Below are 112272 nucleotides of genomic sequence, written 5' to 3'. Positions count from 1 at the left end.
TTTTATGTACCAGAGCAAAATAAAATCTTCTTGATCCGGAGGAGGAATTTGCAGGCAGCTGATAGTTATATCAAACCTTAGGAGTTATCATTCAGCTTCAGGTTTCATAAGGATTATGTTAAGTTCAGGCTTTTGGTGCAGTTTGAAGCCAATAAAAGGACTCGATTCCAAATAAAAGGAAAAGTTATATCTTTTCTATAGGGACAATTCAGGTGTGAAAAAGTTTTATATGGGTGACAAGGCGACAAAGGAGCACAAGCACACCATTTTTGTGGGTAATAGTACTCAGCAGGCAGAACAGTGCAATATATTGTAATTATATGTATGAGCTAGGCAGGCTCCAAACTTCCAGACCTTGTAGGTGATTGGTAGACAAACCAAAAAGTCTGTCAGTCACCAACAGGGCCCCTGGTATAACTTTTACAACCTGCCCTCTTTAGTCTTGTGGGGATTCTCACATTTGCTCCCCAAGTGTACTAGTCTCTCACCCAGTGGTTACAGGTGCCACAAAACTACCACCTACTTCCGCTGATGGTCCTATCATTACTTCAGTGGCATAACTACCTTGGTAACAGCCATAGCAACTGCTACGGGGCCCGCAGTGCTGAGTGCAGAAGCAGGTGGAAGGGTATTGTGCTTTACATGACATAGCAGCATATTTTGCAGAGGGCCACTTTCCTAATAAGAATTATTACTGGGTCAACTTCTGGGTCCCAAAGACAGATTCATTCTATCTTCCCTGTAGTCAGCTAAGTGTAGCCATGAGGAGCATTCAAAGCACAGAGCACAGTGAAGCAGATAGGGCTGCAGAAAAAGATTTAACCCTGTGTGAGGGCCGGATTAAGGTTGGTGGGGGCCCCTAGGGGCAAAATATGGTGGAGGCCCCCACTGAGTGTAGCGTGCATACAGCCGTCCTCCTGCTCACTACCCACTATTCCAGCAGTCACACAGCTACATACAGCCGTCTCACCCCCAGTAACACAGCTACATACAGCCGCCTCACCCCCAGTAACCCAGCTACATACATCTACATACATCTTCTAATTCTTCTCCTAAAGTGTTAGATATCGATTCAATGAAATCCAGCATTAGTAATGACAGATCCTCCTGATGAAACTATGCCTCAGTTCAGACCAGCACCACCGCGTTTGTTCCCCTTTCGTCTCTTAACTGATTCTTATCAGACGATATTGCTGCGGAGAACATACAGCCAGATGGTGTAGTGTGTTTCAACAGATTAAGAAATTATTAAAAAACATACTCACAAACATAAGTAAAATTGCACGTCAAAATTAATAGCGGGACACTAGCTCAACCAAGCTGCCCGACCCAGGGTTTCGCTCCAGGGCTTCTTCCGGGGCGTTTGCTAGCATCCAAACATTCGTCCCTTCTTTTATACACATGTTTAATCAATTTAACATAAAAGCTCCAATATAATAAAATTAATGTTAAAAAAACAACACTATGGGGCAGATTTATTTACCCGGTCCATTGCGATCCAGTACGTTCTCTGCCGAGGATTCGGGTCCGGCCGGGATTCATTAAGGCAGTTCCTCAGACGTCCACCAGGTGGCGCTGCTGCGTTGTGAAGTTCCCCGGAATGCAATGAAGTACACCGGCCTATTCCTAGTGAAGGTAAGCGCGAGCCCCGCAACACATTTTTTTAAAATGCGGCGGTTTTTCTGAATCCGTCGGGTTTTTGTTCGGCCACTCCCCCCGATTTCCGTCGCGTGCATGCCAGCGCCGATGCGCCACAATCCGACCGCACGCGCCATCTCCCGGGGCAATTCAGGAAAAATCGGCGCAAAACGGAAATATTCGGGTAACACGACGGGAAAACACGAATCGGGCCCTTAGTAAATGGCCCCCTATGTTGCACGATATATTCCCTATTCCCCCAATACCATCTAGATTTAAGAAATATTAGTTTGACTCTCTCTTTTTTGTTTATTTTCTCTATTGTTCTATTGTTTATTGTTCTCTATTTCACATATATATTTTTTTCTTACTTGTACCATGAATGGTTAACGCGGCATTCCTTCTGCATTATCATCTCAATAATCCATCCATAGTTTACTTTAATAATGAATGTGTTCTTTATCATACTCCTTCGACATCGTCTAAAGCTTATTTCTAATTTAAACTCTGTCCCATTTTGTCTTGGGATAATCCATAGAGGAAGGTGTTGGTTCATTTCAATTGTCCATTGACTAAAACATCTAGCATTTTTACTATCCAACTAGTGGTCACTCAAGGAACAGCATAACCGTGATACAGCCGCCTTGCCCCCAGTAACACAGCTACATACAGCCGTCTCATTGCCAGTAACACAGCTACATACAGCCGTCTCATCCCCAGTAACACAGCTACATACAGCCGCCTCATCCCCAGTAACACAGCTACATACAGCCGCCTCATCCCCAGTAACATCCACCTCAGCCACACAGTCCCATGTAACATATACCTCAGGCTGTACACCCATGAAATCCCATGTAACATCCACTTCATCCACACAGTCCCATGTAAAATACACCTCAGCCACACAGTCCCATGTAACATACACCTCAGCCACACAGTCCCATGTAACATACACCTCAGCCCCCACCCCCCAGACACACAGCCCCATGTAACATACACCTCAGCCTGCACCAGACACACAGGGCTGCCCCCAAGTAGTCAAAAGGCTGTCCCCAGAAGCCAAGGATGCTCTAGTAGCTAGTAGTAACAGGGATACCCACAGAAGCCACTGTGATGCTCCCTCTATTACAGTGATGTCAAGTTGTCATAGTGATGCCACCAGTAACTAGTGCTACCTCCAAGTAGTCACAGTACTGCCCCCAAGAAGTCACAGTGCTTACCCCCAGGTAGTCACTGTGCGTGCCCCAAAGAAGCCGCAGTGCTTGTCGCCAAGTAGTCACCATGCTTGCCCCCAAGTAGACACAGTGCTTCCCCAGTAGCCTATAGAAAAAAGAGCATACTTACCTTGCTCCTCTCAGTTTAGGTGCTTTCCGCCAAAGGGCTTTGAGCTGGCACATGCCGATGTGTCATCACGTGCTGCCTGCGCCGCATGTTCCCTCCACATACGCCGCATGTCTGCCCCTGTTTTTAATGCTCATTATATTTAATAAAGTTTATACCATTTGTATACACACCCGCTTTGTTCTTTCTGAGTAGCATGTTCCCTCCATGTAACAAACCCTGTACCACATAACATCCATGCCACACTGCAACCCCACAAAACACTGCACTGCCACATTACATTCATGTCACACAGCCCAAACCCCCAACATTACATCCAGGTCACACAGCCTGCACCCCCAAATTTCATCCATGTCCCACTTCACCCCCACATAACATCCATGTCACACTTTAACCCCACATTACATCCATGTCACCCTGCACCCCAACATTACATCCATGTCACACCACACCCCCACATTGCATCCATGTCACCCTGCACCCCCACATTACATCCATGTCACACCGCACCCCCACATTACTTCTATGTCACATTGCACCCCCACATTACATCCATAGCCCACAGCCCACACGCCCACATTACATCCATGTCACCTTGCACCCCCACATTACATCCATGTCACCTTGCACCCCCACATTGCATCCATGTCACCCTGCACCCCCACATTACATCCATGTAACACCGCACCCCCACATTACATCCATGTCACCCTGTATCCCCACATTACATCCATGTTACACCGCACCCCACATTACAACGATGTCACATTGCACCCCCACATTACATCCATGTCACACTTCATGCCCAATTTAATTCATGTCACACTGCACCCCACATTACATCAATGTCACACAGCACCACACATAGTACTCCATTAGCATGGGTGGGTTGCAATTCCCGTCCAAATTTTTTTTTTTCTATTAATAATCCCCCCAGCCTGGCTGACCTAGGCATAAATATTGCTTGAAATTTTTGCTATGGGATCCCATTCTCCTAGTTACACCCCTGCACTACTGCATAGACATGTTACACCCCATACACCCCAAAGAGTCTACCAACCACCTAAAGAGCCCTTTCCCGATAAAACTAGGCAATACCCAACACAATTTCTACAGGGATATTGCCACCTTAAAAACAAACCAAAACCTGCTATATCATTCATTGGTGGGTGGCTAACATTAAACTATCAGTGTGACACTTACTCTATATTATCTTACTTTCAAAAGTCAACAATTTCTGTTCTTGGCAGCTGATATAGAAAAAAGCCAAGTGCCAAATGCCAAGAGCGAGGAACTTTACGAGACAATATGAGCCCAATCAGTGCACCAGGGCCATCAGGCTCTTTAAGTGAAAGATCAGGTTGGCTTTGGCAGACATAAAGGGGTACACTTAAGCAGAACCTGTATAACATACTAAAAGAGGCAGAGCAATTTAATGTTTAACACTGTATATAAATTCACACAGATTATCTTATCGATATGTCATTGATGGCTACAGTGAAACTCAACTGTCCCCCCTCAATTCCCTGTAAAGTGGCTCTATAGTTTACAAAATCAATTGTTATATAAATTGTAATATAAATATATCTCCTGTCCTGCTGTACAAACACACAGATGAATCACACAGTAAGGCGCCATGTAAACTATGGCCGCCGTATTCCGCTGACAGATAGGACATGTCCTATTTTTCTCCGGCTACGGAGCATTATGGTGCCGGTGTGCGCCCATTGCCGGCTATGGGGGGCGTATATACACCATATATACGTCAGCTAAAATACGTTCCCCACACGTGTGTGTGAATACTGCCTTAGACTACATTCACACAATGCATGCCATGCTGTAAAGTAGTACGGTGGGCATACATCGGCCCCGGGTAGAGGAGGAGAGGGAGGGTGTCGCTCACACCCACCCATCTCCCTAGTGTAACATAGGACCCAGATCCGTATTCTGTATATACGCCGTATATACGCCCCCCATACATTCGTGTGAATGTAACCTAATGCTTATGGCAACAGTCATCTAGCTGTACAAGCAGCAGAGAGCATATGGCTAGCTAAATAGAAATGTTTAAAATATATGAAATATACTTTATTGATTCTTTCATTAATACATTGAAACTAGTCTCAACAAAAGTATATAACTTTTACCTCAGGCATTGGCCAGTCGAGTGGACTAGTTTATTGGTCCTAAGTCGGGATATTCTGTGTCGAATCTGCTTTATAAAATATCCCGGCTTTTGAGCCTTACAACTAATCAGTCCGTCGGGACACAAGTTAGATAGTGCTATACAACTGGGATAGAGGCAGTCATCAATCTGCCATTACTTTTCCATAACACCTAACGCGTTTCTACTCCCCTAATTCTGTTTGGATGCGTCCTCAGAGGGGCTTAAATAAAAAACATATGCAACCCTGTTACAGATTACACCAGCAGCACTTCCCCCCACGGCATTGTAACCACAAACCAGGATAATTTATAAAGCAGATTAGTTACAGAATATCCCGATTTAGGACCAATACACTAGTCCACTCGACTGGCTAATGCCTGAGTTAAAAGTTATATACTTGAGACTAGTTAAAATGTTTGACAGGTTCCTCACACCATGCTACCTCCACCTTATCCGCTACTCTCACTCTTCTATCATTTCTTGCATTGCCCTCCCGTCTTCTGCTCTGTAACATCAGTCCCAGTGACCTAAAGAGGGCAAATAGCGATATCTCTGCAGTTTCACACCTAACTTTCTATGTTGGACTGGACAATAAGGTCCACACAAGGTTCAATATCTACTGCAGGACCTGTACTTTTTACCACTTGACTTGTCATCATCTTTGGAGCCCACTTTAATCCTCCTCCTTATGGCTGCATCTGCTTATAAAATATGGAAAACACTCCCTTTGTAAGAGCTTATCCTCCCCTACTAAAAGAACACAACCATAGCAAGAGTCTTCCTGGGGCCAGAGCTAAAGCGGTAAATCATTGCAGTTTTGTCATCTTTACCTCAAGGTCCTGTATATGAAGTCAATTTCCAAGGCACTTGTGCAGCGGTTGGTAGGCAAGTACTAGAGGTATAACAGTCATGGCTGCTTATATTCAGGCTACTATGCCACAGTACATTGTAATTTACACTGTGCATCAGTTCCACATTAACAAGGAGGGGGGTGTTCTTCCATAACCTAATGGTTGTTAATTAAAGGGGTTGTCTGAGAGCTAAAAAATACGTGGCCGGGGCTTCTTAAAAAAAGAACCATTTACTTACCTCCGCAGTCCATCCCAATGTCCCACGCTGCCGTCTCTCCGGGCCATGCCACTGATTGTTTACAACCACCCAACAAAATCCCCAGCGCTGTATCATGCGCGGCTTTCTTGCCACTGTAAACAAAAAGGGGCCCGGCCAAGAGAGACGGTGGGGCGGAACACCGGGAGGGACCAAGGCGGTAAGTAAATGTTTATTTTTTTTAAACAACCTCCTCCCGGGCACATATCTTTTTTTCGCTCTTGGACAACCCCTTTAAATAGTACAGGGATAATACACACATTGATGTCATAGTACAGAGATAATATACACAGTGATGTCATAGTACAGGGATAATATACACAGTGATGTCATAGAAGGTGAGACGGTTGGGCGGGAAACGAGGAGAGACTGAGGCGGTAAGTAAAAGTTTATTTTTTTAACCAACCTCCTCCTGGGCACAATTTTTAGCTCTTGGAAAACCCCTTTAAACTGCGTTTGAGTGTTTTCCGCAGCATGCCAGGTAATGCACTATGAGAGTCTGGGCACTAGGCACTATTTCACATTGCAACATTGGCTCTGAAATCCAGTTGGTCTTACTAAAAAGAATTGTGCAATGCAGAGAGCAACAACAATATGACAGTAACAGCAAATTCACACAACGCAAAAAATCTGCAATAAAGTGATGCCAAATAGTAAACTAGTTTCCGACCACCCACTGAGTATTTACAACTGGTGATCCAGATCCCTAAAGCTACCACCTTAGCATATTTACAGCATGGGCTGTAGGAGGTTGCCTTATTGCCAGGAAATGTCAGACAGCAAAGTGGCTACTTACCGCTTCTGCCTTCTCCTTCTCTCATGCTAAATGCTCCATCAAGCACTGTACATGGAATAGAGGCCGCTGTAGATCCGCCCTACACAGGTTGTCCCACTTCACCTACAGCAATCCCTGTTACAGTGGAAAAGTAAAATGTAAAATAAGAAAGGAAAGAAAGAATTAAAAAAATAGTTCCCAAAAATCTATTCTGACCTTTGAGGGAAAAACTATAAAAAATAAAAAGGAAAAAAATAATAATAAATGGAAAGAATTACATTGAAAAATATATCCCAAAAATGTGTTTAACCCTTCAGTTACAATCGCCACCTTAAATGACACCCAGCTACCCTAAAATAGACATGTGATAAATCAAATTAACTAATTTGTATCATATATCGGCAAACACTATTAAAAAGTCTGTTTTGCAAAAATTCCTATAATGTAAAAAATATTTTTGTACTATTTTTTTTTTTTTTTTGCAGCCTAAAATTTAAAGTAAAAATTAAAATATATAAATAAGAATCCAGTATTTCTTTTGGAAAATAAATTCCTCAAAAATCACGTCGCTAGTCCAAATTATGTAAAAGTTAAAGCCTTTAAAACGGTCAAACTGCGCCCTGAACCAGTTAATATGCCCAGGCTAAAAATGACATCATGTCCACAATAAGGACCTGCTTGTGATGAATTCCCTGACTGATATGAAGAGAGTTATGTATTTTATATACATTGCTATATTACAATTAAGAAAATGATAAAGATACAGCATATGGAAAGGGCAATGCTGCCATCTAGCGGGGAAATTACTCACCACAGAGAATTAGTAACAAAGATCCATTTATGATCCATTTTTTTACCCTGTGTTGCCATAGAATGGAATATACCACCTCAATCACCCCCAGAATCTGCATTGATTCCTTCCTGATGTTGCTGTGGCATTTCAAACTCTATGCAGCGACATGGAGAAATAATGCACACAGTGATGTCACAGTACAGTGATAATATACACAGTGATGTCACAGTACAGGGATAATATACACAGTGATGTCACAGTACAGGGATAATACACACAGTGATATCTCAGTACAGAAATAATACACACAGTGATGTCACAATACAGGGATAATATACACAGTGATGTCACAGTACGGGGATAATACACACAGTGATGTCACAGTACGGGGATAATACACACAGTGATGTCACAGTACAGGGATAATATATACAGATATGTCACCGTACATGGATAATACACACAGTGATGTCACAGTACAGGGATAATACACACAGTGAGGTCACAGTACAGGGATAATACACACAGTGATGTCACCGTACATGGATAATACACACAGTGATGTCACAGTACAGGGATAATACACACAGTGAGGTCACAGTACAGGGATAATATACAGTGATAATATACATAGTAATATACACTGTGTAACTGTATGTACACAGTTATATCACAGTGCAGGGATTACATACACAGTGATGTCACAGTACAGAGATAATATACACAGTGATGTCACAGTACAGGGATAATACACACAGTGATGTCACAGTACAGGGATAATATATACAGAGATGTCACAGTTCAGGGATAATACACACAGTGATGTCACAGTACAGGGATAATATACACAGTGATGTCACAGTACAGGGATAATACACACAGTGGGGAAGATTTACTTACCCGGTCCATTCGCGATCCAGCGGCGCGTTCTCTGCGGTGGATTCGGGTCTTCCGGCGATTCACAAAGGTAGTTCCTCCGCCGTCCACCAGATGTCGCTGCTGCGCTGAAGTTCCCCAAGGCCCGCTGGAATGCCCTGAAATTCACTGGCCTATACCTGGTGAAGGTAAGTTTTGCAACACATTTTTTTTTTAATTGTGGCGGTTTTTCCAAATCCGTCGGGTTTTCGTTCGGCCACGCCCCCCGATTTCCGTCGCGTGCATGCCAGCGCCGATGCGCCAAAATCCTATCGCGTGCGCCAAAATCCCGGGGCAATACAGGGAAAATTGCCGCAAATCGGAAATATTCGGGTAACACGTCGGGAAAACGCGAATCGGGCCCTTAGTAAATGACCCCCTGTGATGTCACAGTACAGGGATAATATACACAGTAATATACACCGATAATATATACAGTGATAATATACATAGTAATATACACTGTGTAACTGTATATACACAGTTATATCACAGTGCAGGGATCATATACACAGTGATGTCACAGTACAGGGATAATACACACAGTGATGTCACAGTACAGGGATAATACATACAGTGATGTCACAGTACAGGGATAATACACACAGTGATGTCACAGTTCAGGGATAATACACACAGTGATGTCACAGTACAGGGATACTATATACAGAGATGTCACAGTTCAGGGATAATACACATAGTGATGTCACAGTACAGGGATAATACACACAGTGATGTCACAGTACAGGGATAATACACACAGTGATGTCACAGTACAGGGATATAATACACACATAGATGTTCCAATACAGAATCAATACAGTGATGTTGCTGTAAAGTTAAAATACAGCAATAGAATGAATGAGGATTTATATATATAAATGATAATATTAAACACACTGGGGCAGATTTACTTACCCGGTCCATTCGCGATCCAGCGGCTCGTTCTCTGCTGTGGATTCGGGTCTTCCGGCGATTCACTAAGGCAGTTCCTCCAACGTCCACGGAGTTCACGATCGTATTCCTGGGGCAGGTAAGCGCGTGTCCAGCGACACTTTTTTTTTTTTTAAATGCGGTGGTTTCTCCGAATCCGTTGGGTTTACGCTCAGCCACGGCCCCGATTTCCGTCGCGTGCACGTCGGCGCCGATGCGCCACAATCCAATCGCGTGCGCCAAAAACCCGGGGCAATTCAGGAAAAATCTGTGCAAATCGGAAATATTCAGGAAACACGTCGGGAAAACGCGAATCGGGCCCTTAGTAAATGACCCCCTCTGTCTGTTGTTGTTCTAAATTCTTGAGTCTTGTCAACGAGTGTGTTCTATAATAGTAGTCACCCATGCCACCTGCATGTTCTACAGAAGTAGCCACATAGGCAGCAGCATTCTCAATAGCAGTGCCACCTAGGAGCACACAGCAGATGAGCATAGCGAGATCACACTACACAGGAGTTTCTCTGACACTGCCTGACCCTGACTGGACACTGTCAGAGAAGATCTGCATAACACAAGTCCTCTCCTCTGCTCCAGCACCTCCTCTCTGACAGTGGAGAGATTTACAATGGTCAGATACCGGGACTGATATCTCAGCAACCGTGGGGGCTAGAAAGAATATTCAATGTGCCCCTGAATCTGTGTAGCAGCCCCTGTGAGGTATGTGAGGTAGTGAAAATAATGACAAACTTGTGTCACCAATCCAATGTTTGCATCATTTCTTTCAAACTGCTGCTTAAGATTATGTTAAAACTATACTTCAAAGCCGGCCTCATCATAATTAATACATATCAACTCCTTGACAATGAAACTACGATCAGCATTCTGCAATATTTCCAGGGTATCAAGTGCCAAGGATTTAGGAGTCAGGAAGCCAAACAAAAAAGGTGTTAGGACATTTGGCTCAACATTTCTGAATGGTGTTTGAAATTGCTAGATTTATAAATTCATGTGCATGGCATATGTTCTCCTTAGGAGACCCCTGGCAGAACATAATAAGGATATATGTCCCCAAGAGGGTAAGACTGGAAAACTGGTGAACCACATGTCATCATATCTGCCGGCATCACAGCACATAGTTGCAGCGGAGGAAAATGAGGAGAGCTGCTGGGGAATGGTAAAAGGTGAGTATTTTATGTTTATTTTTAAAAATAATTAGAAGAAATAAAAAGAGGACAAGTGGGGGGGTCACAATATGAGGAGGGATGGTGTGAGATGAACACAATATAGAGGGGACATGAGGGGGCTACAATATGAGGGGAAGGTGAGAGGAGCCACAATATAAGGGGGGTGGTGAGAGTGGGCCACAATATGAGGGAGGATGAGGGGGCCACAATATTAGAGGGAGATGAGGGAGACTATTATATAAGTGGGAGATGAGAGGCTACAAAACAAAGAGGAAATTAAAGGGTACGAAATATGAGGGGGCTTAGAGGCTATAATATTAGGGGGGGTGAGTGGCCACAATATGAGGAGGAGATGAGAGAGGCAACAATTTGGGGGGAATGAAAGGCCACGATATAGATGAGAGGCCACAATATAACAGGGAAATGAGAGGGACCATAATATTAGGGGAAGATGATGGGGCCACAAAAGGAGCTGGCAGAGGCACTGATTGTTTTTAGTAAAGGGTCCTACCTAATGCTGGACCTTGCATCCATGTTCACAAGATTGAATTACATCTTAAAGTGCACTTCAAGTGCACCCAGAACACCACCTCCCTGAACATATAAGTGTTTAGACCAAAACGCCTGAAATGCATCTCGTGCACATGGACTTAGGCTGCATTTACATTAAACATTGCGAACAGAAACAGAAAAACGCACCTCAAAATACATCTGCAGTCGATAATGCTAATGTGTTTTAGAATGCGTTTTGCCTGCCATATTTGCTGTGTCTTTCAAAACATAACGTAAATGCATTCTGTAAACACAGCCTATGAATATAGAGGGGTCCTAGGCCCCCCAGTCCATCCCTGGTCCTCAACATCCCACCTGGACACAGGTGTAGCCACGGCCCTCTCACATGACAAAAAGGGTGGATTAGGTAGATATTCAAAAAGAGCATATCAGCACCTACTCAGATGAGCAGTAGAGGGTGACAAGGTGTAGCTGTGCGCCCCCTGGGCTGTGCGTGTGTAGATCGGGTCTGTAGTTTTCCTGACAGACGTGTTTTGCTGAGAAAGTTACAACAACAGCTATGTGACGGTAAGTTCACGTCTGTGATTATGGGTTTCTTACATACCCATCCATACCCAAAAAAAAAATAAAAAATCACGATGGAAGGTACACTTCAACAAAAGGAACCCAGGGGGATGAAAGGTATTCCGGGTTCCTGTTCTACAATGGGAGAGCATAATGGAAACTATATCACCAATGTGAAAAGAGAAGCAGCCACGGAGCCCATGGGGGTGTTTATCAGATAATAATATAATAATGGCAATTTGTGGCACATTATCAGAAATTGTGAATATTTCTTTTTTAGGCCAACTCCTATCACTAGCGTATGATAAATAACCCCCTTTGAGTTAAAGATAATAGTCCATCAGGCAGGAAACATATTGTAGAGCAGGAGGAGCTGAGCAGGTTGTACAAGGTGTCATATCTACAGGCAGAATGTTATAGAGCAGGAGGTGCTGAGCAGGTTTTACATAGTGTCCTATCTGTAGGCAGCATGCTATAAATCGGGGGTTTCCACCACTATCTCCTCTAAAGTAGTTATTAGACTCATTTCATACTATACTTCCTTCTCTCCTTCTCTCGAAAAAACTAAAAATTAAGGTTTTATGGAGGCTCAACAAAGTTTAAACGTATCACTTAATAAGGCCATTGACATCAGTGTAAATTTTATGTCATCCATTATGTTCCGCTTACGCGATCTCTAGCCGTGCATTTTTTGGGCGGAAAAATTACACAGGCTCTAGTACTTTCCCTCTGTTTGAAAATAACGCATGGATAACAGATCCCGACCATAACAGATGACATAAAATTTACATTGATTTCAATGGGATTTTTAACTGAGACATTCCGTTCTTCACTTTTTTTTTGTAAGGAACATTATTGTGAATTTAGCCTTCCTCATGCTAGAAAGGGGCATAGTTGGATGAGATTAATACATTGTTGCAGTAGAAGATGGCAAACAACAGCCTGTGAGGGAAGGAGATTGATTGCCATTGGCTGTGGTAAAATTGAACTGAACAAGCCAAAAGTCGGGAGGACGTTTGGTCTGTGCTTTTGCTAAGCTGGAACCTGGTCTAACGTAAAATGGAGGTTGCCTGTTTGATAAGACTGGAAGCTACAGAAGAGTGCTGGAGGTCAAAGGTCAGGTGCTTGTGATAAAGAAGGAGTTTATCTACAACTGCTGTTGGCAGTGAATATCTTGCTCTAATATCAAGATAGTAAAGGTGCTCTGGTCAGTGAATAGCATGCAATAATACCAAGATTGTAACAGTTTTGTGTCAGTGAATAGTGTGCACTAATACCTGGATTGTAGAGATGCTGTTACAGTATAGTTTGATACTGGTCTTTAAAATGAAGCAGGAATTAAGGAACAGGGACATGGCCATGGTGCTGCTGGTAGTGGTGGTGGAGCTGGTGCTGCAGGGAGAGGACGTGTTCTGTCTATGTCTGCTCCAAGGGTATGAATCGTGTACTGGTAGGACACAATCAGCCACGCAAAGTTAAGGGAATTCATTGCAGAGGCCTCCACCTCTCCCCCTTCCCCTTCAAAGCAAAGCTGCATCAGCCACAAGTCATTTAGCAGTCATGCTGTATGATTGCTCTCCTAGCTGGGATTCTGTGGTCCATCCACCTGCCCCTGTCTCAGTAGCAGAGATAGAATTCCAAGATTCCCAAGAACTTTTATTGGAGAATGAGGGTGTGGACAGTGGACCATCAGAAGAGATCTATGATGACCATGGAACACAATTGCCAATGGCTGTCGCTTTCGGAAGATTATGAGGTCCTAGACACAACATGGTTGGAGGACAATGATACTTCAGACAAAGGTGGTGATCAGGAAGCCCCTGGCAGTCGTCAGAACAAGCAAAAGGAGGCCAAAGTTTAGCGATCGTCTTGCAGTAACATGTCACCTGCTACTGCCCGGACCAAGGGTCCCAGGAAACACCACCCCACAGAATGTGCGCAGCTTGGCATTTTTTCTCTGATAATGCAGAACATGTTCCATTTGCATGATGTGCTATTAGTCCATAAAGCAAAGCCATAACCTGAACAATCTGAGAACTTATGTATGACCATGCACCTGCAGAGTAAACATGAGCTGCAGTGGTTGAGATAACAAAATAGCCAAAAAATATCAGAGGCTCCACCTGCTGCTTCAATTGGCCCAGCCTGTACCACCACTTTCCAAGTCACAAGGCCACCTGTCTCCCCACAAAGCAGCACCACCATCACCAAGCCTGTCCAAACCATACGTTCAGCTCTCCATTTCGTTCAGCTCTCCATGATGAGAAAGCAGAAGTTTGGCCCATCGCCCACACCAGCTCTGGTCCTGAATAGAAGCATTCCCAAACTGCTGCATCTGCATTACCAGAATTTTAACTTATTATATTACTTTCCCTAGCCCACAACTACCTGCTTGTTCCCACCATTTCTTCAGTCCCCTAGCCCTTACTAGTCCCATTTCACAACCGTTTTTGCATGTTAAAATCAGGGTGCTCATTGACTTCAATGGGGTCCATGTTTGGGTCAAAGTTTATCTCGAAGTCCAGGTCCCAAATCGAATTTTGACATGAAATCCAGACAAACCCAATGAACTTAAATTTCGACCAAACCACTTGTCTCTAGTCCCTATGGCTTCTCCTTACACAGTCAATCCGATTTGTATACTAGTCCAAGTAGCAATATGAACATGGTGACTATTTAGTGTGGAAAACTAAAATCTTTTATTACCATTCTCACATCTTAAAAGGAAATATTAGCACAAGTTTCTTAAATATACTCAGAATAACAAAATAAGACATTCTCTAATTCACTGTAATTTACAAAAATACAGCATTTCACAGATATAATTCCAAACTGTCTCTATCAGTTCTGGTGTTTAAAACTTTGGTTGCCCTTGTCTGACAGTGGTTGGATTCTTCTGATGAATAGCTTCTCATGTCTGCACGATGCAGTGTTCTCTGCCTCCTGCCCCACACTCTGGAATTTTACACTGACCATGACTGAGTGATAGGAGCAAAAACTGTAAAGTAGGGGGTTAAAATTATCTTTATCGTGTAAAAATCACTAGCTGGATTAAAAAACTTTCTTTCATGGGCAAACCCTTTTAATGGTTGTTACTGTTCTATATTATTTTATCCTTGCACCACATTGTGTGCTCTACCCAACAAAGTGCCTCTTAAAATGGCAGCAACCTGTATACTTGTGTGCATGCAATTTGGTAAATAAAGTTACCCTATTAGTATTTTATTTGGTTTTTAAAGAGGAAAGCTACTATGCCCTACATTTAATGTCAAAGCAAGACAAATATCTTAAATAAATATGCTTGAGGTCACCGTGAGTATAACGTAGGTAATTGTATAATGGGCAATATCCTGATGAAATCTTATTAACCTAATCGCTTTTCCTAGAAGAGGAAGCAATTTGGTGTAAATGCAACACAATGCAGGGAAATAAAATTCCTGCTTCCCCGTGAGCCCTCTAGAAGGATACAATGGGAGACTGGAGTATCCTGTGAGTGGATGACTTGTACCAGCGGCAATTTTGATAATAGGATTACGATATCTAAAGGAGTTGTTCCTAATGCAATTACCAGAGATGACATTTAAAGTGACACCACACCAGAGCTTCGCCTTCACATATATTCGGGAGGAATCAGACCAAGATACAGAAGGTTCTTATATCCTAATTCTGCACTGAGCTGCCTGCTAGCTTACCATGAAAATTTACGTAACAGTCCAGATTTGATGCTGCCTGGAAGTATGTGTACAGTACATCAATATTTAAGTAACTAGATCTAACTACAAACCCAAGAGAGCTGGGAGGAGATTCACATGACAGCAGCTCTGCTCCGCTCCTGGGGCTTCCATGCTTCATTCCCACACCTTGTACACAGGGTCCTGAGCTCCTCGTTCATCATTCCCTTGGATCATTCTCATTTTTAAGCTGGATTCAGTAAAGATCACTGACAATTCCTATATATTGTTTGACGTTCCATGAAGAAGAAGGGGGACTGCAGGCGAGGTCTATGGGTGAGTTCACAATTTCCTATCATTCCAGGGAACAACAGTGTATATACGGATGTTGTAGAGCTAAAGTGAAGATGAACAATTGCAGTGTAAGATAAAATCACAGATAACACATCACAATGTCTAATACTAAGTTCTATCCATTGACAAATTCATATCTACTACATCTATAACATCACCGGGGTCTGTGGAGGAAAGTGATGTTTCGCACAAGAATATGGAAGTCTATTTTTTGTTTAATGAGAAAATAGAACTTTTTGGGGCGCATAATGTGCAATCAGATACACACTTTATTATCTCCGCCATCAGCTGTTGCAACAAAGTCAACTCTTACATAAAAGGAGGTAGTAGGGAGGATCGGTAGGTTTTGTTCTGTTACAATTTTTGGTAAAAATGTTTGGCAGTAGTCGTAAGTAATTATACATGTAAATGATCAGGTTATGGTAAGTTCTACATTTATATATATTAGATGGATGGAAGATATAAAGATTTTAGAGATAGATATTAAAATGATCGATATTTTACATACGTTAGGAAGATGGGTATTATATCTTAACTAGATGAACATGTATAAAGATTTGACACATACTGAGAGATAAAGCAATGTTAAAGGGACAGTATATAAATAGATATTAGATATACAGGATATAATCCGATATATATATATTTGTGTGTGTTTATATAAATTACATTTATTATTGATGATCTTGACATTTTGTGTTATCTCTTCTTACATTGTTTATTTGTACTTTGTTTTATTGGAAAGCCAGGACAGAAAGTTCTTGGCAGTACTTACAGTACAGAGTAGATACATATAATTAGCACATGTGATATATTTGGTATTTTACACAGGACATAGAGGTCATTACTGCTACATAATGAGCACTAGGCATGTATGGCATCGCCCGCAGGATAAACTTAGTGTGTCATATATAGACTGGAAGATACTATGATGACAACTTTACAACTTCTACATCTGTCACTCTCCACTCACAAATATTGGTGATATGGTTTTTAATGTCTGAGATATGGATGTAGCCAGGGTGATCTCAGATGTCTCAGATGTCTACAATGCTTCATCCAAATGACAAATCATGGTAAGCATTGGCTTATGAGGTTTTGTTAGGTGAAGAAAAACTTGTATCTTGCGGTTTATTATAAAATTTAGGTACTAGGACATTTCTTCTGGTCCAGTAGAAATCAATGTTTATTCACTTTGTGCCCCCGCTCTTCAGTCTTTTCCTGTCTCCAGTGTGATCCGGGGCTACCCACTTACCTACAAGCTTCTCTTATATATCATTGACCACAGAAGCTTATGTGGCTATTATCTCTAATGATGCTCGGACTGTTTCATCTGCAATATGTACATGTATAATATTAATTGATGGGCACTCTACCCATATATCAATTGTGATCACTGCATCTTCTTTAGACAAACCTGTTGTAGATGTAGATATATTCATCACGCATATTTTAGACATAGGTGTCAAACACATCGATCACACATAGTATCTTCATGTTATTCACATTGATTACATATAAGATGCTTTATGAAAAGAGCTTTTTATTACAATCAACAATACCATACATACAGTATGTCCAGGGTCGGCTCCAGTTTTCATTAGGCCCCTGGGCGACAGAGCCACTATATACCCCTTTGCAGTAAACTAACGTGGTGGCATTAAAAATTCAGAAACTAAAACAGTCTCCTGACCCCTAAAATATTCCCTAGTTTATCATCCCAAACAGCCTCCTTGTGGTTATTTTATATGCAGCCCCCCTAACACCCTATGGATTAATTGGATACAGCCCTCCTCACCCCAATACATTCTTTATATAAAGCCCAGCAGCTCGGGGCCCCAGCCCGGGTGCCCGGGTATGTCCAGAGCTGGCGCCCGCCCTGCATATGTCATTCAACTACATGAAGCATATAGCCCACATATCACTCACATATTAGATGCATACATCCTACATATCTCTCATTATATACTACTATTAAAGGAAGTCTACCACCTCCAAACTCACCCATAAGTAAATATAACTTTGTGTAGAACACTTAAAAAGCTTTCCAGACCTATGTTTTCTATTTTCCAGAGATCTGTCCTTTTCAAGAAATTCATGCTGGATGTTCTTGTGAGTTGGAAGGTGGTAGGCTCCCTTTAATCATAATGTAATACTGCCTTGCCATCCATTGAGGCAGAAGTGGTACGGGTCCACTGCAAAACTGAGCCCCTTTCCCTCGTATAGGGACTGCCAAATACTCTCAGATTATTTTTTTCTCCTGCCTGAATGTGGAACCTCTGTTCACTCTGTATTTGAACTGGAAGCAATGTCTGCCCCACTTTCACCCATTAAAATGAAGGGAAATCTATGTAATACATGAGGGGGTCGGCAGAGCTAAAGTGTTCTCTGTGACATGTCTTAGGCCCCTTCCACACTAGCGTTGCATTTCACGTCAGGGTGCAATGCGTGAAAAACTGACGTTTTTGGCTGCGTTTTTGTTCCATTTTTCCTTGGAGTCATTAGCGTTTTTGCGTTTTTCACGTGCGTGTTGTTCGCGTTTTTTTGCGTTTTCGGTGCGTTTTTCACGCACATTTTTTAAGTCAATGGGACTTTTTCAAAGGGACCATGGTTCGGGAATAAAATGTTTTATTTAATTGAAAAAGAATGTCTTCAGATAAGTTAGCAGATGTATGCAAACATCTGCAATCTATTCTTCACTGTTCCGCGCGTATATTATCTCCCGACAAGTTAGCAGATGTGAAGAACAGTGAAGAATAGAATAGAAACAGTGAACACAGTGAATACAGGATCATTTAAGTGAAAAACACAGTAAAGAACACAATGAAGAATAGATTACAGATGTTCGCCACATGCGAGTGCAATGCATTTTTGATGCGTCTCCATCGACTTGAATGGGGCGGGAAAAACGCGCGTGAAACACAAAAGTAGAGCATGCTGTGATTTTGACACGCGTCAAATCAAACGCAAGCACGCGTGTGAAAAACAACGCAAATGAGGAAAGACCCATTGGAAACAATGGGACAGAGTGCAATGCAAGTTCTGCGCGTCAAAAGCACGTGCAGAACTCGTGCGTGAAAAACGCTAGTGTGGAAGGGGCCTTAGTCTATATATGTCCTTACACAACATATCCAGACCTATTGGGAGACATTTATATTGCATGTAATATGTACAGTTCAAAGAAGACGTTTTAATGTTTTTTTACTCATATTAATGCTTTATGTTGTCAGATACCGAAACACAATAACCTGAGACCATGGTTCATAAAAGTAAATCTTTTTGGATTGGAAATTTCAAGGACCATGCCATCAATATCAATGTAGGAGGACTAAAGAAAAAAATCAGTTCAATCACATTGTCCCAGTTTCCAGATACCAGACTTGGACGTTTACTATTTTGTGACTCGGAAGAATCCATCCTACAAATCTGTGATGATTATGATTTGGTATCAAAGGAGTTTTACTTTGACCGGAATCCAGGTCTTTTTCCATATGTCTTGTACTTTTATGAAACTGGGAAACTGCACATGATGGATGACCTATGTGCCTTCTCCTTTTCCCAGGAAATTGAATACTGGGGAATCAGTGAGTTTTTTTTAGACTCTTGTTGCAGTTATCGGTATCATGAACGTAAGTTGGAAAGCAGAAGACGTAACTGGGATGATGACAGTGAGGTGAGCAGTGTGGACACATCTGTGGATGAGATTTCTGACTTCAATCATGACCTCATGCGATTTGACACATTAAAATGTGGTAATCTTCGCAAGAGGCTCTGGTTAACTATGGAAAATCCAGGATATTCAATTCCCAGTAAGATTTTTAGTTTTATCTCCATCTGCATAGTTATTCTCTCAATATCCACCATGTGTATCAACAGCATGCCAGAGTATCAAAACCTAGACGAGGATGATGTTCCCATTGATGATCCGATCCTTCACAACTTGGAATATTTCTGTATCTCCTGGTTTACATTCGAAGTGTCTTCTAGGCTACTTCTTGCTCCCAACCTGAAGAAGTTCTTTAAACATCCATTAAACTTGATTGACATTGTATCTGTTCTTCCATTCTACTTCACCCTCTTCGTGGATCTGACTGTCGGCAGTGATCATGAGTTAGGAAATGTTGGAAAGGTTGTTCAAGTGTTTCGATTAATGAGGATTTTTCGGGTCCTAAAATTGGCAAGACATTCAACCGGCCTTCGATCACTGGGAGCCACACTTAAGGTAAAATTAGCAATTGAGAAAAGGGTTTTGTCACTTCTAGCATGTTCTCTCTAGTTGCAGGGAAAGTGTATGATTACTTCAGGTTTGTCATGTTTACCCAGCTATAAAGATAAAATGCCTCCCCCCTTGTGAACCAAGCAGTGGTATGGGTGGCTGAAATCAATGACTAAAGCACCCCTGATGTCTCCTACAAATAAATGAAGACCTCCCAAGAGTCTCCTCCTCAAAGAAGGTTATTTTAGTTAGGAATCATTTGGGCTACATTTGATGTCATAAAGGGAAGATATAACCATGTATCTCATAGTGATTGTAAAAACCCAGTTGGGAGACGCTGCTCACTCTCCATGGGGAGCTGAGCGGGCACACCACAAAAATTGGCAGGGATATGACATGCTCTACTTGCGATGTGGCCGCAGGGCTTAAGTGTGGTGAAATTAGGCAATGGGGCACATTTACTAAGGGCTTTGGGCCAGTTTTCTGTCAGACTTTGCACATTCTTTCTAGACTCCTTATTCAAGTATAAAAAGTGTCTGCACCACATTTGAGTCACATGTGGAGCAGCTGCACTAGGCATCGTGCGACACAGATGCCCATTAGATGCCCATTAGAAGGCGTTCCGGTGCTCAGACCGTGCGCCAGATTTAACATGCAAGTCCGACAGAAGTGTGTCGCATGACCTACTTTAAAGATAGACCAGATAAAAAGTGGTGCACTCTGTCGGGCCAGTACAGTGAGCACCAGATTCATAAAGAACGAGCGCCAGACATCATAAAATTCATATTTATAGTCCATACACATCATCTTTTTTCCTATTAATAGACATCATGAATCTGGCGCACCCTTCATTTTACACAGGCAGTTTGCACTAATCTTAGTAAATGTGCCCCAATGTGTGCTCACCACACCGTGCCTGTGCACAATGCACCCCCATAGCTCTGTGAGCTAGCTGCCATTTTGTGGATAGCTCACTGCCACCAAATACGATTGTGTGTATGAGGTCTTATAAGTACATTATGTAAATGCATGTTTGATCTAGGAAGGTAAAGGTACTTCAAATTCACAGAAGGGTCTATTTATCTTTGAGGTGAGGCTATGTTTTTCTTCCACAAAAGCTCAAGATACATGACAGAAAATGTAATGTAAAACAAATACCCCAAAGTTGGACTCAAAGTAGAACCCTGGCTGTAAAAGAAGACAAAGCCCTTGATGTAAAATAGTTATTGTAGGATTTATACGTAAGGCTGAGATGGGTTTGAGATGTGCTTCCTATTATAGACGCCCAATAAACAATCTGGCATTTGAGTTAAACTTATGAAATAAAGATAAGCAAAGCTTTTATGGTGCTTTCAGCCTCGCCAACACTTACTTTCAGAAGTGTGGGCTAATTTGTTTTTGGAGACCAGCCATTACAGAGAAGCAACAGCGGACATTTCAACATCATAAAAATGCTCTACTATACAGTCTAATACATTCATTTAACTGGGTGATGTTAAAGGATCTGCCACTTCCACATTAATACATTTTTACAACTTACCTACAGTAGGGGAAAAAAGGATTTAGTCAGCCACTTTAAAAGATGAGGGAGGTCTGTAATTGACATCATAAGTAGACCTCAACTATGAGAGACAAAAAGAGAAAAAGAAAGTCCAGAAAATCACGTTGCCTGATTTTTAAAGAATTTATGTGCAAATTATGGTGGAAAAATGTATTTGGTCACCTACAAACAAGAAAGATTTCTGGCTCTCACAGACCTGTAACTTCTTCTTTAAGAGGCCCCTCTGTCCTCCACTCATTACCTGTAGTAATGATTAAAAGACACCTGTCCACAACCTCAAACAGTTAGACTCCAAACTTTAATATGGTGAAGATCGAAGAGCTGTTGAAAGACACAGAAACAAAATTGTAGACCTGCACCAGGTGGGGAAGTCTGAATCTCCAATAGGCAAGCAGCTTGGTGGCAAGAAATCAACTGTGGGAGCAATAATTAGAAAATGGAAGACATACAAGACCACTGATAATGTGACTTGCTCAGTGACTCCACAGAAGTTCTCAACCCGTGGGACCAACGTAACAAAGGCTACCATCAGAAACACACTAAGTGGCCAGGGACTCAAATCTTTCATTGCCAGACGGGTCCCCCCGCTTAAGCCAGTAAATATAAGAGCCCATCTAAAGTTTGCTATGGAGCATTTGGATGTTCCAGAAGAGTATTGGGAGAATGTCATAAGGTCAGAAGAAACCAGAGTAGAACTGTTTGGTAGAAACACAACTCGTCGTGTTTGGAAGTGAGTGAATGCTGAGTTGCACCCACAGACCATAAGCTCTGTGAAGCATGGAGGTGGCAACATCATGACGAAGGGCTGTTTCTCTGCAAAGGGACCAGGATGACTGATCCGTGTAAATGAAAGAATGAATGGGGCCATGTATTGTGAGATTTTGAGTGCAAACCTCTTTCCATCGGCGAGGGCATTAAAGATGAAACATGGCTGGGTCCAATGATCCCAAACGCACGGTCAGGGCAATGAAGGATCGGCTTCGTAAGAAGTATTTCAAGGTCCTGGAGTGCCCTATCCAGTCGCCAGATCTAGAGTCATTGGGACAGATTTATCAAGTGTCTGAAAGTCAGAATATTTCCTGTTGCCCATGGCAACCAATCACAGCTCCCCTTTAAAATATTCATGAGCACTGGTAAAATGAAAGCTGAGCTGTGATTGGTTGCCATTGGCAACTAGAAATATTCTGACTTTCAGACACTTGATAAATCTGCCCCATTGAGTCCATGTTTCCCAGTGACAGCCCCAAAACATCACTGCTCTAGAGATCTGCATGGAGGAATGGGCCAATGTAGCAACAGTTTGTGCCAACCTTGTGAAGACTTACAGAAAACCTTTGACTTCTGTCATTGCCAACATAGAAAATTCAACAAAGTGTTAAGATAAACTTTTGTTATTGACCAAAAACTTATTTTCCACCATAATTTGCAAATAAATTCTGTAAAAATCAGACAACGTGGTTTCATGACTTCCTACATTCCAGCCAGGGTGTCCTGTATTGAGCTCCTCTATTCTGGAGTATAAAAGTTAGACACTAACATTCACTGTCACTTCCTTGATATCCCATTCTCACTGTGTTCACCCATTTTTCTGTACATGAGCTGAGCCTATGAAACAAATTGTCTGGGTAACAATTTTGAAGATTCTAGTGAATTTTTTTGCATTAAATTTTGACATTATGCCAGACTTAGCTCTGTGTAAGGAGTATGCAAATTAGTTCCCAGGGTGGGAAAAGGAAAGCAATGCCTCAGTGCTATCTCCGTCAGCTCGATAGAGATTAATGGAGCAGAATGGTCATGAACGGCCGTCTGCTCTGTTACTCTGACAAAGCGACCCACCCCTCGTTTTCGTGATCTGTGGGGGTCTCATTGCTAAGACCTGTGGATAGGGCCTAACCTGTGTTCTTGGGATAACCCCTTTAAATAAGGCAGCTCTCTTTACATTAATGTCTGACATGACAATGGGTAAACCAGAAGGAATAGACCCTGAACTGTGGATAGTACTTATTGAATAGCAATGCATCTCATCAGCACAGTGTAGGGAATTCATTTGGCTAGGTGAGAGGCCATGTACCTGGGCCGGGAAGGGATTTATTGTCATTATGGAGATTGCCTCTGCAGACCACCTTTTCAGATATAAATGAAATGCATGCTAAACTCTATGATACAGAGATAAATGTTTTATGTTAAAACCCTTCTACAAAAAAAGTACCCCTCCTTGTCTAAGAGGCTACATGGCACATCACTGGAAAAATATTAACTTTACAGAGATTCTGTCACCATGAATTACCTACCCAAACTAACTGCTAAGTTATGTAGGGCTATAACCACATATACCCCACATATTTTCCAGCTGCTCCTTCTGTGTCATAAGTTTATTTTTAAATATGTAAATGAGGCTCAAGTGCTTGAGGTTGTTAGCAGAGCTCCAGCTGCACCCCCTGTTCTAATCCCCACCCAGCGCCATTCACTACATCCCTTCTGGTTCCCCCGAGATGTGGACCAGGGCCCTGAGGTGCTCTGACGAGAAACTTCAGCCTAATTTGCATATTTTTTAAGTATAGTTTTGCCATGGAAGCAGGAGCTGGACAATAAGAAACAAAGGTAATGGTGACATGTGTGTGTATAACCCTACAGACGTGGTGACGGATTCCCTTTAAGATTAAAAATATAAAGTCAGTTTTACCAGATCATTTTTGGAAAGTTCTCTATACTCCAGTTAGGTTGTCTTGCATTTTAACAAGGTTAGAAATACTTAACCTTGTGGTAAAGCCAATAAAATATGAAAGAAATGCTACTATGTATTTGATGATCTTCTGGCCGTCTTCTACATTTGTGTTACTTTTATGTTCTTCTTGTAGCATAGCTATCGAGAAGTTGGCATCCTACTCCTTTATCTGGCTGTTGGTGTCTGCGTCTTTTCCGGAATGGCGTACACGGCAGAGAAGGATGAAGACACAGGGTTTGACACAATCCCTTCTTGTTGGTGGTGGGGGACTGTAAGCATGACCACAGTAGGCTACGGAGATGTTGTGCCTGCCACCGTAGCTGGAAAACTAGCTGCTTCTGGCTGCATCCTGGGGGGAATATTAGTTGTGGCATTACCAATAACCATCATATTCAACAAGTTTTCCCACTTCTACCGAAGACAGAAAGCTCTAGAGAATGCCGTGCGAAACAGTGACAGAAAGCCAAGCCAAGAACCCAGTGTGGATGTTGAACGAGAATCAGAGAATTTTACTGAACTATAATATGTGATGACTAAAGGGTCTTTTATACAGGAGATAATCTCCAATAATGATCATTTCCAATTACTTTTATACTGATGTAAAAGCTATTGTTTGTTGGCATTACATCCACGCATGTGAATGGTCAATGATATTGGTTTGCAGGACATAGGCGTGCCCTAACCTTAAAGGGGTTGTCCGACAGTTGCTTTCGGTGTCCCGGGCCACTGTTTCACCGTGCCCCTGTTTGTTTCAGGGGCGCAACAGGGGCACAGAAGCTGTGCTGAGTTCAGAGGCCGAGGTGGCCCACCCATCCCCATATGGGAATAGGCATGGGTGGGCCTGGCCAGCTACCACGGCCGTCCTGAAGTTCAATTCAGCGCAGCTTACGTGTCCCTGTAAAGTGATGCCTGTGACTTCACATTCAGAGTTAATTTTCTGAATGATGCCACCACACTGGGCCATGAAAGAAACCTGATCAGGGAGGTGTTCAGCTGCTTGGCAACATAACGGTAGTGGTTTATTAGGTCAATTTCTGCTGACAGGATCCCTTTGATAAATTATTTGGCACAAAAAGAGAGCTTAAGAGTTTAAAACAGATTCTAGATTGGATCCACTGTCTACAATAGTATTACACATTTATATAAGAAGCAGCTAGTTTTCAATCATGTAATGTAAAGTGGAAATAATATATGTTACATTAAGAAGTGCCGCTTGTCATCCATGCCTTATAAATAAGAATATACTGACAAGTTCATTAGGAAACACTGATTGTCATCCAGTTGCCAAAATCATCAATATCATAGTTACAGAAAACCTCTTTAAAGGGGTTATTGAGGGTTTGACTTCTGATCACGGGAATAGGAATCCCATTCTCAATTACTGATGTAGCGGCAAGTCAGTCATGTGTCCTGCTGCTCCATTCAATACTATGGGAGCGTCTGTACAATGCTTGGCTATCTCCGGCACTTTGATAGACAGTGAATGAGGCTCTATAGATACCTGACCACAGTGTTATGCAATTTCCACGTTCCTATAGTACTGGGTGGCAGAACTCGAGTTTGACCTGTCACTATATTCAGTTAGTAAGAATGGGACTGATCAAATTGTTATCCCCAGATCAAAGTGAACATAAACTTTCTTCTGCCTTGCGCCCCCATCTGCCCCTTCCATAAGTAATAGGTTATTTTTTGAGCAAGTTGGTTCTCCATGCAGTGTCTCATTCCCATGTTGACACTGAATGTGGAGAGACATTAGGGCATATCTATCAGATCTTAAATTATTTTCCCCTTTTCGCCACCTCCATGCCAGTGGGGCGTGATTGGGGGGTGTGGCCGACGCCCGGCCTTCCTGTCCCCTTGCGGTAGACTCGCTGCAGCCGGCAACTTTTTCATACAGCTGTGCTTATCTCTGAGCCAGGTAGAACCATGTTTAGAAATAATCGCTGCACAGCTACCCGCCGGATACATCAAAAGGATGGAGTATATTTATCCGGCTGCACACGGATGATAAATGCCGCCCATTATTTTTAAGTGTTAAGTTCAGCTTTGTAGCAGATGACTGTGCCCCTGATGCTGCCCCCCATATTGCTGCATGTGGTGCTGCCTGAGGCAAGGGCCTCAACTCGCCTCATGGCTGGTGCACCCATGGATATCCTCAATCGCCTAACAATCGAACTCGGTACTATCCCTTTTAATCCATGCTATTGACAACATTGCTCATTACTACAACTTATCTGCCTGTGTAAAAAGGACCCTAGTAATAAATTATATTTATTTTCCTGACTATGCATGTACATACATACAGTATGCGATAACCAAAATGATGATGTATACCCTGCAAGTGCCTCCCCAGAGGCATAAATACACACTGAATGGTTATGATAATAGCACAATACAAGTCCTCTTTTGGACAGGGGTCTTTTATTTCCACATTTTCAGACGTTGAAAAAGAAATAAAAAAATTACCGTCTTGAAAGCTGATGTGCGTGTATTTTTTGAAGAATTTACTTTGTATTCTTCTCGAAATGATGTAAACAAGAACAATTCCATTCAATGACTGAAAGCAAACTGGACATTGGAAAGTTTCAAAAACTTTATTTACAAAAACTCAGACATTCAGTTTTTTCTCGATTTTCATGGAAAAGTGTTTTGTCTTATAATTTTGCTGAATTTTCGGGGGCCTTTGTGTATTGTGAAATTTTAATCAGATTTTTGTCTGTTTTATCTTGAACTATGGACACCTGACGGCCTGAAAAATATGCAATAAAATGTAGTTCAGAATCAGCACAGATACACCAAAATGGATTTGGGGCAGATTTACGAACCAATCTAAAAGAATAAGTCTCTTTCTCTCGCTCAGGTAACCAATCACAGCATGGCTTTGAAAGTCACTAAACGAAACTGTTGAATTGTGATTGGTTTATATGGGTAGCAGAGACAGTCTTCTTAAATGTGAAGTTCATAACTTACCCTCTATAAGTTAAACCAACTAAACCAAAACGATAAAACCATTACCATTCTCTCACTGTATATACAGTCTAATGTAATCTCAAAGTCAGTGTAAAATATAAAAAAACTTGGCTACAAAAATATTACAAAAATGTTATTTTATAAAAAAAAAATAGTCCGGTCATAATGTAGAAAATTTCAGGCATTCTGCTGCCTGCGTTTCTTTGACTCTATGGCGTCCAGGATGGGCTGTCGCTTGGTCTGATACTTTTGGTGAATGTCTTCAATCTCCTTCTCCATCAATGGATCCAGTGAATTCAGTCTTGTCTGCAGTTCGGCCACACTCCAGTCTTTCAACTTGAAAAAATTATATTTTTTTAGTACATATTTTATACCCTGAGCTTGTACAGCAGGTTGCTATTTTCTCTTTTACTCTTCTTCCACCCCAAGTGGGTGAAGGTGGGGAATGAAGATGGTAACCCCCCCGCCATGGATTTGGCAGACGCCAACCAAAATAAAGCATTGATAAACCAGGGACACTTACTCATAGATCCAGGCACTCAGACTGTGGTACACTTATATTTGTTTTCCAGGGCCTCCTTCCTTCTAAAATAAACTTTTATAGTTATACTATACTAAGTCTAAAGGGCTCTGTTGGATGTTTCCAGTTACACTCAATGCTGTTGCTTCGCAGGCTGTTAAAATGAGCAGAGGTCTCCCCTCCTCGTGCACTTACTGCTGCTGCTAGATTACAGAGGCAGACGGCGGAAGGATAGAGCAGAGGGTTGGGCGAGACATGTTCTGCTCATTGTAACAGACTACGAAGCTACACCACACAGGGGCTTGGCTTTGATAGTGCTCCCTAGGACCTTTCAGATTTATTAGTATCATTTTAAAAGTTGATTTTATAAGGAAGGAGGCCATGGACATATAAGAAGATTACCACAGTCACGATGTCTGGAGTAAGTGTCCCTGGTTTATCATGATAGATTCTGATGGTAGATTCCTTTAAATTTCTGTTTGCTTCTCAGTGTAATGAATCATTTATTTACTGTTATCAGTCAATAGTGGTGGGGAAGGAGCGGCTCACTATAGCGTTCTTCAAAGGAATTACTGTCACTCTTTGATCTCATGTTATGACTTGTTCTGAGAAGCAGCACCTATATCATTAACACCCAGTGACATATGTATACATATTACTGCACAATCTTTTTCTAGGCTTCATTGTTGCTGCCACATCTGCTATAGGGTAATGCTGCAATTTAAATGTGAATGAGGCAGATTCCTGAAATTCATCTCTTACTGCAATTCTTGCCTGACCTTGGCGAAAATCCATACGTGCATTATGTTTAAAATAAACTTGATTGATTCAAAGTAGAGGGAAAAACAATATCACAATCGCTGTGTGTATTTTACTAAAGTGAAGAACGAAGCCTCTGAACTGTATTGATCCGGAGTGTTAAACCTTCGGTATCCAATGACTGATAGAGCGCCTCTGCTTAGGGTTGTAATGCTCTGTAGCATGAGATGTGTCAGGTGTCTAGATAACAGGGATGAATTATTATCTTCTCAACTATGGCTAAAATTGGATGTTTCCAGGAATCACAGAGGTTCAGTGATATTAGAGGCAACCACCATAATGATACGGTACTGGGTGTCCTATGGTGCTGCAGTTATATAAATTGTATGAAACCTAAATAAAATAGATTTGTATAGTGTAAGCAAAAAGGAAGAAACAGTGCAACGCTTATCTATTGCCTGTGTCTAATATTACAGATAAGTAATATTAAAAGTGGAAGAAGGAGTGAACATGGGCAGCAGCCGATGCTAATGTACAGGTTATGTCCTTCAGTGATATCACTGTCCTTATATGGACAGTGACATCAGTGGGGACCTCCCAAAACTTACACTCAGCGGAGGCCGGAGGTGCATGCAATATGTTGCATCCATCTCCCATAGACTCCAAGGGCCTCCGCTGAGCGCAGGAGGGAGCAGGATGGAAGTGGAAAAATCGCTGGAAGTGGAAAAATCTGATATTTTATCTGATATTTTGGCCAGTTTTGACCTCAGAAAGCAGAAGAGGAACATAACACATATTGTTATAGTGTTACTAGTACTTACAAAGCTGTAGTCTCCATTAAGAGGAATCTTGAATTCCGAGGAATTTGAAGAGTTCTCTGGAGTCTTTTTATCTGATGCACCTAATTGATTCTCATTCTTTTCGAAGTACTCAAGAAAGGAAGGTTTGGCGAGTTGTGCAGGTTGGTTGCTTTCTGTAATGTAAAAAGGTTACTTTTATATCATATTATCTTTACACTAGAGCTTGATGGTAGATATTTTTAACAGAAAGAATAGCTCAGTCTGCGGCACTATTCTTCCCATCCAAAATGCTGTGACATGTGGGGCACCATATAATGTAATAGGTCAACAGGGTCCATTTGGAATTGTCAGAATCTGAACAAAAGGAAAACGGAAAATTTAAAAAAAATGAAGTTTAAAATTTTGCACAATTTTCATGATCTAAAATGTGCATAAAAGAATATAAACTGTATAACTTTCAAAAGCTTTCTATATAAAGGATAATTTTATTTATTACTAAGCATTGTATTACATTACTGCGCTGTGTCTCCTCAAGCCTCTTCTACTGTACGACAACTGGATTTTTACATCTATAATATGTGTCTGAGGATTACTTTGAAGTTTCTCTGCGAGTTAGTAAGACACATGTTTGGAGATGACCTTGACTGAGCAGTGAAGGTAACAACTGACAGGTCCCTACTGTGAGGTACGGTAAAAGCTTTTCTTCCTATGGGAGTATATTCTTTCAGACGTAAGTATTGGTAAGGCTGCTAGGAACAGCATTGGGATACAATTACGTAGCTCTGAGCTCACAACCTCAAACGTCTAAGCAGAAGGACAAACCTCAAGAAATAACTAATCAATACAATGTCAAAGACAGAACACACTGGCAGAGAACTCAAGGCAAACTTCTCCTTAGATTCTTCCGTACATTTGCCGCTTACTGTTTTTATTGAATAGGTAAAATTTTAGACGTGTTCAAATAACATTAAAGATTCAGAGGGCCTCCTAGCCTAAAGTGTGATTACATTCCTGTTTCCACTAAATAGGTGGCTATGTATCCCATTAAGAATTAAACAGCTAGTATGAGCTGGGCTGGGGCGTCAGGTAAGCAAGAGTAGGCTGCTGCCTAGGGCTCCACCCTGCCCAGGGGGCAGTTCTTATTATATGGATGAGGGGGTGTTGGAGTTTAATATAAATTAATGAGGGGTATTGAAGTTATATATCAATTAATGGTACACACGAAGCCATCAGGCCAAGTACACACTCGTCAGGCCATCTTGGTCAGGTACACCCTAAGCCATCAGGGTCAGGTACACACTAAGCCATCAGGGTCAGGTACACACTAAGCCATCAGGGTCAGGTACACACTAAGCCATCAGGGTCAGGTACACGCTAAGCCATCAGGGTCAGGTACACGCTAAGCAATCAGGGTCAGGTACACACTAAGCTATCAGGGTCAGGTACACACTAAGCCATCAGGGTCAGGTACACGCTAAGCCATCAGGGTCAGGTACACGCTAAGCCATCAGGGTCAGGTACACACTAAGCCATCAGGGTCAGGTACACACTAAGCCATCAGGGTCAGGTACACACTAAGCCATCAGGGTCAGGTACACACTAAGCCATCAGGGTCAGGTACACACTAAGCCATCAGGGTCAGGTACACGCTAAGCCATCAGGGTCAGGTACACGCTAAGCAATCAGAGTCAGGTACACACTAAGCTATCAGGGTCAGGTACACGCTAAGCCATCAGGGTCAGGTACACGCTAAGCCATCAGGGTCAGGCACACACTAAGCCATCAGGGTCAGGTACACGCTAAGCAATCAGGGTCAGGTACACACTAAGCTATCAGGGTCAGGTACACGCTAAGCCATCAGGGTCAGGTACACGCTAAGCCATCAGGGTCAGGTACACGCTAAGCAATCAGGGTCAGGTACACACTAAGCTATCAGGGTCAGGTACACACTAAGCCATCAGGGTCAGGTACACCATAAGCCATCAGGGTCAGGTACACAATAAGTCATCAGGGTCAGGTACACACTAAGCCATCAGGGTCAGGTACACACTAAGCCATCAGGGTCAGGTTCACACTAAGCCATCAGGGTCAGGTACACACTAAGCCATCAGGGTCAGGTACACACTAAGCCATCAGGGTCAGGTACACACTAAGCCATTAGGGTCAGGTACACACTAATCTATTAGGGTCAGATACACACTAAGCCATCAGGGTCAGGTACACACTAATCTATTAGGGTCAGATACACACTAAGCCATCAGGGACGGCACACAGATTTCATCCTTCTAAAAGATCTTTTTAATAAAATATCTGTGCACAATTCTATCACTGAAAAAGAATTACAGAATGCTTTACCTGTTACATGTAAGCCACAATGCAACTTCACTTGTGGTTTAGTACAGCACCAGACCTGTACAGAATGTGGGTGCAAAACCACATCCAACAGTGATATTCTCTATATACACGTCAAATGGGTGCACCCAACGCACCTAAATGTCATGATCAGCTCCTGCATAAAACTGCTGGTGTCACTCAGATGATATATGTCACCTTACGTTAAAGTTTCTATAACCCCCATTGATTTTCATTAATGCCATTGAGAGGCCTCAATACAGTTATTCAGCTTTGGGACTTCTATAATGAGAAAACCTCTAACTGTATTGTGCAATTTTACTTTGAATAGAATTTTTGTATTAGCAGCTGAATCGTTTCATTCAAGTGTAGACACTGCTGGCAGAGTTTACTGGCTGCCTGCCCCTTCTGCCCCTTACGGCAAATTGGCAGAACTTATACAAACACTCACTTTATAGCTTTATTTGGAGCATTTAAAGGGCAAATAGAATCTTCTGTCAGTCACGTTTCTCTCGCAGTATAGAGGTAGGTTGAGCTGTTGACATGATGATTTAAAGCCTAAACATGTATATACAGGCCTTTAAATGAGTATAAATGGCTTGTAATATTCTAAAGCAATTGTCCAGCCTGAAAACTAGTAAAGGAAACCTACAACGAGGAATCTACTATCTGAAGTAGATCTGATGGTAGATTACTCCTGTCTCCCAGTTCCTAATCTGTAATGTAATAATCCTGGAACCTAACTTGTTAAAAACTTTGTTTTAGTAATATGTCAATAAACTGCAGAGGCTACTGGGGCGTGGACTAGCCTTAGCTCCCAGTGCCGAGCCAGGATAGTACACGCCCCAGTAGCCTCTGCAGTTAATTTACATATTACTAAAATAATTAGGTTCCAGGATTATTAAGTTACAGATTAGGGCAGAGGCAGCAGGAGGAATCTACCATCAGATCTACTTCTGATAGTAGATTCCTCATGGTAGGTTTCCTTTAAAGACCTATGTAAAAGCCAGATCATTAGTAAGTGATCAACCAAAAAGAGTCCATCAAGAAAAAGCTTACGTTTCATGGTACCAGACTCTGCCTCGTCATCTTCATCCTCTTCATTTATTAACATGGTGCCCATCTGTGTATCTAAGGGATCATTTTCCACCATTGTGCCATCAGCCCCCTCACTCATGGTACTGAACTCCTGCATTGTGCTCATGTCTTTACTGTGTGCCTGTACCATAGTTCCAGCATCAACATCATCTTCATCCTTACAAAGAAAGAGAAAACACAAAGTTAACTTAAGAATTGCAAATGTCATACTCAAAAATGCTAAAAAGTTAATTTACAACAATCCCTATACAGGGGGTCTCCGACTTAATGACTAGAGCTAAAATATAATATAAAATATACCTGTTCCAACCTACATACAAATTGAAGTAACAAACCTAAAGTTAAGTAACAAACCTAAAGGGTTAATTGTAACAAATACTAACCGCATTCTCTTCTTCTTCTGGTTCCACTTCTCGTTGTTGTAATTCAGTACGTTTGATCTTTGCCTCCATTGCTTCATTTATTAGGTGTTTCAAGATGGAAGCCCCTTTAGTTGTTTTCACGAACGGATGCTGGGTAAGGTTAAAAAAATACTTATTAATGGAAAATCTGCATAAAATAACTATGGAGATCCCTAACCATCTAAAACTTAAAAATAAATGTACCATCTTTATATTTAGTAACTTCTTGCTAGTAAAAAGAAATCAGAGCATGAAATGGGTATTCTTATCTGGGCACTGACATTTAATTGAATTAATCTTATAGACATTTCTTCAATTGGATGTTATTAAAGGAAATGTTCCTATGTGAAGATAATTTCACATAAATGTAGCCATGTTGTTGATTAGAAACAAGATTGTTGGCCTTGGATACGACCATCACTGCTGTATTGATTGAACAAAGAAATATATAGTATTTGCATATGAAAAAGCTGGAAGGGTGTTCCACAGCTCTCCTGTGGTAATGAACTGAATCCAGGAGGCAAGGTGCCCTAATAGCGCATGTGTGGCCACCACTGCCAGAGTGTAGGGGTGGTCATATCCAAGAACCACTATCTTTTCTAAAAGACAACATGGATACATTTATGGAAAATTATCTTCACACAGGTACATTTTTTTAATAACATAAAATTGAAGAAATGCTTGTATGTGGCAGATGGATTAAATTAAATGTGAATGCCCGGGTGGGAATACCCCTTTTAAGGCTCCCAAACCTCCTGCCAACATACACTTTTGGCAGGATTTGAATAAACTCCTAACAACACATTTTGGACAGAGACTGGTAACACTTGGTCCTGACAATGGCTGTAAGTATAATCTGTGACTGTAACATACTTTTCTGATGTATTATCTAACAGGAAGTCTAATATAGTTTTTTGTAAGAGTGTTTTATTTAAGGGAATTGTATGTATGTTTATTAACATTGATGATAATAAAAATGTTTACATTTATATTTGTTTGGTGCTTTGTGTTTGTAATATATATGTAGGCATATATGTAGGCTATTTTTGAACAAACCCAGCCCAAAAAAGACTGTAATAATTTTTCAAAAATTCAGTACAATCGTGGAAATATATGACTGCAGAATTTACCATACATTTTATGTTAGTTTGCTCCTAAAATACATGATCCAATCTTCTGACTTGTACCATAGATCACATTTTCCAAAAAGTGAGATTTTGCAGGTGTGAGTGTTAGCAGGACTATTGGATAAAGTCATGGAGGCGAAGATTTCAAGATTAACTGAAGTGGAGCTCTCCCAGATTCAAAAGGTCTCCTGTGCTGTAATGAACACATCATGTACCAGACTGTAGGGGAGGCATTTACTGATGCTTATGGATGTAGTAACATCAATTACAGCAAAGAGGGAGTTCTAAGATGGGGAGAGCTTGACTTCAGAGCTAAGCTCTCTGCCTACTTGACTACAGCCATTTTACATCTCACTTCAAAAGTACATTTTCTCAATAATACCAACATGTAGGTCCATAAATGGAACACAACAACCTGGTAGTGTTTAATTAGGTAATTGTCCTCTGACAGATACTTCCTTTAAAATGGATTGATGGATTCTGAAGGATTATTTTAATCAGATTGGCAAACATTGACATATCTAAAGCTAGCCTTTCACCAGTGTCACCAGCCTCAAATCTCTGCATCCTTTAATAAGCGTTTTTTCTTGAGTGGCTGTTCTTGAGTTAGAGCAGACAGCATTGCACCGCCCAGCTGACAGAAAGTATATTGACCATATACTTTCTGTCAGCTGGGCGGTGCAAAGCTGTCTGCTCTAACTCAAGAACACCACTTGTCACCAGAGAGCCTAATTAGCATAATTTCAATAACTTGTACCCTATAGTTACAGTATCAATGGCTAATTAGGCTATCTACTGTTAACTGAGAGCATGATTAGCATATTTGCAATGTAGTTTCAGTACCCAGTATGCTAATTAGATTTTTTACTGATGGGCTGAGACTGAGAACATGGCTCCTCCCATCTGACAGTAATGATTGGAAAATAATTACATTAATTACTGGAGAAAAAAATTCAAGTACCCCAGATGAAGCAGAGTTGGAGTTGTTGGAAGTGGTGCAAGGTACCACCCCTTTCCTGCTAAGCATTGCCCCTTTAATTAGGTGCAAAATGTGTTCAAACTACATAATAAATGTGGCGCAACGCACAATTTGAGCCAGAATACTGGGACATATAGCACTTCAAATCTAGTCTCCACAGAAGAGGTGCGGGGGTATGACACCAGTCATGGTGACTTTACGTTGGTGTGAAACACACATAAACAGTACAACAACGCGATAACATCTCTGATCATTAATAATCAACGCCATTACCCATGCCGCACATGGCACTTACATTTATTTAACTTCCATTAAATATGTGTTGTATTTGGCAGGGGCCAAATCTCAGGCCAATAAATAATTCAGTGAAATATCTGCAGCACATACTATTCCCACCACATCATGTCCTAGTTTTCTGAAGTCACGACTTCCCTCTGTACACCGAGTGTTTGACCATTTTACTTCCTCAGAAATAAAAAGGTTGAGAGGAATCCTCACATTTATGGAGGGAAATCCTTGTCCTCAGAGTTTCCAAGGAATGAACTGTCACATTTAAGATGTAAGAGCAATTAGAAGGAAACACACTTCTAGCTGATGCCTTGTGCAATGGAGGGACTCCTTAAAGGAACAGCACAGCCTGTGAAATAATACAGTATGGGAAAAGGGCCGCAACCCAGAAGAGAGATAGTCATGGAGTTACTTAACCGTACGCATGGGAATTATGTTTAGAAATGATGAATGCAGAAAAAGATAACATGGATCACAGTACTAAAGCCAGACTGGTTCTGGAGATGTGGGATTCTACCTGTAGCAGCTCCGTTGCACTTGCCCTCTGTTCTGGATTCTTGACTAGACACTGGTTAATAAATTCTACAAAGTGTTTGGACCAAAGTTCTGGTTTCCGAAGTGTTGGTGGTGGGTTTGACGGGATCATGAAAATAGCCTATGGAAAGAAAAAGCACAAATATAAACATGACCTCTTGCATTTTAAATGATGTTTTGCTTTAGAGACAAATAGCCCAATTGTTGTAAGAGAATCCATCAGTTCTGTCCACTATAAACAGCTGAAGGCCATGGAGATCTGAGTAATCATAGCCTTTGTGTGTAAATAAGTAGGTAGCATCAGGTCTGTGAAAAGGGAACTTTTAATCTAGGTCTGCAGCTCCGCTAGTGCTCTGGGTGGGTCTTTCAGCCTGAAGAGCTTTTTACTCTTTGCAGTGAACTGTTCCATAGCCCCTCCGTTCTGCTCTGAGGGACAGCTGTAATTATACAACTAAAATCCTGATGCAGCTCCTACTGATAGCAGAGGGGAGGGTCTGTGGAGTAGCACAGTACAGAGAGCAGAAAGCTCTTCAGGCTGAAAGACCTGTCCAGAGCCCTTGTACATGCGGCAGAGGTAAATTAACAACAGTAGTGCTGCTATATAAGGGTATGACTACACAGCTCTCCAGGGCTGCAACTTTACACTGTCTACAGCTTTACAATGTGCTGGCAGATTGCCAACAACATATCAAAATCTAAGTTTTGTTTTCTTCAACGGATGATTAGCAGGACGGTATCCGCTAGGCAAACAACCTTCAGCAGAACATAACAGTGGTTATTTTCAATCCATTAGCCGGTTTTTAGTACACTCTGAATCTTTTTTTTGTAGCTGTTGCTTCCTATTTGCAGCACCAATTAAAGCTATTATATCTACTGTTTTTTTCCGAAAATAAGACAGTATACAGACTTAAGAACACCCAACTTACAGACGACCCCTAGTTACAAACGGACCTCTGGATGTTGGTAATTTACTGTAATCTAGCCCTGGGCTACACGGATCAGCTGCAACAGTTATCATAGGTGTCTGTAATTAAGCTTTATTATTAATCTTAGTTCTTATGACAATCCAAAAGTCTAAAAATCCAAATGTCACAGAGACCGAAAAATTTTTGGCCAAGGTTAAAATAATAAAATATACGGTTCTGACTTACATACAAATTTGACTTAAGAACAAACCAGCTGAACCTTGCAGAAGGTTCTGTTGATTTAGTCCATGAGCTTTATGCTTTTTTAAACAAATACAAATTCATTGCAATGGATCCAGACACATGAACAAGTTTTTCACGGATCTGTGTGGAGGTTGTAGAAAACTCAGAACACGTCTGATACCTGCCCATGTTTGCAGCTAGGCCCTTCCCAAAAAGTCTGTGGGATTGTGAAAAATAAAGTAAATGTCTGTATTTGTGGCTCAGGTGATAGGTAACACAATCAACCCTTCAAAGGCGTTGGGACAAGATAGTGACATCCTTCGGGTTTTTTAGTGGGTCTGGAAAGACTGATGCGAAACGGATGACATACGGAGCGCTTTTTCAGACATGCCGGTCACTGACACATGGACCACAACATCGGACTACTGTTATTTGCGACCCATCAACACAACAGTGCTTCTATTTTAAAATACTTGTTCTGGTTTCTCATCCTTGTCAGTGGAAAAAAAATGTGTTTTCTTCAGAGGGAAAACTTAAAGCTACTCGGCCCCAATGGAAATTCTGTACTGTATTAGAGGTGTCCTGATATGGGGAACAGAGGCCTAGGCCCAGAAGCTACTGTAAAAGTGTTCAGGTTTTCTGGAATTGTCCAGTCCTGATAAAAAGAGGGAGAATTTTACTAATACTCATTCAAACCCTATACACCTAGATGATATTCACTGTGGTACAGCTAAAGGGGTTTTTCCATTTCAGCAAATTAATGTTATTGTTTGTATTATAAAAAGTTGTACGATTTACCAATATACTTTCTGCATCAATTCCTCACACTTTTCTAGATCTCCGCTTGCTGTCCTGCTCTAGCAAGCTTCTATGTTACTTCCAGTGAACAGAAATCTGACCATGGTCACACAGGTGCACAGCTCGTTATATCACAGATATCACAGATGTTATAACGAGCCATGCACCTGTGTGACCATTGTCAGATTTCTGTCCACTGGAAGTAAACATTGAAGCTTTCCATAGAATGACAGCAAGCAGAGATCTAGAAAACTGCAAGGAATTCATACAGAAAGTATATGAGAAAGTTGTATAACTTTTTATTGTAAAAACATTGACATGAAATTTCTGAAATGGGAATATCCCTTTGAGGCTATGAATGTATTCCCATATATCAATCATAAAACTGCCCCTGGAAGAAATTGATCATATTCAGATGGAGTCTGGATGTGTGAACCCTGCAACATTAATGCATCTCCTTCCATAAACACCTACCCACTCATCTTCTACCTAATCCGCCAACCTGATTTCATCTGATATCTGAGCTGATTCCAATAAATAAAGATTCCTGGGCCGAGTCCCAAGATAGGCAGGAAGGTGAGCGAGCGGGGCCTATAAGTGGATCCATTACCTAAAGATCAATGACCATCAATCACATTGCAAGGGGGGGTGTCTGATGTGAACAGATTATACCACAAAATTCCTTCAAAACATGAGTTCCAGTGGTGTAAATATAATATAAAAGGATTCAGATTCCATTTACTGGAAGTTGTTATCGGGAAGTGTTAGGTGCCTACTATCACATCTTCTTTAGTAAATAATCCTATCCATCATTGAAACAAATGGGAAGTGCTGTGATATTCCTCTATTATTCCTCCTGGAAAAGTATGAATAAATAGTAGTGACAAAGACTAACATGATCAAAGGACAAGACCAGACTGTGTCCCCTTGGCAATGAGAGTGGTAAATGTTCATTCATTCATACATTTCCGGGAGAAATAATAGTAGGATGACACAGGACACAGTATTAAAAGGGGTTTTACACCAATCAAGTTAGGCCCTATCAACAGTAAAGGATCACAGATCACAGGAACGGGGGGTCCCTCTGTATGGAACTGACGGAAATTGCTGAGCACCGCTTTCGTCACTATCTGGCAGCTCCATAGATATGAATGGAGCAGAATGGACATGCTTAGCCGTCTGCTTAGGGAGCAAAGAGGGGTCTGATGGAGATACCTCGAACCCGTCGGATCCCCCGTTCTTGTGATCTGTGGGGTTATCATTATATCAGAAAAGTCCCTCATGTATGGTATGAAATGTCTTTTCTAGTATTCACACATTTATGTGAAATCTCGGCCGTTTACCTGTAAGAAATCTCTGTCAAAGTGAAAATAAGCAAAGAAGAATCATATTTGCCTGCGATGCATTAAGTTTTGAGGCTGCAGAGTCACTTCAGACGCTCCTATCCTCAGCTCTATATACCAAGAAACATGCTTTTAAAGATAAGAATCTCATCATCTTTTGTTTGCAGGAGGCTTCTGGTTCTGTGAACTGCGGAACCTGCAATACAAAGAGTTAAAGGAAACCTACCATTGGAAATCTACCTATTAATAGTTCACAGTAACCCTCTTAACCCTAATCTAGGTTTCTATTTTCTCAGATAAGTTACATTTTATCTACCTAATATGATAATTGTTGGCAGAGGCTACTGGGGCGTGGAATAGTCTTTGTGATCCCTTGGAGCGCTGCTTTGCGTGTGCGCCTTGGCACTGAAGCCAGAGCTACTGCGCAAGCACAGAGCCCTGAACGAGCTGGGAACGCGGCAAGAGTGTTCGGAGCGTGCCGGGGAAGAACAGGTAGGGAGGGAGTCGCCTTTGCTCCCACTGCCCGGAGAGGATACTCTACGCCCCAGTAGCCTCTGGTGAAAATTAGCATATTACCGTATTTTTCAGACTATAAAAAATATATGAACTGTACTTAAAGACAACAGCTGCCTTGAACTGTGCACAGGTCTGCCATCTGCTTGTAATTCATCCTTATAATCAGGTGCACCTTATAGTCCGGTGCGCCTTATATATGAACGTAGACATTTTAGCAGGCATTCATTGACGGTGCGCCTTATAATCCGGTGCGCCTTATATTAAAAAAAAATACTCTAGGTAGACAAAGTATCTGAGCTTAGAAAGTATTATAGGATTAGCTGAAGCGAGTTTAGGATTTAGAAGGTTACTAAGTTAATAGGTAGATTTTTGATGGTAGGTTTCCTTAAAAAAAAAAAGGCAGTAATTGGATTTTTTTTTTGTTTCTTAATTTTTCAACTTTGTATTTAACTGCCTGTATCTCCTATTCTACTAATCACAGAGCCATAAAACTGAAATAAATGATGAGATTCTTCTATTTAATATGAAACCAAAAGCATGTGTCTAGGTACTATAGAACCGGACATAGAGGCGTCTGAAGTGACATTCCCCTGTAGCCTCTAAACTTGACTCATCTTAGGCAAAATATGAATCTTCTCATTTGGAAGAGATTTTTTCACATGACTATGGGTGGTAACAGGCTCCATTTACCAGTCATAATGTTAGTCTTTGTCACTTCTATTTATTAATGCTTTTACAGGAGGATCATGGGCCTTCCTATCTGAAATATTAGTTTTTACTAAAGCAGATTTCCATCAGGTTTTCAGACGTTTTCGGGGATCGCGCCGCTGGGACAGGCATTTAGGAGGGGATTGTGACACATCGGTGCCGGCTTTCATGCAACAGAAATCGGGGGGCGGGCCGTCGGACGATCCGACTGATTTGGACTGAGCGCGGGATTTAACTTTAAAATGGTGTCGCAAACCCCAGCACTTACATGCACCAGGAACAAGAAGGTGAACTCCGGCTGACCTCAGCGGGGAGCGACACATGCAGGATATCGGGTGCACGATGTAAGTGAATCGCGGCACAGTGACGGATCGTCGGACACTCCGTATCGGGGAACGGCCAGGACCGGGTAAGTAAATGTGCCCCATTGTCTTTTAGGAGAGATGGAGCGTTACAGCTACAATACATTTTTCTGCCAGCTTTACTTAGAGAGCAGCTGACACCCTTGTTATGTATTTCTGCTTGCCTACCATTGCCCTTGTGAACACGTAGCATTTCGGCTAATGTTACTGGTTTGTTATCTATTTTGGACACAAATATTTGTGGCCTCTCAGATGATATATAACCTACTAGGTCACTGAGCGGGTGGCAGAACACAGACAGACTGGTGACATTGTAATCTATAACATGAACATACAAACACACACATCATAGCTGAAGGACAACAAAAGAGAAAATGTAGAATGTGATAAGGAGGGCAGACACATGAAATTATATAATACAGCACCAAGAACACAATGGAGATTTACCTGATGACCCACTTTTCTCATCTAATCAATGTATTCCATGATATAATGTATCCAAGCACCTGGTGGACATTATCTAAATATAGAGACACAATTCTCGGTGTCAAGCTGTGCATTACGGTATATTATCTATAAAGCATGTTTTCTTGTTATAGATTTATGACTGTCACGGGTGCTCCTGCGACCCATGTCTCAGGCCACAAGTGCACCCATGTGTCTCCGTGTGGAGGTACCTTAACGCAGGGTCTGCAGACAGACTTACCAGTCCTCGTTCCAGTGCACGTCCTCACCCCCTGTAAGATTTAAAGGGGAAGCGTGCCGCTAATAGGGCTGGCCAGCCACTGCCTTCCTATATAGCTCTGCCCCTTCCTTTGACCCTCGCTGGATCCTTGTGCTGAGAGAAAGCGTGTAGTGAAAACTACATTATCTGTCGTGACCTCCTGCGTCCATTCACAGGGCTTGTAAGGTCCTGACTTAGGGTTCCCCACATCATAACAAGGGTTCTTTCTACTTTCTCAATCAATGAAGGAGCAAGAAATTTCTAGGAGACAACCAAAGATGGCACAGAACAGCATTGTAGGCACATATCTGTCTCTGGCGGTCATGCAGAAATTATATGGTGCTGTGTCTCATCTGCCACCATCCTATTAAGTCATACAAGGGTAAAAAGTACTCCTGTGTTCATGCTTACTGGAAGTTTCAGGAGATGTAGAAACCTCCACCACCGTTAATGTGTGTCCAATCTGCAGCCAGCATGTTTCAGAGCAGGAAGAGATGAGCAGATTGTACATAGTGTCCTATTTGCAGGCAGTGTGTTATAGAGCAGTGGGAGTTGATCAGAGTTTACATAGTGTCCTATCTGCAGGCAGTGTGTTATAGAGCAGTGGGAGCTGAGCAGATTGTACATAATGTCCTATCTGAAGGCAGTATTTTATAGAGCAGCAGGAGATGAGCGGATTGGTTACAGTGCCCTATCTGCTGGCAGCATGTTATAGAGCAGGAGCAGCTGAGCAGATTGTGCATGGTGACCTATCTGCAGGCAGCATGTTATACATCAGAAGGAGCTGCTCAGAGTGCACATAGTTTCCTCTCTGCAGGTAGCATGTTATAGAGCAGGATGAGATGAGCAGATTGTACATAGTAACCTATCTGCAGGCACCACATGATAGAGCAGAAGGAGTTATAAAGCAAAAGGAGCTGTGCAGAATGTACATATTGTCCTATCTGCTGGCAGCATGTTATAGAGCAGGAGGAGCTCAGCAAATTGTAAATAGTGTCCTAACTGAAGGCAGTATTTCATAGAGCAGCAGGAGATGAGTGGATTGGTTACAGTGCCCTATCTGCTGGCAGCATGTTATAGAGCAGGAGCAGCTGAGCAGATTGTACATGGTGACCTATCTGCAGGCAGCATGTTATAGAGCAGAAGGAGCTGCTCAGAATGCACATAGTTTCCTCTCTGCAGGTAGCATGTTATAGAGCAGGATGAGATGAGCAGATTGTACATAGTAACCTATGTGCAGGCAGCACATGATAGAGCAGAAGGAGCTATAAAGCAAAAGGAGCTGTGCAGAATGTACATATTGGGGGTCATTTACTAAGGGCCCGATTTGCGTTTTCCCGACGTGTTACCCGAATATTTCCGATTTGCGCCGATTTCCCTGTATTGCCCCGGGATTTTGGCGCACGCGATCAGATTTTGGCGCATCAGCGCTGGCATGCACGCGATGGAAATCAGGGGGCGTGGCCGAACGAAAACCCGACAGATTCGGAAAAACCGCCGCATTTAAAAAACAAAAAGTGTCGCGGGACTTGCACTTACCTTCACCAGGAATAGGCCAGTGTACTTGAGTGCATTCCGGCGGGCCTCGGGGAACTTCAGAGCAGCAGCGCCACCTGTTGGACGTTGGAGGAACTACCTTAGTGAATCCCGGCCGGACCCGAATCCACTGCAGAGAACGCGCCGCGCGATTGGACCGGGTAAGTAAATCTGCCCCATTGTCCTATCTGCTGGCAGCATGTTATAGAGCAGGAGGAGCTCAGCAGATTGTACATAGCGTCCTATCTGAAGGCAGTATTTTATAGAGCAGCAGGGGCTGAGTGGATTGTACATAGTGTCCTAATTGCTGGCAGCATGTTATAGAGGTGGAACAGCTGAGCAGATTGTACAGTGACCTATCTGCAGGCAGCATGTTATAGAGCAGAAGGAGCTGCTCAGAATGCACATAGTTTCCTCTCTGCAGGCAGCATGTTATAGAGCAGGAGGAGATGAGCAGATTGTACATAGGAACCTATCTGTAGGCAGCATGTTATAGAGCAGGAGCAGCTGAGCAGATTGTGCATGGTGACCTATCTGCAGGCAGCATGTTATACAGCAGAAGGAGCTGCTCAGACTGCACATAGTTTCCTCTCTGCAGGCAGCATGTTATGGCACTGACAAATGGCAAACTTTCTACAGCCATTTCTATCACTTGATTGTACAATCTGTGTAAAGTAATGAAAAATGCATTTCTGGTATTGAAGGAGGATGAAGATAAGGAGGTGAGCTCTAGATCTGGAAAATCATTTTTATGCTCTGTTCACACGGCTGTCATGAAAACTTTCAAAAAACAAGTTGTACGCTTTTCAGTCAATGCACAATAAATTGATATTTGCATTGCCATAAACAATATTGTTCACTGGCAGATCTCTGTCTCCCTCTTGTGGATCTTACAGAGGTTGCATCCACCTATGCAAAAAGTAAAAGCAAGAATTCACAATGTATTGTGAACAACTATATTGCTTTAGTGTGTTTGTATTTCTTACCCTCATTGGATGAATATCCGCGTATGGAGGTTTCCCTTCGGCCATCTCAATAGCAGTTATGCCAAGTGACCAAATATCTGCTACACAGTTATAACCAATCTCTTGAATCACCTCCGGGGCCATCCAGAATGGTGTACCGATAACTGTGTTTCGCTTTGCCATAGTATCCTGATGAGACATAACAGTACAAAGCAGCAGATGATACTTACAGTTACCAGAAAGTGATATGTATTGGTCTACAGAGACCCCTAGAGGTCTCTCCAAGTATAACATATTATGGAATAGATCATTGTGGTCACTGTGATGCCCTTCTATGTTTTGGGAGATGTAGCATTATGCAGAAAAATAATTATGTATTCAGATGACCTGTAAATGAGTCCCAGGGATGGAGATGAATCATTCTGATCTGTTCCCTCATAGCTTGAACAATGCCCCATAGCCTCAGTTCATCATCACTGTTTGGTAACAGCAAGTTGCTTATGACTATAAGGTACTATAAGCAGTAGTGAATTATAATATAGGCTTTTTGGGTGGCCACCCAGATCTTCTCTTCTTTTAGCTTCTTAAGCCCTTGTTTTTTACATAAAAAAAGGTTTTAATAATCATGCAAATTATTCTGAAGGGCTTTGGACTCCATAGATGAGAATGGAGCCTGTAGCCCCTCAGGCTCATTCGCATAATTTTAAAACCTTTATTTTCGTAAAAGCAAGGACTTGAGAAGCTAAAAGAAGAGCAACTCCTCCCAGAAGGAGCATACACCAGTATGTAGGAATGCTTGGTTTACACTCCTTCATTCTGGTAGTAGATTTCCTTGGTGGAACAACAATTGGTGTCTTAGAAAGGGTTTAAAACTAAATAGTTTTTGCAGTAAATCAACCAGGTGAGTCCATATAGTTCAGATGCCTCAGGAAACTGGAACACTGCCATAGCCATTTAAAGAGGATGCCCAAGTTTGAGTGTGACTCCCTATTCAAAGGATGAGTGATAACAATCTTATAGATGAGAACCCTCTCTGTTGCCGAAATTGGACTTCCACTAGTCAGGAGAACGAAGCGTCCCATTATCACTAACTGATGAAGCAGCAGGTAGAGGATGCTTCTATTTAATACTGAGGTGGTGTTTTGAATTTCTGAACACAGCGCTCTGGTGTCACTGGAATTCCCATTCACAGTCTATAAGAGAGGGGAAGATAACCGAGCGCTGAGATATGCAATTTCCACCACTCCAGTAGTATTGGATGGATGGATTAGTGAGATTGGGACTCTCGTTCTCACCGAATAAATATTTCCCTATCCTGTAGCAGCCTGAACATATACAGATGTCATTTTCTTGTTTGCAAACAAGTAAAACAATGATAAACTACTTACAGTAAGCTGGCCTGCCACACCAAAATCTGCAAGTTTAGCAACCCCTTCAGAGCTTAGTAATATGTTCCCAGCCTTAATATCTCTGTGTATTTTTCTCATGAAATGGAGATACTCCAGGCCTTTTAATGTTGACTGTAAAATGGTTGCTATTTCTTCTTCCTTCAACTAGAGAAAGAGAATAAAATGGTATCAGAGAAATCAGTAAGGGTCACATTCCCACCACATGTTTTCTGTTTGTTGCAAGATTCTAGTGATTTGTCACTGGCAATTTTTGCCATGTTATGATGTCACTGCCCTGGGGACCTCTCTGAGTGTACGCTCAGTGGAGGCCAGGTGTGGATGGAATATGTTGCATCCATCTCACATAGGCTCCCATTGGCTTCCGCTGGGTGTATACTTCGCTCAGCAGGAGGGAGCAAGATGGAAAGACATAGCTTGTTGTGTTTTTCCAAATGTTTTTCCTGCAGTAAGCAATGGAGGCAATAAGGATGCAGCAGCTGCCAGTATATGTCTATGTGTACACTCAGCATAAATATGTCAAACTTCAATTAGACTTCAATTTCAGTTTAATTGGATTGAGGATCAGTACCAGACACAGCTACCATATAATTCCAGCTGACTGCTGGTAATACCTGGTGGTAGACCCCAACGAACATAGCAAAACAGAGATAAAAGTTATCTTTCAATCACATTGAACATACCATAAACCTATCAAAGAGTAAATATGAAATGAAACATTTACTAGACTACACTCCACTCTAAGTACTTCCTCTTTGTATGACAATATCATTGTCATCTGTCACCAAGGACAATGTGCCTATAACATTTGTACATGATGTGCTGTAAAATCCTAGCATTCTTTTAATTATTGGCTCCATATTTTTGGAAAAGCTGTACAAATTTCTTGTACAGATATATTACTTTTACTTTAAGCACAACTTTACTCCATCCTTCTGAATACAAAACAAGAAAGCCAGTCATTTCGGGGTTTTATGTCATGTCAATGCGAGTAACACTAGCATTTGTATATCATATTTTTCACAAGTTTTTTCTCTCCAGGCTCCATCTCTAGCTTCAGTTTTCTTATGGGTAAAGACTAGCTGTCATGATTCCCTTACACTGCATATGGAAAAGAGTGGACCCTGCCCCCCATCATTATTTCACACACAATTAAAACAGCAGCAGTATGGAGGATATTATACAACAATACTGAACAGTGTAGCTGTGAACTGGGATACATTACAACACTTGCAGCATCCTGCCTTATATCCACCAATACAAGTAGAATGTAACCTGATCCTTCAATTACCAGTAAATTTGGTGAGTGACTGAGCACCAAGGCCGGCACCAGCACTGGGCATACCTGGGCAGGTGCTGGGGGAGGGGGGGCACATAAGGCTGTGCATTAGGAATCCATGGGGGTGAGGGAGATGTATCTAATGAATCCATAGGGGCTTTATAAAAAAATAACCTGGATATAAAATAACCAGGTGGGGGCTGTATATAAAATAACCAGGTGGGGGCTGTATATAAAATAACCAGGTGGGGGCTGTATATAAATTAACCAGGTGGTGGCTGTATATAAAATAACCAGGTGGGGGCTGTTTGAGTTGATATTGAGGATATGTTAGGAAACAGGAGACTGGCTTAGTTTCTGAATTGTTAATACCACCACATGAGTTCACTGCAAAGCGGCCCACTGAACTCTGTTGCCCAGGGGCCTACTGAAACCTGGGGCCGACCCTGCTGAGCAGTTACTTTAGTAAGCAGAGAGAAGGGGAAAGAGTCCTGACAAATGGAGGGAGTATGATTTTTTTAAGGAATATGACAGTTTCTTGTATTTGCTTGTACTAATAAAGTTTGTTGATAGTGTGAAGCCTATTTAACTGTGAGGAATACTAAAATAAAATGCAACATATAATTCTGAAATCTAATAATCTTAAACTTACAGTTTGTTTTCGTAGTCGGATAATATCAGAGACAGATCCCCCTCCACAATACTCCATAACAATCCACAGGTCGCTGTTCTTAAAATAGCTGCCATAATACTTCACAACGTGAAGGCTACAAGAGAAGGCGAAACAGTCTGCAGTTCACTCACATGAAGAGTTATTAATAATGAATACATTCTACGTGAAGATGGAGTGAAGAGAATGGAAAATACACTGGTTTGTAGAAGGAGAACAACTATGAAACTATGAAGAGGGAGCGCACAGGAGAAAGGCTCTTAGGATGAATAAAATAAGCATTTAGCGCTGATAAAAGGGGAAAATGTGAAGAAATGGAAGGAAATGGCAGATCAAAATGGAGAGAGCATATTTGAGGTGAATCTGAGTATAGGAGGAGAAATATTAAGGAGATACAACCAGCCTAATATGTGGAGTCTCACTACTGGACAATACTGGTTTTTAATAGTCTGGCCTATCCTGACAAGATATGATACCAGAGACAACCCTACTTCAAAAGATAAAAGCTCATAAAGGAGATCCACTTCAGTGCTGCAGCTTAAGGAATTAAGGATGTACTTTAAAGCCATTAAAGGACGGCTGTATACATATATGCAGTGGTGTAACTAGAAGCTGATGGGCCCAAGTGCAAAGTCTGTGCCAGGCCCCCGACTACAATGTATGGTATGTAGTACTAGTCTTCTTATATGGGAAAGTGACACCATAAGGGCCCCCTAAACCTCTTGGGCCCGGGTGCGATCGCAACCTCTGCACCCCCTCAAGTTACACCCCTGCATATATAGCAGGTGTCTACACAGTCATGAGCATTGTAGAGATTCTCTTTATTATATCTACAGGGCAATATCAAACTTGTTTAATTTAAGTGGCCGTGGGCCCTCCAGAAGCTTTGTTATCACCCATATTATAACCCGGTACTGATGACTACACTGAGGTTGCTACTTGGGTATCAATTTTTGAGAAAGTCCATGCTCCCTTGTGGGTGTAAAGAACTGACAACCCCCTAAGATGTCACTGTACAGTAGATAGCAATGATGTTTTTATCAAATTTCTGGGTTACTTTGTAAGAGAAAAATGCAATATTAAACTTTACTTGGCTCCCTATCACCACCCGCAGCCAAGTCCCGAGGGTTGTGCATTTTAAATAGTATCGTCCGCCTGATCATTTCCATAATTGTTGCCCTGTGTGCCCCACTGATCAATATGCAGCCAAACCCCCTCCCACATTATCCATGTCTTCCCCTCCTCCTAATGACGTTGGCTCACCATGGAGTTTATGTACCTCCATCTCCTCACTGTCTAGCAACAATGCGCAGGGAAGCGACACATGCGCAGTGAGCAGCGGGGCGGAGCATGTCAGAGATACAAGGCTTACTGCTTGTGCGGAGGAGGGGGGAAAGACAGGGACGAGCAGGACGCACAGGGCATCAATTTTGCAAATGATCAGATGATGTTACTATTTGAAATGCATAACCCTCTGGACTTGGCTGCTTATGCTAGCAGGGAGCAAAATAAAGTTTAATATTGCATTTTTCTCTAACAAAGTCACCCAGAAATTTTATTAAAAAAATCATTGTTATCTGTACAGTGTCTATTGGAATCTGTCACCAGTAAAAAGTACCCCTCTGGTGACAGGTTCCCTTTAATTTGCTCCCCCTGCTTCCTGATTATAAGATCTCTGTTTCAGCAATGCCAAGTACTGTCCCCTGGTATCTGGGATTCTGTTCTTGGTGTAGGCTCATTCATCCATTGGTTCATATACCTTCTGGGAAAGCAGTTGATCAGAGTTTGTCCTGGAAAAACCAGGACACGTGTCACTACTTAAAAGTCCACTTGCTCTCTGCATGAGATGTGTAAAAAATGTATCCATGGGAAACTCATCTGAATGAAGTGAAGAGGAAATCACTTGGCTGAATAAAAAGGTCAAGACTTAATAATTTATTGTGTTAAATACTGAATGAACCCTTTTTCTTTCGTGTCCTAATAGCATTTTCTTTAAAGACTCCTCAGCACTCTCTAAAAACAAGGAAGCACGCAATATGAACGGTGATGGGAAAACTGAGCACCTCTGAAGAGATCACAACTACTTAAAGGGGTTGTCCAGAGGTTGAAAAACATGGTTGATTTCTTCCTACAACAGCTCCTCTCCTGACCATAGGTAATGCGTGGTACAGCAACTAAGCTCCATCATCTTTATACAGCTGCAATACCAACACTGGTCATGTGGAGCGCTGTTTTGGGAAGAAAGCAACTTTTGGACAAACTCATTCAAAGAACATCAGCAATTGGTCATTTATGAGAAGAACAACTCTGATTAATTTACAGACCTCAGACCCCAATGTTTCAGGTGAGAATAATATCATCCACATTTCCTGAGGATTTTTTCACAATATCACAACTGGATTTTGCTGTATACATCTAATATTTAAAGCTCCTTGTATGTATGTATGTGTGTATGTGTGTATGTGTGTATTTATGTATGTGTGTGTGTGTGTGTATGTATGTTTATGTAGGTCCACTAAATAAATCTGCACCATTGCGTTTACAATGATCAAATTTTGCACAGCCGCTCCCTTTGACTCAAGGAACATCTTAGACCAGGTTTTGAGTAAAAAATTTCAACCTGCCCTTTCCAAAATACACTTATTAACCACCGTCTACAGGAGCCATTGTCTGCTGCTGCTAGCAGTTACCAACCAACCACAGCTTCAATTTTGGTCATTAATATGAGCTCTGAGCTTTGATTGGTCACTATAGGCAATGACTTTAAGCTAATGCGTGAGGTAATATGTAAAGTAAAATGTGAGGTAATAGATAGATAGATAGATAGATAGATAGATAGATAGATAGATAGATAAGAGCAGTTAATTACTATCCCAGACAACACTGGGGGCTACAGCTAGTATATATATATCAATGTGATTCACCAAGAACATAAAAATAAACAATTAAAGAGGGGAATCAAGCCCTAGATTTTTGGCAATTACAGTGGGATCTATCACCAAAATCGAAAACGACCTAGGTCAAATAAGTGTAATTTTTCTTGGGGAATCTGAATTTGCCATAAAAAATATGGTTCCCCCTTTAAGATTTAATAGTTTCCCCCTGCCCCACCCCCAGGAGGTGGGGGTAGGGGGCCGAGTGTGGAGTCTAGTGTGTGAAGTCCATGAGAGACACTTCTCTACCTACTATACATGCGCCTGGAAGGTTGGGAAGAGAGTTCTTTTTGGCCGATGGCTATCTTGGGCTTTATCACCTGATCTTGGGCTTAGAGCTAGCTTTATCACCTGATCTTGGGTTTAGGGCTAGCTTTATCACCTGATCTTGGGCTTAGAGCTAGCTTTATCACCTGATCTTGGGTTTAGGGCTAGCTTTATCACCTGATTTTGGGCTTAGGGCTAGCTTTATCATCTGATCTTGGGCTTAGGGCTAGCTTTATCACCTGATCTTGGGCTTAGGGCTAGCTTTATCATCTGATCTTGGGCTTAGGGCTAGCTTTATCACCTGATCTTGGGTTTAGGGCTAGCTTTATCACCTGATCTTGGGCTTAGGGCTAGCTTTATCACCTGATCTTGGGCTTAGGGCTAGATTTATCACCTGATTGGCAAATTTGTAGGAGAGGAACATGTCATAGCAAGTCAACAGTAATGCAAGAAAAGCTCAGGACAGCATTCCTCATAGAGTGGTGGTAGAAAAGCAGTAGTAAAGGTGTTCCACATTGCCCTTATTGTATAAGCAAGAAATTACATTGTAAGCTCTTGTGAGCAGGGCCCTTGTTCCTTTTGTTTCATCTGACCATCTGTAATGTCTTATTGTTTGTATATGTAGCCCATGATGGGGAATATGATGGAGCTATAGAAATAAAGAATTATTATTAATACTTTTTCTTGTTGTATGTACCTGTCACATTGCTGCATGATGGAGATCTCCTTTATGATTTCCTGTAGGTCTGACTCCACAGGAATCTGTTTGATGGCCACAATCTGACTTGTTTCTTTGTGGCTTGCTTTAAATACGCTGCCATAAGACCTAAAAGGAAGAAACACACATCATAAAGAGAACAGGGGCGTGACAACAGGGGTAGCAGCCATAGTAGCTGCTATGGGGCACATATTGTCAGAGGGCCCGGCATCCAACTGGATACACTAAAGAGGATGTGTACTGTCATTTTCATTTATGTATATGCTGTATCGTGTGTGTATATATTGTATGTATGTTTGTATATGTGTGTATGATGTCTATATACAATGTGTGTATGTGTGTACACAGGGTGTTAATATTTTTGTCTACGTAAATATGTGTGTACATAATGTGTATATACTATACAGAATGTGTGCATACTTGGTGTATACTGTATGTACATACTGTATGTGTGTATGATTGTACAGATCTGTACATACTGTGTGTAAATACTGTATGTGTATATAAATGTACATATGAGTGAATAAATGTATAAACATGTGTGTATAGTGTAAAACTTTATGAATGCATACATATTGTAAGGGATTAGGCTCAAGATCGTTGTCTCCTGGGGTAAATTCGCAGTCCACACTGTGCGATTTGGGTACAACTGACCTCAGACAGTTTTATCCGGCAGTAATACAAAATAAACAAAAAAGCAAAAATAAAGCCTAAGCCTCTCTGGCACTAACTATACATTGAGGTCCCTACTTTACCAGGTACAGGCCTACTGACTGGCACCACAAACACCCATGGTATCATTTCACTGCCACAGCTCCACAGGCCTTTGGCATGGCCTGCCGCTTCCCTGGGTGGCGTCATTGTGGGAAGTCTGCACCAGGTAGTTATGCAGGACTTCCACCTGGATGCAAATCACTCCTCATTGGAGGCAAAACACCCAGCTTTCCCACATCCATCCTGCTTTTCATTGGGCAACATCCTCATTCTACATCCAAATCTACTGTAGTGGTGTTACCCTGCCACAATATGTATATAAATGCGTGTACATATGAGTGTATAAATGTGTATATATATCTATATCTATATATGTAGTCCCTTAGTTATGTCCCTGAAGGAGAATAACATAATTGGCGTGATTTATATTATTCCGCAATGTACGACATTGAATCCTGGATAATGGAATCTACATTTTATACATGAAATAATGGAATGTCTTCCCCATAGGACTTGTCTCCAGACATACAGGAGAGCTGTATTTTACTGACATGACATCTATTGTAGAGAAAATAACCCCTGGAGGCCTCCTAGACCTTCCCTTCCAAAACACTACAGGTTACACACATTTCTCACACACAAATTTTTTCGTTTGAACTAAAAAAATACTAGAGGGACGAATGAACTTCACACATTTCCTTTGAGTTGGGTCCACTGGTGATCAGACCTTTTTCAGGAGATACATATAGTATGAGCATATACATGTAATTGCTATAATTGTATGTAAAATAAAGTATATCATACAACCCGAGATCTACACTTCTACATCTACAATGAGGTATGTGTGCAAGTAAGTACATAATCATCGGCAGAGAATCCAGTTATCCAATGGGAATCCTATCCATATTCCAGAAGCATTAGGCTTCACTACAGTCACAGCTGAAAATGCAAGTGTCAGTGTTAAGATATGTTTATATGACAATAATACTTGGTTCATTTTAGCTGTGGAGTCTGCAGACTTCGTTTTCTACCACAATTTGCAATCACACTTGTCTAATATGAGTACCGTATATACTCGAGTATAAGCCGACCCGAGTATAAGCCGAGGCCCCTAATTTAACCACAAAATACTGGGAAAACCTATTGACTCGAGTATAAGCCGAGGGTGGGAAATGCATTGGTCACAGCCTCCCCAGTATATAGCCAGCCAGCCCCTGCACCAGTGTATATAGCCTGCCAGCCCCTGCCCCAGTGTATATAGCCTGCCAGACCCTGCCCCATTGTATATAGCCTGCCAGACCCTGCCCCATTGTATATAGCCTGCCAGACCCTGCCCCAGTGTATATAGCCTGCCAGACCCTGCCCCAGTGTATATAGCCTGCCGCCACTGCCGGACAGATCGCACAGAAGATATACAGGGGTCGCCGGAAAGGAGAGTTTAGATATATTTATTTTTTTGACTCGAGTATAAGCCAAGTTTGGGTTTTTCAGCACATTTTTTGTGCTGAAAAACTAGGCTTATACTCGAGTATATAAGGTAGTTGTTCTGATGTGTGTGCTGTGCTTGTCACTTACTTGTGTATCCACTTGCACTTTGCACATCTAATATATTTGTGCCATGTATATGATATTTATGTCTGAGTGTACACTGCTCTTGTCTAATATGTCTGATCTCCACCCTTGGGTCAGATGAACAACACATCAAAAGATATGAAATCTCTTCACTTACCCTTCCCCAAGTTTTTCAAGGACATCAAATACTTCCTCTGGTTGTTTGTTTAAGTTCTCCTCACTTAGTTTTTTTAACTGCCTATGGACAGAGAAGAACGGAGATTTCGGTTAGTAAATATAATATATAAAAGAGACAGCCCCGGCATAGGTTATGCAGTAAATCTTTTGGGAACAAGTCACACTGTGATAGATGCAATGGGCTCTCCCTAATATGGGAACCCCCACAAGTTGTCAGGATGAAATGCATTATATATTAACTCGGCACTCAATTCTTGTGGAAAAAGATCACAATTTCTTTATTGAAACATCAGAAAGCAATCCACATCAATTTAAGGTTTCGATCTGGCGATCTCCCTCAGACCGCCATGCAAAACAAATGCTTCGGCTCATACCGCAATCCCATATGTTGCTATACATCGTGGCCATAGGCCGGGCTCTTTTTTCTTCCTCTCTTAATCAGTTTCTGAGGATGACCGCCATACCGAAATGTTTAATTGATGTGGATTGCTTTCTGATCTTTCAATAAAGAAATTCTGATCTTTTTTGCACAAGAATTGAGAGCCGAGTTAATATATATTTATGCTGAAAGGGATGGTACCCTACTCATGCGCCATTACCTCCATAGGAGTGATGAGTATTAAGAAGTCAGAATGAAGTGGGCAACTGTGCCTTGAATGGCAGTCAGAAAGTGACCTATTGCTTCAATACTTTTTTACAGAACAATTAAAATATTGGTGGAAGTGCTTCCTTAAAGGCAATAGATATTGTGCATACACATCTGGAGGGGAGAGTTGTATTATCTGGACAATATACCAGGGACTGGCTCATCCAGTGAAGTGGCATGCTGACATCCCTGATCAACTACCGTACTACAGATCTATCCACTGCTCCCTTTCTCTCTGATATATGTAATTTCCATAGAAATGAGCTATGCTGTTTTGGTAACTCCCATAGAAGTGAATAGGAGTTACTAAAACACATTTTCCACTGTTGTATATTACACTGTTTCTGTAACTTTCATAAAGTTTTATGTGACTCCTATTGAGTTCTATAGAAAATTACATTTCACAGTCAACAAGGACTGAGACCACGGGAGTAGTCTGTTGGAGACTTGGATTACAATCTCTACTTGGAGTATATCATTTTTTCCGGAATGCTTCTTCAAAAGTGTCCTGTTTGCTCCTCCCACCCTTACCCCACCCCCTACTGTGCCTACATCCGCCTTACTGTCCCCAACACTATATAATACCCTCTGTAGTGGTCCCCACTCTTTATAAAGCCTCCCTTACTGTAGTTCCCTCATTATAATGCTTTGATTTTAGGAACCTGATTTAATGGCATCAGTCTAGAAGGGTGGTTTCTTTTTTTAACAATGTGCACTAAGTGATAGATGCAATAGTTAATAAACTGTAGTAAGTCAATGTACCTCCTGACATGTCTGCATTGGTAACTAAATGTAATCTCCATAATATAACAATTCTGACACTGATCCAGTGCAGACACACCCCTATGGATGAGGAAGCCATCATACATTTCTCTACAGTTAATGAAGAATACAAGTGTTTTTAGAACACAAACACGACACGTCCTCTTTAACAGTGCCTGCCGGATTCTATGACATAAAAGCAGAAGTGAAAGAAGGGGACTTGCCCAATGATGTATTACACAATCTCATGTTATGCAAATGTGAAAACATACAAAAAGTCCATGACATATCAGAGAGGAGGCTACACAGTTAGGCCATTGTGTCAGTGTGAGACGTACTAATCTGTAGAAGCCTTAATACAGGATGTGTTGTCATAATCACAAAGCCTCCCTTATACCGATGCTCATTGACCACAGCTAGATGTAATGCTACATATAATACTAGGTGCACACAAAATACATTATAGGGCACAAGGATTGAATAGTTTTCAGCTTTTTTTTTTCTAATGCAGCGCCAATGGTACAAAGCTGGTCTGATCCAAAATATAGAATAAGGTGTGTAAGTAGTAGGAATACACAATAATGTGTGTGCCAGGAAGAAGACTCTAGGGCAGTGATGGCGAACCTATGGCACGGGTGCCAGAGGTGGCACTCAGAGCCCTTTCTGTGGGCACTCAGGCCATCAGCCCAGGATAGAGTTCACCAAACAGGAACAAATCCATTAAATCTTCCTTCAGTCCTAGGCAATTTATGAATTTGTACTCTTTCTTTCAACTGTATTGGTGGCCTCAGGCGGCCGATACAATTAAAGAAGTGGAAGAACAGGGAGCAATAAGTTACTGCTTAAAATGGCACGTTGGCACATCAGGATAAATAAGTGGGTTTTGGTTATAGTTTGGGCACTTGGTCTCTAAAAGGTTCGCCATCACTGCTCTAGGGAAAGTGATATATGAAGATCTGACGGCTTGAATCCTGCTTGTGTGAATGGAGCGTGCTGGCTTCTGCTCCATTCATCTCTATCGAAACACCAAAGAGACGCCGATTACAACAATCATTCATTTCATGATTGGTGGGAGCTACAATGATAAGACACTCTTAAAGTAGTTACATTACTTTTTGGTTGACCCCCTACCATTCCAGTGTACCCCAGCAATCTCCATTTACTAGGCTGTCACTGTCTAACCACAAAACAGCTGCACTCAATAGTGTTGTGCCGTAAAGCGCTGAGGACAGGGATTGGCTGTATCAGTATACGTGGAAGTTAGTGCAGCACATGTAAACTAATACCTGTGGGGGAAACAGCTATAGCAAAGCAGGGGTTAAAGTTATGGAAACTATAGTTTATTTAATACAATTCCTTTCCTAAACTCAGAAAAACCCCTGTTATTCGGAATTTCCTTATTATACAGTATAGAAACTTTAGAAATTTTTCCAAACACAAATAAAAAAACTTTTTCATGGTTTATTACAGATATGTATTAGCTGCAGTTGTAATAGATGTAGGGAGCTGCAAACAATTGTATCCACATGTTTATCCATCTGAACAGTTGATACAGTGTAAACCATAACATGTCTGTAAAGACAATGGTCCCGTGTACACAGAGAAACAATGGAGCAAAATATCCACAATATTGATAGAATATTTACATCATCTTCACATATAATTGTCCTGCAGCTTAATGAAAATCTCTACTCAAGGGACAAGAAGTGTCATAACTTTTATGATGACAAAACTGTAGTTTAGCTTCACAGTGATCCTACACATCAGAACGGCACCGGACAGTTACAGAACTAATGAAAAGTGGAGCAGGACATCATGAAATGACACCAAGGTTCTGATCATACAATGAATCCCCGATGTGTCATTCCCAAAGATATAGGAAACATCCCGACATTCTGACACTATACTGAGGCAGGAATATAGTGATATCCCATAGGGGATCGTGTCCAGCTTAGTACATGTACCTCCTCGGGTGGTTCCTCAGCTGCACAGTCTCCATGCTGCTCGGGGTCCAGTGATGGGGGATGCCTCCTGCAGCACTACATGTAGCTGGATGTCACACGGTGTATACATATATATACTCTCTATACTGGTGAACGGAAGTAGGAACAGGAAGCGAGGTCAGGCTCTCACTAGTCACAGCAGCAGCAGCAGCTCCGATGTGATACACAGTGCCTGTCCTTGTGTACATAGTGAGAGCACTGTACACACCTGCATCCCCTGCACAGCCCTATACAATGTGTAATCCTAGCCTAAACTACACTGGGGGTGCTGATACTCCAAGTATTATTGTTACATCTGACACCCATCCCCCTCACTGATCAGTCTTTACACTGCAGCATTTGGGTGGGTGATAATAAAAAAATACAAAGTTGAATTTCCCCATAAAGGCCATCTACCACCAGGATAAAGGACTGTATGAAAATGAATCTGAAGGGCTCCAGGCTCCATAGGTGTTAATGGAGCCTGGAGCCCCTCAGGCTCATTTGCATACAGTCTTTCATCCTTTAAGTAAATGAGACTGGATTATAATGTTTGTCTCACCGGCTTAATATTACAATTTGCCTTCTAAAATCAAATCATAGGTAACAGTTGATTTGAGATAACTGCATTTTGTTTCCTGGTAAAATAGAAGATTATTTATAGGTGGTAGTAACTAATGACAGATATGTCAGTGGTTTGATATTTTTATAATGGAATGGAATGTATAGGTGTGAACGGCGCCATATCTGGTAAGTCTGTGCTTTCATTATGGACATTCCCTAAATAAGGCAGAAATCCAAGAGATGTGATTTTCTAGCTCATCCATAAATCCCTAAGCTCAATGATTTGAAAAACTGTGGGGCACAGGTATCATCTGTTTTCTTTTGAGACTTGGCTGAAGTGTGGATACTGTAGCAGTGCTCTGTATCTTTCTACATTTGGTATTGTGATACATGTCTTTTTTATTTGTCTTTGTTTTGCAGGTACATTTATGGAAGTAAGCACAGGGTCATTTAAATCGTGTTGCATCTAAAAAGTCTCTAATTTGCTCTGAAAAAAGTCCAGGCGTGCGGCCGTGCATGGAGGGCCGTCACCGTCTCTCCGCCACTTCCTATTCAGGCGTGCCGAAGCTGCTACATATATAAAGATTACAAATGTATTTAAAAGCAATACAGCGGTTTATGAAAATATCAAAATCAAAATAAAGATAGATTTTTCCCAGCGTCTTGGATATTTTAAGTGCTTTAATGCCATATTAAATGGGCTTTTCCATAAAAGAAAATTCTCACATTTTCAATCCCCCTAGTGATGTTTACACAATAAAGATAATTTTTAACCCCTTACTTTACAGTTTTAATCAGTTTTATTGCCATTTTAGCTCCTATCACTCAATGATGGTCAGTGTAAGATTCCAGGGTTTGGACACTTCATGATGACTCTGTGCTATGAGATGCTGTGTGCTGACAATGTGTTTAGATTATCAGGGTACAGGTTTATAGAGACTTTCATTTAACTTCTGAACATTTTACTAGTATCTGACACATAGAATGAGAGATGAAACAGATGATGAGATCCATGAGATGGATAAAATACACAATAACAGCTCTACTGACTCTTTTTTTGTTTGTTTTTTTGACCCATTCCAAAAGCCTCAACCATGACCACACTCTGAGGTTACATTGTATTTTAGCAAATGCATTGGAGATGCAATTTAACATGTGATCACGGTTGAAGTTTTTTGTGCATTTTTGATGCAACGCAGCCTAAGCAAAGTTATATTTTGCCTATGCAATATACAAATATGGCAAGCACTGAATGTATGCTCTGGGACACACCCTTATAGCGACACCAGTGACATATACTTTGTGTAGGTGCAGATCCTTTGTCTAGTTTCACATCGCAGGCGGTGCACTAGACATTGTGGAAACACCCAGGGTGCACAGAAGTGTTCATCTTCACATAAATAAAATTGTGGATTTCGCTACACTCAGGACACAGATTTACTCAACATTTATATGATGGTGATGCAGAGAACACCAAGAAGATGAGGTTTACTTTGCACAGTACGTGACCGAAGAGCCGCCTGAGAATCCTTTACACGCGTTATAATGGAGTATAGTGGACACACTATTTCCAGGTCTCGTGTTCTGTCCTATATTACTACCTTTTAAAAAATACCTTGTTTTCTTTGTAAAATTGGTATCCTTGTGCCCATGAACTTTAGTTAAGCTGCTAATCATGAACAAGCCTTAAAGGGGTATTCCAGGAATCAGCATAATTCATATACAAGTGGGCACTCAAAACATAAGCTAATGTGTAATTAGTTGTTATTTAAAATTTTGCTCCCCTTAGCAGACAATGCTGGTGACATAGACTGTAATAATGAATTAAAATGCTACCAGCCCTTTAATCAGTCCGTTAATTTCCTCCGCGCGGTCCGTTGCAGGACAGAAGATGGCTGCTGGTCACATGTCCACATCACATGTCCTGCACCTGTCTGGGCAGGTCTTGTGATCACCACTAAGTTTGGCTGTAGTCGGTTGGTTGCAGTGCATCCAGTATGGCCAGTGTTGTGGAGATGGCAGTTACACATCATTACTATGGTAACAGAGCAGGAGAGTCTGTTAGATCATCACTGGGAGCAGAGCATAAGAGGGAGGAGGAGTTACTGAGAACTAAAGGATCTTGGGACTTGTAGTTTCCAGTGGCAGCCATCTTGGTGATAACTCCACCTACTTTAGAGAGGCCATAAAATCAAATTATTTAAGCTCCGTTTTGTGACTAATGACATTGAGTATTGTTGTATTCATTTATTTATAGCATCATGGGTTTTTGTGTCAGACGTTCATATTCCCGGAATACCCCTTTAAGATGTGATATAATGCACATGCTTACTTTTAACAAAATTAGTGCAACATAGTGCAGATGATCTTAAACTTTTTAAATTACTTTAACTCCTTACCGGAAATGGATGTATATTTACTGCTGCAGGAGAGGGCTCAAGGGCGGCTTTATACAGCAAACACCCACTGCTGACACCTGCAATCACCGGTGTTAACTGTTTAATTGCCACAGTCTAAGTTGTGTTCCAACCCATGCGAAAGCAGTCATTACATCTACAATATATGGTCATCTCACTTTTACAGACTTCAAATATACCATCAAAGATTTATTGCATATATCAAAACTTTCAGTGTATATATCGATATCTGCTACAAATATGATCATGGAAGAAGACACAATAGAGGTTTAACACCAAATACAAAACATTAAATCGTTCTAGATTAATCACAAAGTATCCAGAGATTAACGTTTCCAACAGTAACATAGCCTGGTGAGAAACACGCCTTCCCTCTGCCCTCCCCATTGGTATTACCCTGGTTATAGTAAATATTATACATATCATCTAGTGTTATAGAAAGGTCTTCCACTTCACTCCATAATATCCTTATGTCCTAGACCGAGCCTTTGGAAGGTGTCGCAAATGCATAAACAAATGTGACGCACATTGTGTGAATGCACCCAAAAACATTTATTGAAGCTGCACCCTAGGGGCAATGGAAAGGCAAGTCATATAGACATGGTCAGAAATCTAACCCAAACTGCAAGTATCTAATCACTAGGATCAGTAAGAAATATCCCCCTGAGGTAAGAGATTTTAAAGCTGTCACTACAAGCTGATAAATGAGCTATTTCTGACTAATCCCAGCTCAGGAAGTTTCTGCATTCCTCTGACGATTACCTGGCATCAGGTATTACACACTATAGGTGACGTTACAAAGATGGTCATGTAACATAAAAACACATAGCGGATCTTTAAAAAAGTAGAAAAAAAATAATTCTGATTGTAAACTTTTGACAACTTGTAACTTGTACAGTGCAGCAGAATAGGGCTATATAAGGATTTATTTATTGATTGATGACCACAATGTCTTTACCCAACTCTTCCACCGTGACCGTGCAAGTGATGAAGGACAGAGGACTCAGGATGACCATCACAGAAACCCTCCTTCCCTCCAGGAAAAGGGAGGAGTTTGAAGGTAACCCGCTTGCTGCAAACTACAGGTTCTCTAGTCCGTTTTTACTATTCGTGTCTTTTAGTATATTTTGTATTTTTATCGTTTCAGAGCAGCAGGTCTCGCAAAAAAAAGAGCATATTTCAATCGTTTTTGCAGATCAGGCTGGTAAAATCATCGTTTTACCTAGAAACTGATCCACAAATACAGACATTACACAGATGACATCTGTCTTGTATCAGTATTGCTGAGCATTCCTAGGGTGCTGCCACACAGGGCGTTCTTGGACCGTTTTTAGAAGGACTGAAGATGCATGCATCTTTGTATATTTCACATGCTTTGGCTGCTTGGAACCTGTTTATCTACAATTCGCACAAAACGCATGGTAAACATACAAAAATGCTTGCGTTTACAGTCATGTGTTACGCCCTGTGTAGCTGTGTGCATGAGATGTATGGGATTAGGCTTGGGATCATCGTCTCCTGGGTAGACGGGCACAATTCACCAGCACATCAGTAAATTCAGTGACCACACTGTGTGATTTGGGTACAACTGACCACAGCCAGTTTTATTCGGCAATAAAACAAAATAGCAAAAATAAAGCCTAACCCTCAAGGGCACCAACTATACATGGTCCCCATCTCACCCGATGCTGGCCCACTGCCTGGCACCACACAAACACTCATGGTATCTGTTCACTGCCACAGCTCCAAAGCTCTTCGGCAAGGCCTGTCTCTTCCCCAGGGCTTGTGCAGGACTTCCTGCTAGCTGCTAATTAGACTTCATCAGACCGACTCAACTTCCTGGGGTCTGCCGTCTACTCGACTTTATTTTAGGGTGGTGGCACACGTTGCGTTTTGAACTCGTTTTTAGTCATGTGTTTGCATGCATTTTTTGAAAAAGCATCAGTTTTTCTCAAGGTAGTTGGGAAAACCGGATGAGTTTAAAAAAACCGCATACGATTTTTAACAGACTGAAAAGGCATGACTAAAAACGGACTAAAAATGGGTTAAAAACACTAAGCGTGACACCACCCTTAGGCAAAATACTCCTTTGATGCCCAAAACCTGCTGTAGTGGCAGCTACCCTACCACAGAGCCCATAGAAATACATGAGGATGTGAGCAATATCCACAGCTTGTTCACCTTAGGATAATACGATTGTGTGCAGAGCCAGAGTGCGCAAACAGAATATGATTATAAAGAAAGAGCAGTAGTTTGGAAAAGTAATCCCGGTAATTGCCTGGAAGTTATAAGATAAGTTCCTTGGTTTTCATAGAAATTGCCATATTTGATTATTTTTTTCCTATGCACAGGATTTTTCCCATAAATGTCTTAAGGTCCACAGTCAATGCTAGGAACCGCGTGGAGATGCCCTTTATGTCGGAGATGGTAAAAGCCCATAAAGCTTTCACAAAGAGTACAAGACAAGGGGTAAAATAAAATAAGCAGTTTGCTTTTGCAAGTTTTTGTTTAATGCGGAAAGAAAAAGATGAGAAGAAAAGAAAAGGAATAAATGATAAACAAATTATATTATATATAGACACTGCTCATCTCTGCGAATGTAATGTACTTTACCTTACATAATAATATATCTACACAAACAAAATGTGATTGTCCTTTCTAAATACAATCCTCTTCCACTGTGCACGTGACACAAAGTGGACCGAAGTTCATAAATGTCTCTAGTAATTGGGGGAATTTTACATGAGGGAAGACTGGCCGCCTTTATGTGAAGCCTCTTTGGCATGGTGAGCTTGCAGGACCGCCACAGCTTCTTCAACCTACAAGAAAATAGTGAAATAGTTACTCACCGCTAATTCTGTTTCCATTAGTCCACCATGACGGCCCACCTGGTGAATATATAGGCCGTCATGGGGGACAAAGTGGAAATGATCATTTTTAGCAGACAAAGATGACAGTGGACGTTGACCTGTGGCTCTGCTTGCCTATAACTCCAAGAAAGGCCCAAGAGACATCAGGTCATGATGTTAGATAGGGATTTACAAATAGATAGTTTTATTGTGCTTTAATAAATATATTTTTTTAAATTAAGAGAATGTATAAAAAAAAATTGTTTCAACATGTTCTGAGGACTGTACGACCTTTTGATTACTTTAAAAATTTTTATGTGCGTTGTGTTTCAGACATTTGGGCGCTATTTTCCGTTATGGGGTTCGCAGCCGATCTATATTTTGATAGATCGAGCATTTTGAGATGCGGCGATACCCAACAAGTGTGATTTTTAAGGTTTATTACATTTTAAATCAGTTCTAGGGAAAGGGGGTTGAACTTTTAGCGTTTTTTTAAAAATAATTTTATTATTACCCGATCACGGGTATTAGCAGTGGGTGTCCGCTTCAAATATGCCGCAAACCCCATCTCTGTATGAAGAGGACTCGCCTCGTGAGCCCTCTTCATACAGCCTCAGCACTGTTCATGTACAACGCAGAGTGTGTAGTTAAAGGGAATCTGTCAGCAGAAATTGACCTATTAAACCACTATCAGTATGTTGTCCAACTGGTAAAACACCTTCCAGATCAGGTTTCTTTCATGGCCCAGTGTGGCATCATTTAAAAAATCAACTATGATGTGAGATGTAAAATGGTTGTGTGAAGTTAAGCAAAAAGAGTTTAGCACTGAAGTCAAGCGCTCCCCCACCACTGAATACCCCCCCCTGTAATTGATGAGACTTTGCAAACCAGCTCTTCTGAAGTCTGGTGAATGATGTAAGCAGAGGAGGCGTTCAGAGGCTTTCAACCTCCTTGACTTTCAACCATTTAACAACTTTGCCACCATGGACCATGAAAGAATCATCATCAGAAAGGCGCTATGGTGCTTGACGACATACTCGTAGTGGTTTATTATGAGAATTTCTTCGGTTCTCATGAAAATACTACAACTGGGACTACAAATTGCTGGTCTGAGAACAATGGGGCAGATTTATAAAGTGTCCTAAAATTAGACAATGCTGAGTACGACTAGACAGTCTTATACTGCACCAGATTTATCACCCAGCACCAGACACATATGAATCTATTGCAGAAAAAGACATACATACACTGCACCTCCTATTAGTTGGCTTACTTTACACCAGAAAATTAGGACAAAATTCTGTCGGGTCAGCAGCATTTATGGTGCAAGGCCACGCCCCCTTTCACAGACCATGCCCTTCTGTCGAGCTAGTCATAGGAGAGCCATAGAACTGTGTAAAACCCTTTACAGATGTGGTGCAGGTTTTTAGTGCAAACTACGACATAATTCTGTTGTAGACAGATTAGCAAAACTGCCCCAATGCCTTCTTTTCATGACACTTCACTACTTTTGCTGTTTTTCAACTGGCTGTCCCAGTGCGGTGGCTACATCAATGAGCTGTTCATTTAAGCTTCAGCAAGTAGACCGCAAGTAACTATAAATGCTATGCAGCCCCAAAGGATTCCTGTAACCTTTTTCTAGTCATGAAAGTAATACACAGTTGGCTTTAAATGCTTAAAGTATCCAGCATAAAGACTTATTTTGATCTTGGTATGATGCAAAACAAAACTTGATCTACCTGATGTGCACTTTAATGCTTAAAATGTTCTATTTCCGGTTTCAGTGTTATTGTAAGCAAGGGGTTAACTAAGTGAGGTAAAAAAAAAAAGCCTGTTTCTTTCATCTTTCCTATGCACAGCCTCCAGCAACCACAATACAGGGTGATACAGGAACTGCTGTTCAGGTTACCGCCCCTCAACCAGGTAGGATTTATTGTTACAGCTAATAGGCCATGTGACTCGTATCTGAAATCAGATTTCTGGCCTTTTTGGGTTTTGATGAAGGTAAAGAGATGTGTATGTGAGGGAGAGGCCTAAATTCTGTACAAGCTGTTATTTAAGATGAAATCCTAACTTCACTAGAGTCAGACATTGAGTTACAAACAGATTCAAATGCAGTGTTTTCCTTTAACAAAATAATATAGTTTGATGCAAAGCGACAAATTGACTCATCACTGAGAAGTTGATTGGCTGCCGGCAATAACGCAATTGCTGCAACAGGGCAGCTGACCGACGAGGCTCCAGACTCTTTATAAATACAACAGCCCCATTGTGTCAATTGCATTATCCGGCACCTCCAGAGAGAGGCGTGTGTTTAGAAACACAATTCAAATGCTGTGGGGGGAGCTGCTCTCCAACAAAGATGCGTTTAGATCTAAACACTTGCATTTGGGAACGTCAAACACATTTTTTGTCAGTAAATTCAAAAATGTGTTGTGTGTTTTGGTCATCAAGCATTTAGCTCCTCCCCGCTGTGTTTGAATGCAGCCATTGTCATATTCTCAAGTCAATATACCAATCCTCAAGCGATTATATATGACAATACAGCTAAGCTGCAAATAATGTGTTATCTTGAGGTTGCAGCCACATGTTCAGTTTTTTCTATGCAGTTTGTGAAGCCAAAAGCAGGTGTGGACGATAATGGGTGAGGACTTATCATTGAGAGAAACTGCTCCTCTATTTTCACTCCACTCCTGGTTTGGACATCAAAAAGTGCATCTGAAAAAGTGAACATGTAGAAGGACGCACCCTCAAGCTGCACACACAATGGGGAGGTGCGTGGCCTGGCTGCATACAGATTTCAACTGAAAAGCAAGCAATCTGTAAAAAGCACCATGCACTTTGCATGTAATCAATGTGGAACTTGTTACCAACCACAAGCTCCTGCCACTTCCAGGTGACTAGAGTTTCTAAAGACAAGTCAATCGCAACATGTAAACACAGGCTAACATGTTATCTTACAGAATACTAAGCCCAGTATTTCACACTTGTTAAATGATTAGGCTTAGGACTTTGGTATAAAATACCTTTGAATGAAGGGACTCTGGTGATTCAAGCATGTGTAATAATTCTGAGTTGTCTATTTCTAGCAGCATGCCCGTTATCTTTCCAGCGAGTGAGGCATGCATACTGTGTATAAGGGGATAGATCCTTTCACCTGTAAATGACAACAAAGTTAAATAATATCTATCAGTCATGGCTAGCTATAATACACATGCAGAATGTAAAAAGCTTTCCAATGCCTCAAGCTAAAGATATTAGGAGTAAACCATGGATGTAGGGCATATTGCCAATATGTTCCTATACATACTAAGTCCTCATGCATATAAACGGATGCTTATCTGGGCAAGAAATCAGCCCGAAGTGGGACAGAGGAGGGGTTTCCCCTGCATAGAAAGACTAGCGGTTGTCACTGTAACACAGGAAAATATAAAAGTCCTACAATTTTCCATGCACGGTCACGGTGCAGCAAGTTTGTGCTCACCGCACCATGACAGAATAATGGGGAACGTGAGCCAGACGCAAATTGTGTTGCCGAATCAAGGTGCCCACTGCGTTCATGTGCATTAGGCCTTAGTGTTACACAGAGACTTCCATGGAAGTCATTCACTTACCGTATATACTAGAGTATAAGCCGACCCATGTATAAGCCGAGGTCCCCAATTTTACCACAAAAACCTGGTAAAACCTATATTTTTATTACTCGAGTATAAGCAGAGTTTGAGGTTTCAGCACATTTTTTGTGCTGAAAAACTAGGCTTATACTCAAGTATATATAAGGAATAGGTACAATGACATATAGTGACAACCACCTAGCATTTGTTTTTGCTCTTGTGGTGGGGCAGCGGCTAACATAGACGCGGTGAGAGGCTCCTGTCCTTGCATTAGTACGGCTGGTTCCATGACCTGTGAAGACACAAAAGTGTTTTTTATTAATGAACAAAAAGCTATCCATTTACAGACAATTATCTCATTGAAACATCACAGACACCACATTGGACTTCTGGATATTGGCAATTCATTGCAGAGTATATTGACAGATCTCAGTTTCCAGTTGGCAGCTTCATGCTCTCTGCACCCAGGACTTACTGTCATCACTCAGTAAATGTTCTCCGTTATTGGGAATAAGTGGGTCACTGTGTTGATGTCTAGCAATTTGTCTCACCACTTTTCATTAGTTTCAATACCCAAATCATTGATTTTCTGTAAAGAACAGGGGCTAGTTTGTGAATATGGATGAACTGATTTAGCTTGAAAACCATGTTTTGTCCTTGTTTATTCACAAATAAAGCTTTCTTTCAGTATCCGCCATGTGATGATCACAGCAGTGGAAGCGCAGTCTGTGAAGTTTAAACTTTGGTTTTCTTATATTAATTCCTAAATTTGATATGATATTCTGGAGAGGCCAAAACCTTGTTCTTCAGCAGCTGTGGTAATACTTTACAGACAGGGGTTCATACAACATGTCAGATAACATGGCATTGTGCACAAGGATTTTGTAGTAGCACTTGTGTCTTTCCATTTTCAGAAAGTCATCAATCTCTACCTCCAAAACATCCCAGATGAAGATATAACTCCACTTTACACCGGGATAAATGGAAACAGAAGGTGCTCCCCAGACACAAGGGGGAAAAAAAAAAAACTTTCACCTTCACTTTGGTCCATGGGGGAAAAAAAAAAAACCAACTTATAAACAGAGGTTCTTTTTAAGGCCACAACAGCCTTTTTGACCACCTGCAGCGGTAATTTAATAGCTGCAGAATTTACATAGTAATTCTGCAAGCATCAGAAACCAAAAATACTTGTCTACATGCTATGCACCACATTTAGGGTTTTAGGGAAACTGCTTAGAAAACAACACAATGTGCTTGAATTGATGCTAGATCTTTACCGCAAAGTAAAGCAATGATAGGTGGTAGAAACTGACTAGATCATCTGTATCCAAGCTAACCCAAATGATACGTCCAAGTGCAGGCAGCCGCACCATTTCACCTAACAAATATTTTAAAAAGTGCAAACCAACTAAGAGTCTGAAAGTGTGAAGGCTACAAAGAGCAAGTCAAATACAATACAGTACCTGCTGCAGGTGCACATTGTTCACAGCTGGCTGTGCATTTCGTACTGAGCAAGAATATTTGTACTGGGGCATCGCTCGCATGACCGATGGGTTTACCTGGGCCCGAGCACCAGCTGTCTGAGTGCCTATATTAGCTGAGCAGAAAATAAGGACAAAATGTATATCATAAAAGGGTAAAAAAAAAAAATTGTAAAAGCAGATTATAAAGTATAAAACCAACAAATGAGATGGTCTCCAATGGGTTAACGTCTTTGAACCCCTGATAAATAGTAACTTGCCTGTAGGGTGTCTCAATCTGCTGATAGCAACCATAAATATCTGCCTATACTGCTTTGTATCACTGTGGTTGGGTCTTTTCAGGAAAGCGGTGATGTTTAATCTACAGCAATGGGGGAGATTTATCAAAAAGTGTCAGAGTAAACCAGTGCACAGACTAGACATTCTGCTGCACCAGATTTATCATTGGGTCTAATGCAGGATAATAAATCTGGTGTAGTGTAAGACTTACACTTCACAGCTATAGATGGTCTAGTTTAAGACGGGAAAATCTGGCCAAAATTTTTGTGTATTTGCAGAGTTACTCCAAAAAAACCACGTCCCCTTTTGTCATACTAGTCAGGAAAGGGTCTAAAAATGGCCTAAAACCCTTAATAAATGTGGTGCAAGGCATATCAGACAGTTTTTTTGGGGGAGGGCAAATTTCGACAGAATCTTGGCACATACTGTTTGGTAAATCTCCCCTAAGGTGCGCCAGAGTTCAGCCAAAATGATGGCGCAAGGCATGCCAACTAGTAATGGCACAGCAGCACAAGTAGAAATCCTAATTGGGTAGGAATCCACATTAGGAATATGGATTTTAAAGCGTAAACAAGAAAACTTACCAACTCTTTGAGACTGAGGACCAACCCTCGGCACCTGTGTTGAAGCTTGCTTCATGGTACTTATGTTGGAAGCGACGCGTCTTGGTGGAACTGCCCGCAGCACAGGGGCAGGTGGGTGGTGGTGATACTCTGCAGACACATTAAATAAAGTAGAACATTTTAAAGGGGCCATTTCAGTAGCAAGAAGTAACTTGCAATTTCATAATTTCTATTGATTCTGTATAATATATTAACAGCTGACTGCAAACTATATTGCTGCAGGTACAGCTCTCCCATAAATGACGCCTATAGCCCAGCTGCATCTGACCATACAATCCTTCCGTTCAGACACCTCTTTACAACTTAAGTGTTTCCGTATTATCAATGTCCATTAACTGAAATATCAATTAGGGCAGGTTTACACTAAAAGGCCCCCAAGCAGCCTAGAATTTGTGACTAGATTATAAGAGTCTTCGCTCCATTTTCTACTAGCCCAGTGCTGTTACAGCACTAGTTATAGCTTAGGCCTAGTGCCCAAAACCAATTGTGATGCGGTTTTGTCGCATCAAACTTGTATATTAAGTCTGCCTGAATGTCCGGCCCAAACGCTTACACACTGGAACTGAATTGACATGCGGAGTTCAGTTCTGGTCGGACATTTAGCCTCACTTTAGACCTATTGACCATGAGGGAGTAAATTTTTCTGGTCATTGTGTGCCTTTATTCTGCACCTAGGTGAAAGTAATGGGATCTGGGAGACATGAAGGATGCAGTCTTTATGCATATCATGTACATCCCTACAACCCATCACAAATCACTTGCATAGTCAATCATGGCACTTCATATGTGCAATGAATCCAGCCAACACTCCTCTTTATCGTTTCTTTATCTGTACACTCTTGTAGAAATAATGGTGGCATCTACTAATGTGAGTGCCACCATGTCTTCCATCAGCCAGGTTATATGGCAAAGAACCAACCTGAACAAAATAAAGAAATCTCACTGACTTACGCGGAGGCCTTGACTGCTGGGTAGTCCAGTGAGGTGTTGGACGTACAGGTGCTACAGGGCTTGGATTATAATAGGCCCTGCCTGTTGGCTGCAAGTAAAATACAACAAAATATCAGAATACAAGTGTCTTGGTATAAAAGAAAATCTTCCATGAAAATCTAGCTTGATAAACCAGTGACACCAACTCATAGATCCAAACACAGTGATTGTGCTAATTGCATTTCTTATACATGTCCACCTTCTAAAATAAACGTTGACAATTATGATAATGAGCCTGATGAGCCTACTTTCTCAAACTGAATAGCTATTTACATATGTACATACCTTATACTGCTTTACATATTTAATCTTTAACCTACATGTCAAACTTTATAATACACATGACACCCAAAATATTGATAACATATTCACATCATAGCTATTCATTCAACATGAATACATGATAGATGCTGGATCCGCACCTATCTCAGAATAGTGGGTCAGATGACCTTCCTGAAGCCTGGCTGAATAGGAAGTGTGTCACACAGACAATATCGATGCTACATGTGGAAGAATAAACATGCTTACCTGAGGCATGGCAGGTAAGTAGTAGCTTGCTGGCTGCTGGAATGATCCCAACATAGGGCCGGGCAGAGTTCTCATTGTAGCTAATCTTTGCATATACTGATTGGTAAGGATTGCTTTTCTTTCCTCCTTTCGTTGTGCAAGTGCTACATACAGAGGCTTTGTGCTAACTATACGTCCATTCATCTCCGTTACTGCTTTGGTAGCCTCTTCAGGGGAGGAGAAACACACAAAACCAAACCCTTTGCTATGACCTCCATCTGTCATGACCTAAGAGTGAGATAGAAAATATACAGCTGTGCTAGAAACATACATTTAACAAAGACCCATTTTATACAAAAAATAAATAAATGCAATGTTTATATGAACAGAGACCAACATGTACAGTACCTGATTTCACATCCCCACATTTGCTATCATAGAACAAAGCATACAATTCCATGAAAATGGATTATTTGGTCTCTCTTGGGTAAAAAAAGGTGTGTATAAATCATACATATGCAGGAAACTTTACCAGAGCATAAGGTAAAGTGAAAGCATGGTCTTACAAGAAGCCTGATAGGGTTGTATGAAGCACCTCCTATTAGCAGCACCTCTGCGGCAGCTTATTAGGTCTACCGAATGTTTCGCATATCAATATGCAAAAATAAAAAATGATTTATCATTTAAAATAGAAATTGTAATTGTGTAAGGTTGTCTCTATACGTGAATCGTTTTCTCGGAATGCAGGGTGGTTCTGGGTTAAGTACAGGATAGGTTCTTTATGTTAGTTCTTAAGTTTAATTTGTATGTAAGTAAGGACAGGTATATTTTATAATTGTAGCTCAACACAAACATTTTTCATCCTTGGATTTTCAGAATTTTTTTTCCAGATAGGTTTATCAATAAAGCTTTATTACAGACACCTTTCAGCTGATGACTGCAGTCTGGGACTATAGTAAAGCCTCCAGAGAGCTTCACCAGAGGTCACAGTGTGCAGAGGTGTCTGTCTGTAACTAGGAGTCGTCTGTTAGTCTGTTTTCCTCAAGTCAGGGACCGCCTGTATGTATACACTTTTTTTTTGTTTACTTTTTATGAGGTTCTATAGGGCATTTGAAACTTAGGTGTACTGCATTATATTGCGAATATACTCTACTTCAATTACAGCCAGCTAGAGGAAAAATCAATTGACAGGCGAAGAAACCGCTCATAGCAGCCAATTGGTGACCTGCGGCTGTGCCACCAATATTATATATATTATATATATATATATTATATAATGATAAAACCTCAGGTCATGTGATCCTGAGCCAACCGGACATAAGTCTTACTTTGATGTCTAGTTGTCTAGTGACCCGCATTGAACTGGAAACTTTATTATGCAAAGTATAATATGGGTACCCACAAAATACAGATTTAAAAAAAAAAAAAAAATGTAACACATTCCTGCTGTTTTAACACTACAAGTTGTATCTGTGGATGCACACTCATAGCTATAGCTTATCCTGTAAACCTGATCACCCATTAATATCAGACTATAAAAGATTACCTTTGCACTAGTAATGGTACCATATGGCGAAAACTCCTTTCTTAGCCTCTCGTCATCAATTCCATCATCCAGATTTTTTACATACAAATTTACTCCCTGTAAAACAAAAATCAAGATTATAAACAGCCTAAAAGACATTGGCAATACACAGACTATCACTTCTCAAAACTGGCGTCTTCCATGCTGATCATGATGCCTCCTTAACCACATGCAGTGTGTACCTAATATACGATGGAAGGGGACTGCAGTAAATTTTAGCAAGCTTTCACACAAGAAACCCAATGTGAAAGTTGATAGATCAGAAACTTGCCTCTGCCATACCCATTTACCGGGAACTGGCGAGGGTGGTGGAAAAAATTATTTGCACAAATAAACCAGAAAACGATGCATTGAGAAGTTTGTCTATAACAATTAGATGTTAATAAATGGCTTCCAATGAAAATGGATCTAATCCCTGCAATACCATCATGCAAAATACAAGAGTGTTATATCTTTGGCCCTATGGTTTACCTCCATACATTATTTACAGCTCCACTGACTGTTATTCCTATAGCCAGACAACAAGTATCTGACTGCATGAAACGTATAATAAGAACATATAAGAGCGCCATAGACTTCTAAGTAAAAATGCTGTTATTTTTACTTAGGAACAGCAACTTCTAAAGTATCAAATGAACACAAAATGTATTATGTGGGCATCAGGAAGATGCTGGTAGGCACTGCCAAGAACTCTGAGGAAACCAATTTTAGAGAGCAGGTTGTTCTTTGGTATAGGAGATTGATCCTCCACTATGACGTGTGTGATGTGTTGTAGTAAGGACAGCTCCAGCTTACTCCTGCCTTTATTACCTGATATCTACTGATTCGTTCTTGTTTGATCTGTTCAAACCTGCGTTTTAGTTCACTCTGTCGTTCTATTCTTTTCTGAGCTCTTCCAACATAAACCATGCGGCCATTTATTTCCTTGCCGTTCATTTCAGTAACTGCCTGAGGTGAGATATTGATTGTAATTAATATAAACTAATAACATCCAAAAATGTGTAGAGTGAAATAGGAAACACAAAAAAAGCTGAAGGTGGCAATGTCAAGTTTAACTTGTTAAAAGAAAAGCTTTACAGGCGGTCCCCTACTTAAGAACACCCAACTTACAGATGACCCCTAGTTACAAACAGACCTCTGGATGTTGATAACTTACTGTACTTTAGGACTAGACTACAATAAACAGATATAACAGCTATCACAGGTTTCTGTACTGTAACAAAGCTTTATTTTTAATCCTATTTTTATAACAATCCAACATTTTTAAAATCCAATTGTCACAGAGACCAAAAAAAAAAAACTATTTTGTATTTTGTACCAGTCCTTAAAAAAAAAAAAAAAAAAAAAAAATACTTTACAGGCTATGGAAAAACTTGAGCAATTTATTACAGGAACTCCGTACCATAAGTTGCACTTGGTGGTTTTTGTTATGAACTAGAGGGCGTCCTCTAGCACTATTCACATTATGTGCTGTCTAGATCTGCCCTGCTCTCTGTGCTTCCTCCATTCACAATGCAAAGCTATGTCAATATATAATGAACAAGTCTCCTTCAGTTTTCCCCTTCTTAGGCTGCATTTACACGACTGGTGCCCGCCGTACCGTAGCACGGCGGGCACACGGCAGCGTGCGGGGAGAGGAGGAGGGCTGCTCACCCCCGCCCCTCTCCATAGGGATATATGGCGCACGGCGCCGTATGCCCTGAAAAAATAGGACATGTCCTATTTTTTCACGGGGCACGGAGCAGTACGGTGCCGCACGTGTGCAGCACCGTACCGCTCCCGTAGGGCGCTGCATGCCCATTGCCGTCTATGGGGACGTATATCGGCCGTATATACGTCGGCTGTATATACGTCCCCCTTGCGGTCGTGTGAATGCAGCCTTATACGGATATACAGAGATATTTTCAGCAGTACCTTGTCTTTTATCTACTGCAGTGGTGAACAACCTTTTTCAGGCAACCCCCCCCCACCCCCCCGGGACGAGCTGACATGTGATCACTAGTTTATACTAATGCAATGCAATAACCATGAATTGCAGTGTATTGGAAGTGTCAGCCTCTGCATCCAGGTAGCTCCTCAGATCAGCCCAAGCATGCAAATGGCGATGACAGACCCGGGGACCTTCATTCGGTCCTGGCTGTCTGGCAGTAAAGACTTCCCCCTCCCTCTAAAGCAGGGGTAGGGAACCTATGGCTCGGGAGCCAGATATGGCTCTTTTGTTGGCTGCATCTGGCTCACAGACAGATCTTTAATAAATAGTGATGGCTGCTGTGTGTGTCATAGACTGATCACTGGACACAGGCAACAATTTTACTGCTGCCTACGTCCTTTGTACGACCCAGGTGCCATCGCTGCCATCGTCTAAGCCTGGCTCAAAGAGAAGAGCATGGGAACGACGAGGAGCTGGCTGCAGGGAACCGGTAAGTGAAATTTTTATTTTTTTTGTTATGGCTACCTATCTACTGGGAGTATGTGCTGTGGCTACCTATCTACTGGGAGGCATGTGGTGGGAGTCTGGATTTGGAGTAGTGAACCCCCAGGACCACCGCGGACAATGATGTAAGCAGACACCTAGGAGCGGAATCTAAGTGGCACCTGGTCTTCAACAGAGCCTGCCGCAAAGCAGGATGGTCTTGCTGCAGCGTGGTACCACCAGGTTGTTCCATAGGCGCGACTTGTTCACGGTGGCAACCAAGGTCGAGTTACAGGATCACTAGGCAATCTCGTGGTCAGAAACAAGCAGATGGTCAAGGCATGCGGCATGATGCAAGGTGATGGAGTAAGAGATCAGGGCTGGCAGCGAAGGAGCAAAATCATTAACAGGTCCGGGGTCACAACAGGAGGTCAACACTTGGGAAGGAAACACTGTGGAAAGCTTCCTCATAGGCATGAAGCACCAAGATCCCGCGGAGATCTGCGAGTGCCAGCGCGCGTGCCCTTGCTAGGCGGGAAGGGAGCCAGAAAGTAGCGAGTTGAGTGAGCTTGGAAATGGGCACCACCACGGAGAGGGGCACGGGTGTGCCTGCGATCTGAGATGTAGATCGCAGGGGCACCCTTGACACTGGGACTACCCATCTACTGGGGGGCATGTGCACATGGTACGGCTCTTACGGAATAACATTTTAAAATATGTGCCGTTCATGGCTCTCTCAGCCAAAAAGGTTCCTGGCCCCTGCTCTAAAGGAACATAGATCCCGCGGTCACAACATTGACCGGAGGATCAAACGGGTTAATAGCAGAATGGGAACTCTGTTCTGATCCGGACTGTTAGAGCAGGGTCCTGGGCCGTCTTATGACGGGGCCGTGCAGACCTTAGGTTAGGCCGATGGAGAAACCCTTCGGTCTAGCAGATGGCCCCTTAGTGACCAACTGAGAAATCTGTATGGGTGGTCACTAAGGGGGGTTAATGATGGTGAAAATTGTCTGAGCCCATGCAGCAGGTAATTGTGAATAACCGGCTGCACACAGGGGTTCTGGTAGACCCCAGTACTGTGCCCTGCCAACAACCAGCTAGTCATTCATACTTACCTGCTGCAAAGGGCCAATTCTAGCCTTTTTTCTGCCTGAGGTGAAAAGAATACAACTACTATAATATTGCCCCCTAAGTGCAAGAATATAACTAATATACACTTAGGTACACCATGCTAGTAACGGGTTGGACCCCCTTTTGCCTTCAGAACTGCCTCAATTCTTCGTGGCATAGATTCAACAAGGTGCTGGAAGCATTCCTCAGAGATTTTGGTCCATATTGACATGATGGCATCACACAGTTGCCGCAGATTTGTCAGCTGCACATCCATGATGCGAATCTCCCGTTCCACCACATCCCAAAGATGCTCTATTGGATTGAGATCTGGTGACTGTGGAGGCCATTTGAGTACAGTGACCTCATTGTCATGTTCAAGAAACCAGTCTGAGATGATTCCAGCTTTATGACATGGCGCATTATCCTGCTGAAAGTAGCCATCAGATGTTACAGGGTACATTGTGGTCATAAAGGGATGGACATGGTCAGCAACAATACTCAGGTAGGCTGTGGTGTTGCAACAATTGGTACCAAGGGGCCCAAAGAGTGCCAAGAAAATATTCCCCACACCATGACACCACCACCACCAGCCTGAACCGTTGATACAAGGCAGGATGGATCCATGCTTTCATGTTGTTGACGCCAAATTCTGACCCTACCATCCAAATGTTGCAGCAGAAATCGAGACTCATCAGACCAGGCAACATTTTTCCAATCTTCTACTGTCCAATTTTGATGAGCTTGTGCAAATTGTAGCCTCAGTTTCCTGTTCTTAGCTGAAAGGAGTGGCACCCGGTGTGGTCTTCTGCTGCTGTAGCCCATCTGCCTCAAAGTTCGACGTACTGTGCATTCAGAGATGCTCTTCTGCCTACCTTGGTTGTAACGGGTGGCGATTTGAGTCACTGTTGCCTTTCTATCAGCTCGAACCAGTCTGCCCATTCTCCTCTGACCTCTGGCATCCACAAGGCATTTCCGCCCACAGAACTGCCGCTCACAGAATGTTTTTTCTTTTTCGGACCATTCTCTGTAAACCCTAGAGATGGTTGTGCGTGAAAATCCCAGTAGATCAGCAGTTTCTAAAATACTCAGCAACAACCATGCCACGTTCAAAGGCACTCAAATCACCTTTCTTCCCCATACTGATGCTCGGTTTGAACTGCAGGAGATTGTCTTGACCATGTCTACATGCCTAAATGCACCGAGTTGCCGCCATGTGATTGGCTGATTAGAAATTAAGTGTTAACGAGCAGTTGGACAGGTGTACCTAATAAAGTGGCCGGTGAGTGTAATACTGCCCCCTATGTACTGGTATACAACTAATATAATACTGCCCCCCCCCCCCCCGCCAGGTCTTCTTTCTCTCCTCAGACAGCCCTCTCCTGCCCCCAGTTCTAGTGTCCTCCTTTCTGCCCCAGTTCCAACTCCCCCCTCAAATTTAAAGAATGTGTATGTTGTTCGGGCACATATACATATAAAAAGTGACATGTGAATAACCCTCTTTATTTAAACGAAAAAGTATAAGCAGCTCAACTAGTTTCAGAATCAATTATCTCAAAGTAACAATTCATAAATCCATTCTAAAAAAACTGAAACTGAACACGAACACTTACTTTCTGCGCCTCTTCATGATTTCCAAAATTAACAAATCCAAAACCACGCGAGCGTCCGCTGTCATCCATCATTACCTTTACACTTAATGTGTTTCCTAAAGAAAAAAAACCTACAAATATTTTACTTATATAGAGTCACCGTCTTCAATGTGACAAAAAAAAGGGATAAAATACTGCAGGACAGTAAATGGAGGACAAGCCCTGCCACAAAAAGCCTTAAAATTTCAAGAGGTTAAGGCAGAATTAACAATTTTGCTGTACAGGTGAGGTTATTTTTTCTTGCATACAGGGCAGAAGCAGGTGAAGGTCTCAAATAAAAGCCTGTGGAATGGAATTCCAGAAAAGGGGAGAAGGTCACGAGACAAGCTGGAGGAGGATACTGCTACTGTTGACAACCTTAAAATGAAAAGCTATTTAGAAGGTCTCCTGACATTTCAAATGGCAAGTGAATATCCTATCCTTATGAATACACGTAAGTATAAGTTCCCTCCCACAGCAATGAAATTAGCGCTTTGTTGTTACAAAAATACAAACATTTTCTTGGTCCTCCAGTCATGGAAATCCAACCTCTATGAACAGAATTCTCCTCTGGAGATTAGGAAACGTGCTCACATCTGTCTCAGGAATATTCACTGACAGCGGGTTCATATGTGGAACTTTTGTTGCGTTTTTTAAACGCAGACAATATACAGGTGGGAGGGGGGTTAAGCCAAAATGCATATTTGTATGCATTTCATTGGAAATGCATTGGCCAAACCTACTCCCACATGCGTTTTGGATATGCTTAAAAACGCAACAAAACCACCACATGGGTACCTGCCGTTGCATTCACCCAAATCTTAATAGACCACCCCTTGGAGCATCTACAGTTTACAACTGCCTAAGCTGTCCAGGATGCTTGACCAGAGCTCTGTTCACTAGTTTGGCCTTGTGAATGGAGCAGCGATAGAACCTGCACACCAATTCTTCTTTCATATGAACCCTTGCATGCTGCTAACGTCTACATACCAAAGGCAGAAAAGATTTCCTTGAGTCGCACGTCATCCATGTCTTCACCAAAATTCTTAATGTATACATTAGTAAATTCCATAACTTTTGCCCCATATTCCATTTCTCTCTCCCTTCGTGATTTAAAATGACCAACAAATCTGAAAAGAGAAATTTCAGCATCAGGCCTGTGTCAAAATGAACTCAAAAATTTTCTAACAAAACCAATACCGTATATACTTGAGCATAAGCTAACTTGGCTTATACCTGAGTCAATAAAAAAACCCTTCTGTACTCAACATTTCCGATGCCCCCCGCCGGTCCTCTTCTGTCTTCAGCTCCCTACGGCTGCGTAGTGTGTGAGCTGGCGGCTACTGGCTATATACTAGAGGGCTGGCGGCTACTGGCTATATAGTAGAGGGCATGTGACCAATGCATTTCCCACCATCAGCTTATACTACAGTCAATAGATTTTCCCAGTTTTCTGCTATTTTACAAGGTTTTATTTCAGAAATGTGCTGAACAAAAAGTTTCATCTCCAGGAGCTCCGCTTATGCAGTCTTCTTGTGACATGCTGTTCATTGACCACTACATGCAGAATGGTAACAAGTGGTCCGAGCATTGCGCCCGCATGGGTAGAAAGATTTGTTACAAGGAAATTGAACATCACTAGAAAACAGCAGAACAGGAGCTGCTTGAAGTTGACAGTGGATGCTAGAATAGACTAGTCAGGTTCGGTTTCTATTTCGTTTATCACAAAGCTGCATTAAAGGGAACCTTTCATCAGCAAATGGCCTAATTCACTACTACCAGTATATTGTCAAACAGAGTAATTTCTTGTAGTTTCTGTTTCTTTTTGGTCCAGTGTGGTGGTATCATCCAGAAAATCTAAGTGAGAGGTAAATTGGTTGTATAAAGTCATGGAGGAGGAGAATTTAAAGGGAATCTACCAACAGAATGAAGGACTGTATGCAAATGAGCCTGAGGGGCTCCAGGCTCTATAGTAGGTAATGGAGCCTGGAGCCCCTCAGGCTCCATATACATACCCACAGACGGCCATGTGAACGTTCCCTTAGATGGTGCTGACACGTTTTGCTTGCAACGTATTTTGAAACGCAATGCAACCTTAACAGAGAAGGGCTTGTGCCAATTGCATCTGGTTTTCCTCTAAAACGCATGGGAATGGTACCTAGCAGCACATGCTTCACATTGTTTACATGTAAGACACGTGGTGCTAGTTACCGATCGCATGCATTTCAGAGAAAACCCAGATGCGACTGGCACAAGCCCCACTCTGTTTCGGTGGCATTGCATTTCAAAACGCATTGCAAGTGAAACGTGTCCACTCCCAGAAATAAGAATAAATTGACACAAGTGTCACCAGCTGGAGGTGTTCAGAATGGACAATATTAGGCTACATTCACACCAACCTGACATCGGCGTGTGCCGTGCCCTTTCCATAGAAGATAGCAGCCCACGGGAGTACACACGGAAAAAGATAGAACATGTTATATGTTTTTGAGTACAGAGCTACAATTCTGTGGAACCGTAACATTGATGTGTGCTTATTGCCCTCTATGGGGACGTATATATGCCCCCACATAAATGAAGCCTGTGTAGTCTCAACTGTTTGATATGGAGAGTTCCAACATCCAGTTAAATGACCAATACATGTATAATAGGAATATAACAGTGTTTAGTACAAGTCTCAAAAGAGACAAGTTACAATTTGCACACCAGTGCCTCCACATGTAATTTCTCAGTTTGTAGTGTCAGTACTCACACTTTGCGGTCATTGAGCAGCATGCCATTCATAGTTTGTATTGCCCTATTGGCAGCTTCTTGTGTCTCGAAGTGAACAAACCCATATCCTCTTGATCCATTTTCGTCACAAACCACCTAAAATTGAAATTGTCAATACAAAACATTATTTTCATTAACATACCCCCTGCAAATAGCCATTTTTATCTGAAAGAGGAACATTTTAACTAGTAAATTTAGACAACATTACCTTACAAGATAAAATGTTTCCAAATGCTGAAAAGGTATCGTACAGAGCTTTGTTGTCAATAGAATCATCAAGATTTTTGATGAATACATTCCCTACACCCGATTTCCGAAGCCCAGGGTCTCTCTGAGACCACATAATGCGGATTGGCCTGCCTTTAATGACCTCAAAATTCATTGTGTCCAAAGCACGCTCAGCTAAAGAAAAAAACACAAAAATTAGCAATGTTAAGATGTACCTTATGATGCATATGCAGTAAGGCTCATTCAGAGGGGCTTGTCTGCTGTGAATACTGCAGTTTTTTTTCTCACTGACTGCAAATGTGTTTAAGAAAAAAACTGATTTGTGAACAGATTCATAGGAATAAATGGGTCAGTATGCCATGCTCCAAAAAAAAAAAAAAAATAAATATATAGCATACAGTCCTCAAGAAGGGCAGTCTGAATGAGCCCTAAATCTACTGAAAAGTACTGAAGGGAAAACCTTCTTATATGTGCAGGCCTGAGAGTCACTCACCATCTGCTGGCTGCTGAAAGTTGATATAAGCATAGCCAAGGGATCGGCGCGTGGAGATGTCACGACACACTCTGATAGACATTATCGGGCCAGCTGGAGAAAACTTTTCATACAACATGGCTTCTGTAACATCTTCATGTAGATCTCCTACATACAGCGAGGCCAGTGGGTATCCCGCCCCTGTTGCATTCATGGTTTTCTAATAAAGGACTTAAAGGATAAAAATACTCAGTCTTATTTGCCTACATTATTTAAAGTGTGTTGCGTGACCACTGTAAGGCTTATACCAATTTCTAAACACATACATGCTCATACTGTGAATATCAGAGACCAGACGCTGCGCAGAGGATGGGATTCCAAGCAGCGCCGAACTGTAATCGTGTTTTCAGTGCAACATCTGGGTCATCAATGTGACAAATCTGGAGAATCCCTTTAAAGGGCACCGGTCACCATCAGACCCATTTTTAGCCCCACCCCCAGTCCCCATAGAGCAGTGATGGCAAACCTTTTAAAGACCAAGTGCCGAAACTACAAAAAAAAAGTTATTTATCACATAAAGTGCCAACATGGCAATTTAACCACTTAACGACCTTTGTTTTTTCATTTCTATTTTTCACTCCCCACCTTCCAAAAACCTATAACTTTTTTATTTTTACATGTAATGATCTCTGTGACGGCTTGTTTTCTGCATAAAAATAGTGATGGTATTGAGTATTCCATGCTGTGTACTGGGAAGCAGGAAAAAAATTCCAAATGCAGTGAAAGTTTTCTTGAGCAGTTTTCTTGTGGGTTTGGATTTTACGGCTTTCACTGTGCACCCCAAATGACATGTCTACTTTATTCTTTGAGTCCGTACACTTACGGGGATACCAAATGTGTTCATACATTTAAAAAAAAAAAAAAAAAAAAACCTCCTATACAAAATTATTTTTTTGATTGTGCCATCTTCTGGCTCTAATAAGTTTTTCATAGTTTGGTGTACAGAGTTGCAGGTGGAGTCATTTTTTGCAACTTGATGACGTTTTCATTGCCATCATTTTTAGTACTGTACGACCTTTTGATCACTTTTTTCAAAGTGGCAAAAAAGTGCCATTTTTTACTTTAGGCGCTATTTTCCGTTAAACGCAGTGAAAAACCGTTATTATATTTTCGGATGCGGCAATAACTAATTTGTTTATGATTTTTACTGTTTATTTCTATTTTATTTCTAGGGAAAGGGGGGTGATTTGAATTTTTTGGTTTTTTATTATAATTTTTTTTTAACTTTTTTTCAGACTCCCTAGGGTACATTAACCCTAGGTTGTCCGATTGATCCTACCATATACTGCCATACTACTGTATGGGGGTTTTCCTCCTCATTCATTGCAATGTGCTATCAGCACATATCATAGGGTCAACACAAGTCAGCCTCGGGTCTTAGGAAGACCCCAGGTTGCCCTGATGGCGCCACGGGTAGCGACAATCATCGGCAAGATGGCGGCGCCCGTGAGCACGGCATATCGACCCATGCTGAACTGAGCCCCTGCGGATGTCATCAATCGATGATCCGGCTGCTGTCATCAACGCTCGCTGACCACGTCAGGCATCCTCGCATCTGTGCATCCTAGCAAGCGGCGGCGTGGAGTAACACGCACGCAGGTGAATGTTTTAACACACGTGTTAAATAAACTGAAATATTCACAGTAATGAAAATAAATTAGGCAAATCACCTCTCAACTGTTGTAATGAGCTTCAAAACACAAATAAAACGCAACTAAAACGCATCATGTGACCACACCCAAAAAGTGGATATCTCCAGTTCTCCATATCTCCCGTCAGGTATATGGAGAGGGCTCTTGGGCTGAGCCCTCTCCATACAATGTGGGTGCTTGCTGTATTGCAGCAAATACCCACCGGGAGCACTGTTAACCATTCCATTGCTGCCATTGTAATCCCGCCCCCTCCTTTCCCTAGAGCTGATCAAAATATAGAGTAAAAATCATTAACAAAAAAGGGGTTAAAGTTTAGGTGCCACAGTTCATAAGATATAGATTTGAAGTTTGCCCCTTCCAGACTGTCAGCTGAGGGCAGGGAAACAGAGCTGACAGGCTGCAGAAGTACATGCACACTCAGCATCTCTAGTTGAACATTTGGGAAGGGCGAGAGATTTGCGTACATATTTTGGTATAGGTTTATTTTACTGCTAACTAAAAAAAAAACTTTAACCCCTTAACTCTCTGCGCCGTAACTCTACGGCGCAGAGGTATAGGGAATGTATGAAGAGGGCTCAGAAGATGGCAAAAAATGTTTTTACTTTTTTGTACACATTCGTTTAATTTTTGAAAATGTATTAAAACGCAATAAAACCTATATAAATTTGGTATCACCACGATCGCACCGAACCAAAGAATAAAGTAGAGTTGTTATTTGGAGCGCACAGTCAAAGTTGTAAAAACTGAGCCCACAAGAACGTGACGCACTTTTTTTTTCTATTTTTCCACATTTAGATTTTTTTTTTCAGCTTCGCAGTACAGGGCATGTTAAAATAAATAACATTACGGGAAAGTAAAATTTGTTACGCACAAAATAAGCCCTCACACAGGTCTGTGCACGTAAAAATGAAAAAGTTATGGATTTTTGAAGGTTGACAGCGAGAAATGAGCGAAAAAACCCTGCGTCCTTAAGGGGTTAATGAGGAAAAAAACATAATATAGCATTCCATCCGTCTACTTCCGGTCGCCACATACATCACTGAATCTAATGGTGTATCCAGCAGTGGACAAGTGAATGCACCTGCCTCTATATACAAGGCATGGCACTGATGGGCGGCAGTGTGGGACGTTCAAAAAAAAGGGCCTGACCCCCCCACCCCTCCCCCCCAATACATATCTTTTTAAAAAATTGCACAACCATTTAACAACTAATCCAAGCACAATATTAAAATCTCCTCCTCAAACAGAGATGTAGTGACTGAAACGTTTGCACGACTAAGGCTATATGAGGGATTTATATATGGCCACCGTATACAAGTCCCACATAGACGGCAACAGACTCATGGCGCCGTACACATGTGGCATGGTACCGTAGCCGGGAGAAAGATGAGACATGTCCTACCTTTCCACGGAATAAGGCACCGTGCGCCATATATCACTGTGGAGAGGGGCAGGGGTGAACAGCACCCTCTCCCAGGCGCCGATGTGTACCTGCTATGCTACGGTACAGCAGGCACACATCATGTGAATGTAGCCTAGGGTTAATGCCACACGTGGCGTTTTTGGTCCGTTTTTAAGCGCATCCAGTTTTGATCATTTGCCATACGTTTGGCTGCTTAAAACCTAATAGATAAACAGGTTCAAAGCAACCAAACGCAACGTAAACAGTAAAACATGCTTAAAAACGGACCAAACACGCCACATTCATAACGCGACGCTCGCACAGGGGGCGGACCTCGGCCCGAACGCACTTGTGTTTCCAGGGAAACGCATGCAAATGATAACCCGATCACATGCATTTCTCTGGAAACGCATGTGCGTTCAGGCCGAGGATCGTCCCAAGTGCGCGAGCGTCGCGTTATGAACTGACGCCCAGCGGTATGTGTGACCACGGTCTAAGAGACCAAATGTGTTTTGCCTTTTTTTTTTTTTTTTAACGTTAAGTGATAGGTCACTAACTTCAGGGAGGAGTTTCCCCTGATGCACCTGCACATTTCATAACTGAATCCAAGTCCAAAGTGTGAACGCAGACTGAATCACTATTTTGAGATAAAATAAAGGCAGTATACTATATTTCTGCACATCTAGCAGGGATCTTGATCACAAGGTCTGATTTCCCATACAGCTCCCATAGATCAGCACATCAGGTCATCCATGACACCATTTTCCAAAGGCACAAAGGTGATAACTTCGGTAGAACTTATCCCAAACAGAGCAGACACGATACAAACCGCATTATACACCTTCAGCAGACATATTAGGTGCAAAACACAGCATTTACCAATAAAATTCAAGATTTTTGGTAAAATTAGCCGATCACCTTACAATATTTGGTGCAGCAACAACCCGAAATATTCACTATCCAGACAGTAAAATACTATACACATCTATCTCCCCGGTGCCCTGCTGTGCCGCGCTCCACATATTGGCGGGAAGGCGGCAGCGCATTACCGTGCAGTGTCAGTCACACACAGAGAGCAGGGGCCGCAGCGCAGGAGCGGGACACAGGCCGGGGGGGCGGGGCCTGGCCCTTATATAGCTTCCTATGGAGGAGAGCGGCGGGCGGGACACTGCCTCATGCTCTGCTGTGAGGGGCTGTGGCGCAGCACTGAACTACACAGCCCGCGGGGCATGCTGGGACTAACCTTCTCTATACAGCAGGATAACCTACAGCAGTGCGGCACTTACCTGCTCACAGGCATAAAACACGTATATGAAGACAAAGGTCTTCCAACAGAAAGGCTTATTGGGATAGACACTTATGGGGTGTTTAAAGTAGCTAAAATAAAAATGCATTTTGATAGATATTCACCTCTTTCATAGTCCTTTTTGTCAAAAATAAGGTTCTGACCAGTACTTGCTCTATAAATGGATCATCAATGGGCGGATACTAGAACAGGGCACAGATCCATCAGGGTGTGGGCATACGTTGCGCTAGCTTGTAGGGTGATGACACGTGGTGTTTTGAACACGTTTTTGGCCTGTTTTTTAAACAGTCCATCCAAAAATGCATGGGTTTTTGACCAGTGTGAATTAAGATAATTGGTCAAACCTGTCAAAAACGGATGCATTTTTAACAGACTGCTTAAAAATGGGCCAATAACATATTCAAAACGCCACATGTGCCATCACCCTTACACACACGCTAGCGCTTGGGGGCAGGCCTTGGCCCGATCACATATGCGATTGTTACCCAGGACCCGGCTTCTTGCATCTAAACAATACAAGACACTGCATGGGGGTCAGTTATTGCTTGTGTTTCACTGAAAACGCATGCAAGATCGGGCCAAGTCCCGCCCCCAAACGGCAAGTACAGCACCACATGTGACCGCACCCTGTAAAGGTTTAGCATTTGGCGCAGTCATGTGCACTTTGTACACAACCAGTTTTCATATCCTGCTGGCCTTAGACTAGGTCGAAATAATTTTGTTGGAACTGCTGAGTGTATTTTATTTTAACCCCTTAAGCTCGCAGGGTTTTTTTGCTCATTTCTTGCTCTCCACCTTCAAAAATCCATAACTTTTTCATTTTTCCGTGTACAGAGCTGTGTGAGGGCTTATTTTGTGCATAACAAATTTTACTTCTCATTGATTTTATTTATTATTCCGTGTACCGGGAAGAGGGAAAAAAATACCAAATGTGGAAAAATCACTTTCTTGTGGGCTCAGTTTTCACGACTTTCACTGTGCGCTCCAAATAACACCTCTGCTTTATTCTTTGGTTCGGTACGATCGCGGTGATATTAAATGTATACAGGTTTTATTTTTTTTTTATACATTTTCAAAAATTAAACAAATGTGTACGAAAAGGAAAATGGGCATCTTCTGATGCTGATAACTTTTTCATTCTTTGGTGTACGGAGCTCGGGGATGTGTCATTTTTTAGCGAAATGAGCCAACGTTTTCGTTGCTACCATTTTAAGGACTGTGCTACATTTTGATCATTTTTATTACATTTTTTATATGATGTAAAAAGGTGTAAAAGTCGTGTTTCGGACATTTTGGAGCTATATTATGTTATGTGGTTCACCGCCGACAACAGTTTTTCAATTTTGATAGATCGGGCATTTTGGAACACAACGATTCCTAATGTGTTTGTGATTTTTACTGTTTATTTAGTTTTATATCAGTTTTAGGGAAAGGGGTGATTTGTATTTTTTATATTTACATTTTTAAACTTTTTTTTATTCTTTTTTTACTATTACTTTAATCCTAGATGGTCTGATACTTCCTACCATATACTGCAATACAACTGTACCACTGGCTCATTGTAATAAATCTTCAGAAACCATGCAGCCTCGGGTCTGACAAAGACCCAAGGCTGTCATGGCAACCGATCGCTTCCCCCCCCCCTCCCCCCGATGTCGTTCGTGGGAGCACCTCGATTTCAATAAAGATGGCGGCTTACATACAAGAGGGTAAGACCCACGATCAGAGCACGCACCAACCGCGGATGTTAGCGATGGGTCTTTGCTGCAATATGCCAGCTGCGCTGGTATAAAATCAGGGCCTGGTGTAGGATTCTGCTGCAGCCCTGCAATCTTTTAGCCATAAATGGTCACTTACTATAGTGACAAGAACCAGCCACATGATCCGACAAATCTCCCCCTATACATTTATCTAATGGATAATTACCATATATACTCGAGTATAAGCCTAGTTTTTCAGCACAAAAAAAAATGTGCTGAAAACCCAAACCGGCTTATAGTCGGGTAAAAAAAATATAAAAACTCACCTTTCTGGCTTTCCCCGCTGCTGGCTATATACTGGGGCAGGGGCTGGCTATATACTGGGGGATATGGGCTGGCAGGCTATATACTGGGGGGCAGGTGCTGGCTATATACTATGGGGCAGGATCCGGCAGGCTATATAAATGGGGAGGCTGTGACCAATGCATTTCCCACCCTCGGCTTATACTCGAGTCAATAGGTTTTCCCATGTTTTTATGGTAAAATTAGGTGCCTCGGCTTATACTTGGGTCAGCTTATAATCGAGTATATACGGGTAAGTATATTCTTATATATAAGTATCATAGTATATAAGGCTGGAAGGAGACGCAAGTCCATCAAGTCCAACCTTTAAGAATTAAATAAATGTTTTATCCCCATAACACATGATATTTTTCTCTCCAGAAAGGCATCCAGGCCTCTCTTGAACATGTACATAGAGTCCGCCATAACAACCTCCTGCGGCAGAGAGTTCCATAGTCTCACTGCTCGTACAGTAAAGAACCTTTGTCTATGTTGATGGTAAAATCGCCTCTCCTCTAGGCGTAGAGGATGCCCGCTTGTCCTGGTCACAGGCCGAGGTATAAAAAGATCTTTGGAGAGATCCTTGTACTGTCCGTTCAGGTATTTGTACATTGTGATGAGGTTTCCCCTCAGTCGTCTTTTTTCTAAACTGAATAATCCCAAATTTTTTAATCTGTCATTGTATTCTAGTTCCCCCATTCCCCTAATAATCCTGGTTGCTCTCCTCTGCACCCGTTCCAGCTCTACTATATCCTTTTTATACACTGGTGCCCAAAACTGTACACAATATTCCATGTGTGGTCTGACCAGGGATTTGTATAAGGGCAAAACTATGTCTTTATCATGAGAATCTATTCCTCTCTTGATACATCCCATTATTTTATTTGCTTTAGCAGCAGCCGCCTGGCTCTGGTCACTAAAATTAAGTTTACCATCCACCAATACCCCCAAGTCCTTTTCAGCTTCAGTTTTACTAAGTAATTGACCGTTTAGAACATAATTATACTTTTTGTTTCCATGGCCCAAGTGCATAACTTTACATTTATCTACATTAAACCTCATCAACCATTTCTCTGCCCACTGCTCAAGCTTCCACAAATCCCTCTGTAATGCTAAACTATCGACCTCAGTATTTATTACTTTACACAGCTTAGTATCATCTGCAAATATTGAAACTTGACTGTGTAAACCCACTACAAGGTCATTAATAAAAATATTAAAAAGAAGTGGCCCCAATACTGACCCCTGTGGCACTCCACTGGTAACATCAACCCAATCTGAGAATGTGCCATTAATGACCACCCTCTGTTTTCTATCACTAAGCCAATTACTTACCCAAATACACAGATTTTCTCCTATTCCCAGCAGTCTCATTTTATATACCAACCTTTTATGTGGCACAGTGTCAAATGCCTTTGAAAAGTCCAGATATACAACATCCACAGCGTCCCCCAGATCCAGTCTTGAACTTACCTCCTCGTAGAAACCAATCAGATTAGTCTGACAGGACCGATCTCTCATAAACCCATGCTGACGCTGGGTTATAAGGTTGTGCACAGTGAGATACTCCAGGATAGCATCTCTAATAAACCCCTCAAATATTTTCCCCACCACAGCAGTTAGACTCACGGGTCTGTAGTTTCCAGGATCGCTATTTGATCCTTTTTTGTATATTGGTTCCACATTTGCTATGTGCCATTCCTGTGGAACATAACCAGTCCTCAGTGAATCTTCAAATATTAAAAATAACGGTTTGTCTATCACCGTACATAATTCATGCAGAACCCGGGGGTGTATGCCATCTGGCCCAGGTGATTTATCTATCTTAGTGGTTGCGAGGCGGCGCCGTACCTCTTCCTGGGTTAAACTGTTGACATTATAAAAAGAATTAACATTATTCCTCATTGTGTCTTCCACCAGGGGATTTTCCTGGGTAAAGACAGTTGAGAAGGCGACATTCAGTAGATTGGCCCTTTCCTCATCTCCTTCCACCATGACCCCCATGTTATTTCTAAGGGGACCCACACTCTCTGTTTTTAGTTTCTTATCATTTATATACTTGAAAAATAATTTGGGATTATTTTTGCTCTCCCTGGCAATATTTCTCTCAGTCTCTATTTTTGCAGCCTTTATCTGCTTTTTACAGGATTTATTTTTCTCTCTATAATCCTCTAATGCCTCATCGCTACCTTCACGTTTTAGCACCGTAAACGCTTTATCTTTCTCGCTTATTGCTTTCCTTACAAGACTAGTTAGCCACATTGGCTTTTTATTGTTCCTTTTATGCTTTTTCCCATAAGGTATGTGTTTCTCACAGGACTTTTTCAGAATATATAAGAAAAAGTCCCATTTTTGGGGGGTACTTTTGTCTTTGAGAACATTATCCCAGTCTATGCCTTTAAGGTCTTCCCTTAGTTGCTGAAAATTTGCCCTCCTGAAGTTTAGAGTGTTGGTTGCCCCTTCACTAACGCTCTTAGTAAAGCATAATACAAAATCAATAATATTATGATCACTATTCCCCAGGTTCCCCCCAACCTGTAGTTTTGATACCCTATCAGGTCTGTTGGTAAGGATAAGGTCCAGCAGTGCCCCCCCTCTTGTTGGCTCCAGGACTAGTTGCGACAGGTAATTGTCTTTTGTTGTTGACAAGAACCTGCTGCCTTTGAAGGACCTGCAAGTTTCTGCCCCCCAGTCAATATCTGGGTAATTGAAGTCCCCCATGATAAGTACTTCACCATGCTTTGAAGCCTCATCCATTTCACTTATCAGCATTTCCTCTGCTGCCTCCATTATATTTGGAGCCTTATAACAAACCCCTAGTAATATTTTATTATTCTTTTTCCCTCCTCTTATCTCCACCCATAGGGACTCCACATTTGCTTCACTGATGTCATCTCGCAGGACAGGCTTGAGGCGAGAATTCACATATAAACAAACCCCTCCCCCTTTTTTATTTATACGATCCTTTCTAAAAAGACTATAACCACCTATAGTAACAGCCCAGTCATAGCTACTGTCCAGCCATGTCTCGCTGATACCCACTATATCATATTTCCGCTCCAACATCAAGAGTTCCAGTTCCTCCATTTTGTTTGTGAGGCTTCTGGCATTTGTGTACATGCACTTTATATAGTTTTCCCTGTCCGTATTCCTTTTGTCCTTATTCCCCAATCTCATTCCAGCCCCCCTTCCTCCCCCATGGACTATGACTCTTCCCAGCTCTCTATGTACACTGTCTATTTGCCCAAGTGTAGTTGCCCTCCCCCCAGGTCTCTAGTTTAAACACTCCTCCAACCTTCTAGCCATTTTTTCCCCTAAAACAGCGGCCCCCTCCCCATTGAGGTGCAGCCCATCCGTACTGTAGAGCCTGTAGCCGACAGAAAAGTCAGTCCAGTTCTCCATGAACCCAAAACCCTCCTTCCTACACCAACTTTTGAGCCACTTATTTACCTCCTTGATCTCCTGCTGCCTTTCTGGTGTGGCACGTGGTACAGGCAGTATTTCGGAGAAAATTACCTTTGAGGTCCTTGCCCTGAGCTTATGGCCTAAATCTCTGAAATAATTTTTAAGGACCTTCCACCTACCTGTTACTTTGTCATTAGTGCCAATGTGGACCATGACCGCTGGTTCCTCACCAGCCCCTCCCAGTAATCCGTCAACCCGATCCGCAACATGCCGAACCCAAGCACCCGGCAAACAACACACTGTTCGGTATGCACGGTCTTTGTGACAGATTGCCCTGTGTGTTCCCCTAATAATGGAATCTCCCACTACCAGCACCTGTCTGACCTTGCCTGTGCTCCCATTACCCTTCTTACTGGAGAAGACATTCCCCTGGTTGCTAGCGGCCACGTCTTTCTGCAGCATTGCTACCCCAGAGCTGATATCCCCCTCATCCGCCAGCCTGGCAAACTTATTGGGGTGTACCAGATCAGGACTAGACTCCCTACAACTCTTCCCTCTACCCCGCCTTCTACATGTTACCCAACTAGCTGCCCCCTCAGTCTGCACCTCCATACTTCCCTCCACACACCCATCTTCCCCAGAGAGTTTGTGCTCCAGGAGCAGCAAACTTCGTTCCATATTATCAATTGCAAAGTAAATTCTTCTACATCCCCACCCTTCCTTAATTACCCCCTTCTGCCCAATGGGAGTTACACCAGAGAGGAGAAAATAAAAAAAATTATGTGACCAATTTATGAGACTCCAGTATACTACATAGCTACATCCTACACAAAAAAGACAGACTTCAACCACAGTTTTTTATCAAAGAACATCAACATTTTATTATGTTAAAAAATACAACACAGAAAGGAGTTTGGACAAATACACTGTACTGGAGGGACACACAACAACATCAGGACCCCCAGGCGAAGGCAGAGTGCCAAAACGCGCATCGGGGTGTCAGTTATCCGGGCAGAGGCAGGCGTGTGCGGTGTGCAGATAATATGCACTAAATACTCTTTCATGGTCTTGTATTTAGCCAAAGTGTTTTTGTATAAAAAATCGGTTTTACAGAAAAAAAGATATGTTATATTGTACCTTTCATTAGCATCTGCTGTGTGACTAGGCACTCATCCCCTGGGAGTGGCTGGAAAGGAGCAGTCCCCCCCCCCTTGGGAAACAGCTCCTGTTTCAAATATATGAAAACACCCATAACTTGGCTTAGCGACGCCCCCCGCTCCTCTACAGCCAATCCCGAGTGATGGGAGTTATTCATATATTTGAAGAGGACACATGGAGGAGCAGTTTCCCAAGGATGGAACTACCTTTCCAGCCACTCCCAGGGGATGAGTGCCTAGTCACACAGCAGATGCTAATGAAAGGTACAATATAACATATCTTTTTTTTCTGTAAAACCTATTTTTTTATACAAAACACTTTGGCAATTTATGTACTATGCTCTGTGGGGACTGGGGGAGTGCTAAAAATGGGTCTCCTGGCGACAGGTTCCCTTTAAAGCTATGCGATGATACAGCAGTAGAGTATTTGCACCAAGCACTTTATTATCTGTTATTTCTATGCTCTCCATGTTACCCATATAAGTGATTGTTACTATTTACAGTATAGAACACTGCTTGTGATAATACCATGTGATTTACCAGCATGAGACCTTTGGTGTAATTGATATGTAGGGTTATAAATTTAAAATTTGGCCTCCATATTGATGTTGCTCCAATTGTTTTGATATATATTACATATCTACGATAGCTCCCGCAACTTCTTTAGGTACGTTTTTACGTGGCAGTAACGCATGCATTTTTGTACGCATCAGAACAGCTGAGAAGAGATTTTCCTGAAAACATAGCAGTTAACGTTGCATTTACAAAACGCATGCGTTACTGCCACTTGTGAACGTACCCTTAGGGCTACACGCACTGGACTATGCACATAAAAGGGACACCGTTTGTTTTGGCCCGGATGGAGACGCTCAGCCTTCCCATCTCCAGAGCAAATGAGAGACTGCAGTGAAAGCAATCCAAGCAGGAACTAGACCTGTGCAGGTATACAGGACACAAACAAGGGTCCCATGGACTCCCGTATGTCATCTGGGGGTGGTGCTCCGCTCACACATCAATGACCATCAAAAATGACTGCTCTGGACCCAAAAATGAGTAGGAATAGGACCTGTTCTATAGTTTGTATTTCTACAGCTAGGACACATCCTCATATGCACGTAGCCTTACTTACTTTGCAATAAAGGGTGTCGTTTATCAAACTTTTTTCATTCCTCTTTTTTTTTTTGCGACTTTTGCCTTCCAGGCTTCACATAGCAATGCGAGAAGAGGCACGCAGCTGGCAGAGCTGCTGATGTGGGTCAGATGTGTCCAGGTAAGTATGAATGTTTTTTGTTTTTACATGCGTAAAACAAAACCTGATACAGTGTCCCAAATCAGAATGACAGGTTCTCTCTAAGATAAATGTCCCAATCAGTGTGCTTACTGCACCATCGACCATTTACAATAGACCTCAATGGGGGTTGTGAGCTTGATACCATTTTTTGCAGCTTGCTCACAGCCCTCATTTACGGTCCTGTAAACGTAGCCTTGTTTTAGAGTTTTACCACCGGTTTTCTCATATAGTAACTCATGCCTTTTCTTTTGGTCTTTTACTTTCTTTCCAATTCTGTATTATCACCAGTCTTCCTAAAAAATCACTTAAAAACTACATCCTCTTGTGGTTAATACTGGAATTTGCAGCAGTCCCAATATATCTGTGTGCTCCAGCATGCATATTGCACAACATGAATTTTCCTTTATGCCAACCTTTCATAGTAATTGAGAGGAGTAGTATACTGTATAGCAGTGATGGCTAACCTATGGCACTGGTGCCAGAGGTGGCACTCAGAGCCCTTTCTGTGGGCACTCAGGCCATCACCAGAGATGACTCCAGGTATCTTCCTGCAGTCCCAGACAGCCCAGGACTTGCTGTGTACAGAAGTATTTTAAAGTGACAGCTCTACCTGGGACTATTTTCTGCTTTACTGGTGTCCTCAGGGGCTGGTATCAATGAAAACTGTGACAGAGAAGGGAGTATAAATCACAAATTAAATTTCTGTGTTGGCACTTTGCGATAAATAAGCGGGTCTTTGTTGCAGTTTGGGCACTCGGCCTCTAAAAGGTTTGCCATCACTGCTGTATAGTCTGTGTCAATCTATGATTATTCTTGATGTAAAAGGAGTTGTCCAGTTACAACTATTGCAATAACAGTGCTAATCGCACATTGTAATGAATGAGGAGGAAAATCCCCATATACTGCCATACTGTATTATGGCAGTATATGATAGGATCAATCAGACAACCTACGGTTAACGTACCCTAGGGGGTCTGAAAAATATTGAAAATAAAAATTAAAAAAGTAAAGTCAAAAACAAAAAATTATGAAAAAAAAAACATAATAATTCAAATCACCACCCTTTCCATAGAAGTCATATAAACAGTAAAAATCATAAACACATTGGGTATCGACCCGTCCGAAAATGCACAATCAAAATATAATAACAGTTTTTCACAGCGTTTAACCCCGTAACAAAAATAGCGCCCACAGTCGAAAATGGCACTTTTTGCCATTTTGAAAAATATTAAAAATTTCAATAAAAAATCCAAACCCACAAGAAAACAGTGCAAATGCAGTTTTTTACCATTTTCACTGCATTTGGAATGTTTTTCCAGTTTTCCAGTACACGGCATGGAATATTCAATACCATCACTATGAGGTGCAATTTGTTACGCAGAAAACAAGCCGTCACATAGCTCCTTACGAGTAAAAAATAAAAAGTAGATTTTTGAATGTGGGGAGTAAAAAATGGAAATGAAAAAACAAAAAAGGGCCAGGTCATTAAGGGGTATTCCCACGAAGACAAGATTCTTAAATATACTCTGGAAAACAAAATAACACATTCTCTAATTCGGTTATTTACAAAAATACAGCATTTCACAGATATAATTCCAACTTGCCTCTATCAGTCCTGGTGTCCACAATTTCGGTTGCCCCGGGATCCAACCCTAAATCAGAAGTCTAGGGTCGGGCATGAAAGATAGTTCCCCTGTCTGATGCTGCACTGAGCTTGTCTCTGCGCTCCAGCCTTGCATTCCAAGACGAGCTCACACACAGAGACTTCCTGCCGGCACACAACAGCATGAGGAGAGTAAAGCTACAGACAAGATAAGGTCTTTATTCAGGGGAGGGGGATGGAGGCACAGCAGAGCTCACAGTGTATGTTATGGCTGTGATGGAGCTAAGAATGTCATGTGTTATATACATCACATGGATCTCATCATCTCTCATCTGTCTATGTGTCTGATACTAGTACAATGTTCAGAAGCTAAATGAAAGTGTATAAAAACCAGTACCCTGATAATCTAACCACATTGTCAGCGCACAGCACAGAGGGATTATGGAGTGTCTGCTTAGACCAGTGGTGGCGAACCTATGGCACTGGTGCCAGAGGCGGCACTCGGGCCATAACCCCAGCATGAATTTCACCAGACAGAACTCAAAGAATCTTCCTACAATGATAGGCGAATTTGCCCTCCTCCTTTCACTTGTGTTGGTGTCCTTAGGAGGCTGAACGATTGAAAGTTGTCAAAGAACAAGGAGAAATAAATTACTGCTTCAGTTGCTGTGCTGGCATTTTGTGATAAATAAGTGGCTTTTGGTTGAAGTTTGGGCACTCAGGATCTAAAAGGTTCGCCATCAGTGGCTTAGACAGTCCCTGCCCACACTCTGGAATATTACACTGACCAGCCTAGGGAGTGATAGGAGCTAAAACAGAAATAAATCTGGGTAAAATTGCAGGGCAATTTTTTTTAAAAATGATCTTTATTGTGTAAACATCACTAGGGGACTGAAATTTGAGAATTTTCTTTCATGGGCAAACCCCTTATGTGAAAAAAAAAAATGTAATCCTGATACAACCCAATACCCTGCTCCCCATTGTGGTGATCACACAACATAGTCATCACACCCATAACATTCCAACCTCCAAAAAATACACCACGACACAGGTAACATGGATTATTTATTTAGCTTCAACTATTACATGTTTTAAGTATTCTGTGTAATGTATGGTGCAACTAAACAAGTTTGAGTACATCAACAACTTTTTTTTTTTATTATTTTTTACCACCACATGTAAAACACAGAAGCAAACCTTAGGCAGAATAATGGTCAGTAAAAACAATAATAAAAAAAACTAAAGAGCTACTAGATATAAAGACAGGATCAGTTCCACATTCACCACTGCATTTTTTGCCTTGAAGCAGACAGATGTACAGAAACTGAGAAAAATATAAAGCCGGGATGGAATATAGAAAATCGGAATCACACGGTGACAGTCTGAACAGTGACTAACTAAATATTCTCTGTGTTATTATCATGTTGTAGATATACATCTTGCAATGTAAATGCCTAGGATATTGGTGAAAAATAACTTGGAACATGTAATAACTCCCAAATTAGTAGAAAGATTCAAAATGTGGGGTGTGAAAATGTCTCAATGTCTCTTTAGTACAGTCTCAAGAGACTGTACTAAAGAGGAATAGCATCTAATGCATACTTTCCCTAAACTCTATTACAAGACCCAAGGGTGTTCCTGAGACCACATAACACGCATCGCCTTGCCTTTAATGACCTCACGATTCATTGCATCCAAAGCACGTTGGGCTAAAAAAAACAAAACAAATATTAGTAATGTAAAGATATATATACATTATATATTCAGTTAGTCTACAAATTATACCTCCAGGGTACCTATTAACTGCACAGAAAGACTGTCAAAAAATGCAGCTCTGAAAGCCACCACTCACCATCTGCTTGCACCTGATAGCCAATATAGGCATAGCCAAGGGATCGGCGTGTAGAGGCGTCACGACATACTCGGAGACAGAATATAGGGGCAACTGGAGAAAACTTTTCGTATAACATGGCTTCTGTAACATCTTCATGTAGGTCTCCTACATACAGCGTGGGCAGCGGGTATTCTTCTTCAGTGTCATACATGGTCTTCTAATAAAGTACTTGAAGGATAAAAATATTCATTAGTCTTATTTGCCTAAATTTGGTTATTGGGTCATATGACTTCTGTAATGTTTATATTAATTTCCATTTGAGTAGTGGATGAAACACATATGTGCTTAGTCCATGAACATGAGACACACTTTAGATAACATACACCGTGCAGTCAACGGGACTCCAAGCATCATACTTATATGTGATATTAGGAGATGCTGCAAAAACATGCGGGAGTGTAAACGTGTCTCAAGCAGCCACATTCATCTCAACTAAAAGGGGGATCGAGGTGCAGGCCACAATCGTGTCCATAACTGATGGCAGATCATTAGTGCAGGAGGTAGAAGTGAGTGCAGCTGAGAAGGTCATACTGCACCCGGGTCCTCTACTGGCGCTCCAAGACAGTCGAGGTCAGGACCCAGAGAAGAGCGCCCGGGAATAATGAGTACTTGTCAGCTTTACTGCTTCCAGGTGCAGTTCTGCTCCGGTCCTGATAACGCTGCACACAACCAGTGCAGGACACAGAGAAGAGCCAGGAAAGGAGAGGATTGTTTGTCTCCAGTATTGTCTTGTTTGGGTCTCCAATATTGTTAGTTTTAGACTCTGGGGATCTCCAGTAGTATTATCTGCTCTGGGGTCTGCACTATTATTGTCTGCTCTGAATGCAGCATTGGCTTGCTGGGGAGGTATTTATTGCTGTGCTGTGGTATTAATAATAATAATCTTTATTTATATAGCGCCATCAAATTCCGTAGCGCTTTACACATCATAGGCACATACAAATATCATACTTTTTCATACTTCTGTGTATGGAGCTGAGGCTGGTGTCATTTTGTGCGACTTTTGATGAAGTTTTTAATGCTACCATTTTTAGGACTGTAAGACCTTTTGATCACTTTTATTGAATTTTAAAAAATTTTCAAAATGGCAAAAAAGTGCCATTTTCGACTTTGGGTTGCTATTTTCTATTACGGGGTTAAGCGCAGTGAAAACCCGTTATTATATTTTGATCGATCAGACAAATTTTAATTTTTAGGTTTTTTAATTATAATTTCTTTTTTAAACTTTTACTTTCAGTATTTTTCAGACCCCCTAAGGTACTTTAGCCCTAGGTTGTCTGATTGATCCTATCATATACTTATATGGGTAATGAATGGGTTAAAACGACGGCTTTGCAGCAAAGACTTACAGCCCGTGAGCTCTCTCCACGTACCCACACGCGAAGCACTCCTCGGTAAGGGGTTAAAAACGCATTGCAACAGCTCATTTGCGCCTTGATGACCAGGCCTATTTTTCCAAACCAGCATGTTTCACTATCTGTGTTGGCGTCATTTTAGAAGTGTCCCGTTCTATTACCTTCACCCCTCAAACTATTAAAAAAAAAAAAAAAAAAAAGGTAGGAAGCTTGTTAACCCTTCTTGTATTTTACAAAAATTCAAACAAAATGGAAGTTTGATTTGGAATTGACTAATATTTATCATTAATACATAGCCGCAAAATTTACCCACATTAACTGAATAAAAGTAGAAAATGCATCCAGGAATATATTGGGCACCACATATGTGGATGTAGCCCGCTGTCAGGGCACATGGCAAAGTGTGGAAGGGAAGGAGCCATTGAGCTTTTGTAGGGCAGGATAGTTTTCAGGTGCCATGATGTGTTTGCAGAGACCCCGAGGCCACGTTCACACGTGGCATTTTGAAACACAATCCAAAGGCTCCACCAGCAATCACATGTTGAGGTAAGATTGGATTTACTTCGGGTTTAGTTAACGTGTTGGGAACACAATGTTACCAAAATATGTTATCACGAGTGGAACCTTTGGATTGCGTTTCCAAACGTAACCAATGCCAGGCGTGAACGTGCCCTCAGGTAGCAAAAATCCTTAGCCCAGAAAATTCTATGCAGTGTACTGGGAAGTGGAGATACAATTCAAAATATGGTAAAATTAACAACAAACCGCATTTGCGCCATTTTCTTGAGGGCTCTGTTTTTACGTCTTTCACTGTGCGCTCCAAATAACATTTCTTCTATATTCTTTGGTTCGGTATGATCACAGGGAAACCAAATGTAAAAAGTTTTATTAGGTGTTTTTATTTTACCAAGAAATCTAAAACTTATGTACCCCCCCCCCCCCCCCCAAAAAAAAAAAAAAAAATTACCTTTACCATTTTCTGACTTAGGAGAACGGAGTTGATTAAGATGTCATTTTTATTGCTACCATTTTGGGGACTGTACGACCTTTAGATCACTTTTTATTATGTTATTCATGTGTTGCAAAACGGCAAAAAAGTGTCAATTTGGACATTTTTATTTTTTCATTACGGGGTTCACCTCCAGGAATAATCGTTTTTATATCTTTATAGATTGGACATTTTGGGACGCGCCGATACCTAACGTTGTGTTTTTTTTAACATGTGTTTTGGGGCTTTTGGAACATTTTGCTGAATTTTATTTTTCATTTTTATTATTTTTTTATTTTCACATTACTAGCATATGAACTATTGATTATGTGATCACTTGTTATACTAATGCACTGCAATAACCATGTATCCCAGTGCATTAGAAGTGGCAGTCTAGTGGCAAATGCATAGGCTGACAGGCATCTGCTCGGCGAAGATGCCGCTGACAGACCCAGGGACCTTCATTAGGCTGTGTGGCTAAGAAGACAGCACCCTGCGATCGGATCGCGGGTTGCCAGGAGGAGAGGGAGCCCGCCAGTCCCCTCTGCAGGTACATCAATCCAAGATTCACAGCATTGACCGTGGGATCAAAGGGGTTAACAGCTGGATCGGAGTTCCGATCTAGACTGTTAGAGCAGGGTGCTGGCTGTCCACTGCTTCTCCCTGCACGGAGGCCCTAAAGTCCTTAGGTTGGACCGACAGAGGCACACGTGGCGTTTTCAATGCGTTTTTGGGCTGTTTTTAAGCAGTCCGTCAAAAAACGCATGCATTTTTGATCAGTTTGAATTAAGATAATTGGTCAAAGCTGTCAAAAACACATGCGGTTTTTAACCCCTTCACGCTCCGTGGCGGATATATCCGCCACGGAGCGCAGTGACTTAGCGCTCAGTGGCGGATATATCCACCACGGCGATTATGCCGGCTCGGCTCTGGATCAGAGCCGAACCGGCATCGGGAAACACGGGGTGCCGGCTGTAACTAATAGCCGGCACCCCAGTGTAACACCCGCGGTCGGAGTCGGCTCCGATCGCGGGTGTGTAACCCGTTAAATGCCGCAGTCAGCACGACCGCGGCATCTAACATGTCTCTGGGGTGTCTTTCCCCCACGATCGCCCCCCCCGAACCGTTTTCGGGGGGCACCGATCGCTGCTATGGAAGTGCTGGGGTCCGATCTGGTCCCCAGCACAGCCTGCAGGCACTGCCAGTAAGATGGCGTCTGTGACGTCATCTTACTGGCACAGTGCCAGCCTATGCAAGTGCATAGGCTGACACTGATAATACTCTGCAATACATGATTATTGCAGAGTATTATCATGAACAAGCAATCAGATGATTGCTTGGTCATTTCCCATGGTGGAAAAAGTGAAAAAGTAAAAAAAAAAATGTTATTCAATAAAAAATAAAGTAATAAATCAATAAAAATGCCCCAAACCCCCATAACATATAAAGAGACATATAACCCCAAAAAAAGTCTAAATCATAACAAAAACCCCACATATATAGTATCACCGCGTCCGTAACAACCCGTAGAATACAAGTAAATCATTATTGAACCCCCACGATAAACGCCATAAAAAAAAACTGCTATAAACCTTCCAAAAATTATGATTTTTAGCTATTCAATCCCACAAAAAATGCTATAAAATGTGATCAAAAAACCATGTGTACTCCGACATGATACTGGTGCAAAGTACAACATGTCCCGCAAAAAATAAGCCATCAACCAGCTCCGTAGCCAAAAAAGTAACAATGTTATGCCACTTGGAAGACGGCAATACATAAATGATAGATTTTTCCCCACATTAGGGTTTTGTTTGACAAATTTAGTAAAACGTAAGAAAATATATTCAAGTCTGGTATCCCCGTAATCGTATCGACCCATAGAATAAAGATAATATCATTATTAGTCTATACGGTGAACACCAAAAAAAAAAAAAAAAAAAGAGTAAAAAATCCAGTACAGAATTGATGCTTTTCTACTCCTGCCCTCAAAAAAAGTTCCAAAATTTTCAACAATAGGTGATACCAACCCCGAAATGGTAACAATGGGAAAAGCATCTCATCGCGCAAAAAAAATGGCATCACATGGCCCAAATAACGAAAAAGCGAAAATATTATAGCCTTCAAAAGGGGCCAATGAGGAAACTAAAATCCTGGCAGCTGCAGGGTGCTCCTTCCCTTCTGCGCCTCGCTGTGCCCCCATAACACAAGTCACAGCCACATGTGGGGGGTCGCTGCACTCAGGAGAAATTGTAGAACAAATTGTATGGTGGGTTTTCTCTTTTTATATTTTGGAAATGTGTAAATTTTAGTGCTAAATGAACATATAAGGGAACAATATGACCATTCTAAATTTCACCTCCATTTTGATTCAATTACTATGAAGATCTCAAGGGGTTAACAATCTTCGTAAAAGCGGTTTCTGATAGCTTGAGGGGTGCAGATTTGAAAATGGGTTGGTTATATAGGGGGTTTTGATGCTAAATATGTAAAATTTCATTCAAAACTGTATTTATCCCCAAAATAGTCAATTCTGAAAATCCGGAAAAGCGATATTCTTTTTGTAAGCCGCGTGACATCAAAATAAATTATCCAGACATTTCAAAAATTATGAAAATGTAAAGTAGACAAATGGCAAATGTTATTCAGCAACTTATTTAGGTGGTAAATCTATCTGCCTGAAAACGCAATGATTTTGAATTTCGAAAATGGCAAATTTTTCAAAAAATTTATCATATTTGCTTTTTTTTGTAAGTAAACGCAAAACTTATCAGCCAAAATTTACCACTAAAATGAAGTACAACATGTGGGGAAAAAACAATCTCAGAATCGTTTTGATAAGTAACAGTGTTCAAAAGTTATAACCGTATAAAGCGACGCAGGTCAGAATCCAAAAAAATCGGGCTGAGCCTTAAGCTACAAAATGGCTGTGTCCTTAAGGGGTTAACGGACTGCTTAAAAACGGCCCAAAAACGCGTTCAAAACGCCACGTGTGCCATCACCCTAAGAGAACCGAGTTGGGCCAGAATGGGACCTTCCCCATCTTTTGCAGACATGTGCATAGAGCCGGAGTCAATAATAGGCAGCAGTTTTCTGTACATTTGTCAGGGATGTTGGTCACAGTAATGTAGTTTTTCCATACAACTCTTCTGCTCCTTTTGATTAACACATCACATTCAAAGCCTCCAGCATCATCAGCCTCCATTTCTCATAAGAGACAAGAACAGGAGAAAGACATTGTTGGTGTCCTTATTGTGCACTTCTAATACCCCGACAATTTGATTGCTCTTATCCCAAACAAGATACAAATACCATTGTACATCGCTCCCCCATGACATTACAATATTTGGTGCAGCGACAACCCGACACATTCACTTCCCATACACATCTATCGCCCCGGCGCCCTGCTGTGCCGCGCTCCACATATTGGCGGGAAGGCGGCAGCGCATTACCGTGCAGTGTCAGTCACACACAGAGAGCAGAGGCCGCAGCGCAGGAGCGGGACACAGGCCGGGGGGGGCGGGGCCTGGCCCTTATATAGCTTCCTATGGAGGAGAGCGGCGGGCGGGACACTGCCTCATGCTCTGCTGTGAGGGGCTGTGGCGCAGCACTGAACTACACAGCCCGCGGGGCATGCTGGGAAGTCTACTGGGCTCTATACAGCAGGATAACCTACCGCAGTGCGGCACTTACCTGCTCACAGTCATAAAACACGTATATTAAGACTTGGAAGAGTAGTAACACAACATTTGCCGACAGAAACGTGTGAAGGGATGGTTGCAGAAAAAATACTTACTTTTGGTAGATTTTCATCTCCCTCACAGCCATTTGTTTCTGCTCTTTTTTTGCCAAAACAAATGGTGTCTGCATCTACAAACCAGAAAAAAGTACTCCCATGCATAGTGACGCTACCAAATCAATGCTGTGAAAATAGTTATTTTCTGCAGTTTTTATTTTTCAGGCAATCTGCATCTGTCTGGCATCCGTTTTTCACTGATCCTCATAAATTGCTGTCTGGGCTCATTCAGCCAGCCTTCATAGACTTTTATGGCGCTCAGCGATGGCGAGTACACAGTGGGGCACATTTACTTACAGGGTCATCGGCGTTCACAGAAAGTGCAATGTCCGTCTATAATGCAACCTGCGGTGATTCACCAAGATCGGGCACCTGAAATCATGAATGTGTCACTTCCCCGCTCAGGACCAGAGTTCACCATATTTTTCATGTGGTGCACCTTTAACATAGGGCGTGTGACACAATTTAAAAGTTAAATACGACGCTCGCACCAAATCACTTGGACTGTCCAATGTCACGTCCCCTAATTTGTGTCGCATGGAAGCTAGCACAGCTGTGCCACAAAAAGGGTAGCGTTCACCACAATCCCAGCGCACACACTTCTTAAATACTTATGCAAGCCGTTACAGCCCCAAAAAAGGTGCACTGTCCAACAAAAGTGCACAGCGCGACCCTTAGTAAATGAGCCCCAGTGTGTCACTGCACCATCACCGAATCAGGCGGCCATGCCATTTTGCAACTTAAAAATTTTTATAAAAGTGATCAAAAAGCCATACTGTCGCCGTACACTGAAGTATGAAAAAGTTATCAGCGCCAAAATATTGCAAAATGATTTTTTTTTTGTACAGGTGTATTAAATTTTTTTTTAATATATTTTTAAAAAATATCAACGGGCCTGGTCATTAAAGGGGTTAATGGCAGCGGATCATTGATAAATACATTAAACTTGCACGTGTCTCAGAGTGCAATGCACTTTGTTGCGTCTTCATAGACTCCATGTTAATTAAAAAAACTGCATGTGTGCATGAAGAAAAATGCATGTGTGATAAAACCTATTGAATATATCGCCTAGCCTAAAATTAGGCAGAACGTTTTATGGTGTACAGCTAAATATTTTAGATAAGGAAACAAATGTCACATTTATGAATATTGTCAATGAAAACCAATCACGGTGCAACTTTGATCTATCAAGGACAATGCATGGAAGAAAGCAGTAAGCTGAGTGGTTGGTCAATTAAGATTTACTTTAAAGCAATGTACAGAAATATTGCAAAGCTTACCATCATTTTTATTGAGACCAATTATTCAGGACAGCCATCAAAAACAAAAATATTAGGTAGCGGGGGCCACATGGTGAATTTTTAACTACCTAGGGGCAAGACTTTTTTTAATTGATAGACAGTGGAACTCCCAAAAATCCATATTCCAACATGTGAGCCAAGGCTGGCATTTATGTCCCTTTCCCACAAAACTTTCTGGGAATGTTTATCCAGCCGCTATATATGTCCCCATAGAGGTCTATGGCACCCAACGCCAGGAAGAAGATGGAGTATGTCCTCTTTTTACCCCCTCATGTATGTACGGACACCATTCGTTTGTATGGAGCGGGGAGAGCAGCGCTCAGCCCTTCGCCTCTCCAGCCGAACATGTGCTATGCCAGGGTCCCCACCTTAGTGTAAAAGTAGCCTAACCTGAACACCATACTTCGAATATAGCACCCAGTCAAAGCATGGGTTGTCTAGAACTGTATCAATGATCACAACACTTGAACTTTGTGCAACCATTACTCCATACGCTTTTCATTCCATATATTACCCTGGTCTACCCATGTGCCACGCATCAAGCTGCACAGCTGAGACTAATAAATAGCTGCTGTGTTCACGTGACAGATCTGATGTGGGACGGTTCGGTTCTGGATGACAATGTATAAACAGGTGAGAATGAAAAAATAAAAATTGATAAAATACCCAAATTAATTCTCCCCTCCCCCCCATTTAGATGATGGGGGATAAAAAGTTGATCATGAGGGTCTAACACAGGGGTCAGGAACCTTTTTGACTGAGAGAGCCGTGAACACCACATATTTTAAACTGTAATTCTGTGAGAGCCATACAATATGCAAATTCCCCCCAGTAGATAGGTAGCCACGGCACATGTCCCCCAGTAGATAGGTAGCCACAGCACTTCCCCCTCTAGTAGATAGGTAGCCACAGCACATGCCCCCCAGTAGATAGGTAACAGCAGAACATGGCCTCCAGTAAATGGGCAGCCAAAGCACCTGCCCCTCACTAGATAGGTAGCCACATCACATGGGGTCCAGTAACTAGGTAGCCACGGCACATGCCCCATAATAGATAGGTAGCCACAGCACATGGACCCCAGTAGGTAGATAGGTAGCCACAGCACATGGACCCCAGTAGGTAGATAGGTAGCCACAGCACATGGACCCCAGTAGGTAGATAGGTAGCCACAGCACATGGACCCCAGTAGGTAGATAGGTAGCCACAGCACATGGACCCCAGTAGGTAGATAGGTAGCCACAGCACATGGACCCCAGTAGGTAGATAGGTAGCCACAGCACATGGACCCCAGTAGGTAGATAGGTAGCCACAGCACATGGACCCCAGTAGGTAGATAGGTAGCCACAGCACATGGACCCCAGTAGGTAGATAGGTAGCCACAGCACATGGACCCCAGTAGGTAGATAGGTAGCCACAGCACATGGACCCCAGTAGGTAGATAGGTAGCCACAGCACATGGACCCCAGTAGGTAGATAGGTAGCCACAGCACATGGACCCCAGTAGGTAGATAGGTAGCCACAGCACATGGACCCCAGTAGGTAGATAGGTAGCCACAGCACATGGACCCCAGTAGGTAGATAGGTAGCCACAGCACATGGACCCCAGTAGGTAGATAGGTAGCCACAGCACATGGACCCCAGTAGGTAGATAGGTAGCCACAGCACATGGACCCCAGTAGGTAGATAGGTAGCCACAGCACATGGACCCCAGTAGGTAGATAGGTAGCCACAGCACATGGACCCCAGTAGGTAGATAGGTAGCCACAGCACATGGACCCCAGTAGGTAGATAGGTAGCCACAGCACATGGACCCCAGTAGGTAGATAGGTAGCCACAGCACATGGACCCCAGTAGGTAGATAGGTAGCCACAGCACATGGACCCCAGTAGGTAGATAGGTAGCCACAGCACATGGACCCCAGTAGGTAGATAGGTAGCCACAGCACATGGACCCCAGTAGGTAGATAGGTAGCCACAGCACATGGACCCCAGTAGGTAGATAGGTAGCCACAGCACATGGACCCCAGTAGGTAGATAGGTAGCCACAGCACATGGACCCCAGTAGGTAGATAGGTAGCCACAGCACATGGACCCCAGTAGGTAGATAGGTAGCCACAGCACATGGACCCCAGTAGGTAGATAGGTAGCCACAGCACATGGACCCCAGTAGGTAGATAGGTAGCCACAGCACATGGACCCCAGTAGGTAGATAGGTAGCCACAGCACATGGACCCCAGTAGGTAGATAGGTAGCCACAGCACATGGACCCCAGTAGGTAGATAGGTAGCCACAGCACATGGACCCCAGTAGGTAGATAGGTAGCCACAGCACATGGACCCCAGTAGGTAGATAGGTAGCCACAGCACATGGACCCCAGTAGGTAGATAGGTAGCCACAGCACATGGACCCCAGTAGGTAGATAGGTAGCCACAGCACATGGACCCCAGTAGGTAGATAGGTAGCCACAGCACATGGACCCCAGTAGGTAGATAGGTAGCCACAGCACATGGACCCCAGTAGGTAGATAGGTAGCCACAGCACATGGACCCCAGTAGGTAGATAGGTAGCCACAGCACATGGACCCCAGTAGGTAGATAGGTAGCCACAGCACATGGACCCCAGTAGGTAGATAGGTAGCCACAGCACATGGACCCCAGTAGGTAGATAGGTAGCCACAGCACATGGACCCCAGTAGGTAGATAGGTAGCCACAGCACATGGACCCCAGTAGGTAGATAGGTAGCCACAGCACATGGACCCCAGTAGGTAGATAGGTAGCCACAGCACATGGACCCCAGTAGGTAGATAGGTAGCCACAGCACATGGACCCCAGTAGGTAGATAGGTAGCCACAGCACATGGACCCCAGTAGGTAGATAGGTAGCCACAGCACATGGACCCCAGTAGGTAGATAGGTAGCCACAGCACATGGACCCCAGTAGGTAGATAGGTAGCCACAGCACATGGACCCCAGTAGGTAGATAGGTAGCCACAGCACATGGACCCCAGTAGGTAGATAGGTAGCCACAGCACATGGACCCCAGTAGGTAGATAGGTAGCCACAGCACATGGACCCCAGTAGGTAGATAGGTAGCCACAGCACATGGACCCCAGTAGGTAGATAGGTAGCCACAGCACATGGACCCCAGTAGGTAGATAGGTAGCCACAGCACATGGACCCCAGTAGGTAGATAGGTAGCCACAGCACATGGACCCCAGTAGGTAGATAGGTAGCCACAGCACATGGACCCCAGTAGGTAGATAGGTAGCCACAGCACATGGACCCCAGTAGGTAGATAGGTAGCCACAGCACATGGACCCCAGTAGGTAGATAGGTAGCCACAGCACATGGACCCCAGTAGGTAGATAGGTAGCCACAGCACATGGACCCCAGTAGGTAGATAGGTAGCCACAGCACATGGACCCCAGTAGGTAGATAGGTAGCCACAGCACATGGACCCCAGTAGGTAGATAGGTAGCCACAGCACATGGACCCCAGTAGGTAGATAGGTAGCCACAGCACATGGACCCCAGTAGGTAGATAGGTAGCCACAGCACATGGACCCCAGTAGGTAGATAGGTAGCCACAGCACATGGACCCCAGTAGGTAGATAGGTAGCCACAGCACATGGACCCCAGTAGGTAGATAGGTAGCCACAGCACATGGACCCCAGTAGGTAGATAGGTAGCCACAGCACATGGACCCCAGTAGGTAGATAGGTAGCCACAGCACATGGACCCCAGTAGGTAGATAGGTAGCCACAGCACATGGACCCCAGTAGGTAGATAGGTAGCCACAGCACATGGACCCCAGTAGGTAGATAGGTAGCCACAGCACATGGACCCCAGTAGGTAGATAGGTAGCCACAGCACATGGACCCCAGTAGGTAGATAGGTAGCCACAGCACATGGACCCCAGTAGGTAGATAGGTAGCCACAGCACATGGACCCCAGTAGGTAGATAGGTAGCCACAGCACATGGACCCCAGTAGGTAGATAGGTAGCCACAGCACATGGACCCCAGTAGGTAGATAGGTAGCCACAGCACATGGACCCCAGTAGGTAGATAGGTAGCCACAGCACATGGACCCCAGTAGGTAGATAGGTAGCCACAGCACATGGACCCCAGTAGGTAGATAGGTAGCCACAGCACATGGACCCCAGTAGGTAGATAGGTAGCCACAGCACATGGACCCCAGTAGGTAGATAGGTAGCCACAGCACATGGACCCCAGTAGGTAGATAGGTAGCCACAGCACATGGACCCCAGTAGGTAGATAGGTAGCCACAGCACATGGACCCCAGTAGGTAGATAGGTAGCCACAGCACATGGACCCCAGTAGGTAGATAGGTAGCCACAGCACATGGACCCCAGTAGGTAGATAGGTAGCCACAGCACATGGACCCCAGTAGGTAGATAGGTAGCCACAGCACATGGACCCCAGTAGGTAGATAGGTAGCCACAGCACATGGACCCCAGTAGGTAGATAGGTAGCCACAGCACATGGACCCCAGTAGGTAGATAGGTAGCCACAGCACATGGACCCCAGTAGGTAGATAGGTAGCCACAGCACATGGACCCCAGTAGGTAGATAGGTAGCCACAGCACATGGACCCCAGTAGGTAGATAGGTAGCCACAGCACATGGACCCCAGTAGGTAGATAGGTAGCCACAGCACATGGACCCCAGTAGGTAGATAGGTAGCCACAGCACATGGACCCCAGTAGGTAGATAGGTAGCCACAGCACATGGACCCCAGTAGGTAGATAGGTAGCCACAGCACATGGACCCCAGTAGGTAGATAGGTAGCCACAGCACATGGACCCCAGTAGGTAGATAGGTAGCCACAGCACATGGACCCCAGTAGGTAGATAGGTAGCCACAGCACATGGACCCCAGTAGGTAGATAGGTAGCCACAGCACATGGACCCCAGTAGGTAGATAGGTAGCCACAGCACATGGACCCCAGTAGGTAGATAGGTAGCCACAGCACATGGACCCCAGTAGGTAGATAGGTAGCCACAGCACATGGACCCCAGTAGGTAGATAGGTAGCCACAGCACATGGACCCCAGTAGGTAGATAGGTAGCCACAGCACATGGACCCCAGTAGGTAGATAGGTAGCCACAGCACATGGACCCCAGTAGGTAGATAGGTAGCCACAGCACATGGACCCCAGTAGGTAGATAGGTAGCCACAGCACATGGACCCCAGTAGGTAGATAGGTAGCCACAGCACATGGACCCCAGTAGGTAGATAGGTAGCCACAGCACATGGACCCCAGTAGGTAGATAGGTAGCCACAGCACATGGACCCCAGTAGGTAGATAGGTAGCCACAGCACATGGACCCCAGTAGGTAGATAGGTAGCCACAGCACATGGACCCCAGTAGGTAGATAGGTAGCCACAGCACATGGACCCCAGTAGGTAGATAGGTAGCCACAGCACATGGACCCCAGTAGGTAGATAGGTAGCCACAGCACATGGACCCCAGTAGGTAGATAGGTAGCCACAGCACATGGACCCCAGTAGGTAGATAGGTAGCCACAGCACATGGACCCCAGTAGGTAGATAGGTAGCCACAGCACATGGACCCCAGTAGGTAGATAGGTAGCCACAGCACATGGACCCCAGTAGGTAGATAGGTAGCCACAGCACATGGACCCCAGTAGGTAGATAGGTAGCCACAGCACATGGACCCCAGTAGGTAGATAGGTAGCCACAGCACATGGACCCCAGTAGGTAGATAGGTAGCCACAGCACATGGACCCCAGTAGGTAGATAGGTAGCCACAGCACATGGACCCCAGTAGGTAGATAGGTAGCCACAGCACATGGACCCCAGTAGGTAGATAGGTAGCCACAGCACATGGACCCCAGTAGGTAGATAGGTAGCCACAGCACATGGACCCCAGTAGGTAGATAGGTAGCCACAGCACATGGACCCCAGTAGGTAGATAGGTAGCCACAGCACATGGACCCCAGTAGGTAGATAGGTAGCCACAGCACATGGACCCCAGTAGGTAGATAGGTAGCCACAGCACATGGACCCCAGTAGGTAGATAGGTAGCCACAGCACATGGACCCCAGTAGGTAGATAGGTAGCCACAGCACATGGACCCCAGTAGGTAGATAGGTAGCCACAGCACATGGACCCCAGTAGGTAGATAGGTAGCCACAGCACATGGACCCCAGTAGGTAGATAGGTAGCCACAGCACATGGACCCCAGTAGGTAGATAGGTAGCCACAGCACATGGACCCCAGTAGGTAGATAGGTAGCCACAGCACATGGACCCCAGTAGGTAGATAGGTAGCCACAGCACATGGACCCCAGTAGGTAGATAGGTAGCCACAGCACATGGACCCCAGTAGGTAGATAGGTAGCCACAGCACATGGACCCCAGTAGGTAGATAGGTAGCCACAGCACATGGACCCCAGTAGGTAGATAGGTAGCCACAGCACATGGACCCCAGTAGGTAGATAGGTAGCCACAGCACATGGACCCCAGTAGGTAGATAGGTAGCCACAGCACATGGACCCCAGTAGGTAGATAGGTAGCCACAGCACATGGACCCCAGTAGGTAGATAGGTAGCCACAGCACATGGACCCCAGTAGGTAGATAGGTAGCCACAGCACATGGACCCCAGTAGGTAGATAGGTAGCCACAGCACATGGACCCCAGTAGGTAGATAGGTAGCCACAGCACATGGACCCCAGTAGGTAGATAGGTAGCCACAGCACATGGACCCCAGTAGGTAGATAGGTAGCCACAGCACATGGACCCCAGTAGGTAGATAGGTAGCCACAGCACATGGACCCCAGTAGGTAGATAGGTAGCCACAGCACATGGACCCCAGTAGGTAGATAGGTAGCCACAGCACATGGACCCCAGTAGGTAGATAGGTAGCCACAGCACATGGACCCCAGTAGGTAGATAGGTAGCCACAGCACATGGACCCCAGTAGGTAGATAGGTAGCCACAGCACATGGACCCCAGTAGGTAGATAGGTAGCCACAGCACATGGACCCCAGTAGGTAGATAGGTAGCCACAGCACATGGACCCCAGTAGGTAGATAGGTAGCCACAGCACATGGACCCCAGTAGGTAGATAGGTAGCCACAGCACATGGACCCCAGTAGGTAGATAGGTAGCCACAGCACATGGACCCCAGTAGGTAGATAGGTAGCCACAGCACATGGACCCCAGTAGGTAGATAGGTAGCCACAGCACATGGACCCCAGTAGGTAGATAGGTAGCCACAGCACATGGACCCCAGTAGGTAGATAGGTAGCCACAGCACATGGACCCCAGTAGGTAGATAGGTAGCCACAGCACATGGACCCCAGTAGGTAGATAGGTAGCCACAGCACATGGACCCCAGTAGGTAGATAGGTAGCCACAGCACATGGACCCCAGTAGGTAGATAGGTAGCCACAGCACATGGACCCCAGTAGGTAGATAGGTAGCCACAGCACATGGACCCCAGTAGGTAGATAGGTAGCCACAGCACATGGACCCCAGTAGGTAGATAGGTAGCCACAGCACATGGACCCCAGTAGGTAGATAGGTAGCCACAGCACATGGACCCCAGTAGGTAGATAGGTAGCCACAGCACATGGACCCCAGTAGGTAGATAGGTAGCCACAGCACATGGACCCCAGTAGGTAGATAGGTAGCCACAGCACATGGACCCCAGTAGGTAGATAGGTAGCCACAGCACATGGACCCCAGTAGGTAGATAGGTAGCCACAGCACATGGACCCCAGTAGGTAGATAGGTAGCCACAGCACATGGACCCCAGTAGGTAGATAGGTAGCCACAGCACATGGACCCCAGTAGGTAGATAGGTAGCCACAGCACATGGACCCCAGTAGGTAGATAGGTAGCCACAGCACATGGACCCCAGTAGGTAGATAGGTAGCCACAGCACATGGACCCCAGTAGGTAGATAGGTAGCCACAGCACATGGACCCC

General features: G+C 42.5%; 3 protein-coding genes across 9 annotated transcripts; 1 reads left to right on the top strand and 2 right to left on the bottom strand.

Moving 5' to 3' along the window:
* The first annotated feature begins 15585 nt into the window (after positions 1–15585).
* On the top strand, positions 15586–27751 carry LOC140064603 (delayed-rectifier potassium channel regulatory subunit KCNS1-like). 2 transcript variants are annotated; one of them, XM_072111669.1, is made up of 3 exons: positions 15586–15937; positions 19186–20177; positions 24591–27751. In XM_072111669.1, the coding sequence occupies exons 2-3, from the start codon at positions 19212–19214 to the stop codon at positions 24978–24980; spliced, it is 1356 nt and encodes a 451-aa protein (XP_071967770.1). In that variant the 5' UTR covers positions 15586–15937; positions 19186–19211; the 3' UTR covers positions 24981–27751. The 2 variants fall into 2 exon arrangements, with proteins under 2 accessions (XP_071967770.1, XP_071967771.1); XM_072111670.1 differs by lacking the exon at positions 15586–15937 and adding an exon at positions 16809–17031.
* Positions 27033–57667, bottom strand: LOC140064602 (serine/threonine-protein kinase 4). The gene is made up of 11 exons (XM_072111668.1): positions 57494–57667; positions 54102–54182; positions 51638–51766; positions 47723–47837; positions 45774–45938; positions 44407–44574; positions 36269–36406; positions 33340–33468; positions 32918–33113; positions 29528–29679; positions 27033–27763 (listed from the first exon to the last, which is right to left on the bottom strand). Exons 1-11 carry the CDS (start codon positions 57526–57528, stop codon positions 27605–27607), a joined length of 1467 nt encoding a protein of 488 aa, XP_071967769.1. The 5' UTR covers positions 57529–57667; the 3' UTR covers positions 27033–27604.
* Positions 57668–62979: 5312 nt separating this feature from the next.
* On the bottom strand, positions 62980–102809 carry PABPC1L (poly(A) binding protein cytoplasmic 1 like). 6 transcript variants are annotated; one of them, XM_072111665.1, is made up of 15 exons: positions 102654–102809; positions 81068–81277; positions 80555–80748; positions 80327–80442; positions 78565–78704; positions 77557–77666; positions 73231–73368; positions 72382–72477; positions 70857–71123; positions 70290–70377; positions 69300–69428; positions 68419–68552; positions 67154–67247; positions 66368–66498; positions 62980–63311 (listed from the first exon to the last, which is right to left on the bottom strand). In XM_072111665.1, the coding sequence occupies exons 2-15, from the start codon at positions 81258–81260 to the stop codon at positions 63231–63233; spliced, it is 1911 nt and encodes a 636-aa protein (XP_071967766.1). In that variant the 5' UTR covers positions 81261–81277; positions 102654–102809; the 3' UTR covers positions 62980–63230. The 6 variants fall into 6 exon arrangements, with proteins under 6 accessions (XP_071967766.1, XP_071967762.1, XP_071967767.1 ...); XM_072111661.1 differs by lacking the exon at positions 102654–102809 and adding an exon at positions 85210–85353; XM_072111666.1 differs by lacking the exon at positions 102654–102809 and adding an exon at positions 85210–85353 and having other exon boundaries at positions 77557–77651.
* Between the last annotated feature and the right edge of the window lie 9463 nt (positions 102810–112272).

The sequence above is a fragment of the Engystomops pustulosus genome, chromosome 6, assembly GCF_040894005.1.
Source record: "Engystomops pustulosus chromosome 6, aEngPut4.maternal, whole genome shotgun sequence".
NCBI lineage: Eukaryota > Metazoa > Chordata > Amphibia > Anura > Leptodactylidae > Engystomops > Engystomops pustulosus.
Note: the sequence above shows the minus strand (reverse complement) of the source record. Positions and strands in the feature narration are given on the sequence as shown.

What these genes read in the sequence shown, in the direction of transcription:
- LOC140064603 (XM_072111669.1), top strand. Translation starts at nt 19,212, where the DNA reads ATGGTTCATAAAAGTAAATCTTTTTGGATTGGAAATTTCAAGGACCAT. An exon ending in CACTGGGAGCCACACTTAAG is followed by an intron (nt 20,178 to 24,590) that starts GTAAAATTAGCA and finishes TTCTTCTTGTAG; the next exon opens with CATAGCTATCGAGAAGTTGG.
- LOC140064602 (XM_072111668.1), bottom strand. Translation starts at nt 57,528, where the DNA reads ATGGAGACTGTGCAGCTGAGGAACCACCCGAGGAG. An exon ending in GTGCAACGGAGCTGCTACAG is followed by an intron (nt 33,469 to 36,268) that starts GTAGAATCCCAC and finishes AACCTTACCCAG; the next exon opens with CATCCGTTCGTGAAAACAAC. An exon ending in AGAGTCTGGTACCATGAAAC is followed by an intron (nt 29,680 to 32,917) that starts GTAAGCTTTTTC and finishes TTTACATTACAG; the next exon opens with AAAGCAACCAACCTGCACAA.
- PABPC1L (XM_072111665.1), bottom strand. Translation starts at nt 81,260, where the DNA reads ATGAATGCAACAGGGGCGGGATACCCACTGGCCTCGCTGTATGTAGGA. An exon ending in CTTTCAGCAGCCAGCAGATG is followed by an intron (nt 80,749 to 81,067) that starts GTGAGTGACTCT and finishes TTTTTTCTTTAG; the next exon opens with CTGAGCGTGCTTTGGACACA. An exon ending in AACGAATCAGTAGATATCAG is followed by an intron (nt 72,478 to 73,230) that starts GTAATAAAGGCA and finishes TTTGTTTTACAG; the next exon opens with GGAGTAAATTTGTATGTAAA.